The 118,627-nt window shown below is 40.0% G+C and overlaps 6 protein-coding genes across 8 annotated transcripts; 3 read left to right on the top strand and 3 right to left on the bottom strand.

The window, feature by feature from the left end:
* The first annotated feature begins 15,674 nt into the window (after positions 1-15,674).
* Positions 15,675-31,317, top strand: cabp7a (calcium binding protein 7a). Its single transcript, XM_088290207.1, has 5 exons — positions 15,675-16,270; positions 25,905-26,048; positions 26,120-26,232; positions 26,603-26,753; positions 27,631-31,317. Exons 1-5 carry the CDS (start codon positions 16,162-16,164, stop codon positions 27,759-27,761), a joined length of 648 nt encoding a protein of 215 aa, XP_088146333.1. The 5' UTR covers positions 15,675-16,161; the 3' UTR covers positions 27,762-31,317.
* A 2,889-nt stretch (positions 31,318-34,206) lies between these two features.
* On the bottom strand, positions 34,207-37,830 carry LOC148343831 (transmembrane protein 17A). Of its 2 annotated transcripts, none has more exons than XM_088307133.1 (4): positions 37,465-37,830; positions 36,321-36,542; positions 35,775-35,888; positions 34,207-35,451 (listed from the first exon to the last, which is right to left on the bottom strand). In XM_088307133.1, exons 1-4 carry the CDS (start codon positions 37,583-37,585, stop codon positions 34,991-34,993), a joined length of 918 nt encoding a protein of 305 aa, XP_088163259.1. In that variant the 5' UTR covers positions 37,586-37,830; the 3' UTR covers positions 34,207-34,990. The 2 variants fall into 2 exon arrangements, with proteins under 2 accessions (XP_088163259.1, XP_088163269.1); XM_088307143.1 differs by having other exon boundaries at positions 35,009-35,451; positions 36,430-36,542; positions 37,465-37,806.
* A 1,135-nt stretch (positions 37,831-38,965) lies between these two features.
* Positions 38,966-41,435, bottom strand: selenoe (selenoprotein e). The gene is made up of 4 exons (XM_088306708.1): positions 41,270-41,435; positions 40,234-40,310; positions 39,683-39,761; positions 38,966-39,281 (listed from the first exon to the last, which is right to left on the bottom strand). The coding sequence occupies exons 1-4, from the start codon at positions 41,384-41,386 to the stop codon at positions 39,138-39,140; spliced, it is 417 nt and encodes a 138-aa protein (XP_088162834.1). The 5' UTR covers positions 41,387-41,435; the 3' UTR covers positions 38,966-39,137.
* A 1,882-nt stretch (positions 41,436-43,317) lies between these two features.
* Positions 43,318-50,552, top strand: LOC148343829 (uncharacterized). The gene is made up of 6 exons (XM_088290195.1): positions 43,318-43,461; positions 46,465-46,686; positions 48,036-48,989; positions 49,062-49,142; positions 49,219-49,313; positions 49,941-50,552. Exons 1-5 carry the CDS (start codon positions 43,417-43,419, stop codon positions 49,279-49,281), a joined length of 1,365 nt encoding a protein of 454 aa, XP_088146321.1. The 5' UTR covers positions 43,318-43,416; the 3' UTR covers positions 49,282-49,313; positions 49,941-50,552.
* A 525-nt stretch (positions 50,553-51,077) lies between these two features.
* On the bottom strand, positions 51,078-73,551 carry gak (cyclin G associated kinase). Its single transcript, XM_088290181.1, has 29 exons — positions 73,171-73,551; positions 71,675-71,736; positions 71,508-71,567; positions 71,306-71,420; positions 70,413-70,555; positions 69,456-69,581; positions 67,549-67,638; positions 67,055-67,190; positions 66,863-66,975; positions 65,249-65,348; positions 64,469-64,586; positions 61,515-61,564; positions 61,280-61,428; positions 60,981-61,103; positions 60,756-60,889; positions 59,950-60,144; positions 59,042-59,159; positions 58,819-58,898; positions 57,984-58,177; positions 57,556-57,723; positions 56,394-56,560; positions 55,508-55,712; positions 54,646-54,819; positions 54,436-54,573; positions 54,273-54,359; positions 53,900-54,181; positions 53,667-53,815; positions 53,185-53,361; positions 51,078-52,811 (listed from the first exon to the last, which is right to left on the bottom strand). Exons 1-29 carry the CDS (start codon positions 73,310-73,312, stop codon positions 52,710-52,712), a joined length of 3,897 nt encoding a protein of 1,298 aa, XP_088146307.1. The 5' UTR covers positions 73,313-73,551; the 3' UTR covers positions 51,078-52,709.
* Positions 73,552-77,118: 3,567 nt separating this feature from the next.
* On the top strand, positions 77,119-102,574 carry aacs (acetoacetyl-CoA synthetase). Of its 2 annotated transcripts, none has more exons than XR_015842507.1 (18): positions 77,119-77,415; positions 78,280-78,383; positions 79,090-79,210; positions 79,894-80,007; positions 82,226-82,323; positions 82,577-82,691; positions 83,154-83,235; positions 83,856-84,009; positions 84,945-85,025; positions 85,135-85,259; positions 89,108-89,172; positions 91,700-91,822; positions 97,073-97,186; positions 97,590-97,715; positions 99,108-99,177; positions 99,393-99,457; positions 100,212-100,270; positions 100,457-100,542. XR_015842507.1 is itself a non-coding variant. In XM_088290164.1 (18 exons), exons 1-18 carry the CDS (start codon positions 77,286-77,288, stop codon positions 101,345-101,347), a joined length of 2,022 nt encoding a protein of 673 aa, XP_088146290.1. In that variant the 5' UTR covers positions 77,119-77,285; the 3' UTR covers positions 101,348-102,574. The 2 variants fall into 2 exon arrangements, 1 of the variants encoding a protein (XP_088146290.1); XM_088290164.1 differs by lacking the exon at positions 99,393-99,457 and adding an exon at positions 101,210-102,574 and having other exon boundaries at positions 100,457-100,659.
* The last annotated feature ends 16,053 nt before the right edge of the window (positions 102,575-118,627 follow it).

Genomic DNA, 118,627 nt, shown 5'->3' with positions numbered 1-118,627 from the left:
GGATCTTTGCATTGCATTGGTTGGTTTGTTGGTCAGTTTGTCCGTAGCTTTTCAAGTCTGTTGAATGAGTGGTAAGTTAGTTGTTAAATTAGTTACTCAGGGGTGAGTTGGTTAGTGATTGTTTATTTCAGTAGTTTGTTGGTTTGTTTAATCGCTAATTTGTTGGAGGGGGCTAATCGTTTAACTAGCTGGTTAGTTAGTTTGCCCAGTAGTTAGCAAGTTGGTTGGTTGGTTTGGTGAATGGTAAGTAAGTCATTGCGTTAGTACCGGTGTGGGCAAACTACGGCCCGGGGGCCACATGCGGCCTGTTAAACGTTTTAATCCGGCCCGCCGAACTTGAAAAAAATTAAATGAATAAACCTTGTTAATGTTTTATTTTCTAAATACTGTTTTTTTCAAAGGCATATATAATGTTGTAATGCTTTCATTCAACTTTCATTTAAAATGAAATATATTTTTTTTCTCTGATGAAGTGAGGTGACCATAACACTCCATCCATCTGCTCCTGGTCCGGCCCCTTTGTCAAATTTTAGAACCCATTGTGGCCCCCCAATCAAAAAGTTTGCCCACCCCTGCGTTAGTAGATTATTTTGCTCATGTCTTAATTATTTGATTGGCAACAAGTTTATTAGTTAGTCAGTTTTTGATTGATTGGTAACTTGGTCAGATGGTGATCCGGTACAGTTTAGTTAGTTTCTCCGTTTGTTACTTCATTAGGTTGTTTGGTTAGTTTGTTGGTCAGTTTGCCATCCGTTAATTGGGTGTTTAATTCGTAGTTGCTTGTTTTGTCAGTCAGTCAGTTTTGCTTCAAAGGCATAAGGACGAAGTTGACTGGTGTCGCAGACGTTCTCGCGACTCTCATTTATCTAACAACGTGCCACTGAACTGCACAGGTGTTTTTTTTTTTTTTTAAGCAAGTCAAATTTTTGTAGACATTTCTCTGAATAGTTTCCAGTGAATTTCGCTCTTGACTGACACACTTGTGATCAACACCATCAGAGTACAGTCACAGCATTGGCGAGCCTTCTTCAAATACGTTTGAAGGTGCATCCAAATGGCACTGTCACACACTTCCTTCCGTCCCTCCTTCTCTGCCGCACATGTGCATGGTTGTAGAGGAGCACTATATCGCTCCCGTGGGAATCGTGGCTGCGCTTGCTCTGCTTCCATTTTACTGTGTTGAATCCCTTTTCTCTTGTGTACTGAAGCCTCATACACTTAAACGCGCTTGCACACGAACACACACACAGTCATATCATTCTGACAAAATTGTCTTTTGTCTTCCTCTTTTTTTTTTTCCTGCCGCAGAATGTTGACGATTCCTCCCAGTCAATTGTTGATTGGGAAATGCGAGTGATTGAATGGCAATTGTTGCCCGCAGTTAGTGAGCATGCAAATGAGTTTATTTTCAGACGCGGTGGATCTCGCTAGGTAAGGCTCCCTGATGAACACCACACAGCTTCTCAAGAGACTCACGACTGAGACTTCTCGAGATTATGCTTATTTGTAGATTATTTTTCATTTTTAACCTGTGCAACTTGAAGGAATTTAAATCTTCCAGTCATTTGAATTAATCACTTAGTTAGCAGTCTGGTTGGTTTACATCTCATCAAGTCGGTTTGTCGGTTACTCGATGGCTGAGGTGGTTGATTTGCCATCGACTCAGTTTGGTGGTTTGTCAGTTCTCTTTACAAGGGCGGTTTGTTGGTTGTGTAGTAAGATGGTTGGTTAGTTTACCATTTAGGTTTGTTGAGTGGTAAATTAGTCCACTGGTTGATCCGATAGTTGGTTGGCCATTTAATTTCAAGTTCATTTATTAGTTAGTTGATTGTTTAATTGGTTAGTTTTGTGAGTTGAGTGTTTACCTGGCTGGTTTGTTGGTTGTTTAATTACTTGATTTGTTAGTTTGCAGATTGGACCATTAACTAGTTAACTGGTAGGTTGGATGGGTGGTTTGTTGCTTGCTTCATTTGAGGATTGGTTAGTTTATTTGGCCTGTCGATGTTGGGTGGTTAGTTAGTTTGATTTTTTTTTTTGTTGGTTATTAGTGTTGTGATTATGTTTTTTTACCTGATTGGATTTGGTTTGTTACTTGTTTAGTTGGTCAGTTGGTTATTTCATGGTTCTACTGGCATAAGTTGTTGCATATCCACGTCAGTGATTTCCCTTTTTATCTGATGTGACGTCTTGGAGGGTTCAAGGCCGTCGGCCATCATCTGCGTTTTATTCACGCTCACGTCCGTGCCCTGCAAGGGTGTTAGCACGCTTGACACCGGCTAAAGAAATGTCAGCGGCGGATGCTTATTAAGCGGAACATTATTTCACAAGGCTCCTGTGGTTAAATGTCATCCTTGAGGGGGGCAAGGAGGGGAGGTGGAGAATATGTGCAAAAATGCATAGATCATGAGACTGTGTGAGTCGTGTTTTGATTTTCTTTGTTCTTCAATAACAGATTTATTACTCCATATTGCTCTGTTAAACTTGATGTATGTCATCCATTTTGGAGAAAGTGTGATGCGATATGCAAATTTTCATTTAAAGCATAAACCTATTGGTAGGTCAGTTTGATGGTTCTTCAGTCGATCAGTTACTTAGTTGGTTGGTTTGGTTAGCAAAGAAATTTACTTGCTCGTTTGTTAGTCAAGTTTGTTTTACTCTTTGGTTAGTTACTTGCTGAGGTAGTTGTTTAGTGGTTTATTATTTTCATTTGTTCATTGCTTAGTTTGCTAATTGGTGACAGCTATTGGCTGGTTGCTTCTTTATTTGTTCGACAGGGCTTTTTTTGTTTGGACCGTTGGTTAGTTGTTTGGGGGTTATTTAACAAGTCAGCCACTCTGGTAAGATTGTTGTTGTCTTATACATTCATTTTGGTAAGTTCATCAATCTGTTAGTTCCTTGATTGTTTCACTGATTGGTTCGGTGGTTCGGTGGGTGCATTTGTCAAGCTGTTAGTTGGATGTCCAATTAGTGTGTTTATTACCAGGTGATTTGGATTGGTTTGTTACTGTGTTACTCAAATGATCTAATTTCTTTCGTAGAGTGAATAAAACGATCAATCAATCTATCAATTTGTCTGTGTGTCTGTCTGTCTTGGTCAGTTTAATTGTTCCGTTAGCCCGTTATGAGTTTGGTTTGGTCTCTCTACTTTTTAATGTTTTATACACATTCTTTTACAAAATAAAGAAGTCTTTTATTTGCTACTTATATTTACATGTGTTTCTCTTCACTGATATGTAAATGTGACATTGTTTATCTTAGCACTTTCTTCAGTTGTTGTGCGGTTTGTTTTGAAAAGCCCGAAATAGCACAGGGGGAAGTCCTGCAGGTATTCATTATGTTGTGAATGCGCTTCACTCACCGTTCATCCATCTTTACCCACAATTCCGACCCATTTCTGGAGGCGGGCCACAACTCGCCACAATGCGACATTTTTTTTTGCCACACAAATCACCAGAGAGCCTCTTTGGAGGAAAACATCTACTTTTTAGCCTCACTGCTCGGCTCATTCATTCTGAAGGCAGAAGAGCTGGTCAATAAGCGAAGGCTTTAATTTTAAAAGCACATTTCTCTCTGAAATGTTTGTTTTTAATTCTTTAATAATAAAAAAAAAGTCTGAAAATCATTTGCCGGGCTATTAGGTGGTGCTATATCCTGTAACAGTCCAGATATTTTTGCCTAACAGGAACTGAACGCAACTCATTTCTCGCAGAAATCTTAGTCAATTATGTGGGTTTTTTTTCAAAAGTTGCTTCTGTGAAATGCAATGACAAAAATATTTAAGAAAATTGACTGACAAAACAGTAAGCCTTGTCCATTTGTCTTGTATTTGGACATGACTTGAGTCTTTTGTGTTGGGGTATTCATAACAGACATTCCTACCAAACTTTGTGTTGCTAAGTGAAATTGGCTTCAGAGTCTATAAAATATAAAATATTTGGCTGCCAGGATGGCCGAGTGGTCTAAGGCGCCGCGTTCAAGACCCAGTCTCCCCAGGAGGCCTTGGTTCGAATCTCGAATTTCCCCATTGTGGGACTAATAAAGGGCAAATTATTATTATTATTATTATTATTAAAACCTCAGTCTGTGTTGATTAGCCTGAAATGGAAGCTTCAAATCAAAATGGCCGTCTTACTGTGTCCTTTTAGGCATGGCTTTTTGGGACTTTTTTTTTTTACATTGACATGTCTTCCAAGTTTCCTGTTGCTAAAAGAAATTGATTTTGGGTGCTGAATTATGGACGCATTGGCTTCTAAACAATTGGCCTCAAAGGGCCGCTGACTTCCCATGTCGCCAAATGAACTAAACGAGCTGGTTTGCATTGACGTAAATGAACGTCAAGAATATCACAAACTTCTCAAGTAGGGTAACGGGATTGACTTTGAAGTCATCCAATGTTATGTAAGCGGCACGGCGCTGCGAGACTCAAGTACTGCTAACATCAAGCTACCACACACACACCACACGCACACAGACACAGGCTGCTTCTGCAAAAAGAAGCTCCAACTGCCGTCAGGTCTGAAAGTTGTCCCACTTGTAAACTCTATTTTTAGCCTAGCGATGTGCCGTTACGGCGTGTTTTTTTTTTTGTTGTTTTTTTTTTTGAGGGGGGTGAAAATATTCTTCCTCCATGCATGACATTTCTGTTCCGGCTTCCACTCCATCTCTATATCTCTAAAACAATAAAGACTAGACATTGTAATGTGACTCATTTAGCTTCTGGAAAACATGCATTGAACGGACTTCTTTCGAGAGGACGTGCTTCACGCCAAGCTTACGTCAGGTATGTAGAGCTTTAGGCCAAGCTAGTTTTCTGCAAGGCAAATAATTGTAATTAGTTTCAGGCCGAGATATTGTCGGACGTAGTTAATTTCAGGACTAGTTAGCTTCAGGCCTACTTGGTTAGCTGGAGGCCTGGTGAATATCCTTTTAATTAGCTTTGTGTGTAGTTAACTCACGGTCTAGCTAGTTAGCTTCATGTCCAATTAACTTCAGGTCTAGTTAGCTTCAGTTGTAGTTATTTTCCTCTCGCTATCATTCTGTTTTTCCGACATGTGCCAAGTGAGTAATTAAAGAAGATTGTGATTACGTTTCAAACGGCAAAACAAAGAAAATGAAACTGCCATTTCATCTATGTGGCTCTTATTTTCTTTTCTTCCCTGCAACACTTGAGAGCCTTTAATTTGGGAGCGGCACCGTTAGTATGGTTCTGAAATGGGCTTTTTTCCACCGGCGTAATTTCATTGGCTCATCTGCAATTGGCTGTGTGTCTGTTTCCATCAGCCTGCGAGCGGGCGGAAACAAAGCCATCTGATCAATGGCGACATGAGCGAGGAATTAAAAAGTGAGGATGGGGAATGGTGGCCATTTACCAGCGTTGACGCTCAGATTATGTTTTTGTGCTCACGTTTGTGTTTGAAATCGACACATTGACTAGAATAGCAGACGTGTAATATTATTTTAATAATAAGAAAAAATCAACACTTTTATTTAAATTAAAATGTATTCAGCTGATATTTTTGAGGTTGGGTTTATTCACAAAAAAATTCAAGAAGTTAACCCCAAAGCCTAATTTGAAACCTGAATCATTGGTTTAAAAAAAGATTTAAAGAATTAAAAAAAAAAAACGTTTTAAAGCCTAATTTGAAAGTAAAACTGACATTCTAACCTTATTAACATAATTAATAATTGTCATGTTATTACGACCAGCAAAAAACAATCGTGGAAAATATTAAGTCATGCCACCGTGTCTCACAGAATTTTGATGGCAAAATTGCATCACCTAAAAAATCAACGGTAGCACGTTTTTTTTTTTTCATTTCTTTTTTATTTTCACGTCTGGGTAGGGGGGGGCTCTTCCGCCTTTTCACTGCCAAACAAGCAGCAAATGTTGCTCTTGCAGGCAAAAGGCAATATGATGAAATCAAATGGGAAGCAGCGATCAATGTGTGTGTGCGCGTGTGCTCACACACCAGCTGTTGGAGGCAATGTGTGGCGGTAATGACTTTTTTTTTTTTTTCGCCGCACAAATAGAAAACACACACAAACACCCCCCGCAAAAAAACAAAAGCTTTTTTCCTGTTTCTTCATGTTCAGCGTTTGACTCATCACATTTTATTGTCCTTTGACGCAGAGGGACAATTAGAATTGTATGAAAAACATTAAAAAATAAATACATAAATAAATCATTAATTCTATGACCAAAAAACCCAAACATTTTTGAAAGTCAGAATTTCTTGAGAATTTTTTTTTTTTTTTTTTGGTAATTTTATAATGTAGCTCAATTGTAGAAAAGTTAAGTCTTTAAAATGGTAAAATTGTAAATTCTGTTTAAATAAAATGTCTTTTTAGAGAGAGAAAAAAGATCCTGTGAATAAAACTTGTTTTTTTTTCCAGGGATATAGTCATAATTTTCAGAAGATAATATTGGATCGCTCCAAGAAAAAGTCTTACATTTCATGGATTCTATTTAGGTTTTGGGTTTTTTTTGGTTTGTTTTTTAAGGTGGGGCTTGAACATCTCAATCTTTAGTAAATATTATGTTTGTGGTGGTTTTGTTGTGGTCACAATGAACAAAAGCGGCAGCGTTGCGTCACTCAAGGGCCGAGAATGAGGAGGAGAGAATTTCCTCTGCGGCAATAAACCTGAACTGGAGCGTCGTGGCCAATTTGAATGAAGGCGGCGGGATTGTAGAAATGTGCGCGCGGCTGATCGATATCTCATCAGTGCCCGTCCAAATCCAGACGCCGTTTCTGCAGTCTCCAACGGGTGCTTCTGTCATATTTCATAATGGCATTAACCTTCGGCTTCATCAAAACAAGTTGATTGTATTATTTTGCCATTTATGGTAGGGGATTAAAACTAATGAAGTTTTTGTCTATAGGTGATTTGTGATTCTTTTTTGTATATTAATTGAATGTAAATTTGTAATATACTGTAACGTCAATCTTTTATCGACTGTCATTTTTTTTTATGTTTAATTTTTTTCAGGATAAAAACTTTGTCGGAGGTTTAAATATAATTGTGCATTTTCAAGGAGAACGTTGTAATGCACCTAAAATGAGTTGCAGTATATTGGTTTTGAGTTAAAGGCAAGTCGGCTTTATTCAAAACGTGTTTCATCATGGATAAAGTTACGTAATGTCCTTCACATAGTTCCAAAACAACATTTGAATCAATTACATTTCCATAAAAAAAGTAATATAATTAAATATTTTAACATCCCTACTGGCGTTTGAACTTTTATATCTTGCTGCACTGGGATGGACCACTCGGCTTTTCGGGGGGCGTGGCTTAGCAAAAACAGCCGCAGACAGACGTTGCCAACTGCGTTACGGCGACAACCATCTGGTGGTCCGTCCATGTCATCTCCCGCCAAGCTTTTCCCCTAATGAGCGTCCGCGGAATAAACATGAGGCTGTGGCCCGGCACAGGTGGTCCGACGAGGAACCTGAGCTCGTTAGCTTCAATTTCTTCCCAACGTCATTCCTTGGGACGGCTTTCGTACAAATGTCGGAGTGGATTGTGGATTGTGCAACAGCTGGCCTATTGTTTGCCATCTTTATTGTTGACCCGATTGAAAAGAAACTTGTATGTCTGGAAAAGAAATTCAAAATTCTCAGCCGATTGTTTTGTCTTTGCGCTGTTCTGCCTTTGGAGAATGTTTATCACTCCAGTTGTGTTGAAAGCAATTGTTCCTGTCAATGGGTGGGAATTGAAAGCAGCAGAGGCCAGTCGAGTAGCCACTAAGTTTCAAGTAAGTCATCACTTATATGATAATAAATATTTTTTCACTGATCACCCTACAAAAGGTACATTATCTCTAAAAATGAACTGAACATTTACATACATTTGCACAGAGTCAGCCCTGCTACAAGTTGTTAATGATATCCTCCTGGCAAATGATACCGGAGACTATGTGTGTCTTGTTTTGTTGGCTCAAACTGCAGCCTTCGATACATAGGCCCGCAGTATTCTTCTGGTTCGTTTACAGCACCAGGTGGGCATTAGCGGTCGCCCTCTAGAGTGGTTTGGATCCTGGCAGGACTTTTTTTTGTGTTAGCCTAGTTTGCGCTGAGTCCTGCTCTGCACCCCTGTCATGTGGTGTTCAACAGGGTTCTGTTTTGGGACCCTTGCTGTTTCCATTGTATTTGCTGCCCATCGGATTCACCCTATGAAAATGTGGAATTTCCTTCCATTGCAATGCGGATGACAGTCAAATCCATATCCCACAGAGCAAAAAAAGACGTTTTCTCCTTAAGACCACTTTTGTCGTCTCGAGTTGGTCCAAAATGCTGCTGCTTGCCTCTGGAAGAGGGAGACCATATCTCCAATTCTGGCCTCTCTTTGCTGGCTACCAGTGCATTTTAGAGTTCATCTTAAGATACTTTTTTGATCCGAGATGATACTGTCACTCTTCTGCTGTTTTTTGGTGTCGACAGTATATGTGGTCGTATCATTAATTTGTGTTTTAATTTACTGTGTTCAATCGTTGTATTGCTATTTTATTTTATACTGTATGTAAAATTCTTTGTTACAGCTCCAGCTGTTGTGAACTGCGCCATATAAATAAAGTTGTTCTATATTGTTGAATTTTAGATTTAAAAAATGAACAAACCCAGAATTTTTCATGTAAAACAAATCATGAGGAAAAAATAAAACAAAAGGTACATTCGGTTTGAAAAAATAACTTCATAAATAGGATTTCTTTTATTATAGAAAAAAAAGTTGTGCATTGTTGTGCCAAGTTTAATCATGAAGGAAAATTGTGACTGAACAGTGGCTCCAATCTGATTGTTGTGGGTTTTTTTGTTTTTTTTTAAGTATTTTTGTTCTATGATTACAAGCTGCAGAATAAATTTCATCTGCAACACACACACACTTACACGTGCACACTCAGTAATTGTATGTGCACATACCTACACGCCGATGGTGTGCTCAACACGAAACGACCCGTAAATCATCCCGGGTTGCTCGAGGAAAAAATAAAACGATAGAAATCTAATCCTGGCTGTTTGGTGCACTGTTAGCCGTGTCTCATTTTGACGTTGCTCACATTAGCGCGACCCATCAATGTCAGGTAAGATCAATATCAAACAAGATCAATCAGGTTCCGCTTGGACGATTACTGCGAGTTGGAAGCGCTTCGGCAGCGTTTTGGTCCTTAAACGACGCGAAAACCTTGGCAATTCAAATTCAATGAATTTATTACAAATATACTTAATGTATGTTGATTAAGTCAGCATTTTGTTCCAGTAATAAAGTTGGAAAACTATATATTATTTTAGAATATAACACTCTAATGTATTTTTTTATTTGATTATATTTTTTATGAATGAGTTATTAGATTGTTGTATATTTGTCTATTTATTTTGAGTATTTTTTATGTGAAAACGTTTCCATTATTATTTCTAATATTAATCAAAGACCTTTTTTTTTTACATGAAATTGTGAAGTAGCATATAAAAGGTTGTGAAATGGTAATAAAGTTGTATTTTTATGAGGTAAAAGTTCAGAATAAAATTAGTAGTAATTTTACAAATAGATAGTTATATTTTTATCAAAAGGCAATTAAATTGTGATAATAATTTTCTTTTTACACTGAGGAAAAAATTGTGATATTTTGATTAATTAATTGAATAAGATACAAATCACAATTTTGCCCAGAATATAAAGTTAAATTCGAACATTTAATTTTTAAAAAGTAATTAACTTGATATGAGTTAATATTTAATTTTATGCAAAAATATATTTACTTCCAGGAAAAAAAGCAAATGTAATTTTAATTTTTATTGTTTTCATGTCATCCTTGTTCACAGTAGCGAAGCCTGAGGAATCTTTTGCTGATTAACTTAAAAAAAACACTCTTTAGCGTGGACTGTTAGCAATTTGGGCTAAACTCCACAAAGTTTGACTAACATCTACAATTAGTTAACTTGTGCACGCAAAGCAATTTAGCGTAGCCTTAGTAAGCTTTTGCTAAATGTCTTAAAAATATAAATATAAATAAATGAAAAATTAAATAAATATATAAATAGACATTTTTTAGCATGGACTATTAGCAATTGTTGGCTAAAACCGGTAAGGTTTAGCATAGACAGGGTTTTGCTATCATTTAACTCACTGCCAGCCCAGTTAAAATAAATGTACTTTTTGGCTTCTATACCAGTCAATGGCAGTGAATGAGTTAAAATTAGCTAACATTCAAGCCAACAAGTCAATTTAGCGTAGCTTTAGCGATTGTGACTGAAGTGGAATGGCAGCCGTGTTCAAATATGCATTAAAGTTAGACTCCAGTGTGAAAATCCGCCTGACATACGACGTGGCCACACGGCAACAAACGGTAGGGGACCGGTTGCGACTAAGTGATCTTGATTGAGCTGCCCGGCAGGCAGCCCGTCAATAATAATCCCGCCTCGGCCTCGCCCAAATGAGGCATGAGCTCTGAGTCAATGGGCGACGGAGATGAGAATCGACCAGAAATGTCCGTCGAATGGACCCTTGCCATGATCTCGTCTGTCAGGAGTTGGCAGCCGTGATGGACAACTTGAACCAAGAGTTCAATAAAAATCTGACATTTTGTAAACAGTTTGTGTTCTGAAGAAAAAGAGTAACAGCTCAGTTTATTAGAAAAAAAAACGGCATGTTTTGTCCTCTGAGTATGTGTAAATCCTTGAAGCGGTGACGCTGCTATTTCCGACAATACATTATAAATGTATTGACAAAATTAAGAAAAGAAAAAGTCTATTTTGTAGTCAATATGCAAGCAAAAAAAAAGGACTGTGATACATAAAAGATGTATTACCACAATTAAAAAAATAAAAATGAAGCTACATATATATGAAACATGCAAATATGACCTAAAAATAAAAGCTTTACACTTATGAAATATGCATTAGCGCAGTTTAAAGACATTTCGTAAACAATTACAGTTTTAGTTTAGAATTGCTCATCTGAACAAACTTCACATTTTACCCTCAAGTATGTATAAATGTGTCAAACGGTGGCACTACAATAAATTGTCGTATATAAAATGTAATAGATGTGTTATCTCAGTTTAGAAAAAGAAAAAGTCATTTTCGGCCAGGTAAAATAATAGCCCAGCTTTTCTGAATAAGGTACATCTTTTGCACTTTTCGATGCATGGAAATTTTCTGAGAAAACACATTGTTATTCAGTGCGATTCAGAAAGGTTGCATGAGCGCAATTCAGATAAAGTCAGATATTTCTTAAACATTGCGTGATTCACATAACAGCAATGCAAAACTATTTAGAACAAGCTGCACATTTTGTCCATTGAGTGCTGTGTCATTCATTAAGCGATAACATTGCCATGAACTGTGATGTAAATAAAAAAAAAAATAAAAAAATTCACAGAAACAAATTACCTTCCCACATTAGCGCAGTTTGTAATTGCGTTGAATTAAAAAGCAATTAGCTACCACCAGGACCGACAACGTTGTTGGCTGTCGTACAACCCGTGACGGCAAAGCGAGGAAATGAAACTCAGCGCTTGACCTTTGGAGTATTTTGACCTGACTTGAACTGCGTGCTGGAGCTGTACGGCTAATAAGGCTTTTACGATTCACGGTGTGTAAAAAAAAGAAGGCCACTGTGATTACACTCAGGCTGCCAGCCGGAACATTCCGGCTCACACTTTGCGTCAACTGGGTACGTTCCCGGGAGAGAAGCGTGAATAATGAATTTTTTTTCCTCGCGCCGAGAAGGTGATTCAATAACCACGATGATCCTCTCAACTTTCGGGAAAGTTAAGAAAGGATATGGTGTGTGAAGTGGGGCTCGGCTGGTGACAAAAAATGCCTCTTCTCAGAAACTCCCCCCCCCCCCCCCCCCTCTCCCCAGCCCCACCAAAAGACGTGAAATCTCCCGGCCGTGCTTCCACACCGTTTCTGGGTCACGAGGCATTTTTGATGTGCCGTAACATTTCTCCCTGTCAAATAAAGAAATGCGGCGCGCGCACACCGTTAGGGAGCCTGCTGTTCATCTGTTATGCCGCCAAGCACGACACGACGGTCTACCAGGGGGTGTGCCAGATTAATAAAAATCTGTGAAAGTGCTCTGATATCATAATTGTTTAGTGTCTCGAGAGCAGCCTTTCCCAAACCTGTTTATTGCAAACACAGCCCCTTCGACATATCGACACACCCCTGAGGGTGCACAAGATTTAAACAGCAATAGCAATCTCATCTACTGTAATAATTGCGTCTGCAGAACGTTTAAGGCCCCTTTAACATCATGACAAAGTTGGTGCACCTCTTCTTGGATCTTTCACTACTAGAGCACCTTTCCACCTCAAAGCAACCACACACACCCTCAAACAAATATTTGACGAAATGAAGGAATCCTGTTTAATGATGGGGGTGCGCAACATTTAAAAATGTAATGGAGCTCTGATATAATAATCACTGTGTTTATAAAGCAGCCTTTCTGCAAATTTTAACCCCGTTTAACATCCTGACATAATTGGCGCACACCCTATAGTATGCACTCAGCCTAAAAAAAAAAATTTTAAAAAAAGAAAATGAGTCATTTTTACCGATAGGGGTGCGCTAGAGTTAAAATATAACCTCGGTGCAATAACTATGGTTGATTCTTCAGCAGCCATTCCCCAAATGTTTTAATCCACACACACCCTCTGAAAAAGTTGGTGCACCCCCTTTACCCGTGTACACCCAAAAATAAGAAACAAAGACAGGAAACAATGTCAAACTTGATCAACAATATATTTTTTTATAATGGCAGGTATTCCCAAAACTGCTGTATGCGCACTTTTAGGGGTGCGCCACATTGGGAAATATCATGTGGTGACGCAAGAATACATTCTTTCAGATTAATTTACATGACGTGATGACTTTACTAGCGATCAATGACTTTGGGGTTCGTTTGAGAGTCGAGGGGATGCACCAACCACCAACTCTATCCACATTTCAAAATGGGTGCGCTGCTTAAAACGTTATCAGAAATGTCCATATATGTGTATATATATATATATATATTCACAGTATTTATATTTTGGGAAAAAAATCTCTCCTGGTGAGAAAAATGTATCCCCTAGAGGGTGCACTACAGATTTCATAATCCCAGCCCTGGGAAGCGTCCCCTCTTTGAGCACTAATGAGCATCCATATCATGTAGCATCCGAGTGATGCTCGCCTAATGGAACATTAAGTCTCATCAAAGGGTTGTTGGTAGGGGAGGGCGAGTGGTAGAGGGTGGTGCTTTAATGAACAACGCTGCTGCTTTTAATGACCTGCGTGATGCATTGCACACACACACTGCGTTATCTTGACGGCGAGGAAGTGCACACACAGCACTGTTGCTTCTTATCAATCCTCAGCCGCATTGCAAAAAAAAAAAAAAATGCATCTGTTCAGTGGAAGCAGATAAGGTAAAGCTGGATTACCCTCGGGATTCCCACTGAGTACCTTCCCGGGGGGGTGTACTTCCAGGAGATGGACGGAAATACACACAAATTTTACATGCTGTGGAAAAAGGGATGATACCGCTTCAGAAGTGAAAAGTTTCCAATTTGACTTTGTACACATATTGTGTCAGTGCCGTTTAGACAGTGCAGCAACATGTAAAAAAGAAAAAAACAGTAGAATTAGAAAGATTTTCCAAGCAGTATAAAAGGGATTTGTGTTTGCGCGAGGCCACTGACAGCTGCAGACTCAAACAATACGGGAATGCTCGTTGTCGCAGCTTCAAAGTGAGAACATTCCGATTTATACACAACGGCATCCCAGAATAAAAGGATGTCACAGGCACTGCTTTCTCATACTTCCTCCGTTTATGCGTAAGAGCAACACGATAAAACTTTGGCTTCCATCCCTCCATCCCATGTACCCCTAAAGCCGCTAATCACATTTTCCTTCCTTCTTCAGAACCTCCCCAAGCAGCCATGCGCCAGAATGCACCCTGGGAAAACTACTGACAGGGTCCAAGCACCAAGGGGCGTACACGGGTAGTAAGGAGGCGGAGATAAACACAATCCGGAGAAGCGAGGGGAATACGAAGCATCTCGGATTATGTTGAGCCTTCATTGAGACGAGCCCGTGTAAAAAGCTGACACACTCCGGATAACATAGTTGTTGTTTTTTGGGGCTGGCGAGCATGTTGCATTCGGCATGGTGGGATGCTGCAATGTAATCTAGCAACATGAAATTTGCTCGGCATGTTGTCTCATAAGCAGACCCACAAAAAAAAAAAAACTCTAAAAAGCCATTCCTAAAAGCACACAGGATAATTTTCCAGGGGCCCAGGAAAGACTAACTCCTCTTGGAGAGGTTTTGAATGTTCAGCAACCAAAGCAGCTTTTGATTTGCTGCAAGAAATTTGGTGGGCTTCATCAGCAAATCCACAAAAAAGTCACCCAGGAAGTCAGATATTTAGGTTTGAAGCAGCCATTTTCGGCGTTATTTGCACTAACTCCTCCGAAAAAATGCAGCTCCGGAAGCCAATTCCACTTGGCTACAAGAAAATTGGCAGGCATATCAATTGTAAATAAACCGACAAAAAAGTCTCAAAAAGTCATGCCCGAAAACACACCAGAAATCAGCTGTCCTTGGCTCTTCCAAATGACCAACTACTCCTCGAGAGTTTTTGAAATCTCAGCCCCCAGATACGGTTTAATGTAGGTATGACAAATTTGGTAAGCATGTCTCTCATAAATAAAACAGCCAAAGAAATCTCAAGAAACTGTGGCTGAAATCAAACAAGTCAGCACTTTTGGTTTCAAGCGATCATTACGCGGTAATTTAATTTTTGGCAGAAAATTTGATGGCCATATCTATCACAAGCAGACCCACAAAACGCCAAATTCTTAATGAGTAAACTCCACAGGGTCCGACCTTAAGGAGACTTTAGCCTCACTGACTGAGATGGCATGAGAGTGGGCAGCCCAGAGGGGGCGCCGGTCTGGTTAGGACAAAAAACAACACGGGCATATTCTCGACATTTTTTATAGTTGTGATTCAATGCAAGTATGATAGTTTTAAATCAGTGACTAGATTCAATTATTTTCCATGGTTCGTATTGTATATTTGCCACTTAAAAAAATCTGCATGGTTTTGCAAAGTTCCAACTTGATTCAAGAAATATATTGGCTTGTGCTAGAATGGTAAAATCAATTTCGGTTGACCATCAAGGGTACAGAGTTGGAAAGTTACAGTTTTGAATTTTGAAAGCATTTTACTGAATCGATTAGGATCATTTTCCATGGTTCTGATTCAATTCTAAAATGATATTTGGCCCGCCGGGACCGACATGATGGAATTCAGTCAGCGTGAAACAATACAGATGTGTATAGTATTGTTTTCTGAGGTGCTGATTAGATCACAAAATTATATTTGGCCAATTTAGAATGAGACAGTATGATTTGATTCAATATCAATAAAACGCTACAATCTCTTTTCCATGGGCTTTTTTTTGGCTTCATCCAGATTTGAATCAAAGACCAGACATTATCGATTCACAAACGACATTTGACTGTTTTTGAAGGGCGGGGGTAGTCTTTCTCTGCAAAATGAGCATTTTCTTTTCTTTTTTAAAACAGCGTAAATGTTTGTATCGGCCGTCATTGGCTGGCGCAGGTGTACCTAATTAAGTGCCTGCGTGAGTGTACAAGTGACACGGCGCGTGACGTATTGGTGGGAAGACGCAAACAATGCGTAAAAAGAGGTGGAGAGGCTAAAGAGAGATAGCGACGACGGGAAAGGAGTTGCTCCACGCACACGCTTCATTGCGCGGCGTGTACGTGGGTGCTGCGAGCGTCCCCCCGGAGGGGCGGTGGGAGTGGGAAAGAAGGAAAGAAAGGAAGAGCGAGTGCGCGCGCGAACAACAAGTGGCTCCCCCGCCACGCACAACCACGCTGCCGCAGCATGTGCGCGCACCCGCGCGCACCCTGGACTTTTTGAGCTGTGTGTATTTTGATTATTCCAATCCTTTTCAATGAATGCCAGTGAGCGAGGCAAGATTTTGCCTCCACCCCGCTCCATGGACTCGCTGCTGATGCCGCTGCTGCCGCTGCTGCTGCTGCGCTCCGCCGGTGGCCGTCGAGGCGAGCCTGGTTCCCGTCGCTAGATTTCCACCCTTACTTCCCCTTCCCTCATTCCCCCTGGAACCTACGGGAAGAGGGTCGCAGCCATGCCGATGCACCCGGTCACCTCCACGCTCATGTACCGGGGGATGTGCACCATCCCGGATATCCTCTCCTACAGCGCCCCGGTCAACCTGCCCGAAGACGAGGTGGAAGGTGAGACAACACACACACATACACGCACCCGTTGCAGGAGCAAGGTGATGGTCCAAGACATAACATTAGGTACACCTCTATTTATGCACCGAATGTTTTTTCTCTCAGTGCTGTTCTGAATATTTTTGAACCTCTGTAGCTTTCAGATTTAAAAATAATCCACATAACGGCTAATTAAGCAACTGTGAACTACAATTTTTGATACTCATAATTTGTAAGACCAATTTGTTTTTATGGGTTTAAAGTACATTATAAAGGCCTCTACACACCAATCCGACGTCGACCCATAAGTCGGCACGTCGGACCGGCAAAAGACAGAAGAACACGCTGCAAAAGCCGACGGAGACGCCAACTACTCTAGGCCGCCTGCGCACGCGTGAGAAGTAGTACCCCTCCGTGCCATCGGCGGCGATAGTCACTGTGTAGCCTTTCGTGAATGAGCGTGACTAATTTGTCTTCCTCTCGACTGTCGAGCCAGCCGTTATGTCCACAGAGGAGATGTGAAAAATGAGCAAAATTGATTCAGTTGTTGAGGAATAGCTTAAATTTTCATCGTTTCTCCCCCTTGTCACTTCCATGCTTGTTCAGTGCACTGATTCGCTAGTTGGCAGCCAATGACAGCCTTAGCCGATTGTAAATGTTTTATCGGACAAACACGCCCGCCCAGACGCTCCAACGACTCTGACTTTCCAACATGGCTTGCTACGCTAAACAAACACCGGGTACCAACTTTCCGTCAACAGTCGTTTGAAAGTTCACAAAACATTGATGCTAATTCCTATTTTGTCATCTGTGGTGCTTCGCGATATATGTTTGCATTAAGCCAGCTGTATTGATATGTTCTGGTTGGGCATTTTGTTGTTTGCTCAAATATGCAATGTGGAATTTTTATTTTATTATTATTTTTTTTTCATATGTCACTTTGACAGTAAACTTCAACTAAGAGTGCCAAATATCAGTCTTGAAGCAAGCCCACTCAAAATAGTCTCCAAATAAGACTGACAGCTAAAGAACCCATTGTAAAGTGTACGAGAAAAAAGTTTAAATGTGTTAAAGCTATTGGGAGGTGGAAAACTTTTTATTTAAGAAGTCGGTTCCTCTGTTTATGCATGTGCTTCTGATGAGGTCCAAACAATGCTGGTATTAAGTCGTGTTTTGCAAACCGTTTCTTATGGGACTCCCCCAAATCAAATTGGCAAAAATAAAATTGATACACAGGTTTACGATGTATCTACTGACATTTATTGGAAGAACATTTACTTGTTCTTCCTGTCATTATATGTTGCTGGCATAGAGAGTACAATTGCATCATTTGTAGTAAATAAAAAAATACATAAGGAAATTGGATAATTTGAGGTTGAGAATCCAGGGGACTATAAATAAAAACATGTTTTATTCATGGCTACATTTTTGGCCCTTCAATGACACCGTACAAAGTGTAAAACAACCAACAGAGTGATCACCATAATGTGCATGTGTCTTACTCTACAAAGACCAACTCCTGTGAGTTTTTAAAAATTCAGCTCGGAGGAGCCAGTTTCTTTTAGTTACAAGACTTTTGGTTGGCGTGTTGCTCATGAGTAGACCCACAAAAAAAAGTCTCAAGAGCTATGCCCGTATAAAAACTCAAGTCAGCCATTTGCAGTCTTCTTTAATGATTATCTCCAAGGGTCCTTTATAATATATAAACCTGACCAAGACGGTTATTGAAAAGCCATAAGAAACTTGGTTGATGTGTCTCTCAAGAGACCCACAAAAAATCTCATTAAGCTCTGCCCAAAAAGAAGAAGAAAATCCGCCATTTTGGTTTGAAGCAACCCATTTTACGGTCATATCCAGTTGGCCTTCTGTACAAAACAACATGAAATTTGGTTGGTATAACCGTCATAAGGAAAATATATAATGACTGACAGAGGGTGGTGTCATGGAAGAATCTTGCCAAGGGCGTCACATTAGCTTGGGCTGGTCCTGCTTAGCATCACTGGGCAACAACACAATTCGATTGCTATTGTTGTACTTCTCTAAACAGCCAAAAGGGGGCATATTTTCATCTTGGCTTGACTATGATATCATGATCACTAACCTACACTACGGCAGTCTTGTTTTCATTCACCCATCAGCAGTTCCGAGCAAATTCCGTAGCAATTTGTCATTACTCTATGAAATCATCATTAGCTTAGCCTCGCTATATGTTTTTTTAATTGTTGTGTGAATGTAGCTCTGCGCAAACGTGTTATTTTGAGTATTTCACCGGTCTTGTGGTAGCCTCTGTTCTCACCGTGGATAGTAGAGTTGAGTTCCAATAAACTGTTATTGCAACGATACATTTGTAGTCTGCTCCTAAAAGCCAGACTCCATCTGGACCTTTTGTGGCAGTCACTATGGTGCCACTTATTGCAGCATCGGGATGCTTGGCACTAATGCACATTTAACAGCGGCGACTTTAGTGATCCCCGGCGAGCAAGCTCTGAGCTTCACGTGCTTCTTTTGTCGGCTGGTTAGCGCAAGTGATGGCACACAAGAACCTTGTTGACTTTTTAAGGGCAGACCTCCTCCAACGCCCAATTTGTCATTCGGCATATGAACCTTCAAGCGACTTTATGCTGCCAGACAGATTCCATGTGGCACAACCGTTGTATTTGGGCACATTTTTTGGGTCAAATTTTGCAGTTTTGTGACTGCCTGTTGCTATTTGTTGCCCACATGAAATGCCCGTCCACTTGTTGCTAGGCAGAATTTGCAGGACACACTTATTGGTCAGGTATGCGTCTTTGCGAGCACTTGTTGCTGGGAAAATATTGGGGCACGTTAATTGGAATTTTAGTTGTCACTTGTTACTAGACAGATGTACCGTAGTTGGACATGATCGCTGATCATTTGATGTATTTTCACAACACTTGTTGCTTGGCAGTATTCATTAGTCACAATTATAAACATGTAGTTCTGCGACCACCTGAATTTCCATCGCACAATTGAAGGTCACCTGACACAATTGCACAACAAGTAACACCACTGCTTATTAGGAATGGCAAGTTGTGATTTGTGATTCACAAATAAACACTAAAATAATGTTTGGCTTTTATTCAGATAGCCCAATAAAAGCAAAGTCAGACGTGCACTTCCTCCTTTGTGACTAGTTTTACGCTGCCAATCAATCGACAGTGTGACAGCCTGAATTGACGCGCGTCTGGCATCTCGTTTTCCCGCCATCACCACCCTCTTCCCCGGGCCGGGGGGGCATGTCAAGAAATAGAATTGCGCATTAGTGACCGCCGGTGTGCGCGCGTGCGCGTGTGTGCATTTGTTTATGAGCGTGCATATTTGGCGCGAATGGCCGCCTAAGTGGTTGATTTTCAATTTCGAGTGCTGTCATACTTGTGCAATGACATAGCCATAAATGTGTGCGCGTGTGTGTGCGCATGCTCGGTTGGCAAGGACTAGATTTCAATGACCGCTGCTCCCGTACTTGTCCAGCGAGGTGGCCGTTCAAGTGTGGGCATACAAGTGTGTGCGCGCGCGTGTGCGCGTGCTCAACTGACACACGTGGCAGCACAAGGAGTTGATTTTCAATCAATGGTGCCCCCATACCCCGCCTGTGCAGTGACATTCCTACAATCGGTATACTATTTTCCGAACAGTCGATATGAGTGCTTGTGTTTGTGTGCGCGTGTTCTCGTGGAGGGGGCGGTAGTGCCTTCCTTAATGGACCATGATCGGTGTGATGAAAAAAATAATAAAATGGAAGCGGACTCCATATTCTCCATTTCACCTCCTACACTTGAGGGATGAAAGAACATAGATGGTCAAATTACTGGAGCTGGATATAGATAGCAACACACGCGCGCACACAGCAGGTAGAATAAAGTGGGTTGCCCATTTCCATGCTGCCTAACAGCAGCCCTGCGATGTCAATATGAGTCCCGGTGCTCATCTTAAAGTCTTTGTGTGTACGTGCGTGTGCGTGTGCGTGTGTAAATGTACGTCAGAAAACATCCTATACACACAAGCGCACTCGAACACACACAAAGGTAGGAGCATCCAGAACAATACAATTTAATACAACTTGATTTATATAGCGCATTTTCCCACATTCCCAAAACATGCATGGCAGGTTGATCGGGCACTCTAAATTGTCCCGAGGTGTAAGTGTGAGTGGATGGTTGTTTGTCTTTGTGTGACCTGCGATTGCCTGGCAACCAGTCAGGGTGTACCCCGCCAGCTGCCCGATGACAGCTGGAACAGACACTTGTGAGGAGAAGCGGCTCAGATAATGGATGGACAAAAACGCACTTGTCTTGGATGTTTTGTTTTATTGAAGACTCTCAAATCGTAGGTTTAATGGATGAAGACTCAGGTGTCTTTAGTTTATTTGGCCAAAGTACATTCCAGATAATATATGCACATAAAATATTCAGTAGAATAGAAATAAAAGGCCAAAAGGAGTAGGCTGAAGCAAACGCTTGTGAATGCCTACTCCACCACACATAACACATTATATCAGTGGTATCCAAACTTCCTCATGCATATTTACATGAAAAACAAAAATATTGCATGCAGTACAAATAAAAATAAGATTCATCCCTGTAGTACAGATGTTATCTGCTCAAGCTTGCAAACTGTAACTCAAATTGCTGCGACAATTTAACCAGGAGAAACCCAAAGTTATTCATTATATATCTTTGGCAACGTTCTCTCGACATTGTACGGAGTGAGAAGTGACATGGGGACAAAAGAAAAAATGAAATGTTTTTCATCCTAATGAGAACGTTTCTCATGCTACCAAGAAAGTTTCTCGTTAGAAGGCAATCCATCCTCCAGCCGCTACGAGGCAGTGTTGCTGTCTCCATTCAACAGGAATGGGCTAATTTCCATTCTTATAGTTAAAGAATTGAAAATTGAAATTTTGTTTCCCCGGGTTGTGTTCAATAAACACATGATAAAAGATTAGATGGATGCTCGTTTTTCAATTTCGAATTCATGAAGAAAAACGTCTCGTCCCGTTCAATGGAGATAGTAACGCTGCCTCCTTGTGGACGGAGGAGGCATGGCCTTTCAAGTCAGTCATGATAAAAACACACACCATTAAAAATACATGTGGAAATCACAAATGAGACATTGGCAGCAGAGGAGTACTCTTTCCTCAAAACAAGGACGCAACAGCGCTCACCCTACTTTCTCATTCGAAAATTAGAAAAAAAATTTCTCCATGTCATTCTGGTGCTCTGTCAGATTGTCTCCTGAGTTTTTTTTCCAACTCTTGCAAAAGGACACCTCAGACGCTGCATCCAAAACAGTCGCACTGCATTTCTGCCGGAGATTTGTCGACATGACGGCTCGCTAGCGCCGCCTCTTGTCGCCGCCTTTCCGCGGGCTGACTCGCCCGTCTTTGATGTCGGTGCTCCACTCCTACTGCAGCGCAAACGTTGACTCATTCTGGCTTTGGCCGTGAGGTGGAGGGAAACACGGCAGTGTGAATGCAAATGAAGGCTATTTAAAGCGTGAAAAAGTGGAAAAGGCTGCTGTAACGCTGCGCTCACCAGCCTGCTGGCCCGTTTAAAAGTTGCTCACCAGTATCGGGATATTGTGATTTCCTAGGAATGTTGTGGAAGTAACGCTTTGCTAATATGTTGAATTATTAAACCAGTGCAACCTACCTTTTTAAATCATTCTTGATCATTCAACATAAGTAGGATTCATTGTTCGTAGTAAAATATAATTAAAGGTCATTTCAGCACGTTTGCCCTTTGCCTTGATGAGCCGGGAAGAAGTAGCTCTCAATTTGTAAAAGGTTGGCAAATCCTGATTTAAAGGTGATGCAAAGCGTGTGGCAACTCTCGGGGGTGACATTGTATAACGTGTGGTGTTGAATATGTAAAGAGTAAACAATGGCGTAACGCTTGCGCCCACACTCTGAGTGACCTTTCGATCAATAACTTTAATAAATGTAATATTCGGCCGTCATGTATTTATTTGAGTTCACAGTCATAACGGCTTTTGAAGGAGACCAAAACTACAAAGTGGCCTGTGACAAAAATGACTTTCACACCCCTGGTGTAAAAGCTGGCGTGAAGGTTGGTGTGTCCTCTTTGCCGGTCCCATCATGACCAATTATGTCTCATTTTTGCCGTGATGTCCACCATCACGTCTCATCATGCCCCCGTCGCGTTCCATTTGGTCAAAATAGTGTCCCTGTTCCACCTGCACCAAAAGGCAGAATATCTCAAGTTCTGTCGAAACACAAAATGTGGAAGAACACTACCATTTGAAAGGGGGCAAGTAATGCCTTCAAAGTTTTCTTGACATATCACCCCGTGATGAGACAATGACCCCAAATCGGGTTTTGGTTTCCCATGCTTTGAAATGATGGTCTGAGAAGTGGACAAAAAAAAAATCCCTTCTCTCCTCTTGCCGCATGAGGCGGCGTGGAAAAGCTCAACTTGACACGAGCAAGACGAGAAGGTGACGATGAGGCGCTCGGCGTGGGGGCCAAGAGTGACCTGTGCAGTGCTGAAGCCCTCATCTAACATTGTCAAGCTCATTTGTCACCCACGAAAAAGACAGCACGCACAATGACTTCCCGAAATGGTCGTTGACGTTTCGTTGACGGTTAGATGGCCATTTCACTTTCCTAATACACAAACGGCCTGTAACATTTCTGAAACTACTTTTACAAAACTACATCGTCTCTGATGGAAGAAATAGTCATTTGATGGTTTTGTTGGAGTCTAAATTGTTTTTTTTAATTATCTTACAAACATGTACAAGTGTTTGGGTGAAGACGCTAAATTCTGTTTTCTTTGACGTTTGTATGAAGTCAGGTGAGGTTCATTGAATAGAGACTCAATTGTAAAGAAATATTAATAGCAAATAAAGCCAGTAGTGGCTCTCAGGTGTGCAGACTTGGATCAATTCTCATTTGATGTTTAAGAAAATAGTTTTCTCTGAAGTTGCTAAATTGTCTCTTTATAAAACCGAGTTCTTTGCGCTTTGAAATTGTCGTTGATACTTGCAAAAAAAAAAAAACATTGCTTAACTCATTCACTCACAGCCGAGTAAAAAAAAAAAAAAAAAGGATCTTTGACGTCTTTAGTCGTCAATGGCAGTAAATGAGTTAATTGTCTTTGACTTAATGCATTGTTGACAGTTTATTAGCCTTTAATGTTTACAGAATCAAATATGTTATGTTGGATGAAGACACTTTGATGTTCAGATAAAATATTTATGCCCTGATGACTTCAACAAACGTTTGTTGAAGACAATCTTATCTTTAATGTCAAGTACGTCCCCCAAATTGTCTTTGACAATTACAAAAATAAAGATTGGCTACCGAGACATATTTTTTTTTCGCTTTGATGTTTAAGAAAATCTCTCCATCATCTCTTGACAACACATCCGCCGTAATGCCTGCGCAAAACGTCAAACCGGAGGAGGTTGCAGCGGTTGTCAGATGGGCGCTAATGATTGACGGCTTTTTTATCTGAGGTGTCGTTTCATGATGAAATCTGGCAGCTGTGTGGAGAGAAACTGCAACAAAAAAAAATCAATGACATCGAGACAGAGGCTGAGAAATGAGCAGGGAAATCTCCGTCCGACCTTTTAGTCGACTTCAATGGGTGAAGGTGGAGGAAGATTGACGAGCGCAAAGTTGGCAGCCGGACGGATTTTGTGGTGCTTTTCCTGACTTACGTTAGTGTTGTTCAACACAAATTGTCTTTGATGTTTACAAAAAAAAGCTTTGGTTTGTTTCCTTTAAGACTCTAAATTGTATTTGTTCTTTACCAAAACTTTCATTGTCCATTGTAGATGTGCTTGTCATATTTTAGTTGAGAAAAAAAACTAAAGGTCCTACTAAATTTTCTTAAAATGACAATTTATCTGTAATCAAAGTCTGCCTTTGATGTTTGAGAAAAAGTTTTTTTTTGTGTGTGTGTAAATAAAGGCAATTAGTCCTGAACAAACCGAATGGTTGTGTGGAAATAAGAATTTTTTTTTTTTTTTATGGTGGAAGGTAGTTATTAACCCACAATGCAACTGTGAAAATAGACACTGGAATTAAGAAAACAAATAAATCTTGGGGTCTGGCCTGATGCATTGGCCTCTCCTCTTGATGTGAGACCTCTGCGTGAGCGGTACTACGTGACTGCTTTGAAGAAAAAAAAAAAATCTTTAGTCGGCTACGTTTGGATATTAGCATAGCACGCCGCTAACAAGCCTCAGGAGGATTGCCTCACACTGGCGTAAAAACGCTCCATTCGCAAATTTACACCACTCGAACCTCAACTGGTGAGAAAAAAAAAAGGCAAACAAGAAAAGACAATTTAGGCAATTTAGAGTCTTCAATTAACCGTACATGAATATTTTATTCCACATCAATGACAATGCAATATTGTCATAATCTAACAAACACTCCAGATTTAAGAACAGTCTCAAAAATAAGATTTGCCACACCGCTCGTAAAACAACCATGGCCGCATGGAAATCAAAGACATGCAAATGAAAACCAAAAACAAGATTTCATCCTTGCGATCCGATCGTCCATTTCGATGATGAAAAGCTTGCTTTCCTGTAAAAGTTAAAGTGGTTCCATTCTGGCTTAGGGTTTCAGAGTACGGCTGTAAATCGTTTAAAGTTTCAAACTAGGCATTTGAGTCAGGTTTAGATTTCAAAGTAAGGTTTTAATGCACAATCACGGTTTAAAAATAAGACAAGGTTAGGTTTCACATTAGGGTTTTAAGTCAGGGTTATACATTTGAACATCAAGAAAAAATGTTTTCAAATGGTTTCAAGTAGGTTTTTCATATAATGTTTCGGGTTTCCAAGTAAGGTTTTCAAATTTGAGTTGGGATAATTAAATTGGGATAATGTTTCAGAGCACGAATTAGGGCTAGGGTTTAGAAGCAGGGTTTCAAGCGAGGATTAGGAATACAAAGTAGGGCTTAAAACTAGGGGTAGGGTTTAAAAGCGTGCTTTCAAACTAAGGTTGGGTTTGAAGTAGGGTTTCAAACTAGGGTTAGGATTTTAAACTAGGGATAGGGTTGCAAAAATGATTTAAAACTAGGGTTAGGGTTTCAAAGTAAGTTTATAAAACGAGGGGTCGGGTTCCAAACTAGGGTTAGAGTTTGAAGTAGGGTTTCAAATAAGGGTTTCAAACGGGTTAAGGTTGGTAGTAAGGTTTCAATCTAGGGTTAGAGTTTGAAGTAGAGTTTCAAACTAGGGTTAGGGTTTCAATGTAAGTTTTATAACTATGTTTAGGGTTTTGAAATAGGGATTCAAACTAGGGTTAGGGTTTTTAACCAGAGTTAGGGTTTTAAAGTTGCTTTTCAAATCCGGGTTAGGGTCTGAAATTAAAGATTCATCGTAAGGATAGGGTTTTAAATTGGTGTTAGTCTTTCAAAATAGGGTTCCAAACTTTGGTTTAATGTTTGGTTTCGAGTTTTAATGTCTGCTGTTGAAATAGGATTTCTGATTTGGGTTAGGGTTTCAAATTCATAATTCAAAGTATGATTTGGGTTTCAAAGTATGGGTCAGGGTATCAAATTGATGTCTTAAGACAGGGTTTAGGTCTCAAACTAAGCTTGACATGATGAATGTATCACCAGTTCATCCTTGCATGTGTGTGCGTGTGTGCATGTAGAGATCCGCGAGGCGTTCAAAGTGTTTGACCGCGACGGCAACGGCTTCATCTCCAAGCAGGAGCTGGGCATGGCCATGCGCTCCCTCGGATACATGCCCAACGAGGTCGAGCTCGAGGTCATCATTCAGCGCCTCGACATGGACGGTGACGCACGCACACGCTCACAAACACACACAGATTGTAAGTTTTGTAAGTTTGGTTGTGTTGTTGGTCAGGCGACGGCCAGGTGGACTTTGAGGAGTTTGTCACGCTGCTCGGCCCCAAGTTAACAGCAGCCGCCATGCCCGACAAGTTCAACGGAACCGACTTTGACTCTGTTTTCTGGAAGGTAAACTACATTTGCAAATGTCTTTTCTTCCCCTTGGGAAAAAGCAACCTCCCACAAAAACAATTTTGGTAAAACTGGATTTTTTTTGTTGTTTGTTTTTTAAACGTAACCGTGGAGTAAACATTTTTGACTAGCAAATAGGTTCAAACATACTTGCAAGTACATTTGAACATACTCACAAATTTGGTAGGTTCGAACTTGTGGGCTAACGTTGCAATTTTTTCCCACAATGCCATGGAGTATTGACATGCAAAAATGTGATTAAAAAAACTTTTAAAAACGCGTACGGATCTTTTTAAGACAAGGTGGTTTTATCTCGGTACGATTGGGACTTGTTTTTTTTTTTTTGTTTTTTTTTTTGGCGGGTCAGTGCGACATGCAAAAGCTGACGGTGGAGGAACTGAAGCGTCTGCTGTACGACACCTTCTGTGACCACCTGTCCATGAAGGACATCGAGAACATCATCATGACCGAGGAGAACCACATTGAGAACCCAGAGGACTGCCAGGTGGATATCGACAGTAAGGAACGACTCTTCCTGCCGCCGTCGGCGCCTTGCAAAAAATTCAACTCACTGCTGAGGAATTGAAAGGGAAAAAAATTTTTTTTTTCTCCACTATATCTTTGTTTTCATGAAAACATACGAGTTTTCCGCTGGGAAAAAGTAAGACTTTATGAATTTTCACCCTAATCACACATTGTTTTTCATAGATAGAAAATTGGTTCACAAAAACTCTGAGTGTGTACTTTAATGGTGACCCTTTAATTTAAAAAAAAAAAAAAATTCCCATCGTAATAAATCACTAAAATATTTTTTTCACAATGAAGACAGCGGACTACTTAGACAACTTTGACCTATGAAAACCAAAAAGGGTTCACATTACAAAAAACTTTGTTCCTTTTACAGACAGCTTTTTAGGATTTTTTTCCCTCGAAAAGACCATATTTTACAAAAAACATTTTAATAAGCAAAATCAAAAATGATGAAAAGATAACTTTTCAGGGAAACGTTGATTTTCTGAAACAATTTTTTCCACACAAAAAAATGTACTTTTTTTCAACAGAAAATTCTATTTTAATGGTTAAAATACTAGATTAACAGAATGTTCTTTTCACAAAAAACAGAAAGACATACGTTTTGCAACGAAAAAAATGTAAATTTTCATTATTTTTCTTCTCACTAAATTTGCGACTTTGCAAAACAAAAAAAATAATTATTATGAAGCATTTTGAAATTAAAATTGAAGAGAAAAACCGTGAAAAAATGCCTCTATTAAGAAAATAACATTGACCTTTTTTCATCCACAAACTTTTTGACTTCCAAAAACAATTTTATCACGTTAAGATGAACTTTTTGGGGCATTAATTGTTGCTCTTTGTGGCGTTTGCGGTACAAAGGTTCCAGCCCGACGCAGCAGGTCAAGCAGACGTGCGTGCGCAAGAGCCTGATCTGCGCCTTCGCCATCGCCTTCATCATCAGCGTCATGCTGATTGCCGCCAACCAGGTGCTGCGCAGCGGCATGAAATAGTCGACAAACTGCAAGACCTAACGGACAACAAAAAACTACTCAGACGTTTTTTCTAAGGAGTTGGTGTACAAATTGACCCATGATGGACCACATATCGCTCCAACACGTAGTCATCGTGCGAGTCGTGATGTGTGTCTGTGTGTGTGTGTGCGTGTGTGTGTGGGGGTGTGTCTGTATGTGTAATACAGTACAGTGAACCCCTGTTTATCGCCGGGATACATTCCCAGTATCGAAAAAGAATGTTTAAAAAAAACAACAACCTTGAAATACATTACAATCTTCGCTTAATGCTAAGATTTAAAAGGAAATGCCATAGACGGGCTAATGAAGTTAGCTTTGATTGATTAGCATGGTAATTAATTAATTGTCATCTTTCAAGCAACTGCTGCCTTACACAGACGGTGTAGCAACACATAACTTTTCTGAGTTGGAACAACCAATAAAAGAGATTACCGTGATTAAAATGCTCCATCTGTTCTCAGTGCTGCCTTGGCATGTTGTGGCATGTTGTGCTACTACAATTATGGGCATGCAACTCGAAATGGAGGCTTGCCTGTGTGCTATAAAACAAATAAAAGAAATACGGCTGAGGAAAAATCCACAATTGAACGGGGGCTCACTGTACTGCCGTGTCTCCCGATGCTGCAGGGAGCGCCGTTGGTGGACAAATAGAGCAACACACTGGGATAACCTCATCTATGCATGAAATGCATGGACTTCAGCGACTGTGTTTTTGTATATCCGTGTTTACATCATGATCACACCAACTGTGTATTAATGCTAAACTGTGAGCCAGTGTGCTTGTGCGTGCGTGCGTGTGTGTGAAAAGGAAGGGCTGCTTTACTTTGGGCTTGTTACAAATTGGGGAAGGTCACCAAAATGTCTGAAGCGTGTTTGTGTGTGTGGTGTGTCCGTGCGGGTGTGAGTGTGAGTGTGTGAGACAGAATGCGTTGCGATGAAGCAATAAACAAAGATGGCGTCCAGCGGCATTTCAACCACTCATTTCAAAAAGCACTTTTTTATTAAAAAACAAAAATCATAGAAATGAACATTTTGGCAATACAACAGGGTTGGGAGGCCCAAAAAAGTGGCAATAAATCACAAGCGCGTCGTTAAAACGGACCTGATTCAAATTGGCTAACAAAAGCTAACATACGTAACGGTAACGTGTGCTCTAAACTAATATTCATTTATATGCACAACACGTGTCACCAAGCTGACATATGCTAATACAACGCTAACATGCACGAACCATTGCTAAAATGAGAAATGTGCTAATGGTCACATTTAGAACACATGGCACCAAGCTAACATATGCTAACATGAGGGCTGAATGTGCTAGCATGTGCTAATGTAACATTGGCTAATATTAACATACATGTAATACAAATTTCCCCACGCTGACATTCTAATTCAATGCTAACTTATAGTAACATTGGCTAACATGCATTAACATGTGCTAACTTATGCTAACATGCAGAACACATGGCAACAAGCTGACATGTGCGAATACAATGCTAACATGCAGTCAGTTATTCGTCATCCGTCAGCAGCCTCAGTACCCGTCCCTCATTTGTCAATTTTTCAGGCCAAACCAAACTGTAATCTTCAATTGGTCAGTCCATCAGTGCGCCCGTCAGGTATTATTATTATCATTATCATTATATTTCGTTAAAAGTCAGTTGGTCCGTCAATCGGTCCTTTTCATCATACACTCTGCCAGTCTATTGAACTGGTGGTTAATTCCTAAAATTGAATTGAATTGAATCCAGCTCTGCATTGTGGCCATGGCGAAATAGAATCCAATCCAAGTAGCACACTCCAATTACTGTTTATAAATACTGCGCTGCTGCTTCTTCTTTTCGGTTCTTGGGCGGATTACAGCTCTCTGGTGTATACTGCCACCTACTGTGCAGGAAGCACAAAGCGTTTCCATACATTGTTAATGCAGGCGATCAAACACGTGAGACAGTTTTGAATGTATATAATTTCACCAAGATTTAACAGAAAACCGCAACCTTAAATGTTTGTATGCAAATAATAATACACATGCATAAACTATTGGACTCAAACATACATTTTCGATTTGTGTAGTCGTAGCAAAGTGAAGTGCCATCCTCTGGTTAGCATATCACAGCCGGCCATCACAATCCCTGCAGAGATCCTCTTGAATATGAGGAGAGATTTGTGTCAAAATTATTCACAAAAATACATTCATGATGTTCATGTGTTTTTCAGATGCACAAATATAGATGTGGGTATATCGTGATTTATCATTTGGAAATATTCAATTCTGCTTGTGAATTGTTGAATGCAACACAACCCGCGGACGGAGAAGGGATGGCGTTTCAACGTGTGAATATCTGAGACAAGGTTACGTTTGTGCCAAAAACAAATGTGGTGTCCTCTGATTCACTAACGCACATTTGGCAATTCACTTGCAGAATTAAATATTTCCAAATATAAATTATGTCTATTTTTTTTTTTAAGTTTCCCATCTATCGTTGAACGTCAGCAAAATGCCCACCTTTGGACAATGCAAATGTGCTAATACTGCTAATTTAATTTGCTATTTACTTACATGTAAATCACATGCCACCAGGTTGACACAGTATATTGACGCTGTCCTGCGATAAACACATTTTTTCTCATTTAAAAAAAAATTTACGTTAATGGTATTTTTGCGTCACAGATATACATAAAATATTTTAAAAAATGACAAAATTCAACATACGTGTTTTTCACAGGACAGCAACGATATGCTAACGCATTACTAACTTGTACTAACACATATGACAATATTGACTTACGTGTAAAACATCTATCAGCTATCATTCATGAAAACAAAATAACATGCTAACATTCAAATATATTCGCTAACAATGTAAAATATGTTATGATGGCAACACGTTATAACATGTCCAAGCACACACTAACATGTATCAATGTTCCAACATTCAGATACACATACGTGCCAAAGTGAGCTCCCATACGCTAAAATGGTAGCATGGTAGCACAATATGAACATTTGTGCTAACTGTTGATAGCATAAGCTAACGTTGCAATAAATGCTCAACAAGTCCTAAAATGAGCTAACAGGCGCTGACACATGCTAACCTGTTTGTGTGCTCCATGCTAGAATCTACAAGATTTGTGAAAATTATAAGTAAATAATAGTAAACAATCTCCTTGGTGGAGGTAATGTCATGAGCTCCAACACACAGTTCCATTTTGCACTTTACAACTCGCTGCAGCGCACACAAAAACAAGTGACCACCGTGATTGTCCCACACGTACTATGTGATAAATTAGTAATAAATAATTCATTTATTGCCTTATTATTTTCTTGATACTTGTTGAAAAAAAAAAAAAACAAACAAACAAACAAAAAAAACATGTAGACAGCGTGAAAGTTTTCAAAGTGTTTTCATGTTTCCAAGTGGACGTGACTTTTGCTGTCTTATTGGCTGTTTGTTAACGTTTGACTCTGTGTCCGTGGAATATGGTGTTTTTTGCCCCAAAAAGAAAACCAAATAAAACATGAAACACCATGTTATGCAACTCTCAAGTCTCTTTTATGTGTGCCTTTTGCCTACCTGCTAATGTGCGACATTATTACATGTATGAGCATGAATTTACATTCATTCACATACATGTGCTAAGACAAACATGAAATTCCAGCACAATGCTAACGAAGCCAAATAAATATTCTTAGAATTATGCTAAAATATGCTAACATTAACTAATACGGAACCATGCGCAAACATGCTATCATCCACTGAGATGAACTTACACATTAATATTTACTATGCACTTACTGTACTGTATATGCAGTAGTAGATGCTAATATGCGCTAACGTGCAAAAACAAGCTAACATGCTAACAGAAGCTAATAGCTGCAAACAGGTATTAATATGATCGATCATGCGCTTCCATCTAGGTACTTAATGTTTTTGTAAAAAAAAAATTTTAAAAAACATTTTGTACCTTTGCCTGATGCTTCATTAGAATTAGCATTAGCATGATTAAGTTTCCACTGGGGTCCATGGTGTCTCCTAGTTCATTAAGCTAGTCAAGCGCTTGATTGGACAGGGACTCCGGTGACTATTAATTGTGTTGAAGTGGAGCGTTGGGCTGTAGGATGGAAACAAAAGGAATATTCATGACCTGGGCTGATAATGTGGCTAATAATGAGTGAATATTTATTTGAATATGTTGATTTTTTTTTCGTTTTACCTTGACTAGTTTCGACGTGCAACTGCCGTCTTCATCGAGAGCTTTAAGAAGTCCTCTTGCCAAAGAAGACGGGAGTTACACGTCGAAACTAGTCGAGGGAAAAAAGAACCTCCGTTGTCTGAACAAATGAAAAAAAAAACTTATTTAACATAAAGAGACAAGATGATTTATTTTTACTATATTTGAATATCCATATAATATTAACTGCTAATTGAATAAAGCACTAACTAATCAATCATACTAACTAAACAAGCAAATAACTATACAAACAACAAAAACAGTCTAATCTAATTTATTTAAATCAATAATTGGCTGATCAACTGTGTAAGTAGACATTCAAAATACATAACCCAACGTCTGACTGACTAACAAACTAACTGGCCGACTGACTAAAGTTAAAATGAATAAACAGCCAAATAAGATGTAAGGAATTCCGAGACGAGGCCACCGGCGACGAGGCCCTTCAAATTTGAAAATATCCCGCGGCTAATTTGAGACGGCGGCGGGCGAGATTGGCAAAACGACAGCCAGCCATCCGCTGCATGGCAAATTAATGACGTCAATATGCTGCGACCTATCAGCATCAAGTGTCCCATTCCTTGCATGCGGGTCTTTCTTTTCTCTACTCGGTTGCTAATGGAAACAGGATGGGGGGCTGCAGAGGTGTGGATCCGTTCTGGGCAAAAGGGAACAAAACATCTCCATCTTGGAGTGCGTCAATCCTTCTGTACGTTACACAGACAAATGCAGATAAAAATATATTTGAAAATGTAGGCCAACGTCGGCGTGACGACAGCCAGCAGCTAAAAAAAGCAAGATTCGGTTGTCATGGGAAAATAGCCAGCATTAAAACACAGATTATTAATTTTTACTCAAGAAAAATACGGCATTATTTTTGTATTATTCTTGATTGATTCTTAAAAAAAATATATATATATAATTTTTTTTATCTTTTAAATATGCAAGTCTGGTTCAGGTTGCATGAATTAGAAAAAAATATATTTTTAATCTGGAAAAAAACACTTTCATTCTTTTTCTCACATTAGAAAACTAAAAAATACTGACTTCATTTCTAAAATTTCTTAACAATAAATAATCTCAGGGGAAATGCAATTTAAGTCTCGAAATATTGTAAGATTTTTCTTGGGAAATGTGGATATTATTTTACTGGTATGACTGTTTATTTAAAAAAGATTCTTCAAGTTTTGAGGAAAAAAAATAAGAAATAAAGTGTTGAATAAAATTTGAAAAAAACTAAATATGATTTGTGAATTAAAATATGTTAAATTATTCTTGCAAAATTCATATTAAAAAAAAATCATATTTCCAATATTCAAAATAATCTCAATATTATGTTTAAATAGAATGTAATCTCAGAAAAGTCACCTTTTTTAACTCTTACAGCTAACGAATATTTCTTTGAATATATCGATTATTATTTTAGTAATGTTTACTTGAATATATGTATTTATTTTAATATTTTTTTAAATTGAAATTAAAGTGTTGAATAAAATTTGAAAAAAACTAAATATGATTTGTGAATTAAAATATGTTAAATTATTCTTGCAAAATTCATATTAAAAAAAAATCATATTTCCAATATTCAAAATAATCTCAATATTATGTTTAAATAGAATGTAATCTCAGAAAAGTCACCTTTTTTAACTCTTACAGCTAACGAATATTTCTTTGAATATATCGATTATTATTTTAGTAATGTTTACTTGAATATATGTATTTATTTTAATATTTTTTTAAATTGAAATTTAAAAAATTTACCAAACTCTTTTCATATTTTTTCTGTCCTGAAGCGCAAGTCTAGCGTCGTACTGAATTTACACTGCAGCTTGGTTGTTTTTCCAAACACATTTTTTGTGCTCTGATTAAAATAATCCGGAAGAAAGGCCACATTTTCACATAGTTGTAAATAAAAAACACATTTTTGTACATTTTGTAATATTAAGACTTTTACAAGAAAATGCAATTTTTAACGTTGGGAAATGCAACTGTTTTCAGGAACTGTCAGGACTTTTTCACAAAAAAGAAGTGATTCTATTTATTTCAGATACGTTTTGATCTTGGATAAATGCATTTTTAGTCTTCAAAAGCTATCGAAGTATAACATAAAAAGGGACAACAACAACAAAAACAATGTTGCAGTTGCATTCTGACTAGATATAATATTAGGACAAAATATGATCAAAACAGTTTCAGCCAGTGGCCATCATAAAATCTTGCATCAGTTGTTGCACAGGTCATGTTTGGAGTTTGCCCATTCCTAACCGGAATTTAAGAGTAAAAATAAGCGATCTTGTGTGGCCCATGATGCAGATGTTAGGGATTATTTCCAGTCCATGACTGCCCTCTAGTGGTCACAAATGCTCAACACATTTGCACTCCAGCAGAATAGTGATGTTTATATGAATGAGAATTGGGAAAAATGTTGACGAGCAAAATAGAAAAATCTAATTGTAAAATAAATAGATAAATAAACAAATAAAATCGTTAATACGGATGGTATAATGATGTGATGAAAAGGGGAAACATGAAAACAATTTATAATAAAAGCATTAAAAAAATCTAATCATTTATTTTGCAAATCCCAAGATTATTCTCAAGGCACTAAAAATGTTTTAAACAAAAAAAAAATCAAGATTTTTAAATTTTTGAATCTTCAATCTGTTGAAAAATACAAACATATTTTTGTTAGTTAATATCTTTGTAACGTGACATTAGTTCTTGAATAACCGACCGTTTGCCACTAGCTGTCGACTGAAAATGACGTCAGGGTGCCGAAGGTCTCATCTTGTGAACGTCATAGGTTTTCTGTTTTTGGTCATGTGACGTTCGCAAGAATTACTGATGCAAGAATTACGAGATCCCCGTTACTAAATTGTGCTTCAAGTCTTCTTGTAATAAAAATAATGGCAAAAAAGTGCCTTCGGCACTGTGAGATCATTTTCAGTCACAAAATGGCCGCCACCTGAGATGGCTCAAAAATGGTTGCTTTTTGATGCTTCATATTCCACACACAGAATGTTAACCAGAATGCTGCCTTTAGACGAATGGTAACGCAGGAAACATATTATTGCCATTTTTTCACTTGACTTTCCCTGAAAAACAAATGAATGACAAAAGTGGAACGGACGAACTAAGTGACAGTAACCCGACGGTAGGCCAGCCCTAGGCCGAGGGCGGGCGCGCTGGCGGCGGCGTGACCGAAGCTGTCCACCTTGGCCAGCTGGCGCAGGTGGAAGCGCAGCGTCATCTTCCTGGTCATGATGCGCAGCGTCAACGCGGCGGCCACAATCTGGGCCAGCTCGGCGGCCAGCAGCAGCAAGTGGACGGCGCGCTCCAGCGGGAGGATGAGCACACCCTCGTCCGTCACGAAGAACAACAGCACCGGCAGCTGGAACGAGACTGTCAGCACGCAGAACGAGCACAGCCACGCAACCTGCGCAAACAACAACATCAAGCAAAAAAAAGAAAAAAGCATCAAGTACATGCAGTCGGGTATGTCAAAAACCACAAGTACACCACATAAAGTACACAAAGTAGGCACTATAAAAATCCAAGCTGCTATCATGTGCATAAAGTAAAGTATGTGCATTCAGACCATCAACAAAAAAGTACATGGTGTTTCCAAGTGCATAAAGTACATAAAGTAGTTTCACTACAATAAAGTACTTCAGAAGCATAAAGAAAATATATAAATTACTTTAAGTATATTGAATACAATTAGTGCATATAGTATACAGCGTTTGGGAAAGTGCTTACGTTCTCGTGCAGGTTCCCAAAGTAGCCGAGGTAAAGGCGGACAATTTCCACAATGGTGACGAGTACGATTCCGCTGATCAACAGGCCTTGGTAATATCCTGGAAGGTATGCAAACTGAAAAACAAACACATCGGCTTTCATTCAAATGCTAACCTCAATTTAGCCAAGTGTGACGACTGATACTGAAGAACCAAAATCCACTTCCGCCAGTGCTCAGTTTGTAAAAGTGTCCCATCAATCGTCGGAACATTATGCAGAGGACTTGTAGCCCCATTGGAACTGAGCCACTGACAACGACAGTGGGATAACTCCGTCTTTGTGATTCAAAAAAATCAAAATAAAACATTCTGAACGAGCTCCACTTTTGATCCATTCTTGCACTCAGCATCTGCGTTTGTTTTTTCAAAGACTCAGAAAGTCCTAAGTCATGCTATAGCTCTGATGTTGCTGCATCAAGCTAAGGCTCGTTAGCATCTTTCAGCAAATTTAAATACATTTGATGAAAAATGTAAAAAAATAAATCACATCTCGTGTGCTTGTTTTCACCTTTCAGCAACATGGATGAGGTTTGAAGGTGAAGACGGCGACAACGGAGTTGTCCCACCAGCGGTCTCGTGGCCTCGACCATGTTTGACAAATTACTCGAACCGCTGACCTTGACTTGCAGCATGCAGATGGACGAGAAGCACCAACAGGGTAAATAAAATAAGTTGAAGTAGATCAGCATCTGCAGAGCCACGTCGCACGTCACCTCCGTGCACGCCGTCGCTAAAAACAACAACAACACCACGTTACATTCAGATGATAGCGCCGTAAAATTATGTTGTTTTTTTTTTACCCTTGTCGCAACACGAAATTCTACTTTTTTCGTAAAACTGTTCTGTTTTTTAATCTTGAAAATAAATTTATTCTAGCGGTATTATATTTTTGTGATTTTTATGATAACTTTATAAAAACATGATTATTTTAATCTTGAAATAAATGTGGACTTTATTCTCACAAAGTTAAAAAGAGATCTTCAAAAAATCCTTAATTTGAAAATATGGACTGGATTTTTGCAACATTAATTTACCCCCCCCCCCTTTATTTGCCCCCTCAAAAACCTGATAATACTCAAGAAAATAATGCATCATCAATTGTTTTTACTTATCCTGGAAATTCCGAATTTAAATTTTGCAATATTATCACTCGAAAAATGACTTTATTCTCGTAATATTACTTTTCATTTTTCAATCTTTTAAGACTTTATTTCATGATAATGTAATTTTACATGCAATGTTTTCACAATTTAAAAAAAAAACGTACACATGCTACTTTTTCCTAAAAATGTTTTTAATCACAGTATTCTGTTATGTTACAAAATCTTCCAAAGAGAAGTCTTTAAATCTTCAAAACTACGACTTTAAAGACCTGATTCTTATTGTGAAAGATTCTGACTTACAATATGATTCTATCATACTAGATATTTTACTCAACTTAAAAAAGTTATCACTTGTATTATCATTTTTCTTTCTAAAAAATATCACTTCCTCTGAATACAAATAAAATTTTTTTTGTTTTTGTTTTAAATTTCATGTTTTTTTCCCATGCTTTTGTCCTCATGTATTGTTTTTTTCCTTTTTAGTGTGTTGCTAATCCCCTCTGACACTATGTGGCAAAGACTGTCGTTAGGTCAAGAATGAGGACCAACCTGAACGTGAAACTGAAGGCGAAGGTGAAAGGTCACGGCGCTCCCTGTCGACCTGTGAAGTTCCCGCGCGGGCCGGGCCCACGCCGACGTTGTCGGGAACCGGCGAGTAGAACACCGGCATCGCAAGGCATACTTGCGCGCACACACACACACACACGCACACGCCTCTAATCAGATTAGCAAACAGGAGGCGGGCGCCTTGCGGATTAGTCAAGATCTTTTCATGAGTCAAACTGAAACAATCACAACAAGCTGGGAATTGAATGTCTTCGAAACAAAATGCGACAGGAGAACACAATGCACATATTGCACGTCGTCCAAAATCAACCCTGCAAATAAAAGACGACAAAAACAATTTAAGGGGGCGTTAGGAGTGGACTGAAAAGCAAATGTAATCATTAGATGACAACATCAAAGTTGGACAAATACACTGGAGCCTCGATTCCACGGACTCTGGATTTGACGGACAGGAAATAGCATCCGGTCCACTCCAAAGGTTGAATTTTTGCCATTGTTGAATTGGTTGCAAGCAGCAAACGGGCAGAGTATGGTGCAAGAATTTCCTGTTGTGTTGTTGTTGTCACAGTAGGAGAGAGCAGGCTCACATTTACAACACATGCCCATGTGGCGGCCATGTTGGCAGGGGCTTCAAGTTAATGGAGGGTAAAAGGCATGTCTATTAGCTTAGCATCGCCATCGGCATGCAGCTCAAAAGGAGCGCTAGTAGGTTAGGCATGCTAGCCAACAAGCTATAATTTTGATACAGGATACAGTTATTGTTTTTTGTTTTTTTGGTCAACCTCTCTGTTTGGAACTCAATTATGACAGAGGTTTAAATAAAAAAACAGGACTAAGATGGCGGCTCCAGCCAACAGCTGCACGCCATTAAGCCCCTCAAGGACAAGCAAGCTAAGTTTGGTTGAACTTTTAAACACTTTCAAAATGTTTGTATTTATTTACAAAAATGTTTTTCTGTAATGGGCAACTTTAAGGGACAAAAACAATACAAAACAATAATTTTGTACTCTTTTGGGTGCTCACTGGCCACAAAAAAGTACTGACATTTTATGACCAATATAATATTCAAGATAAGTCACATATGTGCAAGGAAGAAATTGAAAATTTGCGCTTTTTTTTTAGGAAAAGAGAAAACATTTGTTATAGTCATGTTAGGAGCATGTTGTCATTTAGTTTAATAATGCGTAAATAAAGATTACAATTAAAGATTCCTACTGTTTTCTGATGTCTTCCATGTTGTGACTTGTGATTTTTTTCCGTCCTCAAAATATGGGAATTTAATCTCTTTGTAACACTTAAAAAAAAGGAAAATACTTTTTAGATCAGAAAAACTACAAATTATTATATAATAATAATATCATGAATTAAATTAAATTCAACTACATTATATTCAATTAAATGTCATCCTTGTACATGTAATGAAATGACTTTTCAGCAATTGCTCACAATGTTGATTTATGTCCCAAAAAATTCAATCATGCTCTTGCTTTTGTGTTTTTTTTATTTTTATTGCATCAGACGTGTGCGCACTACGTCAGGCCCAGCGAGCCGTCGGAGCGAAGCCGGGATTTTGTTTTTTGGGAACACCTTGAGGCTCCGTTCGTCATCAATGGCATGCGCGGGACGCAGTGGCAGCGTTTGGCCATCAGGGGGCGTCACAGCTCATCGCGAGGTGCGTGCAGGGGGAAGTTCTTGAACTCTTCCGGCACTGCCTCGCCCTTCTGCAATCGCTTGTAGAAGCCCAGCGAGTCCAGCAGGGCGGCGATCTCTGTTGCCTTCATGCCTTTCACGCCAACTGTCTACAAACCCAAACATTGCGAACGTCATATTTTGTTGCACACTTTACCTAGCAAAAATTGATAAGTGAAAAAATATTTGTAATAGATTTCTAGCGTGACGAGGCAAATTTGGACAAATTATTATTATTAATTTCATTATTATTTTTCATTTTTTGGTTTCATTCCTTTTTTCTCTTGTTTTTCTCAAAAAATAAATATATCGCAAACAATATCATAAATTATAAATATCTCTCTATATATATATATTTAGTATGCGTTATGTTGTACAAATACAACCTCAAAATAATAATCAATTTCAGTTCCAGGATTGTTTGGATTTCTTTAACAACAGCAAGTTGCCGCTACCGCTGCGCCTCGGAAGGCTACTCAGAGCTGCCAAGAGTGGGGATGTCGAAGGTCACCTTCACGACCTCGTCCTTGTCGTCATAAAAAATTAGTCGAGGGTCCACTTCCTCCGAGGAATCATACTCCAGGTTGTGACTGGGCGAGGAAAACTCGGGTCACGGAAATCAGTCACAGCTGGTGTGCATGTTTTTGGAAACATTGTCGTAAACATACCTAATTCAAACTTGATTAGACAGTGTACATGTTTTTTTTTTTTTTTGTAAATGTTGTTTTTGTGGACATCAAAAATGTAGTCTTTGACTAAAACTAGATTTTGTAAACATCAAAGACAAATATTGCAGGAGCAAATGTTGTAAACCATTGTAAATGTAGCCTTCAACAAAGCCAAGTTACATTTTAGTAAACATTACAAATTTTTCATTGAGAGCAAAAATAATTGTTTTCGTCAACAATATTTTTATAAACACAATTTGAAACTTTTGACACAACCAAAATACATGTTTTCGTAAACATTCAAGGCATTGTCATCTCTTGCAAAACTAACGTGTTGCCGTTATAACGTTGCAAAAAGAAGTTTTGCGCGGAAAGGCGTAGACGAAAAGGATACTACAAAGCCCAGCGCTCCAACAGGAAGTGATGCAGCTCGGGCATTTTCTTGATGCCTCATCCAACCACGCTGGGAGCCTGCAAAAGAAACAGACTAAAATTGACTACTTTTTACTTACTAATTCATTTAGTCAGTATAACTAAATCTGTGATTTCTTCCAAAATAGATGGATTTTTTTTTTTACTATTGCAAACATTAGTTCTTCATCTTTCTTTTTCTTTTTAAATAATTACATCATTGCCCAATTGTTTCATTCATTGATACTTAGTTTGTGTATTATTATTACAGTAACATTCAAAAATAATAAATTGTAAATGGAGTGCACGTATCTAGTGTTTTAAGAAATTTCAACTTGCCTCATTTGGGATCATTGCAGTGAGTCACAAGTATTATACATATTTTTTATAATAAAAAAATATATAGGTTAATATGAATTTAGTATTGAAATACATACACTAATAAATGAGTGTGAATTGTAATTGTTTTTCATTAAAAATGTATATCTTTACTTATCATTAAAATCTATTTTTTGGATTGAACTATTTGTATTTATTACATCATGAAATAATTACCCCATTGATTATCTCTGAATTATATATGTATTCTGTAAATAGCAGCATAATCTATTTGACATGTATAGTCAGTCATTGTGACCTTTGGCTTGTCCTTACTGAGGCCAATAAATCACCCATATGAAATATATTTTTTATTTATTTTGGGGGGGAGAAGTTAGATCATTATGTATAATTCAATTACTAAAAAATACGAATATATAGTTATTTCACTTTGAAAGTAAAAAAAAAAAAGATTTAGCTCATCAACTAGCCCCCCACTATTTGTGGGAATGTGAAACCGCGTATAAAAATCCAACTGACACCCTTTATAATTGCATTTGGAAATTTTTAAAAAAGAGTACATATCATTCATTTTGTATTAAAATGAACGACTTAACGTCATTTTTTTACTTATTAAAAGCCTTGATCTCGTCAACGTTTTCCCAGGCCTGATTTGGACGTTGAGGATGCGAAAAGCTCACCAGCAGTTTTCCCCGCGCGATGACGATCTGGCCGTCCGGTACTGCCGTAGTTTCGTTGGCGCTTCCTGTTGCCGCCACAACCGTGGCGAGGATTAGCGTCAAGAAAGTCGGCAACATGACGTAGTCTCTGTGCTTTCCCAAGTTGCTTTGACACACGCGGACGCTTCCACCTGGACTTGACTCACATGGACACACCACCTTGCCTTTTTTGAGAGGGGAGGTGGGTTGCGTATTTCATGCAATCAAGACAATTCTAATTATGACATCACAAGCACCTTCAAAAGCATTCATGTCAGTGAATGCAGGTCTTCTTTCGTCGACCACGCTTCTTAATTCTTGTGTTGCTTGAATTATTCTCATTTTAAAAGTTTCCCATCAAACCCCAGTTGGTGGTATCGTCCATGTTTGAAAATGTCACAGACGACATGTGGGTCCTTATCACATTTTCCCACGTCGCAAAGCAATACGTGGATTTGTAAAACACATGGAAAATGAACTCTTAAAAGATCTTTCTACAGGATGTCATGAACGTTAGTAGCAATTTATTCTTTCGGGGAGTGTAAATCACATTTCGTTTTTTTTTTCATGAACAAAGAAAATTCAGTCTTCAAATATTGAGCAAATAAACTCCAAGAAGAAACAAGTTGCAGTCTTCAACAGAGCCCTCGCACGTGTTTTCATAAACATCAAAGATCATTAACAGTCATCAAATAACTTAACAACAATGACGATGTTGTGCTCAATGAACCGACAGTGGACAGCAGTTTTCTTTATCAAACTTTGTATAAACAAAAGGATAGGCAAAATAGTCGCTTTCTAAAAGGGAAAACATTTCATTAGAAAAGGCTGCGGTTATTATTTTTGTATCGAATCATATATATTTTTTTTGCCAATTTCATCGAGACTGAAGGCAACATGTAGTGGTGTCCAAATTTCAACTAACCTCAGAACAGTCGGGCAGAAATGTCAACCACTATCCCGCCCACATACACCATGGCAGGTTCCAGAATTTTGCTAAATCAAGAATTGAAAACAGGAAGTATTTCAAGCCCAGACTAAGTGCTTGCAAATCCTTTTTCATTTAAAAATCCTCATTTGGTCAGTTGAAGAAGAAGCAAGGGAGATGCTGTCAAGCGTCGACATCAGGCTGAAGCTCACGAAATATTTCTGGTCTTTAATTTTGCATGAGTGGAAATGCACTGAGGCGCTACCAAAAGGATGCCAACGATCCGGAGCACTTTGTCCTCTTTGTTAAAAGACTGAAAACCAGAATGGCACTGAAGTTGGCTACTCTTATTTTAAACTGTCCAATTTCTAGCTTTTAACACTTTGCAAATAACTAACCCGGTCTGGCTTGTTTGCGTCACAAGTGCAAATTCATGCAGACATTCAGTCCAGTGCTTTTTTATTCCTGCATACTACATGTTAATTTAAATAATTTCTTATGTACATCGACATGGCATTTTGTAAGCGACATGATGTAGCTCTATAAATCGTTTGTAGTGTGTTTTGCCTAGTTAATAGGATGTTGACAATGATATTATTCAATCGTCCCCGTCAGAGACATTTTTTGTTGCAGAAGTCTTCTAAGATGTGTGTGGTCTATGAATACGTTTTTGCATAAGCGCTTTTACTTTTGTAAACATAATAAATGCAACGAATAAGCATTGTTGTTGCATTGTTGATCTTCAGGCTGACAGTCGTTTGAGTTGTCAAAAGATAAAATAAGTCGCGGAAACTTCACGCCGGTCGCCACATTGGCTAAGGTTGGAATCCATTTTTCGTAACCATCCAAGACAATGTAGAGTCTTTTATCATTCAAGTGTTTTATCATTAAAACTGAATTTACTTTACAATACAATTTAGTCTTTCAAAAAAATAATAAAGTCTGGAAAACACATGTTTTGTTGTTGTCACGTGTGTCCAAGCTCCTATAAAGAGGGGTGTGTCACTTTCACACACGCACATACACGTTCCCCGCTTCTTACATGGGACCCAAATGTGTGTGCGTGTGTGTCTAAGGGGAGGGGGGGGGGGGGGGTCGAGAGCTGGGGGCTGTATAAAGAGCAGGCTCTCTGTGGCGCTCCATTCGCTCCATCTCTCATTTTCCTCGTCAACATTGTCATCAGTGATCCTCACACGCCAACATGCCCAGCAAGAGGAAGAGGAACCAGCGTCGTATGAAGAGAGTGGTAAGTGAGCTGCCCGCCACATCGTCACAAAACGCCGCATGAGTGCGCTCAAGTTGATCAGGATCGGAGGCTCGCTCATGTAGTGATCCACTCGCCTGTCTTGAGTGTGGGCAGCGTCGGTCGGTTCCCGCTCGGTGATTGTGTCCGCTGGCGACCAGTTCAGGGTCGAGTCGGCCGTTCGTCCAAAGTCAGCCGTCAAGCAACCACCCGCGAACCTGTACAGGATAAACACAGTTGAAGACGACACTTTGAAAGAAGTAGAAAAGTGTTTCTATCGAGGGGTAAAAAAAAAAAGTGTCAGATTGAAGGCACTCTGGAATGGTCCCAACACTGGCACTGATTTGGCAGTTCCGGGTTTGAAAATGATGTTTGCGGTGTCAGACTGGTGTCAGCGGTTTCCTATCAAGTGGACTTCACAGTTCGGCACCAAAAAGTCAATAATTGGCAATACCATCATGTTAAGAATTTTCATTAAAAACAGAGTTTTAAAAATTCAATTTAAGAATGTTTGCTGTTAAAAAAGAAACTTAAATGAAAAAAAAAAAATCACATCCAAAAGAACTTTATTTTTCATCTTAAGGAGGTACATTTAAGGAAGAAGGCAAGTTTCTATTTTGAGTGTGGAGAAAAAACAAAAAGTGCGGGATTAAATAGAGATTTTGTGGGAGGTTTAAATAGCCTGACATTCAGGAGGCTTGCTGGGGAATGTTTTTTTTTTTTTTTTTTTTTCAAACCCCCTCTCCTAAACCCGGTGTGAATTCCTGCCATACGAGAGCTTCCACGCTGAGTCATGACTCCAAATCAGACACCAGCAATCGAGCTATGATGAAGGAGTGATGAACATTGGGTGGGGGGGCCAGCCTGGTTTTTAGTGGGAGGCGTTTACGATGTGGAATGCTCCAAATCAAAATTTTTTTGTGATAAATACAAACAATTTATATTGTCAATGAAATTAAAGTGGATTTTTTGTAAATATTTACCACAGAAAAACCTAACGTTTATTTTGAATAATCGTTCCAGAGAATCTAGTCTTAATGAATCTAACGTTTTTGTCAACATCGCAAACAATTGACAGTATTTGACAAACCGGACATTTTGTTTTTTTTAATGTTATGCACTATTTTGAATTGAACATAACCTACATTTTCACAAGTATTTGAGAGAATTTCATCTTCAACAAATCTAACATGTTTTTGTGAACATCGTAAGCAATTTGAGATTGTCGACAAATCTAACAAATATTTTTGTAAACATCAGAAATATTTTAGACTTGCCAGCAAATCCAAGGAGGCTTTTGACAAACTTAGTATACGTTTCTGGAAAAATTCAAGAGAACTTGGAGTCGTCAACAATTGTTCATGTACTGCAAGATGCGTTTTTTGTAAGAGTAAAGTCCGAATCTAAGTTTTTTTAAAATAATTCAAGACAATTTCAAGTTTGTGACAAACTTAACAATGACTTTAAAAAAAAAAAAAAAAGAAAGGTATTTTACGATTATCAGGAAAGCCAATGTACGTGGTTTTGCCATCATTTAAGCCAATTTAGGGTAATGAACAAAGCTAACTAGAGAACTGAGTCTTCAACAAAGCCAATCTACATGTTTTTCGTCAGTCCAACGAGGGCACTTTGTGATTGTTGTGAGTGACCCAATACTTTTGCCCACATACTTCCCGTTTGCCTTCGCCCATGGAGCACGTGACCAAATATGGTGGTGTGTCCAAACGGAATGTCTCGAATGGACGTCTGCGCAACATCATCTTCGTCTTCTTCTTCTACTACTACGACAACGGCGCTGATAATGACGGCTAAAAAAAAAGTCATCTGAAGGCATCACACGTTATCAGCTGGCGCCTGACGCCATGTTTGGATGTTTGGTGGATGACGGGAGGGCGTTATTTTGATGGCTGCCACTGACAAAAAACTATTTCTAAACATGCCAACCCAATGTACATTTTGTGTAAACAAAGAAAATGTATTCTTTGACAAACCCAACATACATTTGTAAGCCATAACTTTGACACTTTGCAAACGCAAACTTAGGAGTGAGTTTTTGTAAAAATCTAAAAATTTTAAACTTCGACAAAACTTTCATATTTTGTAAAAATAATGAATTTAGTTTTCAACAAATTTAACGCACATTGTTTTAACATTAAAGATCATTTTGGAATATTTTTGTAAACGAGATTTTCAAATTAGTCTTCAACAGACCTAACGCGTGTTTTTGTAAACATCATTAACAATTACGTCTTGAACAAAACGAACATACTGTATGTCTTTTTGAAATCATCGGAATCATTTTTTTTTTTACAACCCGTTTAGTCACATACAAACCTAAAGAACGCTTTGATGAAAATTAAAGACAGTTTGGAAGTGTACATTGTTGCCCACATATTAGTGAGCAAGGGTTTTGTTTCGACGGCTGCCGCCACTGACAAAAGCATTTTCCCGCCAGCGATTGTGTCACGATTAGCATGCGGCGGTGATGCGATTAGGCTGGCTGGCTCTCGTCTATGCGGCTTCTGCTGACAGCCACACTTTCACGATCAGCGCACCTGTCAGGACGCTTCGGGTTCGGACCGCTGGCGGTCTGTCAAGTTACGTAACTGGTGAGCTTTGTTGATGTTTTTGCTGGGCCCATGATGGATAACCAGCGCCGAACTAGAGGGGGCGATGTGAGACCCAGCGTGCCAAATATGTGTCGTTCTGTGAACAATGAGAATTAAGAGTCTCAGACTAAGCTAACAAAGGTATTTTTATATTAAAGGTCATAAATCATTTAGAGGCTCAGAAAAATGCGCGTATTTGCCAACATTGCATATTTAATGTTGAGCAAAGCAAACAACTGCTTTTTGTAAACTTCGTAAACTATTGCGAGTCTGCGGGAAACCTAGAATCAATTTTTCTAAATATTGTAGAGAATTTAGTCATCTACAAAGCTACCATACAAGTTTTGGCTTTTGTAAACATCACATTAATTTTATGTTTGTTGTTTGTCATTTCCAGCAGGCGCAGCGGCGAGCACTGGAGGAGCACATCCGCTGTGGCACGCACACAAAAGTGTCGCCCCCAATCATCCCCGAAGAGCCAAACAAGAAGACCAAAGGGAGTGCCAAGGTCCAACCTGAAGTGGTGAAGGAAGCACCGGCCCAGATTAGACCAGTGGAACCAGTCCCCACTAAGAAGGCGCCTGGCGCAGCAGCTCTGGAACCTCAACCAGCAAGTCAGGCAAGAACATCTTACACAGAACCTCTCAAAGGTGGTTTTCACGCAGTCAGCCTGCGAAAAACTGTGGCGGCAGAGTCAAAACATGAGCTCCAGAATTGTCAGAACTCTCACACACAACCCAGTGAAAGGGGTCAATCCCCTGCAACAAAATTGTAGCATCTGTGCATATCTGGCATTTGCACAACTTTTACACAGAACGCAGCAAAAGTTGTAAATCCTAACTTTTACGCAGAGATCCCGTAAAATTACCACATCGGAGTCGAAGTTGAAGATCTAGGGAAAAAAAATACACAGAACCCAGGAAAGGTTTATTTTAATTTTTCATGCAAAGACACTGCAAAACTGAAAATTCGGACTCAACACAGATAATCCAGCATTATATAATTAAAACTGTACCCATGAAAGTGGTAAATTGTGGCATCATAGCCAGTGACTCTCCCCTTTCATCCAGAGATGCAAAAAGTTACCAAGCCAGAAGGAACGGCATTTCTTCAACATTCCCACAGAGGTAGGGCTGAACGATTGTATTGTTTTGGGATTAAAATCGCAATCTCAGACAAGACAATCTTGAAATCGTTAAAGATGCATTTTTTTAAAGGGCTCTAATCTGCCATGCTCATGAATTTGCGGCATATTACATTGAACAGGTGACACTAGCCAGCGCCAAACTGGTGTGTGTGTGTCTGTGGTGTGTCTGTGTTGTGGTGTTCCCTCCACCCGACCATATCGACTCCAGACCATACGTCCATGTTGACTCCTGTTCGTTTTTTACGGCATCCATTTGGGGATTTGAAGCTTTGCTAGCCTGAATTAAAGATGGATGCCTGTAAAATGGATAAATTATTGAACGTCACACTGAGGGAAGGTTGCAATTATTCATGTTGCCTCAAACACTTGGCCACGGTCAGGAAGATGGGATGTGGGGGTGGGTGTATTACAACCTTCCTTCTTTGGTCTACTTTACTCCCTGGGTTACACTTTCTATTCTTGGAGCCTGTGTATCTTTGGTCTACTCTACTCTGCATTAAAACTGTCCTTTCTTCCTTGGTAACCACCTTCCTTTTTTGTATATGCTAGTTCCCGTGTAAAAAACAACAACATCCGTCTTAATTCCCTTTTACCAACCTTCCTCATTGGTGTCTCTCTGTCTTACTTCTCAAGTAACAAACCAATTTTTTGGTACTCGCCTACCTCCCTGGTAGCCAACCTTCTTTTGTACAGATCCGACCAAACACACGAGCCACAATGCAAGGTTACTGGGTTGTTATTGCAGGGTGGCTGGTTCCGCTTGGAACCCAAGATGTTCTAATTTTGGGCTGGATTACTCACCTTTGTCCTCTCCTCTACAGGTCAAGCCCAAAGTCTTGGCACCGAAACCTGTGGCAGACACCATTGAGCCTCTTTCCGCCACTGCAGCTGAACCTGAAACAGCTGTAGGAAAGGGAGAACCCAAATCAATGCAAGAAGTGGTAAAGGCACCAGAACAAAAACCCATGACTGAGGAAATTAAGGCAGTAAAGCAAGTTGTGGAGAGTGTACCAGAATTGGTCAGATGCACCTTCAACCCACAACCAGGCACTGAAACAGACAAAGCAGAAGCAAAATTAAAAGAGAAGGTTGGTGCTAGTGTACCACAAATGGTCAGTTGCACATTCAAGTCAGAAACAGCAATTAAAGCAGAACCAGCTGTTAAGGCGGAATCACAACTTGCAAAGCTGGTCGTTTCCAGTGTACCAGAGACAGTTAGTCGCACCTTTGACCAAGAAAAAGTAATTAATGCAGAACTGGCCCTTAAAGTGGAACCAGATTTGGTAGAGCAGCATGTGGCTAGTGGACCAGAGCTTGACGCAAAACCAGAACAAGTGGCGACCCAAAAGATGGTAGAGGAGGTCGTCTGTTGCACCTTCGAGCCACAACCAGTAGTTGAAGCAGAACTCGCCGTGAAGGTCGAATCAGAGTCGGGAGAGCAGGTTGTCACCAGTGTACCAAAACTGGTCAGTTGCCCCCGTGACTCTGAACTGGTGGAACCTTCTGTTGCAAATGCAACAGAACAAATGGAAATCACGAAGATCCCTGAAGCAGAGGCAGTTGCTGGAGAAGAACAGAAAGTGCAACAAGTCATCGGCTGTGTCCTTGATCCAGGATTGGTTGCTGAAGCAGTTGAGCCAGTGCAGGAGGTTGTCCTTGTACCCAAATCAGAACCAGTGGTTGCTGCTTGCATACCTCAACCAGAACCAAAGGCTGAAGCAGAAACTGTTAAGGTCGAAACAGAATCAGTCGCGCAGATTGTTGAAATCCAAGAGGTGCGTACTTCCCTTTGAGTTCTGTCTACAATGACTGTTAGATGCTTGGATACTATATTTTTTTCTCCACAGGACACCCCCTCCGTCAATCCGAAATGCCCCTCGCAAGAGGGCAACATACCATCATGTCAGATTAAGACGGGATCAACAATGGTGAGGTGGAACACAATCCTTACTTTAAACAACACATTTGTTTTTGTAGCGCGTAGACTGAAGACTGTGTGCTCAGGAAATACCGTTGGAGGCAGCGCTAAATGGTCACCTAGTTCCAGAGGTCTCCATCGAGGGATAGAGCTTCTCAACACACTTTTTTTTTTTGTCCTGGTAAGTTGAAGAACCTTCCCTTTGTTCTTTGGTACCTGCCGAGCATACTTCCCTGGTCGCAAAGGTGATTATCTGTTCGGAATTGACCTCGTTTCCTGGGCATCAAACACATTTATGAGCACTGGGTGACTTTCCTCCCGCATGCAACAACTTTCCTTGCAAACGGTCTACCATACTTATGAAGCAACAACCCTGATTGTTTGGTAAGCTTTGCCTAACTTCCCAGGTAGCAACCTTGTTTTTTTTAAGTGTCTATGTACCTTACTTTTGGGGTGAAAACGTCCCATACCTCATGGGTGACAATCTTCCTGCTTTGTTGCTGTTGTACCTTAGTTTTTGGGTGACAGCCTTAACATTTGGTGCTGCTTCCAGGGTAATCACTAACCTCCTTTGGTACAGAGCTGCCTTAAACCTCAGGTCACCACAGTGATTCTTTCTAACTTGTGTGGCTTACTTTCTGGGTAAACAACCTTTACTGGGTGGCATACCTTCCAGGGTAAAAAAAAAAAAATCCTTCTTTGGGACCTCTCCACTTTTTTTTTGCTGGGTGTCACCCTCCCATCTTTTCTACTTCACTATCCCAATATTTTGTTGCACTGACCGATCTTTCCTTTTATCTTCTTTTAGATATCACGTGGTCATTTAGTGGCCTGGAACCACTTACAACGAATGAACCAGATGACTTTTGTTTTGTTTTATATTCAGGGGTTAGAGCAGGAAATTGAAGGGATGTCCCATTTTTAAGTGCCTTGGTTCCTGTCCAGACTCCCCACAACCCCCCCATGCTTGATTCTGCACCCACCCTCTAAGCCGCTTAGGCCTAGGCCCAGCCAGCCAAGTGTACCCAAGTGGAACCACATTGCGTATTTTTTGGGCATCACAATCATACAGCGGAAGACAAACATGGTACTCTGGTCTGTCCTCTGAAGACTCAGGGACATTCAAGCCTGGTTTCCACCAAGCAGTACAGTATGGTGACTCTACAATTTGGGGGGCTTAAACTGTAACAAAGGGTGTTTAAAAAAAAAAAACACACAAAAAAATTGCGTACTTTGCATTCACCAATGGCAATGCAAGCCTAGTAAACATCCCATTTCTGTTCTGTTTCTTTCCTAATCTTTTCTACTTCATTTTGTATCACATTCGGTTCTGTTCTCGAGGGTGAGGTATTACGTGCACCCGCGCACCACATAGGCTGGATTTTGTTTTTGAACCTTTGAAATAAAGCTGTAAAAACTTGTGATGTTCTGTTTTGTCATGATACAACATAAAGCATCCAACACCCTCACTCAGATGGCATGCTAACTCGCTAGCATTTCACTAACCAACCCATACATCATTTTCTTACATGGTGTTCACAGTTTACTAAATAAAGAGCAGCACTTGGATGTTTGTTAGAGGTGACTTTAGTACAGTACCGTTTAGCACACAGTTAATTTTAAGTTATGGGATGTCGCTAAAAGTTCTCTCTTCAGGAAGTGCAGTTTGTTAGCTAATTAGCAACATAGCATGAAGCTAAGTTGACCACGAAAAGGTAATACATGGCTGAACATGTGGTTAGTCAGAAAAAAAGACTTATTTCCCTCAGAACTTTTAATCATGTTTTTCGTTTCTACATTCATTTTTTTTTAAATTATGACAATTAGATACAGTAAAACACTTGTATCCTTATACTTATGATGATACTGTCAACTGAAATAAAAAAATACCAACAAAAAACAAGTAAAAAAAAAAACTAAGAAAAAAGGAAGATGTACAACAAGACAGAATGATATAATATTTATATTTGTAAAAAGCACATTCATATTAATAACCTTTGGAATGAATTCAAAGAGGTCCCCACACACTAATATATTACCATATGAAAATCTAACATGTTTTCTTTTTTCCAATTCATATTGATTTTAATCAGGCATGAATAGAATGTCAAAAAAAAAAATCTAATAATAAATAAGAAAGTGATTGGATTGGTCCATGAGGTAAAAATGTGAACTAAAACAGTCAATTAACAACAGTGTGATGTCATTCTTAGAAAAAAAAAGAAGAAAAAAAAAAACGGCCGCATCCGTGCAAACGCGCGTCACGCGCCACTCAAATGTCATCTTCACAAAGTCACTTGATGGATGTTTTGTATTTACAATAATTACGCACACGATGGACCCCCTGAAATACGAAAAGTCAATCTATTGCGCACCCTGTTCTGGTTGATGGGTGTCAATCCAAAAACATCAGCCTCGCCCGTTCACAAGTTAGCAAACGATGCACAAGCTCCTGTCCGACATTCATTTTTACATAGTTAGCATTACGCTGTGCTAGCTTACCAGCTTCACTCTGTCATTGTCGTGAGGTTAGCGTCATACCATAGCGTGAACTTAACTCAATGCTTTGCTACTTCAAAACTAGCCTGACTGTTAGGGTGCATGTGGTTGGCGAGTTAGCACAGCATAAAGCTAACCGACACGGTCCCTTCAGCGTTAATTGCTTCATAGTCTGACTGTATCGGGTTAGCGACATAGCATAGCATGAGGCTAACCGACCACGCTGCCACATGATCAAAAAGCCCGATTTATGTGAGTTAGCAAAGCATAATGCTAACTGCACGTACGCCCTCCATTATGGGTCACATTGTCGGAGCGCATAAGGTGAGCTGCGTAGCATGAAACTGACTAAATGCATCCCCTCCATCCTTATGAGACAGATTGTTGGGGAATAAGTAGTTAGCGGTAGTGCAGCGTGACGCTAACTGAATGTTCGCCATTCTCCATCTTTAAGAACCTTATTGTTAGCAGCAAGCCACATAGCATAGCACGAGTGGACGGCTATAATGATAAAAAAAAAAAAAAAGAGCACTTTTGTTTCCATGGGTGTCGCCTTTTTGTCAAGAATAAGCACTAGGCTAGGTAGCGTCAGTATGAGTGTGAAGGCGTGCATGTGTCACAATAGTAACTGGCAGACGTACCACATTAAATGTTTGGCAGCCATTTTGTATAGTGGTCATCAATACTGACAGGCACCAACGCAGCAGCTGTTTGCATTTTAGCATATAGCCTTTTTTCTTTGTAAAATTCATTACGATTTCTCAGCATTCAGGAATTCCTCTCTCTTCCCGATTGTTACTTCTTCAATGTTTGCCAAGAGTCATCAGTTGAGTTTTTTTTTCTTTTCTTCTTTCACAGATGTAGCAAGGGCGTGGAGAGTTAACAAAGGGAGTGGACGAGAGGACACCTCCCATGGGCTGCGCAACAGCCCCCACTCCCCAAAAACCGAAGGCCCAATGTGGGCTCAGTCCTATCCAATCAGGCCCCAAGGGGGCTGGATATCTGTTCAAATGCAGTCCACATACGGACCGTCTTTTTTTTTTTTTTTTTTGTGTGTCATTTCTTCATTTTTTCCCTACTAAAAGAGTGCTTTGGATCCCTGGTTCTCAAATTCTGACCAGGCGTCGTTCAGCTCCATGAAGATCATCTTAGCGTAGTCCTCGTAAGGCTTGCCCGTTGCCTGCAGGAGACGCCGTTGATTCAAAGACAGGGGGGGGGGGGGGGAGTGGGGTTGGGGGATCAAAACATGAATGAATGAGTGCTTGCCATTAGAGGTGCAACAATTAGATTAACTCACAAGTAATTAAATCTGTTTTACTTCCGATTTTTTGTTATCTGCTTACATGTTCAATAGGCAAACGCCAATGCCTGTGAGTCGCATCAAGCTATGAAATTGAGTTAACCGTAAGCTCTCTATTCCATGTTTAGAGTCTCAATGTATGTGGGGGGTAACAGCAAGATTTCTGCGGTCTCAAAAACTAAGTCGGGGCCCTTGCAAGTTAATTTAGCACGGTATGTCTAGTGTGTGTATATGCAGTGTGTCCAAAGCGCACCTTATCTGGATGGACCACTAGGACAGCCTTCCTGTAGAACTTCTTCACTTGGTCCGGTGTCACCAGGTCGGCCATGCCCACTGGCCTCCAGCGGGTCTCGCCCTCCCACAGCACCGTGTGCAATGTGGACAGCAGTGCGCGGATGTTTCTCTCCTTGCCCTCGATCCAGTCTAAGATCTAATCGGTGTCGAGACAGAATGGCTTGGTCAAAGTACGGTTTGGAAGGGGCTGGTGGTGAAATGAGACCACCATTACAAATTGCAGTATTTTCTAAACAATTTTTAAACTCACACACTGTCAAATTATTTTCTAAGCTTCTTAAGTAATGAGTGGAGAGGAGAAAACGAGCATTTTGAAAAGAATTGTGTAAAGCAGAACATAGACTTTGACACATTTTTTGTGACACTTCAAACTACAAATCAACGCAAACAAGAGTAAGAGATGGCAATTGGCGGCAAAATATAAACACAGGAGTTCAATACCTGCAGTTTAAGGGGATCCATTTCCTTTGTAATTTCCTGCCTCCTCATTTCCGCAATGGTCCTCGGCCCTTTTTTATCAGTCTTGGAGGAAAAGCCCTGAGTGGACAGGAGGTCCCCAAAGTCGTCCTCTTTGACTTTTGGCTTGGGGCCTGCGTCACGACAACAAGAGACGCGAAAAACATTTTCAGATGACATTTGCGAGACACACGCAAGACATGACGGTGGGGAAATACCAAATCCAGGAGCGCGAACGCCTCTCTCCTCTCGGCCTCCGATGACGCTGGGGAAGTTGAGGTTATAGTTGGGCTTGGTGACCTGAGGGCCGGCGGACTGGGGGACCGCTGACGCTTTGGGCGCAGATCCGGATCCCGCCTGCCAGGGCTTGTTGTGGCCCTGTGGGGCTTTGCCGGATTGCCAGGACGCAGGGCCTTGAGGCTTAGCTGAACACGAAGAGGAAGAAGAGGAGGCTGGTGGAGTCTTGGAAGGTCCGGAGAAGTTACTGTTAACTGTAGAACCTGGAACAAACAAGTTTGAGCACTTTAACTTAATTTGTCATATTTTTATGTCCTATTTTATTTGTGGTGAACTGTATTGCGCCGCATTTACTTGGTAAATTGGATCCTAGGTTCCCCAAATCAGCGAAGGGATCGAAGGTCTGAGATTTGGCCTTCGACATGGATGACATACTAGAAGCTACGAGCACACAAATATGACCAGTAAACATACGTGATGAATTATAATGCATTGACCTATACAACCCGATTCTTACCTGCGCTGACGTAGGCGGGCCTGCTGGCGGTGGCACTCATGTTCGTCGAGCTGCTTGCCGTCCAGCTGTCCCACCCGCCCAGGAGGTCCGGGTGACTGGCCGATGATGTCATCTTGGGAGCGTTGTTCACCAACATATCTGATAGGAAGTACAAATATGAATATGTCCACATCAGTGTAATAATGCACCAAGGGAAATAAAGTAACTCACTTAGGTTAAAGAGGCTAGCGTTGGAAGTTGGAGTCGCGTTGTCTGGCGCCGAACACTTGGAACCCATCAAGTCCCCGAACAGGTCGGGACCGGAAGCCTGCTGGGATGAGCCCACGTTGGAGCCCGCACCGGAGCTGGAGCTCATGCCGAACGGGTCGAACGGGTCACTCATGGCTACACAAAAAGAAGCACATCATTCTCTGCATATTCACGGTATGTCAAACAACTATTTCAATAATGTGAACAAGGACTTTCCTTTCTTTTGGACGCACATTATGATTGGCCAGTGTGTTAAACCACCATAGTAAGCGCCGACTGCTGGCGAGGAGGATTTCCTTCAAGTTTTTTCAATTTTCTTGCGCTTGCAGCCTTCACAAGCAAAAAAAAAGGCCAGTATAATCCCGATACCAATACCTGGTATCAATACTTGCCCATTCCTTAATTTTTCTAACACTTCCATGGGAAGTGCACTTTGAAAGTCAAGTGAAAATGACATCTTGTGAAATGTCAATGTGCGGCACGAGATCGTCAATCAGCATCAGGAGTCCACTGGCCTTTGAGTTGCCCAAGTCACAATTTTACCAAAATCATCTGGAAAATACGCATCTCACATTAAACTTGAGTTCAAATCACTTTTACAAATGAAAGCTTGGAATTCACCCCAAATGTTGCCCTGAGGTGTGATTCTGAGCGTGAGTGGTTATTTGTCTATGTGTGCCGTGCGATTGGCTAGCAACCAGTTCGGGGTGTACCCCGCCTACGGCCCGAAGACGGCTGGGATAATCTCCAGCATGCCCGCGACCCTCATGAGGAAAAGTTGATCGCATAACGGATGGATGGATGTTCTCACAAAGATTCTTACGTTTGGAGCCGCCGAAGAACAAGTCCTCCTGCGTCGTCGCAGTGTGTCCAGCAGGTGGCGCAAACAGGTCGTTGAGGAGGTCGCTGTGGCTGGAGGAGGCCTTCAGGCCAGCGGAGGAGGTCGCCTGCGCTTGGGGTTCGGAGTTCAACCCTAAGAGATCGGCAGTGTCGTCCGCGGGAGAGTCCTCAGCGGTGGGAGTCGGAGTCTGTGGGGAAGCAAAGTGGCCATTACATGAACATATTTGTTTTTTCTGGCTAAATTTAGCTGTTGCGGCTTTATCATCAGGTGTGTTTTGAACTCTGGAAATTTAGATATGTTTTGTATTATTTTAAAAGTGCATTTGAAGTCATCTAAAAAATAAAGTGCTGCAAATGCTAATAAAACATGCCTTGAGTGTATTTAAATAGGATATTTCTATCGTATATCGTGGATTTGATTTATTGCGAGTATGGTTTGGAATGTAACCCGCACCACGGACGAGCGTGTGCATTACTGTACCGGAGTCTGCATTTTTTGCTCCCATTTCCATTATTTGTTGTGAAAACATTTTGTCAACAAAGCACTTTTTTCCCTGGCAAACTGAGTGAAAGTGTGGAATGCGATGCTAGTTTCTCAAAGAAGACGAAAAGAAAATAAGTTTTTCTTCCCATTCCCGTTCTGGTGAGGAAAACAGTATGAATTGCAAATAGAGCGAATATTGTGCTGCACTAAATGCGAGTTTCCATTCCATTAGTGGTTAATTTGTGTGACAATAGACTGTTGATTCCCCATCTTTTTTGTGAGCATAGAGATTTGATTGGGATCTTGTGTGACTGGTGAGTATTGTGACGGTGTAAACTGCTACATTAGCGTCTTCCTGTGTAGCCACATTCAATTATTTGCGTACCTGGAAGTCGGCATCGAAGAGCGGCTCGCTGGTGTCTCGCGACAAAGGCTCGCCACTGGGGGCCGAGTAAGAGTAGGACTCCCCTTCGGACTGGTCGCTCAGATCTTCCTGCTCATTTGAGGACCCTCCTGTGTGGATGCCTGATGAGTCCTGAGGCCCGCCAACGTCTGACCACAAAAATAAAATAAAAAAAAGAAAAGAAAGGAAGGAAAATCATTTTTTTTATTGCAGATGCATTTGATGTATTAAAAAATGCATTTGAATTAAAGGTAGGATTTTCTTAATTTATTCTGTTTTAATTTGGTGCTCTATTATTTCGATAAAAATGGATTTATTAAAAGCTAAAGAACACATCTGAACCAGGGGGCCAATAATAATGGAAGGTACTGTGTATACTGGTCAAGTATGTTTTTCAACGAGTCACGTGGAAGAGAGTCTCGCCCAGCTCGTCTGTGAAATTTAGGGTTGCAAACAATTTAAGGTGTAAATGCTTTCAAATCCAGGTTCAAAACTGTGCACTTTTCCCACACCTATGATTAGGACCTTCAAGATATTTTTAAAATAATTTTCTCCAAAATCCTGTACCCAAAGTTCTTTTTGCAAGTTTATCAATTCTTCAATCCAAATAACCAGTTTTGAGGTCAAATCCTCAACCGTAAACTATCTCCAATTTCTTTACTTTGCTTTTAAGTGTCTAACTATTATGTTTTAAACTGCCTTTAAATGTTGTACTTTCAATTGTGAAAGTTCCCTTGTGTATGGAATGTGCCATTTCTGCTGCCTTGCCTCTCATGACTAACAGAACCCTGTAAATCTCATATTCAGCTCACACTCATAAGCAGGGTGTATGATATAAACAGAGCATGTGTTGCTGTAGGCTGTAGAAAGTGGTTGTTGCCTTTGTTAGAAAAGATGAATCAGTTCATGGAGTGAATGAGGAACCCATGTAAAAAAAAAGCCATTGAATTCAACTCAAGGGACATTCAAATGTTCTTTTTTCCGGTCAAAGAAGAGAGACTACTTCCTCCTTAGGTAGGTTTTATGTTTTTATATTGTCACAGAACACAATATTCTGTGGGTTGTAAAATACTCTAAAACGGCTGGCAGTGAACGAGTTCCTAAAATTTGGAATTAGCAGGGAACACAGGGAATGAACTCATACCTTCCCAATCCAGCGTCTGGAAGAAGTTGTTGGCGTTGGTGTCGCTGCTCACAGGAGATTCCGTTTCCGAGGCGGTCGAGCTTTCCGACGTTTGCGCGGGTGGCTGTGGCAGTGAGCTGGAGTCATAGAATGCTGAAGATCCCGGCTGACGAGGCAGTTCCGGTTTACCTGCAGATCATCAAAAATGAAGCAACACTCGGGCATTCTTATATTCTACCACCCTCTCAAACTTTTTTACACATTAACTCATTCACTACCAGCCGAGTAAATAAATAAATAAATAAATAAATGAGAAAAAAAAAGGATATTTGACGTCTTTAGCCGTCAATGGTAGTTAATGAGTTAAGTTGGTCCAAAAGCGGCCACCGTCGAGTCAACCGAGCTGATAAATGACATTGCTGCCAAAAGATGTAAGTAGTGCCATCTACCAAACTTGCTGAGGATCTCCTGCTGCTCATCGCGAGATGAAAAGAGGATCTTGGGGTTGAGGCCCTTGGTTTGGAAGCCATCCCACGGCAGAGTCTTGGCACTGGGCCGGTCCTGGGGCTCAACGTCAATGTCCAGGTTGACCTGGAACAAGTCCGGATATTTCTCCTGGATATCGCAGGCGTCCAGGTCGTACCTGCCGGAAAGAATGTAAGTGCAGTAGATTTTAGGGGAGGTTTAAACATTTCGGAGAAATTTCACCAAGGACCCACCTCATAATCCGAGTACAAAAACAAATATAATAGTAATGGGAAAGTGTTGTACAAATCATATCTTGTTTATCTCGAAGTCAAACATCTATATCTGAAGCTTGGAAATGAAGACACCAGTTTTTGACAAATATTTCTGTTGCTACTGTTGTCATTGTTTTTGATGCTGGTGCCCGGTCATCCTGGTTATTTGGTGTCTTATGACCAAATACAAAAAAATAGACAATTCATGCTGAGATGTCAAATTTCTGTGATGATAGATAATTATAATCAGAGCTTCTAATAAGGCCGTTGCTAAGGTGGAGAAGAGTTATTAATTAGTTATGTATATTTTCTTTTATTGGCGCACCTATACCCATATAAGCACTTAAAAAAACAACAACAATTCTACAAAGTAGTAATTCTCACAGTGGAGATGTTACAGGTCACAGTAGACTTCAGCAAGTGTCAGTAGAATGAAATTGCACATAACAAGCTCAGTTTAATAGCGTTTTGCCAAAAAATAAGAATAAAAAAAACGATTTGTGTTTCAAAGCCGAGAGCACATTCTCTAACGTTTAAGACCTACTTGGCAAACTTCACGGTGGTGGCATTTCTGGGGACAAAGCCTGTGTGGAACTGGATCTGAAACATTTTCATTGAGGCCATCTGAAAGCGCAAAAGCACAGAAGTGAATGTGTTATTGACGCCACCAAGGAAGACAGAATTGTTTGGAAATTTAAATTTCGGCAAAGAATTTGTGCGTCATAATGTGAAAAAAAAAAGTCCTTAACAAAGGTGTTAATTTAGACCTTGGCCTGCAGGCGACCTCCCAGCGTGGACCTGGCATGGTAGATCACAACCACCACATCTCCTTGGACGGTCACGTTCAGGGCAATCTCTGCTCTTCCATCCTCCATCTTAAAGTCCCTGCAAACAAGCGATATACAACGTGGGCCAAAAGAAAGTTTACATCACCAATAGCTTTTATTACAATCACATATAACAAATACAGTTCAATCTTGCAAATTGTCAGAAAGTCCCCTTTCAAAAAAGCAACACCCGTCAAACATTTCCTTAGCACTGTAACATGCAGCACCACACAAATTCCCTGCAGCATCGATTTCAATAAAAGATGCGGAGATGAATTATTTCAAATTATAACCAAAGTTGGATTTTGAAATTGGGTTTCTAGGAAAGCTTTAGGTTTCAAGAGCGGTTTTAAATGTTTCTGCGTGATTACAGCTTTTTGGGAGAGGCTTTTAAGCATTTAACTATTAACAAAATATTTGCATTATCACACAATTTTCGATACATATTATGCTTGAAATCTTTTTAGCATGGCTGAACGATTTAGAATAATCAAATGGCGATTTTCTTTTTCCTTCCATATTACGATTTAATATGAAATTATTTTAAGGTACTCTTCCTATGTAGTTCTTAACAAACACAAGCAATAAATCTCTATTACAATAAACAGCATCAGATTTACTATTCATAAATGTTGGGGTTTTATCAGTCATGCTTATGCTAAAATAACATTAAAGACAGTTTATTCATCTACTTCTAATAGTGGCATAAACAAGGCGTGCATGGAAATATTGGTACAAAGCCATGCACATGGTGAAGCATGTGTTTAATAAGTGTGTGTTGTATTTTTACATATTTGAAGCAAAAGGAAGTCGTCTGCAGTACTAAAAAAACAAAAAAAAAAACATACTTCATCCGGTCATACTCCTGTGAGGTTGTGAGGACCCTCTCGTCGCCAACGTAGATCTCACAGAAAGGCCGACAGCCGTTGCGCTGCTTGTTAAACAGCGGCACGGGTGTCATGGTGATGGCGCGGATGACCACGGCCTTGCAGTGTGGCATGATGGGCTCCTCTGCCATCATGTCACACATGTACTCAATGTACCTGACAAGAAAAAGAAAAAAAAAACACACACGTTACTCAGAGTGTGCCAATATCAATAAATATTGCTCCTACATAAGCCCCCGATCCCCCCAAAAAAGAAAAAGTATTGTGTTTGACTGGTCTGCATCCAAAATCTCCAATATTAGAACTCATATACTAGTAGTCCATTGCAGAGTCCACACATGCTCCTCTATCAAGCAGCAAAAAATGCAAACAAAAATATTTTGAATGGACTGAAATAAACTTTTTTAAATTTGTTTTTACTGACTTTATTGGAATGACTTCCCAGGGTTCTTTAATTTCTTTTCTACTTATTTTATAAAAGCTAATGTTTGAGATAGGAATTATGTAACCCAAATGTTTGGAATAAAGAGGTCCAATTTTCTATCTACTCTTCTTTGTTTGGATAGTATCAACTGAACAAACCTCTTTTAACATTTCATGCCCCCAAAAATAAAAGCATGCATCGTTCCAGCGGATCTCATATTGGATCGATATCGAACAGCAGCCTGCAATATTGATATCGTATCAGAAGTCAAAATATATATCTGGTCACGCCTACGCGTGACGGTCATTGTGTCTGAATTAAAACAGTGGGGTGGTGTTGGCACCTCTTGTGAGATGGGGCGATACCGGGCGGGCATCGTTTCATGGAGAACATGTAAACCGCCGCTTCGGCCGTGGTGAAGAGGCGGCAAAAGCACAGGAAGGCGCAAACAGCCACAGCGGACGCTGCCCTCCCATCCTGTGGCAAAAACAGATAATATTAACCCACGCGTACGCAGGAAAGGTCAAAAGAGAGGGGGCAACGACATCACCGTCTTCTGCTTCCTTACCAGGCAGTGGACCACGCAAATGTTCCTCTGGTCCTGCTTGAGCCACTGGTGCATGTTCTTGCACACACTGTATAGACTGCGCAGGTTGGGAGAACGCCGCACCTGCCAGTTGCATTCAGAAACCTAGACCGTAAAAGACAGGTGATGCTGATTGCGAGTTATAGTGGATGTTCGACTTATCATCCGGTTTGAATCGAGGTTGAAGCTCAAACCGGACAAAAACACTCCATATTACCTAAACCTGTAACGATTTAAAGAAAGAAAAAAAAAGCTGACAAGCTGCCCACACGCACTCGTACCCGGTTGTGAAAGCGAGACGGCCTATAGGAGCGTCTGGAGAGGTTGTAGACGGCGTAGTGTCCTGGGTGACGCGAATCCAGAAATAGGCGCACGTCCTCAATATTGTTCTTTATGGCCGACTCCACCCCTTCAGCCGGGAACGACATGACTGCATGAAGAGCATTAAAATGTTACACGTGTTACCCATGTGAAAAAGGGAACAAAATGGTGCGTAGTTGAGGCCCAGATGCTCACCCGCTATTCTGGAGGTGATGTAGGATATATCCAGGTCACCTTTGGCGTAGCTGCAAAAGAAATTGCAGAGTTGGAGAGGTGAAAAAACATGTGAGGCAAACGCTCTGGATATGACAACTACCTTATTTAACAACCAATACGTTGCCGGTTAAATTTCAAGCAGTTTTAAAGTGTTAAAAGAATAGTGTATGCAGTGGCTTAACCCTTTGGTTACATCGCGAGGCAAATTAAAAGAAAAAAAACTAAAATGTGGACATACAGTGGACTTACCCTCCTGTTGTGTTGTTTCTCAGTAAAAATAACACATCTGGGTCAGTTTCATCCGGAAACATTTCATGTAAAACTGGTAACAAAAACTTAACTAGGGCAAATTGGCCCGCAAAATAACATGAGGGGTAATATGTCATCATCATCATCATAATAAATGAAAACACAGGGCTCTAGACTGCACCCAATTTGGGCATGCGGGTGCCTTCATTACACAAACGGGCGACTGAAGAAAAAAAGATTGCTTGTAAAAGTGTGATGGAAGTGGAAAAGTGAAAACACTATGGTGTGTAAACTGGAGTTTCAAATTTGAGCGTTCAATTGAAATAGTTCATTTAAATGTTGCAACTGTACTATTTATACAAGGAAACCATACATTTGCAGCTTTTTTGAATATCATAAAATAAATAAATTTGATATAAATATTGTTTCCATTTATACATTCTTTAGTTTTGTACCCCCCAAAAATAATTTGAATAATCGTGATTTAAAAAAATTTAAATTACAACAATAATCATGCTCAATATTTTTTCAGAATATAGCAGGCCTACTGCGACTAAAAAATATTTACAATTTCATATGTATTAATGGATGAAATGGTAAGGCATAGTGTAAAAAAAAAAAAAATTGCGAGTGCACACAACCGCATGTCGGGTCCCTTTCACTTGAATGGGATTTATTTTTTGAAACATGAATATTAAACATATAAAACACTTTCTGCGCAGAGTCCTGCTGTAGTGTTCCTGACAGAATTTGAGAAACATGAAAACTCAGATAAATTGTTTGTAGAGGTTGGCAGCTCTGAATGTGTAATTTCGCTGCAGTCAATTTAAGTGCTGGTGTAACTTAAAAAGAATGTTGGACCCAGTAGTGCAAAAAGTTAGTCTAGAGCCCTGAAACAATTCATATTAATACCACAAATCCTCCATATTATCCTGACGGATTAATTTGACACAGAAACATAAGAGCTATTTGTGAGCTCTTGTTTTTTCTTAAATTAAAGTCATGCTGAAAAGTTTTAACAAGCTTCTGTATAATCCGCTCAGCTAATTGATGCGCTGTTCGGGATCATATGACGCTGGTTAGGGCACTGCTTAGTTAGCAATCATTCATGCATTGACACACTTCTCTTATTAGTCTTTAAAGGAGACACATTATGCCGTTTCAATTTAAATAGCGTGGACAACTGCTCTTCATTTCCCTCCGAAAAACAAAAACGTACACAAACAGGGGATCCAGCCAAAATGAGTTGAAATTAGCCCATTGTACATTCAGTGCAGCTACGCTCGTCAAAGTGTCTTCCTTTTTAAGGAAGTGCAACAGATCATCTTCATTTGAGGAGGTGCAAAATAGTTTGTAAAATTCTTAAAAAACTGTGATAGTACCACCATGTCATCTTTCCAGTATCAGTTTAACTTTTCTTAAGTTAAGTGTGAAATTAAAAGTTTATCATTTTTCTTTGAGTAAAACGCAACAGCAACAGTTCATTATCTCTTTAGGTAAAGTCCAAAATGAATGGTTTGTCTTATTCTTGCGAAAGTGCAACCGTAGGAGTTTGTCTTTTATATATTATTTTTTTATTCTACTTTGTATAATATGTCCCCTTTAATTCAACGGCGGGTGCTTGATTCAAAACAAGCTTATCGAATGTATATTCTGGTCAGTGTATGTGATTGTGCTAGTAGGAATTCAAGCGAGTGTGGCATGGGTGATGTTAGCACGAATGAGCGGTGATTAAACAAGACAGTAGAAATGGAGCAGAGTTGAGCTCCTCTAAATCAAACACACGAAACTACAGGAGCTTGGCCGAGGCTCAGTGTTTACCTTGGGTTGCTAGGAGATGGACACATATAGTGAGGGATTGGACACAGAAGAGAAAAGAAAAACAAATAAACAAAATGACCAAAACAAATGCAAAGGGTGGAAACAATGAATTCACTCAAACACATGAAAAAATGTGCAACGCTACAACACCTTTTTAGACTTGTAAAACTCCCTTATTTTTTAAAAAACAGAAACTTTCAATAGGAATTCACAGGAATAAAGGAGGAATCTGTAAAACTGGAGATTTGCGACATTGACTCGCCGCATGGCTCGATTTCAACGTTGGGCTTTTTTTTTTTTTTTTTTAATATCCTCTCCATGAACTGTAGCAGCTTGATTCATGAAACATATATTGTAATGGGGAAAGGCATTGTTGAGAAAGTCTACGTTGCAATGCAATTGAATTGTTCTCATATTGCCAGAGAAGCAAGGCACATTTAATTTGGGGGGGATGAGGCGACACTCTTCGATCTCCTCTTTTAATGGAGACATCTACTAAAGATTAAAGTCAAGATTAAATTAAAGTCAAATGTTAAGACGAGAACTGTCACATAAAGCGACTTTGCAGGTTCCAGCGGCAACCATCTTACGTTCTCAATGTCTATGATACATCTCCGAGTGCTACCCAAAGCTCCTGTTAATTGATTGGAAATGTTGTATCCATTTGAAAGCCCAGTCCCTTTTAAATATGTCACACGCAATTATAGTCAAAACATCATGGAAAAAATGATTTATGCTCCGTTACAATGAAGGGGAGAGACTGTGTCAACATACATGTTAGGTCAGTTGATTTCTGCGAAGACTTATCAGGACCGACTTAAAATAGATGAGACTGCAGATTATGTGAAAAACGAGCATCTTACCTGGCTACGGACTGGATGACCTTGGAGGAGGTATCCTTGATGTTGGTCAGGAAGCGCTCAGTTCCTCCCTTGAGGATATCCAGGAAGCCGCTGGCTGACTGGTCAGGATCGTAGATGCCTTTATAATATGATTAAAAAGAAAATGTGGGCAAAAACATAAACCATATTATTTTCCAAACCAACATGAAAAAGAAAAACATTTGGGTTTACATAAATACATGAATTAATTTGTTAAATACATCGATCCCTTATCTAAGTCGCTTTTCCTCACAAGGGTCGCGGGCATGCTGGAGTCTATCCCAGCCGTCTTTGGGCAGTAGGCGGGGTACACCCCGGACAGCCAATCGCACAGCATACAAAGACAAACAACCATTCACACACACACAATCACACCAAGCACAATTTTGAGTGTTCAGTTGATCTACCATGCTTGTTTTTGGAACATGGGAGGAAATCGGAGTACCCGGAGAAAACCCACGCAGGCACGGGGAGAACATACAAACTCCACACCGGAAGGCCGCTGCCGTAATCGAACCCTGCACCTCTGCAGTGTGAGGCCATCGTGCTAAATAGACATCCACCGTACCACTCCTTGCTAAATATATATTTAATTGTAATATCTTTTGTTACTGAATTAATTAACAATTATATAATTTGTTTTATTTCCACCCTTTAATTTTGAATAAATTAAATGTAAAAAAAAAATAAAAAAGGGTATTTTACAAATTAGTAAAATCTGAGAAGCGCAATTAAAAAAAAACAAAAAACAGCGGCGCTTACCTGCATTGTTGTGTTGTATCTGCGAGGGTGCCGCTGCTGCTGTCGTAGTCGTGGCCGCCACTGCCCCATTACTTCCGAACCCACCGTTCTGCTCCAGGAGCTGCAGACATTCGTATCCGTCATACACAGGACGCCAGCAGTAGTACGCGGTCAACATCATGCCCTTCCAATAATTTATCTTCTCTATCAAAATCCCAAGAAGACGACCCGCGGTATCTACTCCGTTTCCCTCCTGGTCATCCTTGTGGTCAGTGGACGTCTGAGGAGGAAGTCCAGCAGGAGGCGGAGAACAATAATCTTCTTATGACCAGCAGGGAAACCCCTTCTTAAGGCTAATCAGATTAGCCTTCTTCCCTTCGACACACACCCGCCGCCCTGGTTATGGAAAGAGAAAAGTCGTGTGCTGGCAAGCGGTGCTTCTCAAACTGGGGCTCGTGAGCCTTAGCTTGGGTCATCAGCTAAACAAACTGGTGCTTTGAGATGCGAGTGACGGCATTTAGCAATTTCTCAACATACAGAATGTCGTTGCGTCCATTCTTTGCTTGGACTTGCGACGTCCAATTTGACTATTTCCTTTCCAACTCAACATAAAACAAGCAAAACGACTGATGCAAAAAAAAGTTATATTCTTCACATTCTAATTATGTCATTACTGTATCCACCAAAGTGTAACATTTTATACGGCTGGGCAACATGGCTGAAAGGTATATCACAATATAAGTATTTCATACTGAATTATATCTATATTGATATATCTCAAATTTGTTGACTTTTACTTTTTATGGGAACCCCAGCAGTAAAGTACATGACTTAATTTTGACGACACAGCTCAATTATATAAGCAGATGACTGCGGTTAAAATGGCTACAAAATCGCAGCTTTCTGACCCTGTAATCGTCTTAAAATAAATCACAACTTTAGTGGAGGATTTGCTCATGAGTGGCACGATTTGGGAGAAGGATCGCGACTTATCTGTTAAATGTGAGGGACCATGCCCTAGGGGGGGTTACGGAGGGGATTCAAGTGGTGATTTGCTTTTATTTCAGTCTGGTAGACTAACCCGGCCAAATCCATTATGCCCCGATGTTACGACAAATGACTCGGCTAACATGCTAACGAGCGCAGCACCATATGACAAAATGAATGAATGACAAACCGGCCAAGCCCCAAAAAATAAGGTGGGTGACAAGCATAAAGCTCAGTCAAATTGCAGTCAAATTTTCATAGACTTTTGCTCCGGTGTGGGAGTGAACACAGCCGTCCGTCTTAGTTCCCAGCCAATTGAAGCGGCTCCTCACATTCCCTCTAATGTCAGCGCAGGAGTGGCGCGCACACTCTTTGACATGGCTGAGGCAGAAATGGACTCGGTGGAGTCCATGCAGAAAATTGAAGCTCACAAAAGACATTTGGAAGAAACTGCATGCAATTCCCCACGGGAGGATGATGTAAATTTGGCCAGGCGGATTACAGATCGCAGTTTTTCAGTAGGCATTTGGAGACCACCTTCCACCGCGATCATTCATGTATCAGTGTCGTTCACCCGCGAGTCAATACTTGCGCCCAACGGTCACTCACAAGAACTAGAATGACAAAGAATGCAAAAGGTGACACTACCTCTGTGATGGGAGACTTGGGGTTGACGTTTCTTGCCGCCGCTATTTCCTGAAGCTGGTTGACCACCTCTGTGATGGAGAGCCGCTCGACGGGGTTCACCTTCAACATGGAGCCTGCAAAAAAAGAAGGGTGAGGCCCAAAATACTGCCACGTATTCGGAGTATTGAATCCGGACAGATGCAGGATGCTTACGAATGAGATTGTGGTAGACTGTGTACTTGGTGTCGTTCTGCGGTATCGAGTACTTCCCGTTGACGATCTGCAGCTTGGCGCCTTCCTCGAACGGGTGCTGCTTAAAGCACAACAGGTAGAGAATGCAGCCCAGGGCCTGCGCGGGACAGGACAAATTAGGGATGGGAATTGATTGACTCCTTATTTATCCAATTCGATTCGCTATCGATTTTCATTGCGTGCGGAAATAAAGGAAATGCTTTAACAGTGTAATATATTTAATGTAGGAAAATAAATATACAGCACATCCAGTATAGACAGATAGTCTGTAATACATCCTTGGGGGCAGGACAGGAAAAGTAGGCAATCTCAAGACATCAAAAAGCAACAAGGACACTGGCTACTAACATTTGAGAATGTTTACAGCGCTCCTATCGCATTCAAAAAGAGCCAACGCTTATTCAGAAATAAAAAAGAATGGCTAATGAGACAATTAGGTAAAACAACGGTGTTACCCAGATGTCTTGCTTCTCATTGATGGGATAGTTGGAGTACAGGTCGATCATTTCCGGGGTCCGGTATGCTGGAGTTGTGTTCCTCGTAATCTATAGACGGAGACGAACAGACATACAGAGAAACACAGTAAAGTAGTCTGTGAGACTTGGGCTCCTTGAGCCTCAGGGTCTTGTCTCATGTAGAGAGCTTGGACTTGTCGTATGTGAAACGTCACCATCCCAGCCTTAATTTGTGCATTTTGTCCTGGAAAATGTGGAATACTCAATCATCTGCATTGATTTTATTGGGATGTTCTGTAAAGCGCTTTCTTATAGCTACGTGTTGTGAAAGCCCCATATAAATAAAGATGGATTGTGTTGTATATTTGGAAATGTGGGGAAAGTGTATTTTTTTTGTTTACATTTTCAACGCACAGTATGACCATTATAACTGATGCAGGTTTTATTATGGGCAAAATGAGAGTAGCACTTGTGATCATCCAGTAAAAGCACTGTAATATAAACATAAATGGTCGCAATTAGCATGACGGATGAGCGTGTTAGCAACTTTACAAACACAATCTCGGGGCGCATCTCATTGAGGTCAAAACATCCTGGACTGGCAGTGTGATTATTCAATCAAAAGCATCTGGTGTTTGTCAATGTCATTTCTCCTGCGGATGCAGTAATGATTGGAGGGGGAAAAATGCTTAATGGCCATTTACAGTAATGGGAACAAAGCCTCCAATGACCTCATCTTGTCATACATATTTCAACACTAAAAATATATCTTTTTTTGTTACATCTTTTATTCCAATTGTAAAAATGATACATATTCAAACATCAAATAAACAGTTTGCTGTGATGGATAAACGCTAATTTAAATGTGAATATATTCATTGCCAGAGATGGTATTTTGCTGGCCTGTCCGCCGCCCTCTCACTTAGTTTTAACATGTTCTCAGTTGAACTCTCAGTTAAAGAGCAAGTACACACAACAGCATGACAAAATTTCATTCTGCTCTGAGAGCAAATATTTTAATTCTAGACTTGTGGTACTTGACCTGGTTCGGTACGGTGAAAGGGACGGAGGAAAATCCTTTTTTAAAAACTTCTCATCCTCCGTCCCCAAAATGGGCTGTTCCGCCACTGAGACAAAATGCCATTTTTGTTCATTACCAATATATAACCAGAATTTTGAATCATGAAAATCCAAAGGTACATATTTTAACACTAAATAGATTCTAATTTCATAATTACACTTCCGGTATGTAATTTCAATTGAGAATTTAAATACAAGTTACAAAAAACATTGCAAAAGTACAATATAATAAAGTATAGATTATGCAACAATGCAGATTTAATTAAATTACAAAATACAAATAATAGATAATCATGACTTTGATTAATAAAATATAGTAGATGTATTTTATGACATCACAAAATTCTTAGTCAATAATCATATTTAAATAATTTAAAATGAAATACAATAAACTGCAATAAAGCATGATGTTACGTACATATTTCATTACATGGATATCTTCTTTAAATTTATGTAAGTAATTCAAAATTAAATAAATTTAATTAAAAAAACACTAAAAATATGCACATGAAATGTTGCATTAACAATTTAATACTTAATTCTTTCCTTACAACACGTTTATTTTCCCAGTCCAGCATTGCTGCCTTTTTCTGTTAGCTTCTGCTTGGTCTGGGATTATAGCGCCACCTGCTGCTTTGCTTTTCCTGTTGTCTCCCAATACAATTTTTTTTTTTAAATTAACTTGACAATTGACACCATCCCAAAAACACAGGTGTGAATGTTTAACAAATGCCTCTTTGAAATGTGAGCGATGGTAATGCGAACGTTTAATAAATGCCTCTTTGAAATGTGGGCGACGGCAAAGAAGCGTGACGGTGCGCACGTACCTCGTCCTCTACCATGGACCTCTTCTGTGCCGACCAGCTGTAATCGGGGTAATGCGCCACACTGGTGGCGCTGCCAAAGTCGCACAGTTTGATGGTGCCTTGGTTACTAATCAGCAGGTTCTCAATCTGCAAGCAAGAGATAGCGGCACAGCGCCCAGCTCAAACTTCCGGCTGCTACACGTCGACAATTGCGTATGTATACTGCAAAAGGCAGTCAAAATGAAGTAATTTGCTGTTTTGCGCATGACTGAGATTTCTTTGGGTTTGCGTATGAATTAAAATAATAAAATAAACGTTTTCATGTTGTCCTTATTGAGACATTGTGTATAGAATTTGGGAGAGAAAAAATATTTAATTACGGCGGTCACTGTCAATTATTCCATTAACAGATCAACTAATCAGAAACAATATTATTCTCAATTGATTGTTTATTATTTACGCGAATACTTCATGGACACAGTGGAAATGTGATATCTTTATCTGACATGTGGAAAGAAACCTTGTATGATCCAATATGTTCAGTTTCATATTTATTTATGATATTTTCTGGACAAATTGAAACTATTAAAATAAATAAAAATAAAATAAAGGCAAATGAACCATGAAAGAATACTAGAGACGTGCCTCTCACCACAAAAGATGATTTGATACGGTTCTCGATACAGGGGCTACAATGCGATTACAGGATGCAACGATTTAAAAATGGAATGATTCGATTCAGTGGGAATACAATTCTTTTTGATACGGCATGGCTGAAGTGTTTCCATTCATATGCAACAACATGAATAAGCTTTAAGAAGAAGCCAGTGCTAAGGCAGCTCATCTCTGTTTTGGTTGCATCACAACGCGATGCTTGCTAACGGGAAATTGATGCCGTTTTCTTTTTCTAATTTCATGAAAAGTAGTCATTTTGGAGATGCGTGACGTTGTGTATGCAAACATGTTCTTGTGGCCCACCTTGAGGTCTCTGTGTATGACGTGGGGCTTCTGCTTGTGCAGGTGCTGCACGGCACGGCACGTTTGGTAGAAAACTTTCAGCACCGTGTCGCAGGACACGGGGGCGCGCTGCTCCACCCGCCGCAGGAAGTCCACCAGCTGGCCTGAGGGCAAGAGGAAACGTTTGTGGGGTTCACATTGTTCTCGCCCCATTTTCTCTCAAGTGACATTTACGCAGAGCAACAACATGCAAAAGTCAGACAAAAATCTGTATTGGGAATTTACTACCACCTACACGACTGGTGTGGAAGAGTACTGTAGTACGTATGGCGCCTCTACTTGAAAATCCGAGCTTTTGCTTAAGCCAGTTTTTTGGTTTTTACTTGCAAGAATTGTATTGATTTAAGAGCGCTAAAAAAGAAACTTTTTATATAAATATTTACATTATTTTATAGAATAAAAAAATCTATTATTGCTAATCTTCGGTGTTGGATATTTAAAGAAATGCTAATAAGCCAAATGTTTTGCCAGTAATTCACATCATTATTTTTTTAAGTGTTAGAGGACAAAAAAAAACAAGTTATTTCACAAATTTTATATTTTTGAATTGACCGGAATTTTACTCTGGCAAATATCTCTATATTGGTTGGACCCTTAACATTATTGCAGCTTCTTTGTATAAACGCATATGTATAATGGCCGAGGCACGCACACAAGAAGGATTACAATGTGGGCCCTGTAAGGGATAGATTTCCATTGACTTCAAACAGCAATGAAAAGTTGTAGTAAAACGCGTGAGTGAGCGGACACTCAGACAGGAAGCGAGGCTGCAGACGGGAAAGTGTTTCGTCACCGTCGACTCAGACCAGAAAGTCACAGCTAAGCGCTAAATATGCGTGTCACCATCAATGTACCTTTGCAGAGTTCAGTGAGGATGAGGAACTCGGCCTGACCCGTGTCCGACTCCTCTTTGCCAATGGAGGCAGCGGAGCAGAACTGGACCACGTTGGGATGTCCTGACAGCTTTTTCTATAAAGGTGGCGGGAAATGTTTTGAATAAAATTACAAATTTTAAAAAATTCTGATGTTCAAAATTCTAAAGAAGGGGTGGCGTACCATGAAGCAAACTTCCTGGATTATTTCCTTGTTCTTCTCATCCTCGTTGGACAAAAGTCGCTGGAGAAAAACCAGAAAGCAGAATTTGATGTGTTGTGATCACAAGGAATAAAAACAGAGTAAGAATTAAAGCATAGGAGGCTAACAGTCAACAAGTTTCCTCTGACCTTGAGCGCGTAGTCTTTGCCACTGCTGATGTCCTGCGCTTCGTAGACAAAGGCAAAGCCACCTGAGGGAAAACACATTGTTAACAATTATCCCCACTTCCTTCTTATTTGTTGCTTTAATTCTTCTCATTACTCAGTTGCATGCAAGGAAGAAATCCACCCGCAAAATGTTCTGCTGCAAAATTTCTTCTTTGTTGCTTTAATTCTTATCGTCACCCGGGTGTTTGTTTCGCGACTCTTCCGCCTTCATTATTGCATTAATTCTTATCATAACTCAGCTGAGTCTGATGCGTAAGGAAGAAATCTACTCTAAAAATGGTTTGGCGCTAACTTTTTTCTTTGCCGCTTCAGTTCTTATAGTTATTCGGTTGTATCACCACACTTTTTTCTTTTTAGTCGCCTTAATTCTTTTCATTATCTGGATAAGTTTGTTTCTCGACACTTCTTCACTATGGCTTTAATTCTTACCATTGCTCATAGCATTTGTTCTGCAAGGACGAAATACCCCCTAAAACATTGTCGCTAACTTTTTTTTCTTTACATTTATATTTATGCCTGCTTGTGTTTGTTTGTTCTCTCCATCTTCTTTATTGTCTCAGCTCATATTGATACTCAACTTGTGTTTGTCCCAGAGGGGATACTCTAAAGATATAAACACCCCACTTCAACCTTGTTTCTTTACTTCCTATCTTTACATGTTGTTTTTGTCTTCGCGCTTCAACTCCCTCGCCTTGGCTTTATTTTTTATCATTAAGTGGTTGTGTTTGTTTCACGAGTAGTGAATTCACTCTCGAAATGTTGTAGTTCTAACTGTTAGCTTTTCCTTATCGTTGTGTTCGCTCAGAGGGGAAAATGTGCTTTAATTCTTATCATTAGTTGTGTTTCTCCTGAAAGGAATAAATACATTTGAAAACTTGTTTGATCCTAACCATGCACTTACGAACCACTTGCATGGCACTGGCTTGCCCATGCCTAGTCTAAATCATTTGGTCATCTCCACAGATGACAAATCCACTCTTAGGACTTTTGACGGCACCCTTAAAACAGTTTATGATAAGCTATAGATAAAGATGGGGGCAACGCACTACACGTCTACTCAATTCAACATTGTTCCTTGGCACCAAAATGTCACGCGATTGTGTCAAAAGTAACACCTGCTGTGGCTTAATTCCAGAAACAGCGTATGGTTGGTTAAAAAAAATCCACTGAACACTGAATTCGCGGACGGCGAAGCGCGAATACCGCTTCACTTTACAGGCAGCAAAGTCAACATCATCATAAGTTTGGAGTTCAAGTAAGCCATGCAGTCCGGCTTGAAAGCTTAATGAAATCAGTCTAATTGTACCGGAATTTAGAATATTGAAAAATATCGACTTAAAAGAATGTAACTGTCATTGATCGCCAACTGGATAAATGTTAGCAAGTTAGCTACTCAGTTGCTAGTTAGCACAATCCCACTGTGACAGTCACTAAACACAAATCTGTCGCCCTTTCACCTTCCGCTATCACTCGCTTGATTCGCAGTTTCATGTCGCCCAGCTCGACCATCTGCCCCACAAAGTCGTTCTGGTCCCGGCTTGCCGCTCCAACCGAGCCGGGCCCGGCAAGGAAATCCAGCGCCGATTGGAACAGCGACATTTTTGTCAAAATTGTTTTTTCACTCTGTTCCTTCTCCTTCTTCTTCGAAGGCGCACCAAAATGCCAGCTGGGGGTTGAGAGGGTGTTGGTGACACCGACGGGGGTCCGAGAGGACTCGTTGGTAGTTCGCTTAGAAGAGTTGAAAACCTACTGACATTTTCTTCCTGTTGTCGAAACGACGACAAGAGGCCGCAGCCATCACTCCATTCCAGCTCGAGCCTACTTCCGGGCTCGATGGTGACGTCGTGGCACGAGTTCGTCACGTGAGAGGGTCCAGGGCCATTGGAGAGAGGAGCACTGACGTCACGAATCATGTGAGCAGAAGTCGGAATTGCATATACATTTTATTTTCTTCCACCAAGTGTTTTGTTTTGTGTCAAAACGTGGACTTATCTTTTCTTGTAAAGTGTACGTGTTATAAGTATTGTAGAAATAACTAAATATAAATAAACATGTAAATACGGCCAGGATTAATGTTGCATTTGTTGAAATGGGAAATTGGACTTTATCTATCTGACTGAAGTTTGAGATATCTGCATTTTGAGTCAAAATCGCAGTCCTATAGATATATCTAAAACCTCTTATTTCATCTCATGTTCTTGAGACTATGGGGGCTTCTATGAACGAATTTTCAAGCACATTGCAAGTTTACAAATTAGACTATCTACTGATGACTTTCTGAACTGATTAGCCTTTGGATCCACGTTGACCGCTATCATGCGTAATGGAGTCCAACAGACAACGGTCAGGCGGATCGCAACACAGAGCAGGACTCAATTCATTTAGGCTAGTCTGTCTAGTAACTATGAAAACTGGTGTGTTGTTATAAAGCATGGGCAAAAAGCACATACATTCAAACTGAAAACTCCCTTTTGTGATTTGTTTTAACGTGTAATTTTGTATTAAAATTATTTTCGAACAACACATTGACTTGAAATGAGAATATGAATGGTGGGTGATATCATGGTTGCGCCCATAGTTCGCTGCTGCCATCTAGCGTCATTACAATACAAAGGTGCAGAGTTCGGTTCTGGCCTTCCTGTGTGGAGTTTGCATGTTCTCCCCGTGCCTGCGTGAATTTTTTTCCCGGTACTCTGATTTCCTCCCACATTCCCGAAACATGCATGGTCGGTTGGTTGAACACTCTAAATCAGGCATCACCAAACGCGGTCCGGATCCGGACCGCGGGATGGTTCGGACCGGACCCATGGCCAATCTATGATTACTTTTTTTCAGGGCGCATTCGCAAAAGTTGGCGCTGCAATTCTAGTAAATACGGAAAAGGCGACACTGATTTGAGCCAATCAGATCTTTTGTTTACGATCCACTGCCAATTGCGCAGCAGACCGGAAGAGAGTGCTGCTGACAGTATGCCTTGCTAAAAAGTTAGCGAGGTCGATGCGTCTTGTTTTAGATGAATGGACGGAGAAATTTTGTTTCGTTCTGGCTGCAGCCAATTCAAAACCAGTGTGCATCATATGCTCCGAAACCGTCGCAACATTGCGAAGCGCCACTACGAAACAAAGCACCGCCCTTTTGTGCACAGTTAACCGCTGACGTTTGAGGTGAGCGCAGGCAAAAACATTGAACTTCGAGTGCAGTACAACAGATTTTTACATTTTCCTTTACATCCCAGCGGCATGCAAACGAATATTCAGTAAAAGTATCATGGATTTTGGGGAAACATAAAAAAAACGTTCAAGTGATGGGGAAGTTGTGAAGGAGTGCTTAAATGTGGTTGCACAAACATTATTTAAAGGAAAACACAAAACCCAGATGTGTGAAATAATCTACCAAATCCCAATGGCCCTGACTCCGTTCCAACCCAGATTTAAGTCACTGGCAGGGCAGTCACAAACTCATTTTTCTCATTAAGAGAAGTTAAAAAAATATTCAAAAGAAAAAGTGGTGTCAAAGCTCATTTTGAATTAGTTTTTCACGAGGACAGCCATTTGTATTGATTGTGTACTGACCATGTTGACCTGGTTTACTTGGATAATTAGGCTTTCCGTTTTTTTAGGCTGATAACTCTTTGATTTAAAAAAATAAAGGTAAAAGATGTTAACTGAATGCTTAGCACTTGATATATTTCTGCAGGAGATATTTTACAGTTTTTTTCTGGAAGTGGCACCCTTAAATTCCTGGAGCCACATTCTCTTGAATGTGAAATAAACGCCTTATATTTGTTTGACTGGCAAAGGTGGTTAATGGGAACATTGCTAAATATTTAGTATATAGGTGTGCTCTGTTGAAAATGACTAAATATTAAAACTATATAAAAATGTGAACATAGGCTAGACATTTCGGGAAGTTGGACTTTGGTTCGGACCTTTTAATTGGAAGAAATTTTCGTCGTGGACCTCTGTGACTTTTAATTGAATACCTCTGCTCTAAATTGTCCCTAGGTATGTTTGTGAGCGCGGATGGTTGTTTGTCTGTGCCCTGATGTGGCAGGAAACCAGTTCAGAGTGTACCGCCCCTACTGCCCAAAGATAGCTGGGATAGGCTCCAGCATCGACGGGACCCCTGTGACAAGAAGCGACTTTCTTTCTTTCTTTGCACACTGTACAATGACAATAAATGGATTTCTGATTCCTTTCTTTCTTTCCTGAAATTGTAGAAATAAAGAAAGTAATTACAGATACCCAAAATATTCTTTTTGACAAGGCCAAAGTGAATTTCAGGTAGCTGCAAAAAACACCAGGTTGCGAGAAATGGAGAGCCAACTTCACGCTGGTCCCGTACGGGAGTGTGAAGAGCGCTTGCTCCACAGCCGACCAAGACGAGGCAGTTTGGTCCCACTGCCTCCTGATAGGGCACACCTCTTCTGCGTCACGCCCTCTTCGCGCTCCGATTGGCTGTCGTTGGGTAGCAGTCCCTTCCATTCCGCTTCCGTCTCCTCCCACAGACATGAAGCCATCTGTCGGCTGATATGGAACCAGAGCCCCGAGGGCCAATCACAGCCCATCGGGTTGGACGGGCGTGCGCGTGCACGTCGGTGAGACGTTCAAGAACTCGATGTCGGCTGACAAGCTTATGGACACGTTCAAAGAAATATGCATCCGCAAAAAATGACGATACGGTTAAAATAAAAATTCATCTGATATTTAGTTATTTCTTTTGTAAAGTGTTATTTCTTTTATATGTTATTGTAAAGCTAAAAAAAAATCTGACTTTACAAAGTAAAGCCAATCGTTTTTATTTTTGCATTTCAATTGACTCAAGCACTATACCCTCGTTTCAGTAATTTTTATACCAATGGAATAGTCTCTCTTTGATGCATTCAAGCTCTTATTTTTAATCCGTGCGGGAAAATGATTACCGCAAAATCTCAAGTGTAACATTAAATTTGTGACATTAAATTAGATATATACAATTTAAAAGTCTGAGCTGCAGTGAGATGGTGAAAAGCGAATTGTGATATAGTGTGGTACAAATGTACATACTTGGCACCCACTAATTCTCGTAAAAAATGTATATATAAATCTATTTATTTTCGCTATGCAACTAACAACTGCAAATACCCGGGAGCCTGCAAATTTATTACGGCCACCCTGTTCAACGTTGTTGCTAAAAAGTAACTTATTCAAAAAACAGTAAATGGTTGGAAATAAATCCACTGTTATACATGTTTGGATTGGAATACTAATTAATAATAATTCAATATAACGAAGAGTAAAAGAATGAAAAACGGATTTACGTTACAAGTCTTGAAACGTTGCTTAAACACCACATGCTCTTGAACCAATTTATGTGACGTATGCTCATCCGTGGGCACTTGTCCTCTCCTCTTCCCCGCCCCGCCTCGGTCGACACTCTTCCGTGACAGCCGCGCGAGGTTCCCACTGGAGTGCACCGACGAGCCGGCCAGCTGACTGTTAGCTTAGTTTATAGCGTTCAGCCAGAGCGAGCCAGCCAGTCAGCGAACGAGCGAGCGACGTGTAGTCGAGTAAATACGGGAAAGGACGCCAACATGTCCAAAGACAAGATCGACAACATCATGGAGGCGGACAACAAGGTGCTATGGTACCCGGACTCCAAGAGGGACACGCGGATGGACCAGTTCAGACGGCAGGTGAACCGCGAGCATGGGCTCGAGCTGGGTGAGTCACTCGCTGGCTTGGTGGAGCTCATTGCGTTAAGGGGCTTGCTTCAATTTAGCTTTCATTGTTGCGGGATTACTGGCCGCACAGAAGCAGGACAAGTGAGTCCTGACACAGTGTACCTCTGCCAAGGTCGGCCAGTGTCAATATAAAAGAACAAGTTTTCCAAATACTCTAAAACTGTCAAGCGCCCTTTTAAGATTGATGGCGGATTATGAGAATTTCCCTTTATTAAAAAACAAAACAAAAAACACGCTAAAAGACACAAGTGTCCCTTTAAGATTGATGGCGGATTCTGAGAGCTTCTCTTTATCAAAAAACAACAACAAAAAAACCCACTAAAAGAGACAGGCGTTCTTTTAAGATTGCTGACAGATTAGGAGAACATCCCTTTACTAAAAAACTAAACAAAAAAACGCTAAAAGAGACAAGCGTTCCTTTAAGATTGTTGCGGAATATGACAATTTCCCTTTATTAAAACAAACAAACAAACAAAAAAAATGAAAATGGCAATGGCATCTATATGGGCAGAAAATGGATGGATGGACAAACAAAAAAAAATAGGAAGCGATCTGCTCCTGGATCAAACTGTCACCATCACAGATACACTGCAACAGCATGTTGTGAGTGATGCCAGTAGCTGAAGTTGCTCCTTGCGAATGTTCTCATTTTGTATTTGTATAATTGACCCTAAGTGCAGACCAGAACTTCAAGGTAGCAGTTTGCATGTCGCATTCACAAAACCCTTATAACCGCGAAGGTCTTCTTCCTTCCCTGATTTTCAGTACTTGAGAAAAGGGTTCCATTTTGCAGGGCTGTTTTGCCGTTTGACTCAATATGCATGTGTGTGTCTCTTTCCGCAAGTCAACTACGTGGACTTGTACCAGTGGTCGGTGGACTGCTACGCCGACTTCTGGTCACAGGTGTGGAGCTTCTGTGGCGTGGTTAGTTCCAAACCCTTTCACCAGGTGAGTTGGTGCTCAATATATACTAAAAAAATAAATAACAAAAACCCTAAATGAAATGATGACACAGCAGTATTTATTTTATATTGAGACTGTGTGCGGTCTCACACAGAAACAAGACAAAACTCAGCCATTGCGTCTTGCCGCATTTAGATAAAACTGTAGCGTGCAACTAAGTTTGGGGGGGATGGGGAACTGCCTTGTGACAGTATGTTCTCTTTATAGCTTTCAAATGATGTGTGTGTGTGTGTGTGTGTGTTGCGTATATTTGTGTTGTATGTGAATTTGTTTGCATGTGTCTTTTTTGTGTGTGTTGTGTTTGTCGCCATCTGTGTGTCCATGTCTGTATGTGTGTATCCATGTGTGTGTTCATAATTATTTTGCATTTTACATTTCTTGTTGGTCTGCGCATTTCCGTTTGTATCTATATGGGCTCTGTGTCTGTTTGTGTGTGCACCATTCTGTGTTATCTGTATGTCCATGCACCATGTGTTTGTGTGTGTGTGCTTGTGTCCTGGTGTGTGTCAACGTGTGCTCCCATTTGTGTGTGTACGTCGGTTTTCGTGTTTATGTGTTCCGTGTATCCATGTGTGCGTCTGTATTTGTGCGTGATCCTTGTGTGTATCCGTGTCGGCTTGTGTGCGTGTATATGTGGTGTGTGTGTCTGTCCATCTTTGTGCATCTGTGCATGCTTGTGTGTGTATTCCAGGTCGTGGACATATCCAAACGTATTTCTGACGTTCCCGAGTGGTTTTCAGGCGCTCGCCTCAACTACGCCGAGAACCTGCTCAAACACGCCGAGCAGGACAAAGTTGCTCTTTATGCAGCCAGTGAGTGCACTGTGCACGCACACGCATGCACACGCACACGCACGGGAGGAATACGCTTTATTAGAAAGGCTTCAGTCAAAATTGATGTCCTACTTTTGTAAATACCCACATAGCCATATAATTGTTGTGATGTATAATATTTCATTATTTTCTGATCTTTACATGTTGCGTTTTTTTTTTGCATATAAGTGATTCACTACTTGTAATTTTACAATCTTGTGGAATTTTGATGCCAAGTTAGTGTTGTAGTGAGGAGAGGAGTTTCAACATTGCCCTGTTTCATAGAAAAGTGATGCTTTGTTGCCATCATGTGCCATCTATCGGCAATTGCAATCTCTCTCTCTCTCTCTCTTTTTCTCTGTCTCTCTCTCTCTCTCTCTCTTTCTCGCTCTGTATCCTTTAGGTTGCACGATCAATGTCCCCTTTATTACATTACTTTGAGTAGTTGCGTGTGTGCGTATTGACTAAAGATTGCTCGCACTACCGTCCTCCCTGTAGAGTTCCAATGTAATTATGGTTCCATCTTTTGGCTCCAGTTACCCACCAGATAAAAAAAAAAGTATTACACATCACTATTTGTCATATGCGTGTAAATTAAAAAAGTGGATGATGCACTCCTCATGTTGGAACGGTAACTTTACCGAATAATTCACGGGAAGAAAAAAAAAACGATTTTTTTTCAGCCGAGGCTAACGAGGAGATTGTGAAAGTCACCTTCCGGGAGCTGAGGCGTGATGTGGCGTTGTTTGCCGCCGCCATGAGGAAGATGGGCGTCCGTACGGGAGACAGAGTGGTGGGTGAGTTTCCAGCATGCTCCTGCTGATGCTAATATTGTAAAAACAACCCTAACAGCACAACAATTGATGCTGTCTAACAAAATGTCCAACAGGCTAAAAATGTGTCTGGCAGATTAAACCTGAGGTTCATTTGAAGTTGAGAAGACTCAAACTCTGAATGCTAATGCTATAAATAAAACAAAAAGAATCAATTTTGACAAAATAGTGAAAGTGTATCTGACCGATCAACAAGGGGTTGTTTGAAAGAACAGTTACACAAATATAGAAGAGGACTAAGAATGCTAATGTTGTACTTGCTAACGTATGAATGCTAATGTAGTTATGTTATTGATGAAATGTGTCTGACAGATCTACAAGGCGTCATCTGAATCAGACAAACACATTAAGTAGGGTCTGACTCAGAATGCTAATGTTAATCCTTAAAACAAAAACAATGTTGTGGTTGATAAAATGTAAAACACACTAGAATTGTATCCGCGAGATGTACGAGCTGTCATCTGAAACAACAGATAACCAAATAAATTAGAACGCTGACTGATTCTGCTAATGCTAAAATCAGATCAATCAATTTTGTGCTGCCAAAAAGCTATATTTCATAGTACATAGCTAAATGTAGCTAAAGCTGTTGTCTAAAACAACAAACGGAGAATATTTCAAAACTAAAAACTAAACAACAAAAAAAGTTGTTGTGGTTACCAAAATGTCTCACCCGCTACAAATATATGTATCATACAGAGCCACCACAGGTTGGTAGCGACAACTAATAGTCAAATAAAAAAGACTTGAAATGCTAATGCTAGTGCTAAAAACAAAAGTGTCACGGCTGACAAAATGTCAGACCAGCTAGAAATATATCGGAAAGATCTATGAGGGTTTGTTGTAAACAGTCGCCTAAAGAAGCTAACCCAGAATGCTAATGCTAAAAACAATGCTAATTGAAAATATGGCTCCGAGTCTCTAAAAGTAAGTTAAGCTGTTGGCCCACGTTTCAGAGTCCTTTTCGATGTGGACGTTAATATTTGTCTTGGGTGGATTTCTCTGCCTGCCTTGATGCATCCGGTACAAAAAGAAAGCTGCGCCCTGCCCCACCTGTGAGCAAATACCATAAACAACACATCCAAGCAAAATCAAAAATAAGAAGGGTGGATTTACCAAAGGTATCAATAAGACAAATACAAAAAAAAAAGATGTGGGTGTAAAAGTGAATTCGTTTTAGAATTATAATATTGTGCTTTGAAAATGTATAATGGACAATTTAGTTCATTTAAAGCCTTGACTGATAAGGGAAATCTAACCCTAGCTTTAAACCCTTACTTGAAATCATACTTTAAAAATTCTACAGTCAGGAAACCTGAACCACAGCTTGAGACTAACCCTTCTTTATTTTTCTAAACTCTTACTCTGGCTTCACACCTTTCCTTAATATCTTAACCTAGGTTAATCTGAAACTCTAACCCTTATTAAACATTTGCTTGATAAAACCATGCTGGATAACCATATCAAGGAGAGAGTGAATACTCGGACTGGTATCGGTCTGAAAAAAAAAGTGGTATTGAACATCCTTCATCATATCTTTGAAACAAATCTTAATTGTTCATCTTTTCTGGATCATTTTATGTGCAAATGGCGAGCGATCCTCTGAATTATGGAAGAAAACTGTGCTCATGTATGAAGAGAAATCAATAAGGCGTTGTCCGCAATGTCCTTGTCCCTTCCAGTTACTACTGAGACGATATCTATGAGCACTTAGCTGATGAGCTAGCACGCACACGCAAGCGTCTCTCACGCACGCGCAAGCGTCTCTCACGCGCGCACGCACTCACAACACACACGCACGCACAATGCTGCTTGCTCTGGTTATTTCGTCAGTAAATCATTCATGACCACATAGCAGTGTGGTGGCATTTTCATTCCATGCGGCAGCACTTCGCACGCATGTTTCGATAAGATCAATACAGAATGGACTCTTCGACAGAATTGACTGAACTTCACTTTCTTGATTACATGCACTAGCACCAAAAAAAATAAATAAATGAAATACAGAAAGAAGCAAGATGATTAAAAACCAACAAAAAATGAAACACCTCATTGAAAACCCTAACCATGACGTCAACTGCTTTGTATGACGTGAAAATCTATTAACAACAAATTCCTATTGAGTTGTTTTTCCTTGGTATGACTTTCCGTCTGTTGTGTTAATGTGTGCGTGTGCTCATAGGCTACCTTCCCAACGGCATCCACGCAGTGGAAGCCATGTTAGCAGCAGCAAGCATCGGAGCCATTTGGAGCTCCACGTCCGTCGACTTTGGGGTCAATGTAAGAACATGTTAAATTTTTAAATGCATTTATTTAGTTGAGATATGATGATATAAAAAAACAAAACATGATCAATAATCCCCAGATCTCTACATGTATGTTTTCTAACTTTAAGCTTTAAAATGCAGTTGATACCTTTTGTGGTATTGTAGCGCCTCCTCTGGACAATAGTGGCAAAACAACTGCAATACATGCAAGGAGGAAGGCTCAATGCATAAATTGTACCTTCCCCCCTTCTTTGTGGCGTTGTCAGGGCGTTCTGGACAGGTTCTCACAAATCCAGCCCAAGCTGTTGCTCTCCGTCGCCGCTGTGGTTTACAATGGGAAAACTCACGACCACGTGGAGAAGCTCACCTGCGTCGTCAAAGGTTTGGTACACGGTCATGAAGCCCTAATCCTTCCTTGAAACCAACCCCAACTACAACTTGCCTTTTGCTTGACTCAAAAACTGTAACTCCACCTTGAAACCATAATTTTAAACCCTATTTCTCTCTTGAAACACATCTTTGAAACCCTAATCCTTGAAACCCTAAAACTGGCTTCAAATCATTCATTGACATTCTAACTATAACGCTTCAAAAACTTTTAACCCTTAACCCTTATCTTTAAACCAAAATTTCTCTCCCGAACTAATGTTTAAAACTCAAACCCAGTTTTGAAACCCTTATAAACCTGCTTCCAAACTCCATCTCTCGCTTCAAACCACTCTCTGAAACACTGCCTGTGGCTTCAAACCCTGACTTGAGAAGCTCTTCACTGTATTTCTCTGTCATGAGAAGAACAAAAATCCCCAAGATGTGTGTGCATGTGCGCGTGTGTGTCCCCTGTAGGCCTTCCTGACCTGCAGAAGGTGGTGGTGATTCCATACGCTCGCGACAAAAAACATGTCGACCTTTCCAAGATCGCCAACAGGTATGCGCACAAATAATAACAAGATATGGCTTACGGCGTAACATTTATGCTAATTTCTTTTAGCCTGTTTACGTCGTTTCACAGTACTTGTTAGTATTAAGCAAGTGGACTTTGTTTGGACAAAATGATTGAACATTTTGTGTGTGAGTCAGAATTACTGTGGCGTCAATGCTAACTTCCGTTAGCGCTCTCTATGGTTTTAGTTTGCGTTAAGATAGCAGACATTTTGATATTTGAAACATTCTCTTCTGTTGTTTGCTCTGTGACATCTAAGCTAATTTCCGTTAGCCCGTCTATGGCGATTCACATTGTATGTTGGCATTTTGGTTGAAAATTTTGGCAATTTGATGTCCAACATTTCATTTTCTTTTGTTTTATATGTAACTTTTGTAATAAATTTCAACTGGGAGTGATAACTTGAAGCTACGACACTATGCCTCTTATAAGAGAACTGTGCAAGTGAGTCTTCTTGTTTTCCCCCTCAGGGATATTATACGAGAAGTCTCCCATTGATTGAAAGAGTAAAGAGAGAATGTGCTTTCTAAGGAGCTTAATGTCTTTTAAAAGAATCACTTTGCTCTATATATTTCTGAGCTATTTATTTACGTTTGCCCGTCCAGTGTGTTTATCGACGACTTCCTGGCGTCCGGTCGTGGCGCTGTTGATCACCTCCCCCAGCTGGAGTTTGAGCAGCTGCCTTTCAGCCACCCTCTTTTCATCATGTACTCATCAGGGACCACCGGAGCTCCCAAGTGCATGGTCCACTCTGCCGGGGTGAGAAGAATGTTTGAACTTGGCTCGACAAGGAGCGCTAAACACTAACACTGGCTTGACACCCTAATTTGACACCCCAGCCATGACTTCAAACCTTATTTTGAAACATAAGCCAAAGCTTCACAGCTTTGGAGCTTCTGATGTAATTCTGTATGGAAATATCCCTGCCATTGTGTAATCTTCCACAAGAGGGCAGCAAAGTTCCATCAGCACGTTGGAGGATGGTTGAGTGAGTGGCAGCCAAGCCTAGACGAGCCTAAGTCAGACATACTCATTTTAAAATACTACCCCTTACTTGCAACCTACCCATGGCCTAATACGATGCTTAAAAAGAAAACAAAAAAATCCGAAAACAAATCATGGCTTGAGACATGAATTTGAAACTGTAACCCCAACTAAACGTAGTTATAAATATTATTTAGTGGCCACACACGTGCCACAAAGTAGTACGTTGTGCCCTTTAAATAATACTTTGTCAATGCAAATTGGAAGAGAGAGGCCACAAAAAAAAATTGTGGTCAAAAATTGCAAATTTGTGAGCATGAGATATGTATGACGTGCGCAAAAGAGTAATTTGTGGGTTAAATATTCATTTGTGGCTTCGAAATACTCATTTGTGCCCACAATAAACTACTGTTCACGAAGTACTGTAAATTATATTATTGAATCCACAATTTTAGATATACCTATTTTGTGGATGGAAATTTGGATTTTGTAGCCTCAAGTGGGGATTTTGTGGCTTCAGATTAGTATTTCGTAAAAACACAATATATTGTAGCCAAAGATTTGTATTTTGTCATATCAAAATTAAATATTGTGACCACAATGTACAAAGTAGTATTCGGTGGCCACAATTTAGTATTTTGTGGCCTCATTGTAATATATTGTGGATTCAAATTGTTATTTCCGTATGAATATATTGTGCGTGTGTGCAGGGCACCCTAATCCAGCACCTTAAAGAACACATTCTCCATGGCAACATGAGCAGCAGTGATGTCATCATTTACTACACCACCGTAGGTTGCCACAATGACCGGCTCTCATTGACCAAGTGTGTTGTTTTTACCACTGTAACGGTACGTGTGTGTGTGTGTGTGTGTGTTGGGTGTGCCCGCGTGACATCAGACGGGCTGGATGATGTGGAACTGGCTGGTGTCGTCGCTGGCGGTGGGCGCCTCGGTGGTCCTGTATGACGGCTCGCCACTCATGCCGACGCCCAACGTCCTCTGGAACCTGACCGAGACGCTGGGGTGAGCAATCCGGCAGCCTTACCCCGGGTTTGGAACCCTCTGTTGAAGCCCTAACCTTGGTTAGAAACCTTCCCATGCAATCCCAAACAAATTGAAACCACAAGTCTTGTTTGAAACCCTGACCTGAAACCCTTATTTGGAGCCCTAACCCTGGCCTGAACCTTACTATGACATCCTAACCATAATTTGAAATTGTAACCCTGTTCGAAACCCTACACTGAAACCCTAACCCTTCCTTGACACCCTAATCTGAAACCCTGTTCCTGCCTTAAAACCCTCCATCGAGCGTCTCCAGTTGGTCCAAAATGTTGTTGCTCGCCTCTTGACTGGTATTTCGAAAGAGAGAGGACATAACTCCTACTCTGGAGTCCCTTCACTGGCTCGCTGTACATTTTAGAGTTCTCTTTAACATTCTGATGTTTTCAAATCTTTAAATGGCCTTGGCCGAATGTACCTCTCTGAGCTCCTCTACCCCTACGCACCGGCTTGCTGCCTTAGGTCTGCGGACCAGACGCAATTAGACGTGCCAAGGACTAAACGATGGCTCAGAGAGGATTGAGCCTTTACCGTTTTCGGTCCCTCTCTTTGGAATAACCTCTTGGTAAATGTTCGGCTAGCCCCGTTGTGTCCCGTCTTTAAAACTCAGATACTTTTGGGGAAGAAATACTGGTAAACGTGCTGATTAAAATCCTGTATTTGAGAAAGAACTGAATTGTTGAGTGCTATCTAGTTAGTCACCCTGAAAATGCATCTTCCTTTTGGAGAGTTTTCTGGAATACCCACTTTAGAGCGGTTCGTCGTCTGCTATGAGTGTGTGTAAATAATAAAAGGGAAAAAAAAAAATAAAAGTTACATGTCAAGAGAAAAACACGCTACAGAAAAGTAAAACAACGATCACCTGAAATATCTCATTGAGCTCAGTAACAAAGTATTTGTACTTGGTCCCACCCAGGAGTGGGACTTGTTGAAATATGAGGTGAGGCGTGACCAGGATATGTTCGCTGGAGCGTCAGGCGGAGAAAGACGAACAGAAAACAAAAAACCCAATCAGGTCCAGCGACTTTGGCGCCAGGCAAACAATAAAAAGTCAAAGATAACGCCGCTCCCTCTTGCGTAACGTCTCCTCTGATCAACCGGAGCAGCTTTGATTGCTATGGTTACCACTAACGTCAATCACTCCCCCTAAATTAAAAAAAAAAAAAAATGACGACGACTCGTGTCCCTTGAGGGAAGCAGCATGGACACGCAGTGATGGGATTGACTCTGAAAGTTCAAAACTATCAATTTTCATCTGAGCAGTTGTTGGGGTGAGAGTGCAAAGGTCACCGCGAGTTACATCACTACGTGAGATACAGTCGAAGGGAACACAATCCGTTTTTCAAACTTCCACATTCGGCCTGGGTGATTCCCACAAATTGGTTTTGTAGAGCCTCTTGGAATGATTTGAAAATTCAGCCTCCTAAGACAGTTTTGCTTGGCAACATGAAATTTGGTAGACACGTCTATCATAAGTTGACCTTCCAAAAAATCTCAAGAGGTTCTGCCTGAGAAGGGGCAGGAAGTCAGCCATTTTAGTTCAAAGTAACAGTTTTAGAATCATTTGAGCCATTTTAAAGGGTCCTTTGAATTTTTTGAGAATTTGGCCAGTTCCACTTTGCAAAACGAAATTGAATTAGTATTTTTATCATGAGTCAACCCCAAAAAAAGTCTATATAGCGTGGCCTTGAAAATGCACAGGAAATCCGTCATACTGGTTTGAAAAAAAGTCTCAAGACGCCATGCCCAAAAAGACAAAGGAAGTGTAGTGTCATCTTGGCCATTTCCAGATGGATTAAACTAAATTGCAGATCACGGCACGGCATGGCGGCCAAGATTGGTGACTTGCCATAAAACAAGTCTTGACCAAACATGTCTTGTGTGATGAAGTTCCCGTCCTAAAGATCGCGGTATGTTTTTTTATTTGTAAAAGCTTCTTACGTTACGTGATTACCATTAACGCGTCAAAAAGCAACTGCAAGTAGCCGTAAATGCCAATTATCGGACGTAATAAGGCGAGTAGACCAGTGGAAGTCCAAAATCAAAAGCTGGGAAGCTTCACTGCGAGTTTAAGCCTCTCGGAAGCTCTGACAGATTTAGCCCCAATTAAATGCTCCAACCTCCCTTCGCACGACGAGGGTGTAAAAAATGTTCTTGTCAGCCTATCCCACAGGGCTTTACCCGCCCCCCGTTGCGGCACTGCGATGTGGGAAATGTGTCTGCACCCTAATTGGTTAAAAAAAAAAAGTCTATCCCGCTTTAAAAGCTCCTATCTGTCTTGGTGCCCAGGCGGCAGCTCTTCTACGCGGTCATTTCTGACAAAAAGTACACACACACGCACACATACAGCTCCACTCCGTCTTGTTAAAGTTCTGTCATCGCCATAATCAATTAAAGCAGCAGCAGGTTGCCAGCTATCTTCACACGATCCAGTAAATCCAGAAATCCATATTTCCTGGTGAGAAGTGAAAAGAGCTCATTAGTCAGCAATTTTCTTTCTTTCTTTTATTTATTTTTTTTGACCTGAGCACGTCTCCTGCCGCAGTTTCCTGTCGATGTCAAAATGACGGCGACGTTCCATTGCTGACGGCAACGTGGTATTGGGAGCGTGACACCTTAAATCGTCACACTTTTGCTGACTGCAGCGCATATTTCAGTCGGGGTTCGGGAGCTGAGGTGACACGTCTAGATGGGGCTCTTCCGAGGTCTCTGGATGAAAATCTGCCCAGTTTCCCCAAGCAAAGTAAATCTTGGTCCACATTTCTCAAGAATCCATGTCTGAAAACTTACAGGAACTCATTCATTAATGTTCCAAGTGGCCCAAAAAGTCTTTTGAAGCCATGGTTAAAAAGACCATTCTGGTTTGAAGTGGCCATTTTAGGGACGAAGATGAACTCAAGACTTTTGGAAAATTCATCCCCCAAAGCATATGTCACTAAAAAAATCTAAAATTTGGAAAGCTTATCTATTGTAAATAGCCATACAAAAAATTCCCAAGATCTTCCTGAAATGACATTTTTGTGTGACACAGCCATTTTAAGGTCATTTCCAGAAATCCAACAAAGAAAAATGCAAAATTCTGCCCTTTGAAGCCCGTTGCACTGCGCAACATGTCATTTGGTAAACATGTCTTTCAGGAGTAGACAGGAATAGGTCTTCACAAACCATGGCTCAAATAACACCGGATATCTGCCATTCTGGTCGCAAGTGACCCTTTTATAGGATCTTTTCCAGATGTCTTACAAAGATGAACCCAAGAGTTTGGGAAAATTCTGCCCATGAAGCATATTGCACTAAACAACACAACAGTTGGAAGGCTTTTCTATTATTATTTGATCCACAAAAAAAGTACCAAGATGCTATGCCTTAAATGACATATTGGTGTGACAGACGTTTTCAAGTTTATTTTTAGAGGTCCTACAAAGAAAACCCCTCTGAAGATTTTTGAAAATTCAGCCTCTGAACGTTGTTTCACTGAACAGCAATTTGGTATCTATGCCTATCTGGGGTAGACCCACAAAAAAAAAGAGAAAATGTCAGCTCAGAGAGGAACACTTTCAGATTTTCCAATACAAAACCATTGGACTGGATCGGGTCTTCAATGTATTGTTTCACGTTAGGGTTTTAGGTCAGTGTTTCAAGACAGGGTGAAGGGCTTGATAACGGAGCTTCAAATGAAGGTTTCAAGTCTGTGTTAGGAGTTCAAGCCATGTTTCGGTTTTCATATGAGCATTTCAAATCCAGAGTTTGTTGACATTTGGTGTCTGAACTTATCTGTCACCTCAATGAACATTTTCTCTCTTCTTATCCAGCATCAGCATCTTCGGCACTGGCGCCAAGTGGCTGTCGGTGTTGCAGGAGAGGAACCTCAAGCCAGGTCAGTGATGCGCACGCACCAACCATCCTGGGCCGGGCCGACTGGCTCATTGTAGTGGGAGGTTTCCCTGACAGCAAACTGTCCCACTTTTGACACTCCACATCTCAACAGTTCATCAACACAACAACCACCAACTTCCTTCCTCCCAGCGGTGGGCTCATGTCCCACCCTGGAGCTCTATTTCGTGATCCTTTCAGTCGCATCCAACTTCTCACACCGTTTCTCTCACAGACACAAGGTGTAGTTCACAACCGAAGTGGCGGTCACACTATGGCGCCCTTCTGAATGCTCGCCAGATCATGGCATACTTCTTTCCCGCAAGCCATCCCACTTTTGACACCAAACCTAAAAATGAGAATGTTCTTTTGTTATAATCAAACATAACTCAAACCACCCGCGTAAAGAGGCAATGGTGAATCATTACACCCCCGACGATTTAATGTAACCAATTTGCCACGTTTATGCAGATTTTTAAAAAAAAATTTTTTTTTTGTTTTCTCGGCCAAAACAAGGGCAACGATGTAGCCGTTAGCTGAGAACGAGGACGGCGGCGGTCGAGGAGCGAGAGGAAAGGGTTGTAAGATTAGGGTGGTAGCTAATAAGCGCCGACACGGCTCCCATTACGAGTGCGGTCCCCTTTTCTATCTCGGGAGAGCCACAACACTAAAAGCAATTAGCCGGCGCGCCCGGTGACTCGTGTGAAGAAGCGTAACAGGCCCTTTTATGCCGGTGATTGAGTGTCAAGCACGGCAAACTGTTGCTCTCGCCGCCGCCTGAACGGCCGAAAAGACATTGGCCGGTCGAGCCGCTCGCCGTTGTCATCGTCATCGTTAGCATTATCGTGTCCATCTGCTCTTATTGTTCAAGCTTTACTAGTGCTGGTTCACTGCTGGCAACTGCTGCCTGTGGGCGTGTGTTCGTGAGTGTGCGCGTACATGGTTGTGTTTTGGTGTGTGCAGGTACTTTAGTGTATTTGTGTATGCATGTACGTGTGTGTTGCTGACCAGGTTTGAGATTCCTCTCCACTGGACAGCACATCCTCTTGCTCGGCACCTGTGGATTCACCCTTTTTTTCTGCATTTTTTATTTTTTTTTTGTGAACCAATCCTGTTTTTATGTGGCAAACACTTAATGGGACAATGAAGCTTCAAATTTGTTTCATAAACCAGTTATTTACTCCTCTAGATGTCACTGTTGATTTAAATGTGTTGAAGAAATGGCAAGTCACTTTTCTTTCAGCCCAATGTTGAACAGAGTGCCATGTTGAGCAGTCAAAAAATACAGCAACTGGTTCATGAAGGATGATTGAAGCTTCATTTTGCCATCCCTACTTAATGGCGGTATATCACCAATTAATCAAGTGATTTGATTTAGGGGTGAGAGTAATTTGAGTAACCCGATTAAAAATTGTAATTGTTCTACGCTGTTAGGAAGACTAAACCATAAGACATTTGTGCTATATATATATAGATTGCTACTTTTGTCTTTACTTTCAAGGCAGTCCTGTTTTATTTCTTTTATGAAAGTGTCTTTTTTTAAATTTTAATGTTTGTTATTTTATTAATTTCGTTAAATATAGTAACCTTAGGTACACACGTGTGGGTGTGCGTGTGCGTGTGTGTGTGTGTGTGTATACGTATACAAGCTTTTATGTCAGACAAATTAGAATTAGAAATTAGAAATCCCTTTATTGTCATTGTACTCAAGTGTGCAACGAGATTAGAGGGCTCCCCTCTCCAGTGCAATACAACAATAATACAGACAAATATATAAATTAGATAAATAAATAAGAGAGTGCAATGGAATTTAGTACTGAATAGTGTATATAAAAACACATCACAATGCTGTTCTGCAAGGTAAGGGTGTTCTCGTGTGTGTGTGAGAGTTCAGAATGGAGATGGCTCTCGGAAAGAAACTGTTTCTCAGTCTATTGGTCCTCGATTTGATGCATCTGTAGCGCCTGCCAGAGGGCATCAGGTTTATTTGAACAGGCTCCTGCAGGTGACTGTAGATCAGGGGTGTCAGGATCCAGTCCTGGAGAGCCGCTTGCCTGCATGCTTTTGACCTACCTGATTCAAATGATCAGTTCATCAGCAAGCTCTGAAGAAGCCTGATAATTGCTCTTTTGAATCAGGTGTGTTGCAACCGGGAGGGATGGAAAACATGCAGGACACTGGCCCTCCAGGACTGGACTTTGACACCCTTGCTGTAGAGATGATGCCGGTGGGGGGGGGAAACATCTAAGCATTCATATTATTTATTTATTGTGGTTTTTGTTACTTCCTTAAAATACTATATATAAATAACATTAAGATAATTTCAATTCTATAAAATGTAATTTTCTTTCATTAATATGTCTATACTGGATATGAATTACTGTCCAAAAATTGGATTTCCCATCATTTTTGTACAGTAAATCAGCGAGAGAGCGATGCAATAATTTTCTTATGGAAATTGTGCTTTTATCAGCCATATGCTAGTTTGCAGCCCTCAAATAAAAAAAAAAAATCTCTTTTTTCCCCTGCAGCCGAAACCCACAACCTTCAGTCTCTGCACACCATCCTGTCGACGGGTTCCCCTCTCAAACCCCAAAGCTACGACTACGTCTACCGGTGCATCAAGAGCGACGTGCTGCTGGGCTCCATCTCAGGTGATTTAATTTTTTTTTTTTTTTTTTTTTTTTTTTTTTTTACAATTTATGTTTTTTATCTCTCTTTTATTCCCCTCCGAGTGGTTTCCCCACACACCAGCTTACAAAAAGGATTGACACATAAAGGGGAAAAATGTATAGATGTGTACATTTTTGCACACAGCCACCCACAGAGGCCCTTTCAGCCCATTGTTGTGTTGACAGGGCGGCAGAATGCTATCTGTCTCTCTGTGTGAGCTCTGAGACGTTTAACATTTGCTGACTGACACATTAAGAACACACATTGCGCACACACACACGCACGCACACCCCCACACACACTTTCAATAGCAGAGGCGTGAAAAGACGGACAGTAAAAGGCTTTTACACATCCATAAATAGATTTTCCCTTCACCCCAAATACTACAGGGAGCAATGTTTTATCTGTTATTTCGAGGTTTTTACGCTTTATTTTACTGTAGAGCGTTTTTGCAGGAGTGAGTTTCACTTTGCGACATGAAATTTGGTAGGCTCGTCGATCATAGGTTGACTTAAAAGTCTCAAGAATCCATGACTGACTACACACGGGAAGGCAGCCGTTTGGCTTTTCATGCAGCCATTTCTGGGATAATTGTTTGGCTTAAAGTGCTATAGCAGTGAGCGATGAATGCTTGCGAAGGTAGCCAATGTTGGATTCGTCAACTTTTCTAATGAATGTTGACGAGCATCCGGGGGTCACCTCGGTCATTAGTGACATTTAGCAACTTTTAGCCATGCTTAAATCTCTAGCTCACTGAGCAGTGAAGGTTGGCGAGTGTTTGCGCTTGGCCCAAAAGCAGATTTTTCATCAGTCTATGTTCAAGGGGACAAACTGTCCCAAAGATGTTCGCCGGACATTCGCCAGCGGTTCTAATGATTGCCAATGTTTTTTGTTGTCACAAACAAAGTTTGATCATGAAATTTTGATGGGGAAAAAAAAACATTAACGACGGGCTTTAGAGCACGAATGTTTGTGAAGCGTTTGCGCAAGACGGGTGGCGACAATTAGTGGCTATTTGGGACAGTTTTGCCACTGTTTGGGATCCTTTGGTACCGTTTGCCAACTCCTGAAGTAACAGACAATGAAAAGGCGCATGAATCTTCCCCAGCATTCAGTTTTCTGCTGTCCTCTGTCGAAGTGGTGATATGTGTTGCTCATAAAATTGAACACAAAAAACTTTTCCTTACAGGTTGATGCAGGCCCTTTCACCACTTTTGCTTTTTATGTTTTTAAACTCATCCAAACAGGTGTTGTAAAACCGACTGGCTTCCTCCTTGTGCCATGTTTCCTCTCACATGATGATATGAGAATGGGTGCTAATACCTCACTGAGTGGTGAAGGCTGTGCACAAATGGTTTGGTCATGTGGTCTCAGCATTGGCCAATCAAATGGAACTTTGCCCATACGTCTGCATATGACTTTTGCAAAGGGAAAACGCTCGCCAAACTGAAGTATGGGCTTTAGCAACAAGATATTTGGTAAACATGTCTATCATGAATTGACTTACAAAAAAAAAAAAAAAGAAGAAAAATCAAGGCGCATTGTCTAGGAAGACACGGACGGGAAGGGAGACATTTTGGTTTGAAGCAACCATTTCAGAGGCATTTTTTTGCCATTGCAAAGGCTCTTTCAAATTGTTGGAAAATTCAGCCGACCAAAGCCTGAAATTTGGAAGGCAAATCAATCATGGGTCCACAAAAAAAAAGTCTACCACTTTGGATTGAAATGGGCATTTTAGGCTGGAATAACTTCATTTTGCCCACGTTTGCCGAGTGTTCGACCTTTGGCAGTGTAGTGACATACGAGTTACAAAGCCACTCATTTACATCTTCATTTTCACCCATTTCGACAGTGAGCCGCGTCCTGTTTGCTTTTCCTCCTCGTTGTCATGGGCAACAGCAGGCTGCGATGCTGTTGGCTGCCAGCCCACCTAACCTTGACCCCTGAGGCCATGACGGGGTGTGTGTGTGTGTGTGTGTCAGGATTCATCCTAGCATATGTGGCCGACCGGTGGTCACTGTGACATATGCGACGGGACCCCTTTGCCCATTTTACCCTGACAAGACACGCTCTCTGTTCAAGTGTGTGTAGCAGTGTGTGCCTGAGAGTGATAAATCACTTCAGCAGGTGACGTGAGACCCCCATGGCTTCTCATTGGGGGATTTTAACACTTTGACTGCTGGGTCCCCACATCCTGATTGAAGATGGTCTGATTCGCCATATGTCACTCTCTCGCGCAGCTCTCATCTTGATTTGTGTAATATTGTTCTCGGTTTTGAAAATTCCAGCCCCCAAAGCCTTTTTAACTTTGGAACATAACATTTGGTAGACATATCTATCATATGTAAAGCCAGAGAAAAAACATGCCTGAAAACAAACAGGAAATGTGCCATGTTCGATCAAAGTGGCCAGGTCAGATCAACGGTGAACATGACTGTATTAGAAAATTCACCCCCCTCAACATAACATAGACTCATGAATGTTGGGTGAACATGTCTATCATGAGTAGAGTTAGAAAAAAAGGCTCAATAATCCATGCTCATAAACACACAGGAAATCTTTTATTTCATTTTTAGTTCATTTTGGCCAATTCAAAAACAAACTTGCAAAGATTTTTAGAAAATTCAGCCCCCTCAACGCCTGTTTAACATACTCATGAAAGTTGGGTGAACATGTCTATCATGAGTAGAGCCAGAAAAAAAGGCTCAAGAATCCATGCTCATAAACACACAGGAAATCTTTTATTTCATTTTTAGTTCATTTTGGCCAATTCAAAAACAAACTTGCAAAGATTTTTGGAAAATTTGGCCTCCAATATCCCTTCAACTTAGCAACCTGAATGATGGTATGTCTACCATCAGTAGACCCACAAAAAAGTCTAAAGAAGCCATGGCCGAAAAATGGACTTTCCACTCATCTATTTTGGCTGTGTTGGATCAGCTGATATTTTGCATTTTGTGCACATTTTATGATCGCTGTCACAACTGTATTTTGACATCTCCTCATAGGTTTAGGCGCTACCGCTCCGTATGTACGTGCTCCAATAACTTCATTGCACGGAGAAAACGTTTGCTCCTCGTGTGCTTCTTGTGTGATTCCTCTAATCTATACCAGTAGCTCTTTCCTTTGTGGTAAGATACTGCAAATGCTGTGCCTCAAATGACTGAAGTATCGCTAGTATTGTTCTAAGATTGAGAATCGATCTTAGTGGCGTCAAAAGCATCGACAGCTCAAGCGGTATCGATCCCCCACGCCACTCCAGCAGCTTGATGAGCGTCTTGTCACTGTCAAAGCGCACCCCGTGCTGTTTTTGTTGTCTTTGTGTTTTCACTCAGACACATCGCTCCCAACCATTGGTAGGATACTTTGAGATTTGAATTATGCTGCCAAAATATCATTTTGGTAAACAAACTGGCCACAAGCATGTTGATTGATTTTATATATATATATATATAAATTTTTTTTTTTTTTTGCACCCCCACATATTTTTCCATCCACAAATGCTCAAGAGCACTTTTGTTTCATACTCAGTAAACAGTACAAAAGTATAGACAATAAATAAACATTTCATTTTGATAGACAAGTTGCTCCATCCTGTAATGATTGTGATAGGCTGACTTTTTCGATAAGATTTTACATTTCATTTTGGCCACTTCCTGCAATCTTTCAAAGAGGCACCCTTCTTTTGAGATTTTATTCAACCCTTATTAAATTTGGTCTGTGTATACTAGACAAACGGACACCGCAAAAAAAAAAATTGTATGGATTTTGCCTATTTGTGGTCTTTAAAATACTTTTTTTCAGAAATTCAAACAAAGCCTGTGCCTCAGGTCATGACCGCCAACCCTGTCAGAAGATGCCAAACATTCTCTCACATGAAAAGCTTTGAGATAAAAATACACATCTGGCATTGAGATAAATGATAGGATCTGAGATATTCTGTACTTTCACCTGCACACAACAGCAAAGAAAGCAACAGTGCCTAAAATACACTTTGTGTGCCCGCCCATACAAGTCAGCACAATAATGAAATAATTGCGCATCTTCCCACTCGAGAGCTTGCGCGTTTAATCAGAAGTTTCCTCCGGACCCCCGTGGGATCTCATTAAAGCGCGCTATGAGAGCCTGATATAATAAAAGTAAGGCCCAGGGATTGATGAGAAGAGGAAGAGATAGAAAGGAAGCTAGGAAGGGCAGAGAGCAGCAAACAAGATGGATGACGGCGGCTGCCATGCATACCAGGTAGACGTGGAACAATGCCAAGAAAGGAGATGAATGAGAGGCGTCAGGAACACCACATTATTGGGAAGCACAAAGAGACAAATGGGGGGGGAATGCGCCTCCGAAGCCATTTTCACTCAGCAGCCTGAATTTTGGTGGCCATGTCTATCATCACGAAACCCACAAAAAAGTCTCAAGAAGACCACATTTGAAATGGCAATTTTAGGGACATTCCAGTGGGTCCTACAAAAACATACTTGACCGAGGCCTGGATCGCAGTTTTACTTCGACCTGCCTACCAAATGTTGCTATCATGAGTCGACCCACACAAAAAAAATCTCAAGAAGGAATGTCTAAAAAGATGAAAGTAGGCAGCCGTTTGAAATGATCTTTTTTATGGTCTTTTTTTTTTAACCTGGAGATTTTAACAAAATTGCAGCCCCGAAGCCACTTTCACTTAGGAACAGGAAATTTGGTGACCTTGCCATAGCCGAAACATCAAAAGGAAATCTTTTAGTTTGACGTTAGTATTTTAGTCCCAATTTAGCATTTTCCAAGAGGCCATCAAACACTCGTTAAAAGAGAGATTTTAAGTTCTCAGCCTCAGAACCTGTTTCAACGTGCGGCACAAAATTTGGTAGATATGTTGATCATGAGTAAGACTCACAAAAAAAATCTCTAAACGCCATCCCTGAAAAGACAAACGAAGCCATTTTCCTTTCAAGTGGTAATTAAAACTCAACTTGCACAACCACAATATTATTGTTTGAAAATTCAGCCCTTGAAGCTAGTTTTTACTTAGCATCATTACATTTAGTAAGCATATTAATCAGGATAACGTCTCGAGAAGCCACTTTAAAGCTGCCAATTTCGGTTCTATTTGCTCACTTGGAGGGTTTCTGTCAAAGCCAAACTCCTTTGAGAGATTTTCTGATCGAGACCAAATTTACTCATATATCTTAATGAACGATTTACTGTTAAAACATAATTTTTTTTGTGTCTGCTAACAGGTGGCACAGACATCGTGTCCTGCTTCATGGGTCAAAACCCAACAGTTCCGGTGTATCGGGGAGAGATCCAGACAAGAAACCTGGGCATGGCTGTAGAAGCGTGGAATTTTGAGGGTAAGAAATCTGCACAGTGGGTGAACAAGCATACAATTGCTTACGGGGCCTGCCTGAAAATTCAACCTTGGGCAAGGAGCTGTCACAACATCGCACACTTGTTCTCCCGGGTGGACTTTTTTAATCCTAGCGTTAATTAGGCGGAACATTCCCAAGGTAAACCCAGTTGACAAAAAACGTAAGCCAATTTTTTAATAAGAGTTTTTATCTAGCTTTAAAGCCCTTGCTGTGTCACCCCCCGCCCCCCCACACACATTGATTGCAGTCCCAAAGTCCCCTGCTAGCCAGTGGATCATTTAAAGACACTTTTTGTAAGGAAAGAGCTCGCTAAGCCCCTTTAACACCATCCTGAGGGAGAAGGAACTGTGAGATATACCACCAGGTGTGTGTATGTGTTGTTTAGGTAAGCCAGTTTGGGGAGAAAGCGGCGAGCTGGTGTGTTTGAAACCCATCCCGTGCCAGCCCACGCATTTCTGGAACGATGAAAACTGCAGCAAGTACCATAAAGCCTACTTCTCCACCTTCCCGGGTCAGTAGAAAGTTGACACGGGTCATTGTCACACTGTCAAATTTGACAGCTGGTTTTGAAAAAGCAAGCTGGATGGTGCAGTTTACTAGTTTGCTTAGTGCCGTGGTAATTTATGGTCACCTGGAGGAAAATGTAAAAATGTTTAATGTGGAATTAGGGAAAATACAAAAATATTTGGAATTTTTTTTTAATTAAAAACATTTTTAAAAACGCAAATACTACAAAACACCAAAAATACGGAAATATTACATTTGTAGCAAATGGAAAAATATTAGATGGAAATAGCATTATTTTAAAAAAAAACGAACATAAAAAATGTGCACGTTCATACTCTAAATAAGAATTTTAGAAAACAATACCAAAATATTAGTCGAAAAGTAGGTAGTAGATGCAAAATTCACAAATATTATTAATACCAAAATATTAAGGGGAAAAATAAAACACATTACATGACTAAAATAAATCTACATTGGAAAAATAGCAAAAGAAGAATAGAATAATATAGAAGAATGCTTAAAAAGAATAAATCTTTTCAAAATTGTGAATATTAGAGGAAAATATTATCCATCCATCCATTATCAGATACACTTATCCTCGCGAGGGTCGAAGGCTTGCTGGAACTTATCCCAGCTGAGATAGGCGGGGTACACCCTGTATTGGTTGCCAGACAATCGCAGGGCACACAAAGACGAACAACCACTCACACCTAGGGACAATGTAGGGTGTTAAATCTACCTACCATGCATGATTTTGGAACGTGGGAGGAAACCGGAGTACCTGGAGAAAACCCACGCAGAACATGCAAACATCGCACAGGAAGGCCGGAGCTGGAATCGAACGAACCCTGCACCTCCGGACTGTGCTGCGTGCAAACCAGTCAGCTACACTTACTGAATGAAAATAATAAAATAAATACCAAGAATATTAGGCAGTAATAGATGAAAATTTCCCAAATGTCAACCGCAAATATTAGGAAAGCATAGAAAATGATTAGAATGCAAAATATTTGAAAATCTAGAAAAGAAATGTTTTAGAAGAATATTCGAAAAATACAAAAGGAATACAAAAATGTAAAAATGTATTACACAAATACAAAGTCAATAGGTGGCAATACAATTTCAGTTACGGTGTGTATGAGTGTAAGAGTATTTCATCCCAATTGGTCTAAATCCAACCATGAACCAGGAAAAAGCGCAGAGTGCAAAAAAGGATTTCCCCCTTATCTTTCAAATTGAAGTTAAGCATTGGTTTGGCCAATTTTCTCCTTTCATTTCTGCACTTAACTTAAGATAATGGACTTAGCCCCCCCTCAGTTCTAACTGGCTCATTCAACTATGTGTGACTTATCAGTTTACAAGAATGACAATTTGTGTGGCGTCTTGGTGTTTGCAGGCGTCTGGGCCCACGGCGACTACTGCAAAATCAATCCCAAAACGGGAGGCATCGTCATGCTCGGCAGGAGGTCAGTAAAACGCGCCGGCTGCTTGTTTGCGTTCTTACGGAACATCTGCCACCTACCTGGCTAGTCGTTCATTTTACTTTGAAAAAGTATCCAGCTCTGCACATGGAGGCTCGTTGTGTTTTCTTATTCAGCATTTGAATGGTCACGAACCTGAAAAGAACCACAACTGGATTTTCAATTCAAGACATGGAAGTGACATTTTTCTTTTTTCGCAGTGTGAAAGCTATGCTTACTCCGAGGTACATCATTTAATCCTAAATACTCGCCTCACACAAAAAAGGTGATTAAAGTTTAACTGCTTTCTTTTTTTTGAAAGATGTGTCTCCTGCTTAGGAAACGAAGGTATAACAATAATAAATACTATTGAAAACCCATATAGATATGCTACAAAATTCTTTGACAAAATATGCAAGATCAGAGAAAAACTGAGAAAATTGTAAAAATAAAATGGACAAAAAATATAAGAAATGCTACAAAAAATATTTTGGAACTCTGTGTAAATAAATATTTATATCATATTATTATATATTCATCTTTCATATTAAGTAGATGAGGCACTCCACAAAAGTATAAAATTGTAATTAAATACATAATAACATTTGGTAACAAAGAAAATAATAAGAACATAATGATAGTCACTAGCAAGGACAAAGTAATCCTCACATAAAATCATATTTGAATTATACTGCATATTACAAAACAGACACAAGTAGAAAATAATTAGAAATAATTGTAAAAAATAAAAATGCTAAAACCCCCCCGACAATTATTGCTAAACAATACACAAATATCACAAGAAATACAAAAATACTAGATAGAAAAAAAGAAATCCCCAAATACAAAAATAATGGACAAAAAATGACTGCCGGTAAATGTAGTCAAATAATGCGAACTTATCAGATTACATGAAAAATACACTAATGGTTATCTGTTATCCATTTGTCCACGAAAACTATAACAGCTTGTCTTGACAGTGTTCTTGTCTTCTCATCCAAACAAACTGATTGTCTTCTCTGTCTATATTGGTTCCACAGTGACGGAACATTGAACCCCAATGGCGTTCGCTTCGGCAGTTCGGAGATCTACAACATCGGTGAGCCGACTTCTAAGTTGATTTATTTAAAAACAAAATAATAATAAAAAAATCATAGGTTGTCCGTGAAGTACGTTTTGAAATTATTCATTTTGTTCTAATTTTGGGGGCATTTGAAGAGGGGTGTGTAGACTTTTTCTAGCCAGTATAAAAACAGTGCTGTGGCGTCTTTTGCATGCATCGCAGTGGAGGCCTTCGAGGAGGTATCGGACAGCCTGTGCGTGCCTCAGTACAACGCAGACGGCGAGGAGAGGGTGGTCCTCTTCCTCAAGATGGCGCCCGGGAAGCCCTTTAGCGGCCAGCTGGTGGCCGACGTGAAGGCAGCCGTCCGAAAGGCGCTCTCTGCCCGACACGTGCCCGCCCTCCTGCTGCAGATCGCCGACATTCCTGTGAGTAACAAACACGTTTGTACTTAAATGTAGAGAACTAATTGAAACTAATTGAATTCAAATGCATTGCTCGTAAAAGTAAGATGACATTTTACCGATACAAATGTTTTAAAACAGCAAACGATAAAATGCCAAAGTTTCACACTACTGAACTTCCAAAAGTAATTCTTTCACATACCACAAGAGGGAGCCACACTTGGGGAATCATCTAAGTCCTTCTCAATTATTTTCCATTACGCCCCCCTAGGAAGAAGGAAACATTTTGCCCTAACGCACGCGCACATAGAAACATACACACCTTTAGTCATGACTAGAACTATCATTTGTCTATAAAATTGGTGTAATTGTTGTTTTTATCTTGCATTTGACAAACACTCCACATATACATAAAAACTTAAACTAATACTAAAACGAAACTAAAATGAAGCATTAGCCCAAAAATCAAAACTATCAAATCTGCTCTAAAAAAAATAATTAAAAATCTTAAAAAGTCAAAATTAAATAAAAACACAGCCATCCTGTAATTTGCGTTCTTCTCGTTGTTGTTTAGTACACGCTGAGCGGTAAGAAGGTGGAGGTGGCGGTCAAACAGGTTTTGGCTGGTCGCGAAGTTTCCCAGCGAGGGGCTTTCTCCAACCCCGACTCTCTCGACCTCTACAAGAACATTCCGGAACTGCAAAACTTCTGAGACACAAGGGAGTCGCAAAAGAGAACTTTTTGGTTTAGCTGCTAGTTTGACCAGAGAGCAACGAATGACTGTCGCGCCAACATGGGAAGGTACTCTTAGCTTTGGCATTAGTTTAGGATTAGCACTTTGGTTTTACGTCTGCCAACATTTTATCACTTGCTTTGAGCTCCCAAAACTGTGAAATGCGTAAGTCACACAAAAACTGCAGTTGGCGATCAACTCAAATCTCATGGTTGTGGTCTGACGAGACCTTCAGGTTAACACTATTGAGACACTTTTATTTTTGTTCTATGATATTCCAGGGGAAAAAAACCAAAAAAAAAACCAACAACCTCTTGTTCCACAATGGATGCAAGCATTTGGACTTTAATTGTTCTTGTTGCTTCTCAGAAGTAGACTATATGGACAAACGTATTGGAACATCTTCCACTCTTGTGGAAAATCCTGGAGAAAAAGGTACTGCCTAACATTCGAATAGAAAGTATTGGCTTTGAACTTTAATGCTTATTATACATTTTTGGGTCTAAAGCATTGGGACATTCTCCTCGGAAATGTTGAGTGGAATTCATAGGTAACATTCAAATGGTTAACAAAAATGGGCGCTTGAACGTTAATTCTTATTATTGGTCTTCAGAAATGGCGTATTTTGATGAAAGTATTGGGACAACTTCCAGTCTTCTACACCATAACAGGCAAATGCCCAATGCTTTTGTCGCGTAAAAAGGAACTTCTTTATTTTTAAAAAAATATTATTATTATAACAATATGAAAGGCAGTGTGACTGAGGTAATTTGGTTCCATGAACCAGGCAGGTACACAGTTTGCATCAACAAAACTAAAAGCGTGTAGATATTTGTGTCGAAAATACGGAAATATAAACTTTTTTTTTTTTGTCCATTCCATGCAGACGGGTCAGTCAACTCTAAACATCCGACATTTGTTGTATTTTTATTTTGTATATTTGTTATCACGCTTGGGACAAAATACATTTTCTCGAAATACATCTCGATTATGAATATTGTCCTTATGCATGTTGTCAAAGTGACAAAATATTTCGAATGGCCCCACAATACATCACCAATGTTTAAAATTAAAAAAAAAAGTGGGAAAATGTATTTAATTTAATGAGTGTTTATTTTAATGTCATGTTTCTTTAATTCATGGGAATTGTATTTGTGTTTGTGTATTTAATGCATTGTTGAAATTTATTAAATTTACAATACACAATTTAGTATTCATTTGATTTTTGTATTGTTTTTAATTAGTAAGATTGAATAATTAGTATGCCAATTCATACTCATTATTACATTTATGCACATGTTTGTAATATGTACATTTCAATAATATTAATTATTTTGGTTTATTAAATTTAATAATATTCAATATAATAATATTGTTAGATATATTGACATTTTATTATATATTTGAATTCATTGAATTAATTGGACTTTAACCATTATCATAAATGAAACTTTATTGTACATTTAATAATTATACTGCATTGATAAAATTCATAGTTACTTAATCGTTACTTAAATATACAAACATATTACATTTGTAATACTGTACATACATTTTATAAAGTATGAAACTTTTCATCCAACACATTTATGAAAAAAAATACTTTCATTTAAATGTTTCAAAGACATACAATTGATTTTACATATTAAAATGCGCCATTTAAAAACACTTTTTTGGGGGGGGGACATTGCACAATTAATTATTTCCTTGGTGGAAGTAATATGTTTGGAAGGTTGATAAGAACACAAGTTGTGTCCTAGGTCCTTGACAGCTATTTCTTTCGTGGTCTTCGTGTTCCTGAATGGAGAGATTTTGTGCGTGCGTGCCTGTGCGTGCGTGTACGTGCCAGTCAGTCATTTTGATTGACAAGCCAAGCGGTTTGCCTTCAAACGGTCTCCTACTAACCTTTAGAAGCGCCGGCGCTAACACCTGTCAATCAACAAGGGAACGACGACTTCTACAAAGGAAGATAAAAGTTCAACATGTACTTTTAAGATGTTTGCATTTTGTTTAGGAAGGAAGCAAATGAAAGGAGCTCATGTTAAAAGTGTCGCGATGGAACTGAGCGCTTTATGAGATTGAGGGGATGAAATTGTACAATAATGACTAATGACACCTCAGTTGGATGCGGGAAATCAAGACGCTCATTTAGCGCCTTCATTACACCGTAATCGGAATGGCAAATTGACAATTCGTACGTTATCACATTTTCCCATTGGCTGTTTTGGGAATCGCTATCTTGTGAATTGGCCATTTTCCAGTACTGTTAGTCTGCGTAATCAGTATAGGGTATACACAATATAAATACGTAGTCCGATCTATAAAAACTCCCATATCGTGTTAAGGGACTATTTGCTTAATCGTTTCAACCCTAGAGTTAACGATGTCGTCCACTATCTAAAAATCATTAGGTGTGCCGCGGAAAATTATGGCTAGTATTTTGACCCCAATGCATATATTTTCTATTTTTTTTAATTTATGTAGCACTTACCATAAAAGGCAAAACGATGAAATGCTCTTTCACCAGACGACTGAAGGTACATAATAAACTTTTCTATGCACATTTTGTGAATTGTTTTGCTGAATGGTATGCCGTGATATTTTTTTTTCCCAACGTGAATTGTGTGCCTTCACTCACTAAAGATTGAGAAACACTGGTATCGTGGTACACTAGCCTGACTTGCATGCGGGTAGCGTGGGATCGGTTCCCGCTTAGTGACGGAGTCTTGCCACCAGTTCTGGGTGTAGTCCGCCTTTCGCCCAAAGTCAGCTGGGATAGGCTCCAGCACCCTCTCACAACCGTGTCCAGGATAAGCACTGTTGAAGATGACACATGTATTGAACTAGTTTCTCAATAAATTAGTTTGTTACTGTAGCTAGCTAGTTCGCTTGTGCGGTAGATAGCTAACTATCCATCCATCCATTATTAGAAGCACTTATTCCTCCCTCCTTTTGGGTTTGCCCTTGCAAACCCATTTTTCTTGTGTGGGGTAGTCGTTCTCTAGTTTACTTGTCAGCAAGCTAACTCGTCTGTACAATTTTCTTTTTTTCAATTGGTTCACTTGCTATCCGACGTGCTAGTTCTTATTTTATTTTTATGGTTAGTTTGCTAAGTAAGTTGCTGACTTGAGAGGCCATTTTGGTTAGTTGTCTAGTTGGGTACCGTAGTAAACTAACGAAGATATGATAATGATAGAAGCAAGTATGTGATTAGCTAGTTGTAGTGATGGCGGGCGCATCTGCTGTGTCAACTACGTCGTCACCCTTTACTGCCCCCTGCTGGACTGGAGTGCAATTGCTAATTTCACGCCTTAAGATTCAATTTTATCAATATCATGCGGCTCTTTTGCAATGTGCTACAAATATTCCTGCCGTTAAAATGGAGTGGAAAAGTCTCATCTCGAAAAGAACTACAACACTTTTTTTTTTTTTTTTACAAATCTATGTGTCAATCACATCTTTCTTTTTGTGGATTATGTCTCGGCATGAGGCGCCACCTCACACTCCCACCGTCACAGCTTGATTTATGTCGTGTTTGTGTCGACACGTTCTTTCTCTTTGCCAACCGTCAAAACCTCAAAGTTGACTCTTGGCGACAAAAATGAAATTCTTCCAGAAACTTTTTTTTTTTCACACTCTATCAGGCATTGAAATATCAAATCCAATTCAAACAAAATAGATCGCATGAGCTGACAAGAACAGATTCACAAGTTCCCAGAAAATCAATATTTGAATGGAATTTAGGAAAGTTTTTTCATAGTTATTTAATTTGTAAGTTATTTACTTAGTCGGTCAGTGAAGTACAGTAGCACAGGCTAAAAAGAATATCTGCTGGCTACCTGTCACAAGCTAATAACAGTAATAGTTTCACTATTTCTAAGAATTTCTGGTTGGTTGTTTGGTTGGTTGGTTAACTATAGTAAATACAACAAGAATAAGTTCTTAATTTCCAATAAATACAATATTTAAAGCCGTTTTAAGTGAAGTTTCTTGAGCTAGTCAGTCAGCATACGCTAACAAGGATAGCAACTTTACGAAAAAAAATAGTTAACTTGAAGTAGTTGGTGCTAACAAGAATACTAGCTTTAAAAATTCAATATTTAATGACATTTTCAGGATTTTTTTTGTTAGTTGTACAGTTATTTAGCGAGCTACCTAACTGTTGACTCAATATTGTCTTCTTTGATTATTTGTCACTTGACTAGTTAGTTAGTTAACTTACTGGATAAGAGCTTTTTTTCATTTTGGTAACTTTTTTTTCGCTTGAGACGCCAAACTGTATTCCTGCAAGTGGTCAACACGTTTAAGCGCTGGTGCAGTTTGTCAATGCGAGAACACAAATGATGTTGAGCTGACTTTTTTCAACGTTTATTCGAACAAGACGTCCGCCGTCCTTGATAAAATCAAATCCTCCGCCAGCTCTATTTACTTCTTATGACTTCTTCTTACTTAATTCAGTCTTTCCCACGCTCGCACTCCATTAGCGCGCTAACGCATCGATCCACGCACACACATATCAACACGCACACAAACACACGGATGTAAACTGGGCTTCCACTCTTGCTATTGACCCACTGACTAAACAGACTCACACTCCAAATTTGATCGCTACTGTGTCTACACACAAACAAACACACAAGCACACAAATAGAGAGTAGCCGTGCAGTCTATATATCTACACGGACGCTTGTGTTGTCTGTCCTTGCGTGACCTCTCTTCTTGTCCACTTACGGCGCACTCACTGGTCACTTTATTAGGGACACATCCTAATCACATCCAACGCACAAAAAAGTTGTCATTGACAGTGTCAGAGAGGGATGAATATAAAATTATGAATGAATTGTTCGTGTATTTATTTATTTTAGCTTTAGATTTTCTTTTTTCTTCTGTATTTATAAAAAAATTATTTTGTTGTTTTGTTAAGAAACTCAAAAATATCCACAAACAGAGTTGGGCGTTTTTGTTGTTGTTCCATTTTTTTTTTTTTTTTTAATATTTTGTTTCATTTTACAGAGAGCTTTTCCTATTTATTTCATCGTATTTAACATTAGAATTGGTTTGTAGTTATGTTAAAGATGAAATGAAACTGTATATCAAATCAAATCCACCACCTTAAACAATTCACTTATTTTCCAGTTGCTTTAATATTTAAAACAACGTGATTTAGTTTGTAGGGAAATAGCAATATAATAAAACATCGCTCTAATGCACGTTTGTATTAAGTCTAAATATTAAACGGATTTAAAACATTTTATTCAGCATATTTGTAGTAATATTTTTTTTTATGGCGGAAAAACTGTGTATTACAAATATGCTTTGAATTAATTGGCAAAACAGTATTTATTTAATTTATCATTCAAACTTTTAGATCAGAAAAATGCAGCACCCCAATTTTTTTATTCTATATTTTTATGGAACAGCGCTTAATGAATGTCACATTGCTCCAATGTAAAGTAGTTGTTGTACAGCTTGTATAATGGAGTACATTTATTGCCAACGATGTCTAAACTGCTGGCAACAAAAGTAAGCACACCCTTTCGTGAAAATGTCCAACTTGGGCCCAACCGGGTTGTTCCTGTCCTGATATTGTCGCAATGTGTGGTTTCTTCAGTATTGACCCTTTAAAATATACAATCAAGTATTTACAAAAACGTCATGGGTGTGCACACTTTTGTGAACATGCAAAAGAAAAAAAATCGGCATCACACAATATGCTTGTGATTTGAAAACAGACAGACTGGTAATAAGAATTTAATCCATACGTGATAATAACATCGGTGATCCCTCTTGTGGGAGTTTTCCCCAAACGAGCTGCAGAAATCATTAGTGCGCGCGCGGCTAAATATGTCGGCCATATTAATCCGTTCGGCATTGTGGGAAGATTTTCACCTCGCCCATCGACTGTCTGCGATATGAACGTGCATCACCTCTCCCGGGAACTTTTGTCTACCTAGCTCGGATCCTTTCTTCTCAAACTTATTAACCATAATGCACAATAAACGACTGCAGCGATGCAGCGAAACTTGATTTTTAATTTGGCCAAATGAGGCCTCGGATTCTTATTACTGACTCTTTTATTTTGTCATGTACAATACGTTTTATTTTATGTTTAAAGGGGAAGTCAAGTCAAGAATTTATTGACAGGCACAACTAGCCTGAATGCGGTACCCGTTTTTTAATTTTATCCTTCTCAGGTGGCGGCCATTTTGCCACTTGCTATCGACTTATAATGACATCACAGTGCCAGCGTTAATTTCGTGTCGATCGAACGTATTGGTGCCACTGTAGTAATAACATACAATAAAAGTGCCAAATTTGCTCTGTCGTCCATAGTCCATCAGTCCGTCTACAACCAATCACGGCTAACTCTTTCCCCATTGTGGGACAATTAAAGGACATCTTTATCTTATCTTTTCTGAATCTGAGCCATGATCGGTCGTTGTCCTAGCCCCGAGCAACTGTGATGTCATTTTCAGTCGACAGCAAGTGGCAAAATGGTCGCCCCCTGAGATGGCAAAAAACGGGTGTCTTTTACTGCTTAAATCACATTCTGCATATGCGATATTAATCAGTATGCCATGTTTTCACTCGTGGGACTGCAACACATTGTTATATAGAATTATTTATTCTATCTCGCACATGTCTACGGCTGTGTGCGCACTCGCAAATATGTATATATTTTTTTGGCGGCTTTGGCTACATTCACTTAGCATCAATACGCCTGTGGGGGTGCGTGTGTGTGTGTGTGTGTGTGTGTGTGTGTCCACTGAGTGGTGAGATTAAGGGAGAATAATGACTTTGCTGTTTATTTTCTAATTTATGTCATACATACACACACACACAAGCGCACACACGCGTACACGCTCACGGTTTGATCCAGGCCAGGAGTGCAACAGCTTGCTATGAATATTCAGAGAAGGTGTGTGTGTGTGTGTGTGTGTGCGTGTGTCTTTAGATTTGTGTAATCCTACTCAACAGGAAACATACACTCCTGGGACGGGACATTTTGTTTGCCGTGTGTGTGTGTGCGCCTCAGGGACACACAAGGATGTGAATTAAGCAGGAAATGAGTGCAGCATCCACAACACATACACACACATACAATTTGAATTCATCGCGTATGTGTTAGCACGTCCCCTCTGTTATTGTCTTTTGTTTTTGACAAGCTGCTACAAGCCAAGTGCCTCACATCTGTGTGTGTGTTTGTGTCGCAAGTTGAACTCGCACTAAATGCATCTGCGCACAAATTGTTATAAATTACACCTTACGCTGCATTAAAAATGAAACGTTTATTCAGTAATGAAAAATGCTCAATGTTAAAAATTTTAGTAGTGGCATAAGCAGCACTTCTCTGGAATTTTATCATTGATTTTTTTGAAGAATCTAACTTGGGGATGAAAAAAAGACTGACCCTACTAATTTTTCAAGATGTTTTTTTTTTTTTCTAATTGATCCAAAGTGTCCGACTTCTTGCGCAAAATTTAATCTTGGATTGTGATGTCGCAGTGACAAATGCTAATAGTGCTATTGCTATGAATTGTACTTTTATCTAAATTGTATCTACCTAAACATCAGACTTTTTCCCGAGCAAATGAAGTCGAAAATGTATGTTCATGATCTGAAGTGACCAAAATCAAAATGTTGATATTAAACTTAACACGCTAACCTACTAAGAATGTATATTTAGTGCATTAATTCTCATTTATGCTAACATAATGAAGGATGTATTATAATATAAAAATATGATATTTATATAGTGTTTGATTCTCCGTCATTTTCAGGTTATCATATTTAAACTGTGTGAAATTGTTATTCTGTTATTCTGTAACAGTGTACATTAATAGTGCTAACAATGCTAATGCTATTTCACCTTTGAATTTTTATGCCGCCGCCCGCCAAAAAAGTTCAGAAGGCGCAATCGTGTATAGAAAAGCGATGATCTCACGACATGGCCAGGGGTTAAAGCATTTACTAAAACTTTTAAAAATGATTTCTTTGTAATGTTACTGCTAATGCTTTCCTTGTATTTTTTATTTTTTTGACACAGACAATTGTTTTTTCCTGCTCTAGCTAAGGAAGTTCTTTAACTCGAACATTTTTAAACAGACACGAACCGTCAGTCTAACTATATGTTTTTCTTCTGCGCGGCATTCTTAGAAGTGGCAGCTTGACGGTCACAGCTGCGGCGGTTTAGCCGTTCTTTGCCGGAGGATTAGCGGCAACTTGGCGGCGGCTGGCAGATGACGACAAATAATCAGCCCCCCCCAAAAACAACACAAAAAAGAGCCCTCGAGTTATTTGGGAACAGCAAGTTTTAACTGCAAAGTTTTTCACCAACTTCTGGTACTAGCTGTGTTAGCATCACAGTTAGCATGACATCATAGCCTTGCCACTTGGTAACCTGCTCATCTTTTTGGTACCCTACCACTGCCAAAAGTAAGTGAATAAATACAACAATCAAGAATATAAAAAATGTGTGTTAATAACATTAAAAATAGATCATATATAGTCGCTGGAATTCTCGTACTGGCACCGCTTTATTCAAGTTGTATTATACTTTAATTTGCTATTGCACACTCAAGTCAACAAAAAACTTACTAAAGATCACATTCTAATTTAATGTTGGCATTTTGATACAAAGTCCAATCGAAGCGGCGGCAGCAAAGTACTTCAAAGTCCGCGATCGCGTGAAGCCCTCATCATGCAAAAAAGCCTTTGAAAATGTCACAAAACAAACGTCTTCTTAAAGGTCTAAAGCCACGAATGATGCAATAAATAAAACAATGAGCCAACCAACCCCATCTATTAAGTGGATATTAATCTGATATATGAATATTTTAAAAATCAATCAAAGCTGAACAATAGAAGAAACACATTTCCCCTCACTTTTTACTTCCTGTTGGTGGAATGTAAAAAAGAAATAATCACAATTGTTAGCCTAGCATAGTTGATGAGCATAATTACTGATATTTCTTTTGTCTGTATGGACACTCAGTCATCCAAGTCATTGTCATCGCTTTTATTGTTGTTTTTTTTTGCTCAATACCTGTCAAACATGACATAGCCAACTACGCTAGGCTAAAATTGTATTTTTCTGTCCATGAAGTACACTTGCGCATTGTCGTCGTGGTGTGAGCACGTGGGTCGTTAACGCGAATGTAAATACAAATCCACAAAGGAGAATTTAATAGCGACACTAAGCTCGTTAGCCTCGACCATGCAAGAGAACGCGCACACAAACGGCCTGCGTGACTTTGTTGTCCTCCAACGTTGTTTGTGCGTGCACGTCAGTTTCCACTTTGATTGTGTTCACAGTGTCAAGCGCTCAGTCTGTAATTAGCACACAGCAGCCATCTGTCCAAACAAGCGCTGTCCCGCTCGCTTCCGCGCCATCATCCCCGACGCCGACGCGACGCTATTTGCTGTTCGCTCGCTCGCCGTCTCCATCTGTCCGTCTGCCTGTGTTGACAAGCACACGTGCGGCCATCTTTTACCTTTATTTTTTTTTTCCACGCACACCTCACTTTTTATTGCCATCTGTCCGGCGTGGAAGCAATTTTTTTTTTTTACAATTCTTTTTCACATTTATTTTTAGAATATTTTTTCTCACTATTTTTGTACTTAAATTTAGGTGCATCCTTTTTTATTTGTATGTATTTAAGTTTTTTTTTTTAGCTTTTAAATTTATTTCGTCATTTATTTTAGATTTTTTTCATGAATGTTTTTTTTCCATTTGTATTTTTGAAATGTTATTAGGCATTAGCCGTTATTAAAAAATAGTATGCAATAAAAATAAATCATATTTTTATTTTTATTGCATATTATTTTTCAAATTTCTTTAGAATTTTTTCTTTTTATTTTTTTGAACTATTTTTAGGCTGTTTTGTTTTTTATTTTTGCGTTTTTTCAAAGGTTATTTTGGAGATAGTTGTTTTTTGGAGTATTTTTTTTAAATTACATTGCTGTTTTTTATATTTTGAGTTTAACACAAGTCAGTATTAACCCTTTAATACCCCTAAATCTCTACATAAATATTTATATTATTTTTATTATTTCTACGCATTATGCAGCCGGCACAGTGCATGACTGGTTAGCACGATGGCCTCACAGTGCAAAGGTTGGATTCCGTTTCCGGTCTTCCTATGTGGAGTTTACATGTTCTTCCTGTGCCTGCGTGGGTTTTCTCTGGGTACTCCGGTTTCCTCCCACGTTCCAAAAACATAAATGGTAGGTTTATTGGACACTCTAAATTGCCCCTGGGTGTGTTTGTGAGTGCGGATGGTTGTTTGTCTTTCTGTGCCCTGCGATTGGCTGGCAACCAGTCCAGGGTGTGCCCCGCCTACTACCCAAAGATAGGTGCAGCATGCCCTCGTGAGGATAAGTGGCTCAGATAATGGATAGATGGACAAATTATACATCATATTAATCAAATAAAAGCATTGCTGGGTTCTTGTTTTTTTTTAAAAAGGAGGGTGAAAAAGGTGAAGATACTGAGAAAATTGAGGACCACAAACACTGTTTACACAATGTGGCTGGAGACAAAATGGCGACGAGACTCAGGCGTCGTAATGTCAAAACTGCAAAGGTCACGTACGGCATCACTCAGGACCGTCTATATTTAAAATCACTAAATCTTCCTGATCATGTTAAATCAACTTTTCCAAATCTTGAAAAATGTTTAAACAAAACTTTACCATGTCTATAACCGGGTTTACCTGGAGCCATGCATTCCGATTAGAAAAGTTCCCAATGACCAAAACGGAATGAAAATGCTCCATATAAACACCTCAATTGGAATAAAAAGGCAAGACTCAGAGTGGAAATTTATTTCGATTCACACGGGTGTTCTATTCCTTTTGCCAGTCTGAACGAGTGTCATGTAAATGTTTCAATGGGAAAAGCCAGGCTGTGTCCTGTCTTTGCATGCTCGGACTTGACGATGTAAATGCGAAGTGACGTCGAGGCGGTAACTTGTTTCAAAGTACTGCTAACTTATTTTTATCAAGATGCTGCTTTAACAAAAGTGTTAAAACAACCGCGTATACTGTGCTAAATAGATGAATGAACGCCATCTTGAAAAAATATCACGTGATGTTTACATCGATCTCCGCGTGTCACACGGCTGATCTGATTAACAGGATGGAGCATCAAAACGGCGGATCGGAAAAGATCACGTCTCATGTCAACAGGTGACCAGAGATCATTCAAAATGATTTCAATCAGAATGGCAAAAAAATTCTTTTGACAGTTACCTCAACCGGGAGTTGCATGAGCCATCTTATTTATATATATATATATATTTTTTTTTTTATTTTTATATTTTTGAAGAATCGCTCCAAAATTCTCAATGCAAGCGCCTCTAATGTTGCGTCTCTTTGAGGATGAAACGGAATACAATCCAATACAACATCTTTATTAAGAAGGAGCGCAAAATCGCACACAAAAAGATGACATCTGCGACCGTGACTCAATGATTAGCTGCAACGACTTCACTGGCGCCTTTGGTCCTAGCGGAGAGGACTGATCTGCGATGACAATATCCTTAATTCAGCATTTGGGCCAAAGAGCACTTATGTGTGTGCCGGTTTCTGTGTATATATGCCCATGTGCGTCTGGCTTTTTTGCCCTCCAGTGGGGCACAATCACAGTGAAATTAGTGTAATTAAGTTGCCAGTCGCAACGGGCTTCTGTGGAGAATTAATATTTACGACCGTGCATGCGCGCGTGTGTTTGTGTGTATGGAATTTTTTTATTAGCATCTAGCTGATGAGTCACTTCCCACCTCCTCTCAGCGAAGCCTCACGGGTAATCCGCCCGGCAAATTGGATGTTTGTTCCAATCGTTATCCAGCCCAGGACACTTTGTATGCGTGCGCGTTGGTAATAAAGACAGATTGACTAACGCTCTTTGGTGATTAGTTTTACTTTTACAGGGGGGACGTGTCGGCGAGAAAATGGCACCCCGATGTATAAAGTGCTTATTTAATGTCATCACAGAGTCTATTATGTTTATTTGGATTTGTTTATCGATTAAAGAAGCTATCAGAAACAACACGCCTAATTCAAATAAATCTGCCATGTGAACAATCAGGCGATTAAATGGATTTGCTGACTCTTTGTCAGAGTAACCAAACCGACCGTTTCAACTGGTAGGGAGAGTATACACGCTTTTCACTTTGTATTTATGGTTGGCTATCAGAATACACAACATTACTACAATCTAACATCATACAATAAGGTAGGCCGACAACATTCACTATTTAAACATTGAAAAAATGCTCACCTAATTTTTGTACGTCATCTGTTGTGGAAAATACACCCATGATGTTTGGACGTAAATGTGGCTTTTTGCCTTCCTCAACTTTCATCTTTAATTTCACAACTGAAATATATATTTACGTTTTGCCCGCATATCTGTCTGTCTGTTCTCTCTCTCTCTCTCTCTTGGCTTTGCAAGATATGCAATTTCATTTTTGAAGTAGATAAAACTGAGTTAAAGTATATAATCGCGGGAATTAAAACACACACACATATATATAAATCTCATAATAAGGAACGTGTGGCATTTCGCACACGATGTCAATGTGAGCGAGAATAGCCCCCCTCGACCCTCACTCCTCCCGTGCCAAAGCTGGAACTCATTGTGACGCTCCTCATCCCGTTCTGCCTTCTCCTTTCTGCTCGTGCACGTGGAGCCACAATCCCCGCAGATTCACCTTTCACAGCTCGCAGCGTCGCAGCCTCTCAGCCACGCTTGACATTCCCGGGAAAAAGCTCGCGGGACAGCTCAAGATGAGCTTCCACCTGTGCGAGCCCGCCGTGCAAACGCGCAAAGCCCCCCCGCCCCATAACATAGACCCCATCTTCTGCTTGGCGATGGCCTCACACTGGTTATGTGAGTGTAGCGCGAGGAGGAGAAAGGCGACGCCACGTTCAGTCGTTATCAAGTGTCATTAATCTTCTTGTCGGATGTCATAAAAGTCAAAAAATTAATTGATCATGTGAAAACAAAACGGCAGCAAAAAATGGCTTTGCTTTTTGTTCAGATTTTTGGGTGTGTGGGGTTGCGTTGGATTGGATCAATTTTTGCCAGTACAGTGTATATTTCAATTTTTGTTTGATTTGATCTAATAATTAAAAATAAAAATCCCCCCCCAAAATGTTTTTGGTTTCCATTATTTTTTAAAGTGCCGTATTATTTTGTCAAGTTTGACCCAACTAAATAAGTTCAATACAAACAGTCTTTTATGTACGGATTTTTATTTTGTAAAAAACAAAACAAAAAAACAAACAAAAATCCATTCAAGTTGTCATGATTTGAACACATTTTTGATTTCATTTAAAATGTTTGGATTAGATATTTTTCTTCGTCTTAGGTTTATTTTAATTCATTTTTTACATTTTTTTTAAAATCTTCCTTTCAAGTTCCGATCTTGTTATTCAATATAAACTGTACATAGGTTTTCTTTGAATGTTTTATTTTTGTGTCAAGTTTAATTTCTTCAAAAACTATTTTGGTCATTTTTTGTTTTAGGTTTTTTCATCTTGATCACTCAAATCCTTTATTATTTTTCATCTTTTATTTATTTATTTAATTGATTGTTTGTGTATTCATTCATTTTTAATGTGATTATTTTTTCCACGTTATCATAATTGTTATTCATTTTTTGGCAATTTCATCATAATGTCAAACAGGATGTCCTTTATAGATTCAGGGACAAAATTGTTGTCACCATATAAAAAGTGCAGTTTGTTTCCTTCCTGAACAGCTAGAATTGAGTTGAGATGACTCTAGAATTTCAGCAAGACGACCACTATGCGGGCTACGTTGCCGTGGTGATCAATGTTGCAATATGAACCTGCCCAAAGTATAAAAATATGCTCTAATCACGAGTAACAGAATGTGCTGCAGTCTCCATGACAAAGTTGCCCGTTTTAGAAATGATGATGATGATGATGATGATTCATCGGTTTGATCATCATTGTCAACAGGCTGTAATTGGTTTGTTGACTGTAATTGAATCTTTTGGGAAGCAATATAAAAGTGCTATGAGGGCTTTTGAAAACAGTCCCGTTCTAATCTTCAGAAAATTCCGCCCCCAAAGCCATTTGCAATTAGCAATGTGAAACCTGGTAAACATGTCGATCACGAGTCGGCCCACAAAGCAAGTGTCAAGACGCCACGTATGAAAAGAAACAGGAAGTCAACCATTTTGCTTTAAATGTGGCCGTTTCATACAATACAATACATCTTTATCTATCTAGCGCTTTCGCAACAGCTGCAACTGTAACAAAGCGCTTTAGATTTATGGTTATTTTCAGGAGTCCTTCAAAGGCAAACTTCTCCAAGAAACCTTTTGAAAATGCATCCTCTGAAGCCTATTTATCTTAGAAAGATGAAATTTGGTGGGCGGGCCAATCATGGAAAGACTTACAGAAAAAAAAAAAAAACTCTCGAGGAGCCATCCTTGAAAAGACGCAGCAAGTCAACCATTTTGGATCCAGGTGGCCATTTGATGTTGTTCTTAGTCATTTTCAAGTCTCTATCACAAACAAACTTCTTTTGGAAACATGAAAAACTCAGCCCCCTGAAGCCAATTGCACTTATCGAGATTGATCAATAAAGCTCAGACACACCAAAAAGTCTCAAGAAGCTTTGCTCAAAACCACACCAGAGGTCAGCCATTTTAGTTGGAAAAAGTCATTATACTGTAATATAATATAAACTTTTTTGAAGTGTAATGTTTAATTTCCATTCTTTATTTGCTGCTGTCCATCATTTTTGCTTTTTTCTCAATCCAATCTCTCGTCACCCCCCCATGCCACTCCCACTCACCCCCTCCTCCATAGATGCCATGCCAATTGATAGTCAGCACTACTGTACTTTCATCTCATCCAGACGCTCTTATAAACAAAATGGCCACCAACAGAACCTAAATGCAAATCTGCATCAGTGGGGGCAAGACGTATGGCCATTGCTGCCACTCTGGCACGTGTGTGTGCGCGTGCGCGTGTGTGTGTGTGTGTGTTTGTGGAATACCAATCATTCACAAGAAGCCTTTCCTAAAATCCCAGCTGATGTCCTCCACACCTGCAGAGGGCAACAGCGTGCAGAATCTTAATTCAAAGAGCAGAGTTAAAACCCATTATCTCATTAGTGGGGGGGGGGCTGACTTCCTGATCCCAAGGCATGGAGGTATGACCCAGAGGTTCTGTTTCTACTCGACCACAGTTTTTGTATTTATTATTTATTATATAAACTAATCAAAGAGAAATTTAGTGTGCCAGGATTTAAGTTGGACACAATATCACCTGTAGGCGTGACAAGAACAGAGGTGTAGGAATTCCCCTGTGGATAGTTCTTCCCTGACAAGACTGAAAGGCCTCTCCCCCGTGTGGCCTCGTCTCGGAATTCCTTACGCTGCTGTATGTCTTTTCTAGATCCCAAACCACCTCCAAGGGAAAAAAAAAAAATGGATCGATGTGGCCTTTGGAGCCTAGACAGATGCTGTAATTTTTCAAATTTGGGCAGAATTGTGCTCACAGAAAACACTGAACTTGACTTTTTATTGCATCTGCTTTTGTGTTTTGTGTTGCGTCTGTGTGTGTGTTTCCACAGTAGGTGTGTTCGTGTGTGTGTAGGATATCTGAACGTCTATGTTTGTGTTGTGTTTGCACGAGAAGCCCATGTGTGTGTGTAAATGGGTGCAATAAAGTGAAGTGCATGCGTCCGATCATTAAGTGTCACGCGTGACGTCGTGTAGCTTGCGCGTGTGCGACAGCGGAGGGGTCAAGGCCAAATTGACATCACAAAGTCCAAATTAGCCCCACTTGTTCACGTTGATTTACAGCAGCCCTGTCAATTGTAAGTGCGGCGGCGGCCGGCATCTCCGTAATTGATCTCCAGTGGACGCACCGTTGATGCGATGCGACAGCCTCTCGTTGTCCAACATGGCGGCCCGCCGCTCGTGTGTCCACAGTGTGATTTGACACGCGTCAGGCAAAGTCAAGCGTGATGTTTAAACTTTTGTCACTAAAGGCCAAACGGCACACACTGTTCGCTCAAATTCAATTTGCCGCTAGGGAATAACGGAAGTTAATAGTGAAGTTATTTCTTTATTGACTGTGACGACAGTCGGGCATAACAAATGACCAACAGTGCGAGGTTTCAAATAGGGAGCGGCCATCGAGCTTAGTGTGTCATCAAAAGATATGCAGAGCGACCGGAGGAGTCACAGAACGCCAGAAGTTGACGTGCCTGGAGAATTTTCATGGATCAAAATGCTGTTTTAAATGTTGCCATTCAGCTCCTTGCCATGCCAGCTAAATCTTCCTATTGTCATCCATCTCAGGTGGATGATGCGTTGTCCTATACTATCCTGGAATTGACGTTCGTGTTGCATTGTGAACGTCACGTGACTAAAAGCAGAAAGCAGCAGAGCTGGGATGCTTGCAATGCAGTGCAATGACACTTGAGTGTTTTTCCAGGTATGACCTCTTGAATTTTTTTGTGGCTGTTTGCCAAATTTCTTGGTGGTTCATGTCAAACTGCTTTAGGGGGCTGAATTTTCCAAAATTGCGTCCAATTCCGTTTGTCGCAGGCGTGTTTTGCTCAGGATTTTTCAGCGTACCTTTACTGCAACCAGCGTTGAAAAAATTTTTATTACAATTATTAAAAATATAAAAAAAATTAAAAAGTCATTTATTTAAAGTGGGTTTGACAGGTGTACTAATCCACAAATAATGAATGACTTTAGTAAAATAAAAATGTCAACACCAGTGAGCAATCTGGGAAGTTGATAACGATTTGCGTTGTTTCGTTCATTGCTCTCAGAAGAAGCCTGCATCTCATGATGCTCATTCATTACGCATCGGAAAAGGAAGCCATCCATCACTGTCGCCGGTCATAACCCGGCATAGATTTGTGATAAGAGATGACGACGCATTTTTCAAGTCATCTAAAACCCAAACTCTGCGTCTGGCACACTCAAAATGGCTGTTCTCCTTTTTACCGTGCAATCAGGCGCCACAGTATAAGGTCGACCGTTGGAGGCACAAATTGAAATGAAACCTCCGCCAAGGTCCGAGGTTTTATTTGAACGACAGATGCTCTATCTCGGTCCTGTGGGTCGTTTGGAAAGGTTCAGGTTGCCGTGGCAACGGATCAAAAAGAAAATTCCATCCCTGAGCCCAAAAGCCAAAACAAAGAAAAGGACAGCATATCATAGCAAGGACCCGAGAGCCAGCAAATGGCTCTTAT

Source organism: Idiotropiscis lumnitzeri, chromosome 1 (assembly GCF_059441095.1).
Source record: "Idiotropiscis lumnitzeri isolate Australia: NSW breed Sydney's pygmy pipehorse chromosome 1, RoL_Ilum_1.0, whole genome shotgun sequence".
Taxonomy (NCBI): Eukaryota; Metazoa; Chordata; class Actinopteri; order Syngnathiformes; family Syngnathidae; genus Idiotropiscis; species Idiotropiscis lumnitzeri.
The sequence above is the reverse complement of the archived record's forward strand: the minus strand, read 5'-3'. Positions and strand labels throughout refer to the sequence as shown.

Bases quoted from the DNA above. Each gene is read 5' to 3' on its own strand.
- LOC148343829 (XM_088290195.1), top strand. From the start codon at position 43,417: ATGCCCAGCAAGAGGAAGAGGAACCAGCGTCGTATGAAGAGAGTG. The intron at 43,462-46,464 runs GTAAGTGAGCTG...TGTCATTTCCAG, and splicing joins AGCGTCGTATGAAGAGAGTG to CAGGCGCAGCGGCGAGCACT. The intron at 46,687-48,035 runs GCAAGAACATCT...TCTCCTCTACAG, and splicing joins AACCTCAACCAGCAAGTCAG to GTCAAGCCCAAAGTCTTGGC.
- gak (XM_088290181.1), bottom strand. From the start codon at position 73,312: ATGTCGCTGTTCCAATCGGCGCTGGATTTCCTTGCCGGGCCCGGCTCG. The intron at 61,565-64,468 runs GTAAGATGCTCG...TTTCTTTTGCAG, and splicing joins GTCATCCAGTCCGTAGCCAG to CTACGCCAAAGGTGACCTGG. The intron at 59,160-59,949 runs GTATGTTTTTTT...GCTTGTTTGCAG, and splicing joins CAGGAGTATGACCGGATGAA to GGACTTTAAGATGGAGGATG.
- cabp7a (XM_088290207.1), top strand. From the start codon at position 16,162: ATGCCGATGCACCCGGTCACCTCCACGCTCATGTACCGGGGGATGTGC. The intron at 26,049-26,119 runs GTGACGCACGCA...GTTGTTGGTCAG, and splicing joins TCAGCGCCTCGACATGGACG to GCGACGGCCAGGTGGACTTT. The intron at 26,233-26,602 runs GTAAACTACATT...TTGGCGGGTCAG, and splicing joins TTGACTCTGTTTTCTGGAAG to TGCGACATGCAAAAGCTGAC.
- LOC148343831 (XM_088307133.1), bottom strand. From the start codon at position 37,585: ATGCCGGTGTTCTACTCGCCGGTTCCCGACAACGTCGGCGTGGGCCCG. The intron at 36,543-37,464 runs GTTGGTCCTCAT...TGTTGTTTTTAG, and splicing joins GCCTTCAGTTTCACGTTCAG to CGACGGCGTGCACGGAGGTG. The intron at 35,889-36,320 runs GTGAAAACAAGC...TTTGTTTTTCAG, and splicing joins CTCATCCATGTTGCTGAAAG to TTTGCATACCTTCCAGGATA.
- aacs (XM_088290164.1), top strand. From the start codon at position 77,286: ATGTCCAAAGACAAGATCGACAACATCATGGAGGCGGACAACAAGGTG. The intron at 77,416-78,279 runs GTGAGTCACTCG...TCTTTCCGCAAG, and splicing joins CGAGCATGGGCTCGAGCTGG to TCAACTACGTGGACTTGTAC. The intron at 79,211-79,893 runs GTGAGTGCACTG...ATTTTTTTTCAG, and splicing joins AGTTGCTCTTTATGCAGCCA to CCGAGGCTAACGAGGAGATT.